The sequence below is a fragment of the Xyrauchen texanus genome, chromosome 48 (assembly GCF_025860055.1).
Source record: "Xyrauchen texanus isolate HMW12.3.18 chromosome 48, RBS_HiC_50CHRs, whole genome shotgun sequence".
Lineage (NCBI taxonomy): Eukaryota > Metazoa > Chordata > Actinopteri > Cypriniformes > Catostomidae > Xyrauchen > Xyrauchen texanus.
In genome coordinates, this window is record NC_068323.1 from 27,211,288 (window position 1) to 27,355,466 (window position 144,179).

General features: G+C 42.2%; 3 protein-coding genes across 4 annotated transcripts; 2 read left to right on the top strand and 1 right to left on the bottom strand.

The window, feature by feature from the left end:
* The first annotated feature begins 29,196 nt into the window (after positions 1-29,196).
* Positions 29,197-78,400, top strand: senp5 (SUMO specific peptidase 5). 2 transcript variants are annotated; one of them, XM_052121702.1, is made up of 11 exons: positions 29,197-29,337; positions 32,017-32,337; positions 47,155-47,874; positions 49,598-49,703; positions 56,612-56,759; positions 56,870-56,917; positions 72,627-72,704; positions 73,220-73,357; positions 73,428-73,511; positions 73,641-73,691; positions 75,538-78,400. In XM_052121702.1, the coding sequence occupies exons 3-11, from the start codon at positions 47,160-47,162 to the stop codon at positions 75,670-75,672; spliced, it is 1,503 nt and encodes a 500-aa protein (XP_051977662.1). In that variant the 5' UTR covers positions 29,197-29,337; positions 32,017-32,337; positions 47,155-47,159; the 3' UTR covers positions 75,673-78,400. The 2 variants fall into 2 exon arrangements, with proteins under 2 accessions (XP_051977662.1, XP_051977661.1); XM_052121701.1 differs by having other exon boundaries at positions 32,017-32,207.
* Positions 78,401-78,576: 176 nt separating this feature from the next.
* On the bottom strand, positions 78,577-83,252 carry ncbp2 (nuclear cap binding protein subunit 2). Its single transcript, XM_052121716.1, has 4 exons — positions 83,069-83,252; positions 79,799-79,980; positions 79,227-79,365; positions 78,577-78,930 (listed from the first exon to the last, which is right to left on the bottom strand). The coding sequence occupies exons 1-4, from the start codon at positions 83,141-83,143 to the stop codon at positions 78,859-78,861; spliced, it is 468 nt and encodes a 155-aa protein (XP_051977676.1). The 5' UTR covers positions 83,144-83,252; the 3' UTR covers positions 78,577-78,858.
* A 483-nt stretch (positions 83,253-83,735) lies between these two features.
* Positions 83,736-113,427, top strand: sirt7 (sirtuin 7). Its single transcript, XM_052121707.1, has 10 exons — positions 83,736-83,840; positions 85,430-85,567; positions 86,083-86,187; positions 97,322-97,392; positions 97,573-97,645; positions 97,727-97,825; positions 99,867-100,103; positions 101,765-101,845; positions 101,964-102,070; positions 111,813-113,427. Exons 1-10 carry the CDS (start codon positions 83,736-83,738, stop codon positions 112,009-112,011), a joined length of 1,215 nt encoding a protein of 404 aa, XP_051977667.1. The 3' UTR covers positions 112,012-113,427.
* Positions 113,428-144,179: the final 30,752 nt, after the last annotated feature.

A 144,179-nucleotide genomic window follows, 5' to 3' on the forward strand; every position in this document is an offset into this window, starting at 1 on the left:
TGGTTACTGTTGTAACCTCCGTTCCCCGAGGGAAGGAACGAGACGTTGTGTCGAAGGAAGTGACACAAGGGGTCTTCTTGGATGCCGAATCGTACCTCTGAACCTGAGAAAAGGCCAATGTCAAGTTGGCAGACAGATGCATGCCCGTGCCAGTCAGGATTTTGCACTGAGGAGCCGAAAGGATGAAGCACGGCCATTACCAGTGCTAGGTCTAGTGCTGTGGCAGGAAGGACACAACGTCTCGTTCCTTCCCTCGGGGAGGTTACATCAGTAACCAAGACGTTCCCCTTCTGTCACTCTCTCGACATTGTATCGAAGGAAGTGACACAAGGGGTCCATATAAAAACGGCATGCACTGACCGTGTTACGAGACTGTCGGAACAGGTGCAAAGCAGGCTATTGCGTGTTAGCGGCACCTGTACTGAGTGCACGTAGCCCTCCCCAACGCCCCCTCAAAGAGTTTTGCATACCACCTTAGGTTTTCCCGCACCCCTGAGGGGGAAAAAGGTGTTACATGCTAGCATGGGAGCAAGCCTGGCAGCCGCGACCTGCTCTCTCACTATGTCTCTCACATAGGACGTAAAGCAGCTGGGGCCCAACATAAGTCGGGGATGGCAGTCTCTCCCCTGAGGGAGCAGGAGAGCCTGTCAGGGGCGAGAGAAGACTCAAAGCAATTGTTCTGCTCTGCGCACCCGGCAGGGGGTGGCTTAAACACTGAGGAAGAGGCCTAAGTAGGTGTCTTCAGAACTCGCCAGCGGCGGCGTGCCAAGCGCTGAGGCGAGACCAGAGGTAAGGTCACTGTCTGGTCCGCGAATGTCCTATACTTTCAGGAGGGGAAGATCCTGTGGAGGCCATACCCTGACCATTCCAGGGGGAGGAGATGTGTGGCAAATACACCATGAGGGTTGTGAAGCCGGACGTGGGATATGGCGCGGTGGTAGGTCCAGCCTGATGAAGGGGCTGAGGCAGCAGGGCTGCCTGAGGCCCCCCAGCCGGATGAACTCTACAAGCACGGGGCCGAGGCAGCGGGGCTGCCTGAGGCCTGAGGCCCTGAGGCTCGTAGTGGGGCTAGCTGCGTGTTGCTCCGCTGAATGAAACATCCAGGCAGCGACACTCAGTGGCTGACCTGGGACACTCGGCGCACTGGATCACTTTGGTGAAGGGCGCAAGGTGCAAGCGGAACACCCGGTCGGTTGTGCCACGTTACCGAGTTCTACCGGCTCGGACCTGACAAAACACGGGACGAGTCCGACTCAACCCTCAGATTATAAAATCTGGCAAAGGTATTGGGTGTTGCCCAGCCTGCTGCTCTGCAGATGTCTGCTAGGGAGGTGCCGTGGCTCAGTGCCCACGAGGACGCCACACTTCTAGTAGAGTGTGCTCGGACCTGCAGGGGGGGCACGCCCTGGGCGTGATAGGCTAAGGAAATAGCATCAATGACCCAGTGGGCTAGCCTCTGTTTGGAGACGGCGTTCCCTTTCCGCCGTCCGCCAAAGAGCTGCTCAGAATGTCCAGAGCTCTGCGTGCGGTCCACATAGGTACGCAAAGCACGCACTGGACACAGCAACGAAAGGGCTGGGTTTGCCTCTTCCCGAGGCAGCGCTTGCAGGTTCACAACCTGGTCCCTGAAAGGGGTCGTGGGAACCTTGGACACATAGCCCGGTTGGGGCCTTGTCGAATAGGTCCCAAATGAGCTGGACTGAGCGTGTCCGCTGTCCTGTTGCGGTTGCCAGGGATGTGAGATCACTGAAAATAAAAAGAATATAGTCACATATCTAAACACTTCTAATATATAAATACATGAAAAAAATTATCTTTACGTAAACTTACACAGTTGATCAATGCGATTGTAACAGATACTTAGACTCCCACCGGACCATGGGAATAATGGAGGTTGGTAACCCAGAACACATTGAAAAGGGGTAAGTTTGGTGGAGGACTGATGAAGGGAATTCTGAGCGTATTCTGCCCAAGGTAGGAAACGGGCCCAGCGACCTTGGCGGTGGTGACAGAAGGTCCTGAGGAAACGACCGATCTCTTGGATCTTCCTTTCGGCCTGCCCATTACTCTGAGGATGATAACCTGAGGTGAGACTGATGGTTACCCCGAGGAGAGAGAAGAAGGCCTTCCAGACTCGGGAGATAAACTGGGGTCCGCGGTCGGAAACGATGTCTTCAGGAATTCCGTAGTTGCGGAAAACCTGATTGAAGAGGGCCTCCGCAGTTTCTAGGGCGGTGGGGAGTCCTTTGAGAGGGAAAAGTTTGCAGGCCTTGGAGAAACGGTCCACTGCGACCAGGACACAGGTATAACCCTCGGAAGAGGGTAGATCCGTAATGAAATCCACTCCCAGATGGGACCAGGGGCGACGAGGAACGGGCAGAGGAAGGAGTTTGCCAGCAGGAAGTTGGCGTGGGGTACGGGAGATGGCACATTCAACGCATCCTTGTAGGAATCTTCGGACGTCTTGTTCCATGCGTGGCCACCAGAATAGTTCCTGGAGAAGGGAGAGAGTTCGATTACTCCCCGGATGACCAGTGCCCAAGGAGGAGTGTACGGAATCGATGATGGTTAAACGTAGGGAAGAGGGGACATAGGTCTAATCTGCGGGACAATTTGGAGGCGCTGGGTCAGTGGTAGTCGCTTCCGCGATGTCCTCGTCCAGAGACCATTGAATGGGACTGATTACGATGTCGGGAGAGAGAATGGTGTCTGGAACCTATTGGGCCTCCTCTGGAGCATAGAGACGGGTGAGAGCGTCAGCTCTAACATTCTTGTCACCGGGGCGATAGGTGATGGAGAAGACAAAGCGGGAAAAGAAGAGTGCCCATCGTGCTTGGCGAGGGTTTAAGCGGCAAGCCTCACGGAGATACTCCAGGTTCTTATGGTCGGTTAGCACTAGGAAAGAGTGTTTTGCTCCTTCGAGCCAATGCCGCCACTCCTCTAAGGCCAACTTAATAACTTAAAAATCAATGTAGACGATGACGAACTGGTTGAGGTACTCCCGGAAAACCTTGTTCATGAAGCCTTGGAATACTGATGGGGTGTTGACCAGGCCATACGGCATCACTCGGTACTCGTAGTGGCCAGTTGGGGTAATGAATGCTGTTTTCCATTCGTCCCCCCTTCGGATGCGAATGAGATTATAGGCACTGCGTAGATCTAGTTTAGTGAAGATTGTCGCACCCCTCAACAGTTCCAGGGCAGCAGGTACTAGGGGAAGCGGATACCGGTACTTTACTGTGATCATGTTGAGGGAGCGATAATCAATGCAGGGGCGGAGGCCTCCATCCTTCTTAGCCACGAAGAAAAAGCTTGAGGCAGCAGGGGAAGTGGAAGGACAGATGTACCCTTGGGATAGAGCCTCCTTGATGTATTCCTTCATGGCGTTTTTTTCTGGGATTGAGAAGGGGTAGATCTTACCTCTGGGCAGCAGTTCGCCTGGAAAGAGGTTGATGGCGCAGTCCCAGGATCGGTGAGGTGGTAACCGTGAGGCCTGAAGGGGACAGAAAACATCCTTGTAGTGCGAGTAGTAGGAGGGGACCTCTACGGACCATGAGCTGGTCGGGCTCTCGATCGTGGTGGTGTTCAATTTGACCAGGGGTTCTCTGGCAGTACGAAGGCGCTGAGGAATAGGAAGTTCAGGAAAGCAGGTGGGGAAGCATTGGGCTCCCCACTTCAGAACATCACCTGATGACCAGCAGATGACAGGGGAATGACGGATGAGCCAGGGTCGGCCTAGGATGATATCAGTAGTGGAATTGTCGAGTACCAGGAAGGTGATCTCCTCCGTGTGCAGGCATCCAGTATGAAGCTTGATGGGTCCGACCCAGTGACGGATATACCCCCTACCTAGGGGTTTTCCATTTATGGTTTGGATCTGTAGGTGGGGTTCGCAGGGCCTCTTTTGGAGGTGGAGCTGGTGGCAGAGGGCGTCAGAAATGAAGTTGCCGGCTGACCCAGAGTCGAGGAGTGCAGATACTGAGAAAGAGAGATCAGAGGCAGTAAGCAAAACACTAGTTAAGAGTGGCGAGGAGCAGACTCTCAGAGTGTGTAAGTAACTCACCATAGGACGAGGAGGACGAATGGGACACACAGAGATCATGTGTCCCTCTTTACCACAGTACAGGCACAACCACTGGGTCAACCAGCGTTGGCGCTCTGTTGGGGACAGGCGGTAGGTGTCCAGCTGCATGACATCACTGTCAGGCTCATTGGAATGAGAAGGCGGTGGTTTAGCGGTAGCTAGAGGATGAGGCAGGACAGGTAGCTCCGCAAGACAAGACCTCATCCGATTAGCCACCCGGATAGAGAGTTGGATGAAGCGTTCAAGACCCATAGTGTCATCAAAGGAGGAGAGGTGTAAGCGCAGTCGAGGTTCCAACCCCAGGCGATAGATAGTGAGGAGTGCAGACTCATTCCATCCGCTGGGGGCTGCTAGTGTGTGGAATTTCAGGGCGTACTTGTTGATAGAACCTTTTCTTTGACGGAGATTAAATAGTTGCTCACCAAGCGAAGTATCCCCTGCAGGAAACCCAAAAACTTCCCGGAAGTGTCGCGTGAAACTGTCAAAGGATTGGGTCACAGGGCTATTCGTATCCCAGAGCGGTTGAGCCCATTGTAGCGCTTGTCCTGTTAACAAGGAAATCACAAAGGCCACCTTAGAACGGTCAGTGGAAAAACGATGTGCTTGCATCTCAATCGTCAACGAACACTGGGTTAAAAAACCACTGCAGTACTCCGCCACTCCGGAGTAGGGCGCTGGGTTGGCAACGAGTGTCATGGTATAACTAGGCGAAGGAATAGCGGAAGCACTGGCAGCTAATAGAGGTGCAGAGGGATCGGGTCCTGCCGGGTTCATGATTGTCTTGTTGGTCTGGTCTTCTGTAACAGATACTCAGACTCGATGGTAGTGTTAAACCCGGAGGTGTAGTTTATTGAGGGATATAAGGGAATGGGTAAACCTGGATGATGACTGCTGTGCGCTGGATTGCGGGTAAACCTGGGTGATGACTGCAGTTCGCTGGATAGCGAGAAAACCTGGGTGACGACTGCAGTTTGCTGGATAGCGAGTTAACCTGGGTGATGAATGCAGTTCGCTGGATAGCGAGTAAACCTGGGTGATGACTGCAGTTCGCTGGATAGCGAGTAAACCTGGGTGATGACTGCAGTTCGCTGGATAGCGAGTAAACCGGAACTGGACGAAGGAGAAGTAGAGCTTGGAACTGGACTTCGTTGGAGAGGCGATTTAGGGATGTAACGTAGAGTCTCCAGGAGGAAGCAAGTAAGTGAGTCTGTGATAGTAGTTGAGACCAGACAAAGAGTGACGGGGGAGTGGAGCTTAAATACTGTGAGGTTGATGAATGTGGGAATGAGCTTCAGGAGCAGGTGATTAGAATTCGGGAGAGGGAGATCGTGGGGTGTGTGCACTGGGAGTGTCAGGGGGAACTGTGACAGCGATCATGCGAAGTTTTCATAATCGACGATTTGTCCTGAATTACGTACATACAACATTTTTAAAATCCTGTTAAACATCAAGTTACAAAATGTATGTTTTTTTACCTGTAAAGTAAAAATATTTTAAAAATCGTCGTACAAGCAACACATACTTTTGAATATAAATGCCATTTTAAAAAGTAATGCTATGTGTTAAACACCCTCTGCCGTCTCGTGCAGGATCCTGAATGGCGCCGCTGTGACAGATGATCACAAAACACTCAACATTCTGTTTTAAATAGGGAGGAGTTTTGGAGAGGCGTACTCAAATCTGAAAAGCACATGTAATGTGATTAGTTTTTTTTACTATGGCTTAAAATAAAAACATTTAACATTGATTACTGCTTAAACACATGTATAAACATCGTAAAATATTTTGTAGGAAATAGGTCTTACCTAATAAGCTGTTTAACCATTACAGAAATAAAAGAACTCATGGTTTGAAAGTGAAAACAATACACCTGTCATGTTCGCTATTGTCTTTTGTTTTTTGCTTTTATGTTGAATTTTAGTTTAGTTCCTGTTTCCTGTTTGGTTTTTGTAGTCCTTTGTAGTTTATTTTTATGATTGGTTTTCCCCTGATTGTTTCTCCTTCCCTGATTATTTCCCCGGGTGTTCCTCATTCCCTTGTTTGTTCCTTTTGTGTATTTAAGCCCTTTAGTTTCCTTGTTTCCCTTGTTAGTTCTTGCATGTGTCACTATGCCCTGTGCTAGGTTTCCTTTGTTTTTCCTTTGTTTTCCTTTGTTTTTCCTTTGTCTTTCCTTTGTTTTTCCTTTGTCTTTCCTTTGTCCTGAGTTTTCCCTGTTTTTATTAATAAAAAGCTGCATTTAGATCCACATTCTCTGCCTGCCTGCGTCACAACACCGTTCAGCATACATTTTAGAACAAAAAGGAGAAGAAATAATTATTTTGTTTGTAGCTGTTTTTTATTACACTATTATTGATTGTTTTTATTTATTTTTAGTAGACCCATTAAATTTACAATATTAATAGTATAACACGTTCATTGTGTAAACTATTTCTTGGATGTATGTTTAGCAAAAAAAAAACTTTTAGAACTGAATAAAGCAACATTGGTATTTTTGATAGTTTAATCTATGCCTGAATCATTTAAAAGGACTGTAAATATACCACCCCAGTTTTTTGTTGTGAAATATTCAGAGATCAAAGATTTAAAATGACACTTCGAAATCTTGTTAACAAACGCTTATCGTGACAAAACCCAATGAACCCCACAGGATCATCGACTTAATGTCTGGATCAAAAATACCTTATCGTGACACAACCCAGAGGTGTGGACTCGAGTCGCGTGACTTGGACTTGACTCGGACTCGAGTCATTAATTTGATGACTCGCGACTCGCCTCGATAGAATCAAAAAAGACTTGCGACTGGACTTAGACTTTGACAGCATTGACTTGCAACTTTACTTGGACTTCAGCCGTCTGACTTGGAAATACTTATACTTTTTAAAACCAAAGATAAGAGTTGTATAATTAAAATTGTGCAGTAAATCAACAATTAATTTCCCAAATAAACGATTCATTTGATTTACAAATCTGCATGTCAACGCTCCTTATTCAACCAATCAGACAACCAACCAATCAGCTTCCATGAAAGCTGGACCAAGTTTGAAGACCGCGACGTGCATTTAAGGACATGGACGCAGCAAAAATGATACCAAAGGTGATATAATTGGATATATTGAATACAGCGTTAAAGGCAACAAAAGGATTGCAACATGTAGAACCTGTGGTTCCAAAATTTCGACAACGAGGTGTCTCGTTTTGTAAGGCATCTGAAAATCCACAGACAGGTAAGTTATTAACTCATTTACATCAGCTATGGTTCAGTAACATACATGTCAATGGCAGCACATGGCAGATTTACAGGCTAACAAAGTCTGCATATTGAACTGCAAACAAATTTTTACTGCGGTCAGTAGCGTTTAACGTATTATAGCAATTGGTGTAATGGACAAAATCTACCTAGTGTTTTATTACGCTGTTGTATGACCTCGATAAAGGAACGCCAGTTATTGTGACCACACACGTTGGTGCTTTTTGAGCATAACTGGTTAGAACGTGCATGTAAACACACTCATTCTTTTGCGGACGTGCTGGTCCTCTGTTATGCGTTTAGAAATATTTATTTAATTATATTGGTTACTGTTCTAAAAATCACAAAACCGATCATTTACTCTGTTCGCAGCCCTTTACAGTATATAACTCATATATACAACTTAAATGTCTGCAATTAGCCACTGCCTGGTAATATTTCAGATTTCATTCACCAGTTCAGTACGTTCAGCGTCCTTTCACTGCGTGTTTAGAGTAAAAGTTTGGTTTGCCTTAATATGTGTCCAAAGATAAGATCCATGTATCATCTTTATTACCCTCTTTGGTCTTTACAGGTAGATATCGATTAAAAAAAAAAAGAAGATAAAATTAGATTATAAATTAGAAACTTCTACATAAAATGTACTATAGTAATTAATACTCTGACACTAATTTGTGCAAAGCGCACTAATGACTTGTTTAAGACTTGAAGCTAAAAGTTGAGGACTTGTAAATTGACTTGGACTTGCCTGCCTTGACTTGGGACTTGACTCGAGACTTTAATGCAATGACTTGAGAATTACTTGTGACTTGGAAAACAATGACTTGGTCCCACCTCTGACACAACCCCACCAGATCATCGCCTTAAAGGGTAACTAAACCCCTGCTCAGAGTCTGACTCCACCCACTAGCAATATTTGAAAAATGCTGGAAAAGTGGGCAGACCCCAGCGGGGATAGAGGGGACGAACCGAGGGCAGGGCTGAGCGGGGGGGCGTGCACCTGAGACCCGTAGTGACGGATTTATTGACAGCTGCTGTCAGACTCTAAAATGGAGAGTGACTGGAGTGACGCAAGTAGCTTTGCCACGGAGCGGTCTTTTGAAGTCGAGGACTTCTCTCCCCCACCTTCACCTGAAGTGAAGGAGGGTGAATTGTATTACTATTATGTTATTATTATTCCTCACACGGTCGCAAGACGACATCTACATGAATGTAGGCATATTCATATTTTGCCGATATGTGAAAAAATCCAGCAAAATGCGCCGGTGCGTTTGTCGACCCCAGAGGATTAACTTTAGCCTAACCATAAATTGTGATTCAAATATATATGATCACTCACCTCAAGACGTCGCTGCGGTGGTGGAGTCCATGCAGGAGGAGCAGCGTTTGGCACTGTGTCGCTTTTCAGCGCTAGCTGCTTGGAGAAGCCCATTTCCACTTCCATTGCGTTGGAGAAGCAATCCCGCGTAAAATGCAGTTTGCACACTCCTCCAGCTCTAGGCGGGAACTCGCGGTCTTCCAGGCCAAGTACATGCAACCACTGGTGCCTAATTTCCAAGTCTGCTGGAAAGCTATACAGTCCAGCAGTGCTGTTGCAACCAGCAACACTACACCTACGTACCATCCTGACCACTGTACTAAATACAGATAATCTACGCTAACTTGAAGCTATCCTAACTGACGCAATACTATGCTACTAACTAACTATGCTTCTAACAATACTACACTGACAAATATGCTAATTAACTACCTAGGCTACACAAAATAATCTAAATAACTATATAAATGCTATGCTAAATAGATGCTAAAATACTCTATCCTGATCGTTTTCAATACTCGCAATTCCAACTCCTGACTCACTACAGTGGTTTTGACGAAACGAGATGGTTTTTATACTGCCATGGGCGTGGTAGCTCGTACCAAGGGCATGGTGAGCTGGAACCTGCTTATGTCAGCTCTCACCGATTACGTCACAAACTACCGCAAACAGCCAATAGGAAAATTCAACTGCAGTAGCCACCGTTCAACCTGAAGAGGGCAGCACTCAGAAGTTTTTACACCATAGATTGTAGAATTAAAACACTTTATACACAAATGTCAAGAAAATCACTTGAATCAATGACCAGTACTAATAAAGCCCCATTCTTACAGATCATTAATTAAATAAAAGTTGGTTTAGGGTTTAGTTACCCTTTAAAGTCTGGATCAATAACACCTTATCGCGACAAACCCAATGAAGCCACCCTCTCATAGCCTTTAATTAAATTTATTCCTGAATTTATTATTGTATGACTTTATTCCTTTATTATTTTCTATATTTATTTTTTAAATTTATTTTTATTCTTTTTAGCTTTTAATTATTTATTCATTTATTTTGCATATTTTTTTATTTATGTGTTAATTTATTTTTTATATTTATTTATTCCCACATGTTTATTTCCATATTTATATATTCCCATTTATATTTATTTATTTATACATGTATTTATTTTAACTTTTCTGTGTGCAACATGGAAATGAGGGAGGCGGTCCTTGTGTAGATCCAATGTATCATTGGTTAAGAGCTCAATAGTACTTATCGGAAGCAGATGGACGTCCCACCTCAGCACCCTCTGACTCGCACAGATTTTGAATATTCAGGGAACGTTTTGCAGAGAGTTTAAAAATCCAGGATGTGCTACGACATTCATACCAGCATACAGCTCTCCTAAAACATCAATAAGCACCTCTACACTAAATGAAACATAGTTATTTGATGTGTGGTTATCGACTTCATTCGCATGTCGTGCAACTCTCTAGATACATGTGAAGAGTCAGCTATAGATTTTTTAATTTAGTTATTGCAGATGTATACATACATATACGATCAGGGAAATGAAGCATGGTTGTATCTTTTACAATGAACAATCATAGCAACAGAAAACAATATTATGGATTTGCAGACATCAAAATATGAAGTTATATACACAGAAAAAAAAAGAAAAGGACAAGGTTAAATCATATAATTTATGAAACTTGCTCATTTTGTTTTTTTTTTTGAAGAAACAGCTCCCCATTTATTTTGTGATTGTAGTATAAGCAATTCATCTTGGATTGACTTAAGCTCTTATGTTTTTAGCCCCATAAATAGCTATAGTTTACACGCGATATGGCTATGACCTAACGTCACATCAAAACAAGTCAAGAGTAATCGAGCACACGCTTCAATCTACAATAAGCCAATGGTAAACAGGACCCGCCCACATAATTATCATACAAGAGACAGAAATGTAAGAATAAGTACAAAAATAAATAAATGTGGGAATATTTAAATATAGAAATAAATACATGTGGGAATAAATAAATATAAAAATAAATGAATGCATATATAAATAATAAAAAAAAAAGTAAAAAAAAAATGAAAGAATAAAAAATGTTTTAAAGAATAAAAATAAAAAGAGAAAATAATTAATAAAAAGAGAAAATAATAAATAAAGGAAAAAAAGTCATACAAAAATAAATTCAGGAATAACTTTCTTTAAAAACGAATTATATTTGTTTTATCAAGACATTTATTCCTTTATTTTTTTTCTTATAATTACATTTATTTATTTATATATTTATTTATTAATTTTGCATGTTTTGTCCTCCATATATACATCAATGAAATATTTAATCAATCACAATTTTTTTAGTCTGAGTTGAGAGAAAACAAGTTTTATACCATACATTATTTTGTCATCTCAGTTCCCCGTTGGTCACTCACTAGACGTTGTGTCGATGAGTTGACACTAGGGGTCGCTCCTGCGGAGCCCAGACATCTCTGATTTTGAGAAAAGGCCAATGAGAATTGGCGTGTGGAATTTGCATGCCACTCCCCCGGACATACGGGTATGAAAGTAGTGATGCTGCAAATACACATCAGATATCTTCTTCGGAGCCGAGAGAGCAGTCGCAGAGCTGAATTCCTCTGCCGTTCATTCATCTCTACAAGCTGTTGGTTTTACGGCGCTTTCCAGCGGTTCTCCCCCTCGCACACTATGTTGTGCTGAGCACACACCCCTGGGCGCTTCAGCAGCAGAAAAAGAGCTCACGGAGTGAATAACTTTGTTTATATATATATTTATATTCCCATATACACACATATATATACTGTACCTGCCAAAGAGAACCGGTGGCCGGCAGTCATGATAACGACGGCCGGGGAACCACATTTCTGCGGTACCCACATTTTAAAAAAAAGAGCAGTTTCCTCAGCCCCCAGGCTCTGTTTCCAGTCTCCTTCGACGACTAGCCTCGAAATTCTTCCTCCCCGTCCCAGGCTGTTCCGGGAGTGGTCACAAGGAGCCAAGTATGTGCTTCGATGTCCCTAGACTCAGCACCCCGGGCTCCGGCCCGTCGCGAGGCCCTGCCTGCCGGTACGTCCGACGCTATAGTCCCCTTGGTCCCTCTCGCTCTGAGCTTGGGGGCGTGGCTCGCGCTCCCCAACCCGTCACGTTGGCTGATCAGGACCATCCGACTCGGCTATGCGATTCAGTTAGCCAGGCGCCCGCCCAGGTTCAACGCCATCCGCTCCACCATGGTGAGAGGCGAGAATGCCGCTGCCTTGCATGCAGAAATTGCCTCCCTTCTACGGAAGGGCGCGATAGAGCCTGTCCTTCCAGCCGAGATGAAGAAGGGGTTTTACAGCCCCTACTTCATCGTACCCAAAAAAGGCCAATCCTCGACCTGCGAGTTCTGAACTGGTCTCTGCACAGACTCCCGTTCAAGATGCTCACACAGAGGCGCATTCTAGCGAGCGTCCAGCATCTAGATTGGTTCGCGGCGGTAGACCTGAAGGATGCATACTTTCATGTCTCGATCCTTCCTTGACACAGACCCTTTCTCCGGTTTGCTTTCGAGGGTCAGGCATATCAGTACAAAGTTCTCCCCTTCGGCCAGTTCCTGTTCCCTCGCGCCTTCACGAAGGTCGCAGAGGCAGCCCTTGCCCCACTGAGGGAAGTGGGCATCCGCATACTCAACTATCTCAATGACTGGCTAATCTTAGCTCACTCATGAGACATGTTGTGTGCTCACAGGGACCTGGTGCTCAGGCACCTCAGCCGCTTGGGGCTTCGGGTCAACTGGGAAAAGAGCAAGCTCATCCCGGTTCAGAGCATCTCTTTTCTCGGTATGGAGTTGGACTCTGTTTCAATGACGGCACATCTCACCAGCGAGCACGCACTGTCAGTGCTGAACTGTCTGCATACGCTCAGACGGAACATGTTGGTCCCACTGAAATCCTTTCAGAGGATCCTGGGGCATATGGCATCCTCAGCGATGGTTACACCGCTTGGGTTGATGCATATAAGACCACTCCAGCACTGGCTACAGATCCGAGTCGAGAGACGAGCATGGCGCCACGGCACACACCACGTCCTCACCACGCAGGCTTGTTGCCGCTCTCTCAGCCCCTGGTCAGACCAAGCGTTCTTACGGGCAGGAGTTCCCCTAGGCCAGGTCTCCAGGCACATTGTGGTCACGACAGATGCCTCCAACAATCCCCTTCTGTCACTCACTCAACGTTGTGTCAATGTAGTGACACTAGGGGTCCCTATTTAAAAAAATGGCACTGAACATGTTACATTGACTGCTGATGCAGGTGCAAGCAAGCTGTTGTGTGTGAAAATATCAGGTGTATCAGGCTGCACGTAAACTTCCCTAATGCCCCAAGATATGTCATAAAGTTCCCCACATCCCTGAGGGAGGGAAGCAATGTAACTAGCCTGGGAGCAGGCCGCGCCAGCCACAACCTTTTTTCTCTTTATGTTTTCTCTCTATAGAGTGTTACTCAACTCAACTCAGTTTTATTTATAGAGCACTTTCAAAAAACCCACTGGGTACCAAAAGCTAGGGAAAATAATAAGTTTTTAAGGCCCCCTGGAAAGACAAAAAACGAGATGTGACAGCAACAGGGCCATCATTAGCTTGATCACTGCATGAAAAATTAGGGTTAAAAATAACTGAGAACACAGTGTCATTGTAACGTGAAACATGAAAAAACAAAAACATGAAAACATCAAAAGGGTAAATGAACAGGGTAAACTAGGCAAGACATCCACTTCCAAACATCCACAAATAACTATCAACAAGGAATGGAGGAACAGCAGGGTTTAAATACACAGACACGATAACGACAAAATGACATGCAGGTGAGAACAATAACAAAGTGCTGGCAGTGATGAGTGCCGGGAATCATGGTGTGACAACTTCCTTGAAAGAGGACAGGGAAACAGGTCTCCGGCACAAGGTAAGCCTTTTTATTGACACTTTATACTGTGCACACACACACATATCAACACAGAAACACTGGGTTGCTGTAGGTCGGGCCCCCTCTGCTCTGTGGCCGCTGGCTTTTTATCCGCTCTCCTCGCTCTACTGCAATTAGAGACAGGTGTTAGACATAATTTAGCTCAGGTGTGAGCCCTTACCGCTTTTCTCCCGGACGGGCGCTTGACCATGCCCCCGCTGCCACATACCCCCACCGCCCGACTCAGGCCGGGCGCCATCCGGCCTGCCTACCACTCCCCATTTCTGGAGAGAAAGTCAGCGGCAGCCATCTGCACCCCGGTCTGTGGACCACCTTGAACTTAAAAGGCTGGAGGGCCAGATACCAACGGGTGATCCGGCGCTAGTATCTTTCATGCGGTGGAGCCACTGTAGTGGGGCATGATCCGAGCAGAGGGTGAAGGCCCGCCCCAGCAGGTAGTATCGGAGGGTGAGGACCGCCCACTTGATGGCCAGACACTCCTTCTCTATGGTGCTGTACTTAGTCTCCCTTAAGGAGAGCTCCGGCTAATGTACAGCACCGGGCTCCTCTCCCTCCACCACCTGCAGAGTACGGCCCCCAGCCCTCTGTCTGAAGCGTCCGCCTGCAATACAAAGGGGAGAGAGAAGTCAGGTGCATGCAAAAGCGGCCCCCACAAAGTGCAGCTTTAACCTGCGTAAATGCCTGTTGGCACTGCTCTGACCATTGGACCGGATCTGGAGCCCCTTTTTAGTGAGGTCAGTCAGCGGGCTGGTGACGTCCGAATAATTGGGTACAAATCTTCTGTAATAGCCAGCCAGCCCCAGGAACTGCCTCACCCCTTTTTGGTCTTAGGTCTAGGGCAAGTCGCAATCGCCGTGTCTTATCAATTTGGGGACGCACCTGGCCATGACCCAAGTGGAACCCCAGATACCGCATCTCCACACGCTCAACCGCAAGACTTCTTGGGTTTATGGTGAGCCTCGCCGCCGCAGCGATCTCAGGACGGCCCTCAGATGTTGCATGTGCCGCTGCCAATCATTGCTGTAAATGATAATATCATCTAAATAGGCAGCGGCGCACGCTGTGTGCGGTCTGAGGATCCGATCCATGAGTCGCTGAAACGTGGCTGGTGCCCCAAACAAACCGAAAGGAAGCGCCACAAATTGGTGTAATCCAAACGGCGTAGTGAAGGCTGTTTTCTCACGGGACATTGGTGTCAAGGGATCTGCCAATAACCCTTCGTTAAATCCAAGGTCGAATAAAATCGAGCAGTACCTAACCGATCGAGCAGTTCATCAACACGGGCATTGGGTACACGCCAAATTTAGACACCGCGTTGACTTTTCTGTAATCCACACAGAATCGAACAGACCCATCACTCTTGGGAACAAGAACAACCGGCTGGACCAATCACTGTGGGATTCCTCTATTACGCTCATATCAAGCATCGCGATCTAATTCCTCCCGTACTATTTTCTTTTTATGTTCGGTAAGCTTATAGGCGGTAACGCACCACCGCTACCGCTCGGTCTCGATGTGGTGCTGTATGATGTTTGTGCGGCCCGGTAGAGGGAAAACACATCCGCAAATTCTTTTTGTAATTCAGAAACCTCTGTGAGCTGTCACGGTGAGAGTTGGTCTCCACAAGGAACCGGAGTGTTGAGATTGTAGTTTTTGTTTATCTCCGGTCCGAGCTCCGCCTCTCCGAACTACCGTGGCCAGCGCCACAGAGGCAGCCTCCTCCTCCATAATTTCAGGAGGTTGAGGTGATAAATTTGGCGCGCGCCTCTATCGGTACGCCTAACCTCATAATCGAGATCCCCACTGGCCGTGGTGACCTCAAAGGGTCCTTGCCACTTGGCGTAGTAATTTAGAGCTCGATGTTGGGAGTAATACGAGTACCTTGTCTCCCGGTGCAAATTCCCGTAGCCGAAAGCACCCCTGTCATACAGCCGGCGCTATGCTCTTGAGCTTGGAGCAAATTCTCCTGTGTTAGTTGCCCCAGTGTGTGGAGTTTTGCTCTAAGATCGAGAACTAACTGAATTTCATTTTTACTGTTAGAAGGTCCTCCTCCCACGCCACGGATGACGCCAAGGATACCGCGGGGCGTCGCCTGCACAGCAGCTCAAACGGGAGAACCCGTGGAGGCTTGCGGACCTCTCGTACTGCAAACAACAGGGGTCTAGCCACTTATCCCAATTCCTAGCGTCATCGCGGTACGCAATTTACTTAATCATGTTCTTGAGCTGCTTTATTAAATCGCTCCACTAGGCCATCTGTCTGAGGATGGTAAACGCTAGTGCTGAATCGATTTGATGCCCAAGAGCTCGTAAAGTTCGCGAAGTGTTCGTGACATAAAAGTCGTGGCCTTGATCGGGTGAGGATTTCTTTCGAATCCCCACCCGGAGATTATCTTGAAGAGTGCCCCTGCAACACTACGCGCGGAGATGTTGCTCAGAGGCACTGCTTCCGGATATCGCGTCGCGTAATCCACTAGGACTAACACGGCTGATGTCCGCGTGCTGACCGTTCTAATGGCCCGACGAGGTCCATTCCAATTCTTTCGAAGGGGACCTCGATTAACGGTAGAGGGCGTAATGGCGCTTTTGGGGTGGCCGGTGGGTTTACCAACTGACATTCACGGCACGCCGCGACACCACCTGCGGACGCCACCGCCAATGCCCGCCAATAGAAACGGGCTATTAGACGGAGAAGTGTTTTCCGCTCCCCTAGGTGACCGCCATGGGATTATAGTGAGCCGCCTGGAAAACCATTTCCGGCGGCTCCGCGGAATCAATAATTGGGTTACTTCCTCCTTTGTTTGGGCGCCCTGCGCCACCCTGTATAACCGATCTTTAATAAGTGAAAAATACGGGTATGAAACGGCGACACCCGGCCGGAGATGTTGACCATCGATTACTCTCACTTGGTCAAAGGCGTGCTTAAGGGTTTCATCCCGCGACTGCTCCAAGGGGAAGTCCCCCTCCGAGAATTCCCGGAGAGGAGGAGAGTCCACCTCGCCCCTTCCCACGTCACTCGGAGCAGCAGAGGACGGCCCTGGCTCCGCCTCCCCCGCCAAAGCATCGCACATCACACACCCCTTCTCCGCTCTCCTCGCTCTACTGCAATTAGAGACAGGTGTTAGACATAATTTAGCTCAGGTGTGAGCGCCCTTACCGCTTTTCTCTCCCGGACGGGCGCTTGACCATGCCCCCGCTGCCACACATGGGAATTGTACATGAACATGACGGTGACACGGGGCAGACAACAGGAGATCGTGACATAACCCCCCGCTCTAAGGAGCGTATTCCAGACGCTCCTAAAAAAGAAAGAAAAAATACCCAAAAAACTAAAACACAATCGTCCAAGGAGTGAAGGGGGGGCAGGCAGGCAGACCAAGGAGGGCACAAGGGGCAAACAGACAGTCCAAGGGGGCACAAGGGGCAAACAGGCAGTCCAAGGGGGCACAGAGGGCAAGCAGGCAGTCCACGGGGGCACAAAGGGTAGACAGGCAGTCCAAGGGGGCACAGAGGGAAAGCAGGCAGTCCATGGGGCACAAGGGGCAGACAGGCAGTCCACGGGGGCACAAGAGGCAGACAGGCAGTCCAAGAAGGCCACAAGATGGGGACAAGTTCAGGAGGCCTGGGAGCTGGTCACAGGGCAAGGACAGGTTCAGGAGACCTGGTAGGGTCTGGGTCTGGAGGCCTGGGAGTCGGCCACAGGACAGGTTCGGGAGGTCTGGGAGCCGTGGTAGGCGGAGCCATGGAAAGCTCTGGGATTGAAGCCGTGGAAGGCTCGAGGGGTGGAGCCGAGGAAGGCTCTAGAGAAGGAGCCCTGGGAGGCTCGTGAGGCGGAGCACTGGGAGGCTCGAGAGGCGGAGCCCTGGGACGCTCGAGAGGCGGAGCCATGGCAGGCTCAAGAGGCAGAGCCCTGGGAGGCTTGGGAGGTGCTGGCTCTGGGACGGTCGAGGCTACAGGCGCTGGCTCTGGGACGGTCGAGGCTACAGTTGCTGGCTCTGGGGCGGTCGACGCTACAGGCACTGGCTCACTGACGTCCAAGGCTACAGGCACTGGCTCACTGACAGTCGGGGCTGCAGGCACTGGCTCACTGACGTCCAAGGCTACAGGCACTGGCTCACTGACGGTCGGGGCTGCAGGCACTGGCTCACTGACGGTCGGGGCTGCAGGCACTGGCTCACTGACGGTTGGGGCTGCAGGCACTGGCTCACTGACGGTCGGGGCTACTGGCACTGATTTGTTGACTGTGCTATGCGTGAGCTCTGGTTCGCTGAACATAGAAAGCAGAGCCATGGGAGGTTCTGGGGATGGAGCCATGGAAGGCGGAGGCTGGAGAGCAGAAGCCTTTCCTCTTCTCCTCCTCCTCCGGGCGGACGTGGCTGACCATGGCTGGCGTGGGCTCAGGCTCGCTGACTGTGGCTGGCGTGGGCTCAGTCTCGCTGACCGTGGCTAGCGTGGGCTCAGGCTCGCTGACTGTGGTTGGCGTAGGCTCAGGCTCGCTGACCGTGGCTGGCGTAGGCTCTGGCTCGCTGACCGTGGCTGGCGTAGGCTCTGGCTCGCTGACCGTGGCTGGCGAAGGCTCTGGCTCGCTGACCGTGGCTGGCGTAGGCTCTGGCTCGCTGATCGTGGCTGGCGTAGGCTCTGGGTCGCTGAACGTGGCTGGCGTAGGCTCTGGCTCGCTGACTGTGGCTGGCGTGAACTGGGGAGCGGAAGCCTTTCCTTTCCTCCTCCTCCTCCGGGCGGACGAAGCTGGCAGTGCTGGCTCGTTGACCAAGGCAGGCGTGGGGGTTGGCTCGCTGGCAGGCGGGGCAGGCGTGAAGGGATGAGCCATGGATGACTGGGGGGTCACCACTGTTGGAGGTGAGGCAGGGTCCTCCTCAATGACCCCACAGTGAACGGCGAGCCGCAGGCCAGCAGAGTCTCCTCCATGAATTCGAGGAGCGTCCAGCCGCGCGTCGCCGGTGGCAACCACTCCTTGAGCGAACTGTTCAGGTTAGCCCTGAAGAAAACCACCAGGGAGGAGTCCGGGAAGTCCGCGACATTCGCCAGCTCGAGGAAATTGCAAATGTGGTCCTCCACAGGACGGTCCCCTTGCATGAGGCTGAGCAGTTGACAGTTCGCTTGTAACACCGCTAGATCCATATTCGGTCGATCATTCTGTAACGTAAGTAGGAGAGGAAGACAAGGAGTGGGGATCTAAATGCGGGTTCTTTATTGATCAATGTGAAAAATTGTGAAGATGGAGTTCATAATGAGCTCAGGTATCAAAGTCCCCAATGCAGTAATGGTGAGCAGTTTGCTTGAATCACCAGAAGATGAGGGGGTCATAGACTACCTTAAGGAGTATGGCTCCATGAGACTTGTCCCAGTTACTGACATTAACTCTGAGTTTTATAAAAACCTGATTATTGAGTATCAAGATGGTGCTGCTATTGAAGCCTTAGCCCCTCTTCTGCCTTACACACATGAACTTAAAGGCAATACAGATGTAAAATACTATGTTCAAGCTCTAGCAAGTGTGTACACCACTAAAGTTGGCTGCAGTGTTACCAAAGCCTACCTTGATGAAATAAAGAATTTAGCGAAACTGAGTGGAAGAGGCTTTGAAGAGGTGCTGAAAGACATGATGTCAGAGATCAATGAGACAATTGAGACTGATAGCAGTGGTGATAATTAGATTGGAGCCAAACAGCTCAACACGTCTCTTGACACATTTGAACCCCCACACCCCCAGCTGCTCCCAGGTTCTTCTCAGGTACGGATCATTCATGGTGGTGCTGAGCCATGCCCACCAGCTGATGTGAAGCGAAGTCTGTCCAGTGTGGAGGTCGACCTGAATCCACCCGAAATTCAAAAGGTCATTGTTGAGCACATTGTGAGGTGAGATGAATTAAACACACATTCACACTTTCCGATCAAGCTTCGTTCATTCTCAGGTAAGATCCCCAGACCCAATAGTGAGACAGACTACGACACATGGCGTTCACATGTTGAGCTTCTCAGGAAAGACCCCACCGTCTAATCTTCATAAATCATGGAAAATCTTTGAAAGTTTGCTTTCCCCTGCAGCAGATATTGTCAAAAGACTAAGCCCTGAAGCTACTCCTGAAACCTACCTTCAACTGCTGGATGCAGCCTTTGGAACCGTTGAGGACGGCGAAGAGCTTTTCACTCAGTTTATGAATACTCTTCAGGATCCTGGTAAAAAGGCCTCTACTTATCTCTGCTGCCTTCAAGCTGCCCTGAACCTTGTTGTTAAGAGAGGAGGAGCTGCTGCTAGAGAAGCAGATAGACACATTCTCAAACAGTTTTGTCGTGGGTGTTGGGACAACACCTTGCTCTCTGATCTAAACCTCGAAGAAATGAAAAGTCACCCCCAGCATTTTCAGGGCTCCTGTTATTAATCCGCACTGAGGAGGATAGGCAGGCAGCTAAAGTCACACGTATGAAGAAGCACCTTGGCATCTGCAGTCAACAAGCAACGTTCCAACCTGAGTCCGACCCATTGACAGAGCTTAAACAGCAGGTGGCGTGTCTGCAGAGCCAACTCACCACACTGATGTCTAATGTTGCGTATGAAGGATAATCATTAACCCATCAGATTCTGAATAACAAAGAACCCACTGTTAAAACTCCTAATCACGGAAATAGCGCCAACTAGTCTCCACGAGCACAATGCGCTATTGACAAAGAGACACTCCAGCTATTGACAGAGGGACCGCGTGCTTTACCATGTGAGAAAAGGCACGTGGAAAGTTGGCAACAGAATGTGTGTCTTTCATTTTAAAACCTAGAAGGGTTTATTTTTAAGTAAATGTTTAATCCCTGTATGTTGTGTATTTATGATGTTAGATTAAACTAGTAAAAGTTTGTTTAGTTGTGTTAGTTAAACTCTGGAGCTTTAAATAAGGGTCTTAAAATGTATATCCACTTTTAAGTGTACTAAATACACGTTTCTTGGTATCAAATTAAACCTTACGACTTGTCCTAGCTGAATATATATATATATGGTCACATTAAAACATTCTGCTATGTTTTACCATCTTTTGAGTTATTCAAGCCAAAGCCGGACCCGGTCATGCAAATGAGCCTTGACGGGACAAAGGGACCATCTCATGCCCAAAATAAGGGAGAATTTTACGACCTCCAAAGGAATGTGCAGAGATTGCTGATTCTCACTTAATTCTTACTGAGAAGGAGAAATTAATCCTATATATTCTATATATATATCCATGTGTTAAATGTATTGACATGTATCTAATGTTCCATCTCATGATTTCCCTTTATGTTGTTTGGTCTATGTTTTCTTGCAAACTCTAATGGGTTAATGTTTCAGACTTTGCATACTATGGTTAACCGAAATCATATGTGTGGCACATTTAGTCTCTATAACTTGATATTTTGAAGATCGAAATGACTGTGTACATGATATGTCGATAACAACAACATATTAGTATTACAAGAATATGTCCTAGTTTCTTCATTGGCTACCACCCCTCCAGGGTGCACACCAAGGAGCACCCTTAGAACAAAGAGCAATAAACCAAATTCCCGCCTGGAACTTCCACCCTTCTTATTGGTCGAGCCAATGAGAGGTGGGACACGTTTTCTAAGGTTATAAATTGCATCCACACTGGCCCTTCGCTCTCTTATCTCTTCCTTCTTCTTGGCTGCTCCCAACTCCCAACTTACTTCATCTCTCCTCCCTTCCCCTTGGACTCCCCCGCACCCCTCTCTCTTCTCTTCTGCTGAACATTGCAACTTCTCAGAACAACCCTTCAACTCTCTCTTCAAGTGAGTTTCAAATCCACGCTCTGGAAACACCGACAGAAAAGCCCATCTCAAGGACGCCACGGAGATGCGACATCCACGCAGCCTTGCTCAGCCACACATAGGTCCATTTTTGCAAGTATTATTCCATTGAAATTCAAATGCATCACAGTGTGTAATTTCCTTGCTGGCTCCAAAGGGTTAATGGTTGAAATAAGTTTGCCATACCTCTAATAATTCTTTACTTTCCCTTACTGTGTTTATTTTGTTTATTTTATGTTTATTATATGTTAAATGTTTGTTAAGTTTGTGATATATCCTAGTTCATTGTATTAAACCCAATTATACGCTTGGTTGTCTGTGTGTGTTGGTCATAAAACAAAGCCTCTTTAACGTGCGATTTTAAGCTACGAGCTGATATTATCAAAGTAAGTTAACGTGCTTTGATGAGTAAGCTTATAACTAAGAACAAACCTTCTGGAGAATTGATCAAGCGTATTTAGCAAAGTGGTTCGCAGGACGAACTGACTGGTTGCGGTAGCCTACGGGTCAATTCCATTGAGGGTTTATTAAAATTAATATAGCCTGTCTGCATATAATGTATATTCCTAATTAATTATCTATTCGTTGTGTTTAATTACACTACACCACCACCATGGAGTGGTGGTGGTGTAGTGGCTAAAGCACAGGGCTGTTAATCAGAAGGTCACAGGTTCTAAACCCACGGCCACCACCATTGTGTCCTTGAGCAAGGCACTTAACTCCAGGTTGCTCTGGGGGGATTGTCCCTGTAATAATTGCACTGTAAGTCGCTTTGGATAAAAGCGTCTGCCAAATGCATAAATGTAAATATATATTTGAAGCAGACTCTTGGACTATATAAGCCCTTTTTGGGGCGTTTTTGTATGTATTGGTATCTAGGTCAACCCGTATGATTAATCATTGATTACGAACATTAATTAATTGTACATTCCCCAAACCTGACCTGGATACCCTACACTAAGAAAGTCAGGAAGACCCCAAAGACCAAGGGGAAAACTGAGCATTCATCAGATGGGCCAGCATCTAAACTTGACCCTGGAGCACCAAGCTGGAAACCTACCAACTCAAAGACAAGCACCCAGCCGAGACCATGGTATTGTTCAATAAAAAAAGAAGTCAGTTGAGAGAAAAGCAGTGCCTCTGAGATGCTAAAGAACACTCACAAGACAATAGGGATTTTTAGATGGAGTCTCAGTTGCAGGGCAAACTGAGGCTGGAGCAGTTCACCAAAGCCCTGCTAAAGATAAAAGTGATGCCAAGCCCAAGTTCAGTGCTGCCTTGAACCAATCTTATATCCGAAAACAAACCTTCAGGGTCACGGAAAAACTGATAGGCACGAACAGTACAGGCCAAGTTACCATCCAGGGCAAACAGTTCAGCTGTCTCCTTGACACAGGTTCGCAAGTAACCACAGTCACCAAGTCTTTCTATGACGTATACCTACCTAAGAAACAGATCGAACCACTCTATAACCTTCTGGAAGTTGAAGGGGCCAATGGTCAACCTGTGCCCTACCTTGGATATGTTGAAGTCACAATCACTTTACCAGTACAGTTCCTTGGAGCTGAATATGAAGTCCCAATAGGCCTTGGTTGTTCCAGACAGCGGTACTTCAGGGTACCAGATACTGATTGGTACAAACACACTCGATGTAGTGTATGGTATGTGCAGAGAGAAAAGACCAGTAAGCTACCATCCTGTCCAGAATGGCTACAGGACGGTGCTGAAAGTACTTCAACTGTGACAGGAACAAAGCCATGACAGTAACATCGGACTGGTGAGGATGCAAGGCAGAGACAGAAAAGTCATTCCAGCTGGAGAAACAGTTGTTCTGGAGGGAGTGGCTTCAGTTAAAGGGTTCCATACTGAGAGGTCTGTCATCATGGAATACCCTTCATCATCTTCTCTGCCTGGAGGGCTGCTAATAAAGCCTTGTTTCATTGATCTACCAAGCAGACAGCCAGGCAGACTACCAGTTGTGGTCTCAAATGAGTCGGAACACGACATTATTATCCCAGCTAAGAGTGTGATTGCTGAGCTCAGTGCAATCCAGACCATTCTGTCTCACAAACAGAGTGTGACCAAGCCATCTGAACCAGAACACTCCAAGGCAGCTGACCTAGCCTTTGACTTTGGTGAGTCCCCGGTCCCTCCAGAATGGAAAGACAGAATTACTCGAAAATGTAACTGCATGCCTGAGGTCTTTGCCCAGAATGACACTGAATTTAGAAGGACAGACAAAGTCAAGCATCACATCAAACTGTCCGATGAAACATCATTCAAACTCAGAGCTCGGCCAATACACCCACACGACGTAGAAGCTGTTCGTCGACATCTTCAAGAGCCTCTCGATGCTGGGGTGATTCGTGAAAGTGAGTCTCCATTCTCCTCCCCAATCGTTGTAGTCAGGAAGAAGAATGGCCTGGTATGCCTCTGTATTGACTACAGGAAACTGAACATGCTGACGGTGAAAGACGCTTATGCACTTCCATGGATGGATGACACCTTCACAGCACTCTCCGGTTCCAAGTGGTTCTTGATCTAAAGTCTGGCTACTATCAGATCGAAGTTGATGAGATTGACAAGCCAAAGACCGCCTTCGTATGCCCACATATCATTGAGGCTGTGGATCAGGGGGTCATTCGTGCCATCTGTGAGAGACAACATGTTTATTGTGCCAATGATGGAATGGGCAGTGATGGAGGTATCTCCCTCGTCGAGAGCCTTGCCATCTCTGGAGATGCTGTACCTGACAGCTTTGAGCAGGAGGATGAGCTTGGAGGGCTTCCCATCGTCCCGCATCTATCAGAGGCAGATCTCAGAGACAAACAGAGAGCTGACCAGTGCATTAAACATGTCATCTCTCAGATTGAGCGTGGCGAGAAACCCCTGCCCGCTGTGAGAACTGAGCTTCCAGACCTACCTCTGTTGTTGAGAGAGTTGAACAGGCTTGAACTGCGGAAAGGCATCCTCTATAGAACATGCCAAGGATAAGGCCACACACAGTACCAGCTAGTCTTACCTGAAGAACTTCGTGAGACGGTCTTAACGAGCCTGCATGATAACATGGGTCATATGGGAATAGACCGCGCGCTGGACTTGGTTAAAGCCAGATTCTACTGGCCGAGGATGGCCTCTGACATTGAGAAGAAAGTCAAGATGTGTAACAGGTGTGTGCTCAGGAAAACCATACCTGAGAGGGCAGCACCTTTAGTGAACATAATGACAACACGACCGCTTGAACTGGTCTGCATGGACTTCTTGTCCATTGAACCGGACAGAAGTAACACAAAGGACATTCTCGTGATCACAGATCACTTCACAAAATACACAGTGGCTATCCCAACACCAAACCAAAAGGCTCAAACGGTTGCAAAGTGCTTATGGGACAATATCATCATCCATTATGGTATTCCAGAGAAACTGCACAGCGACAAAGGTCCTGATTTTGAGTCGCGGCTAATCAAAGAACTGTGTGAAGTTGCAGGCATAAAGAAAATTCGAATAACTCCATACCACCCAAGGGGCAACCCGGTGGAACGTTTTAACCACACTCTGTTAGACATGCTTGGCACTCTGGAAAACCAGGATAAGTCATGCTGGAAGGACTTCGTGAAGCCTTTGGTCCATGCGTGCAATTGTACCAGAAGTGAAGTGACTGGATTCACACCGTATGAGCTAATGTTCGGACGCCATCCCCGCCTGCCGGTCGACCTTGCATTCGGCTTACCTGTCAAAGAACAGCAACAGAAGTCACACTCCCAATATGTAAAGCGCCTCAAATCCCACCTCGAGGAGAGCTACAAAATAGCTACAAGGAGTGCTGCCAAAGTAGCTGAAAAGAACAAAACAAGGTTCGACAAGCGTGTGACTCCTTCTGCTCTGGACATTGGAGACAGAGTACTTGTCATGAATGTACGTATTCATGGAAAGCACAAGCTCACTGATAAATGGGAGTCCACTGTCCATGTGGTAGTGAGGAAAGCTGGAGATCTCCATGTCTATACAGTAAAACCAGAGACCGGAGAAGGCCCCTGGCGCACGCTGCATCGAGACCTCTTGCTTCCATGTGGGTTCCTCCATGTAATAGAAGAGTGTGCACAACCTAAACCACTCGAGCGCCGCAAGACACGCCAGAACACTCGTAGTGTCCCAAGAGAATTTGATCAGTCCTCAGATGAGGATAATGATATAATTCCTGTTCCCTGCTCCCAAAAAGAACCAGTTCCAGAGGAAACCAGATGTATTGTCTCGCGAGATGTTCCAAGACACCATGGTCCAAGCCGTTCTAAAGAGAATCTGATGACAAACCTCAACAAGGTGACTGATGATGTTCCAGCTAGTGCAGATAGCCTACCTCATGTTACTCCAGTCACCAAGTAACACTAAACCTACCTGAGAATGAACTTGTGGAAAAGAAAGACCTACCTGAGAATGAACCTGTGGAAAAGAAAGACTTACCTGTGAATGAACCTGTGGAAAAGAAAGACCTACCTGGAAATGAACCTGTAGAAAGAGAGACAAACTTACCTGACAATGACGACCTTGTGAAAGACTTCTCAGATGAGAATTATCTTGAACAACTTCCAGTCCTCTCTGACATGCCAGAATGTGATGAGACAAATGTTCTTGAAAATGAAGGAGAAGAGGAGATTAAGGAGATGGAGGAATAAGCAGATAGTGTTGACTCGATCAGGAGATCCGAGAGGAATCGTCAGCCATCTAGGCGGCTTGACTACACTGAACTGGGAACCCACTTAGTCACAGTGGTGAAGTCATTCTTCCAAGGACTGACTACTGTCTGGAATGACATCATACATGAGAGTAACGCGTCAGCTCATTCCCCTGATCTGTCCCCTCCAGTGATAACCGTTTGAACATTGCCATGCACAGGGACGTGCATAAGTTTGGAGGGGAGAATGTAACCCACACAAGGTTACTGGAGTGCAATTCTCTACTCTGCCAAAGGGTGGCGCGAATTTTCTAGCAACACTCACTTTTCCTTTCTTCCAGTGGAGACGTTGCGAGAAAGCATCAAGGACTGGTTGAAAGCTGTGAGAGAGTGAATTGAGCCGCGTGACTCTGTGAGCTCCTCAAGATACCTCCGATTGTTTTTTTAGAGAGAGAGAGAGAGATAACCTGACCCTGGCGGTCAGTGGCGAGCCAAACGCAGAAGTCGACAGTGAATGGACCAAGAGCCTGGTGTGGCCAGCCGTGGCATCTTTGGAGCCATCATTATCCTGTTCCTGTAGTGAGAATTACATACATACTTCAAGAAACACACACACACACACCAAGAACTTTCATGGACTCAAAAGGAAGCAACTTTAATTTATTTAAATTTGTTTGGAAAAATCTCACAAAGAGACACTTATTCTTTGGAAAAATCTCACAGAGAGACACTTTTTGTTTTGAGTTATTTATTTTGGGTCCCTTTATTGTGCGCCTGTGCACTCAGGATGCCGGCTTAGGTAGGCAGGGAATGTAAATAACTGTTTTATAATTTTGTATAATATATTTCTTAAACTTACCTGTTTTGTGTTGTGTTCTCTGCTGACCGTTTACTACTTCAGGCTCCGTAGTCGCACCTAGAGTTTGTGATATTGGTTTTACTTCATAGCTAATCAAATTAGTTATCAGTTACACTTACACTAACACGGTGTAGAGCGGGGGGCTAGAATGTAGAGAGAGAGAATTACGGGCATGTCCGTCATGTGTGTATTTATGTTTGTGTGTTTTGGTTTTGAGTTTAATTAAATATTATTTATGTTGACAAGCCGGCTCTCGCCTCCTCCTTGCCCATCTTAACCCACTTACAATGGTGTCGAAACCCAGGAAGGAGGAGGGATGCCCGTCGCAGAGTCCTCGACACTGCTGTCCATCCAGGGGCGCGCCGCTGCCATCTGCCGGGTGACGGAGTAGCCCGACCGCCCGAATGCGGGGAACGGCTGCCGTCGAGTGGGGACTGGATCCCCGACCTCACGATGGAGCTGCTGCCAGGGGCGGAGGAGTGCCCTGTCGTCCCCCAGAAACGCGGAGGGTTCGAGGGAAGACCGCCGTCCGCGAGGGGAGGAGGGAAGTAACTCCCTGATCACCTGGAGTGGTAGGGCCGCTGCCAGGGGCAGAGGAATGTCCCCAGGTGCCGCCAGAAAAGCGGAGGTGCGTTCTGTCTGCTGGGGGTCGGAGGTTTGTCTCCGGTTCGCCCGGAGAGAAGCGGCTGTCGTCCGCCGAGGGGTGTGAAGTGTTCTAGGACCACGCGACGGTACATCAGAGAACCGGTGAGTGAGTTTTTTTTCTCTCTCTTCTCTCTTGTGAATTATTCTCATTTAAAAAGAGTGTAATACTGAACTATCTATGACACATAATAAGATAAACTATGCCTCATGCAGTATCGGTTACATGAGTCCACATCAGACTAATTTACCCACAAAGCATGTCAAAGTGCTATAGCTTTACATGCCATCATAAATGATGCAGAAAATGTGTATTCATGAAAGGTATTGGTGTGACTGAATAAGTGCAAAATGCATGAGGATATTGTTGCTTTATGAATTAGGCTTTTTGTAGATGTATCTTTGTACAGTAAAACATGTTTTGTAAATATGGCATTTCATGTATTATCTTTACGTGTTACTATCTAAACTTGTTACAGTATCTTTGTGGATCATGATTGTAAATGTCTGATGGAATTTGAGAAGCATGTCATTTAAGGTGAACAATACAGTACTTCATTAAAGAAGGGGCATGTTTTATTTTTAAACAATGTGTATATGTTAAATTATGACCAGTCCCTGCACTTTCTTGCTTTGCGGTACAAGGCACACTTAATTTTTGACTTATATGACAAGTTATCAGTTACAAGTTACTGGTTAACAGAGGAAGAACTTTACATATAAGGATATAACAAACTTAAGGCCAGGAGGGTAAGGAGAACACAGGAAACTGGTTTCTTCATTTCACAGGTACAATTAATGATCTCCAGTACTTTACAGCTTCACAATAACATAATAGTTTTCCAGCTCAACAACAGATCTCTGACACTCTCTCTCATATCATGCCAACACTAGACTGGCGCGTATTTCTCTGCTCCCTAACTGGAGGTTCTGTGGCCAACTTTATGCCGCTCTCCCCATGCTCACTGAAATTACAGACAGGTGTTAGACATAATTTAGCTCAGGTGCAAGCGCCCTTACCGCTTTCTCTCCCGGACGGGCGCTTGACCACGCCCCCGCTGCCACAAAGGATAACCAAAAATCACATTTCTAAAAGTAAAAGCAAAATTGGGGTCCTGAAAGTGTGTGATAAAAAACAAAAAACAGAAAGAGATTATATTAATTGCTAAGGTAGGGGATTAATCAAAAGCAAAGAAAGTGCTATAATTACTTATAAAAATAAAGATAAAATAAATAAACAAACAAAGAATATGCAAGGAGGAAATATCTTAAATAACTTCATCGAAATATATACATTATTCAGCACACAAAAACAGACAACATTTACACATACATTTGTAAGTTTTGGGGTTTTATGTTGTTGTTTATTTTAGAAGAGGTCGACAATGTTTAAAATAACAGTCCAAAATTTCTTTGTAAATTAGAGAAAATAGGTTTTGTTTTCAGCTAATTAAAAACACACCCCAAGGGCCGCATCCATACTGTAGTTGTGTAGTAGCCTGTCTTTATGCCACAATTTTTGCTACAAGAGAACCTTCCTTCACGCCAGATGGCGCCAAAGCATCCACTCGTTACGTTAGTTTGTGACGTCATTTTCACGCGCCACAATTTCGCTACGACCATAACAACGCCTGAAAACCGTAACATTTATCGATATCATTGTTAGTGGAAAATCAGAATTTATTTACACTGTTTTAAATCTCCTGAAAACGTCATCTGCGTGACAAACCCACACGGTAAGACTGTGAATCACATGTGCCTGCGCTCTTTGTGTTTGATTTTCTGAAGCTCGATATTGTGTTTAATATAATAAACGTTCGAGTCTGAATCACCGAGGATCATTTGATTATCTTTACATAATGTATGCTTTTAGTCGCAGCGAGTTAAATGAGGATATTCATTATTTCATTCACTTTGAGTTTCTGTCTTATCAAAATCTTCTGAAATTGAAATTGTTGTTGTGTTTGCTGGAGATCAGATAAAAATCAAATATTCTTCACGTCACTCATGATCTCAGCTCTCATGAATCCTGATTTTACTGACCAAACACAAGATTCACCTTGGGAGTACCATGGTTATTTATTTATATATTACACACACGACTCTAGAAAAAAAATTAAGAGGCCATGCAAAATGATTAGTTTCTCTGGACTTACTATATATAAGTATGTTTTTGAATAAAATTGACATTTGTTCTATTCTATAAAGTACTGACAACTTTTCTCCCAAATTCCAAATAAAATATTGTCATTTAGAGTATTTATTTGCTGAAAATGTCAACTGGTCAAAATAACAAAGTTGCAGTGTTTTCAGACCTCAAATATAAAGAAAACAGGTTCATATTCATTTATAAACAACACAATACAAACGTTTTTTGTAAACTTAGGAAGAGTTCAGAAATAAATATTTTGCAGAATAACCCTGATTTCCAATCACTTCTTTCATGTGTCTTGGCATGCTCTTGACCAATCTTTTGCATTGCTGTTGGGTGACTTTATGCTACCCCTGGTGAAAAAATTCAAGCAGCTCAGCTATTTTTGATGGCTTGTGACCATCCATGCTCTTGATCACATTGCAGAGATTTTCAATTGGGTTCAGGTCTGGCGATTGGGCTGACCATGACGGCCTTGATCTGGTGCTCCTCCATCCACATCTTGATTGACCTGGCTGTGTGGCATGAAACATGTTGTTCTCCAACTCTTGAGGATTGTTTTTGGGAAATATCCCAACATAAAACATCAATATAAAAAAAACCTGAAATATCTTGCTTGCATAAGTATTCAACCCCTGTGCTGTGGAAGCTGCCAGGTTACACAGATGAAAGAAATTGCCCTAATGAGGACACCGTTACTTACCATTTGCATTCACCTGGGAATCGTTACATTTGCGGTCATATTTTCTGGATTAAAAAAAACATTGTTGAAGGATCATTGGTCAGGCTGTGAATCTGAAGGAAAATTAAGACCAAAGAGCATTCCACAGAAGTTGGAGATAAAGGAATAAAAATGCGTAGATTAGCGAAAGGGTACAACATATTATACAAATGTTTGGATATCCCAGTGATCACAGTTGGATCAATAATCAGGAATTGGAAGCTGCACCACACCACCCAGGCACTGCCAAGAAAAGGCCGTCCCTCAAAACTCAGTGTTCTAACAAAATGGAGACTTGTGAGAGAGCCACAGAGAGGCCAACAATCACTTTGAAGGAGCTACAGAGTTCACTGGTTGGGAGTGAACTCTGGGATAATGGTGCACCAGTCAACCATATCAAGAGCACTGAATAACATTGGCCTGTATTCCCATACAGTGGCAAGAAAGAAGCCGTTACTCAAAAAGTACCATCTGAAAGCATGAGTTTGCCAGAAAGCATGTGAGTGACCCAGCTGCAATGTGGGAGAAGGTTTTGTTGTCAGATGAGACCAAGATAGAGCTTTTTTCAAAAACTCAAAGTGCTGTGTGGCGCAAACCTAACACTTCCTATGCCTCAAGGCACACCATTCCTACAGTGAAGTATGGTGGTGGCAGCATCGTGCTGTGGGGATGCTTCTCATCAGCAGGGACTGGGAATCTTTTTAGAATGGAAGGAAGAATGGATGGAGCAAAATATAGGGAAATACTGCAAGAGATGTCCACAAGCATCACCTGAACAACCTGGAGCAATTCTGCTGAGAAGAATGGATCAAAATCACTTCGTCACTGTGTGCAAAGCTGGTACATGTGTCCCCCAAAAGACTTAAAGCAGTTATTGCAGCAAAAGGTGGCTGGACCAAATATTAATGTGTGGGGGTTTCCATTTTTAATTTTCATGATAATATTTCCCAGCCAAAAAACAATGTCACATTACATTAGTTGATTTTGTGTTTTAGTGTTTTAAAATAAAATATCAATCAGAATGAAATTTCAGTTTATCATTTGTAATTCGGTAATACGAGAGAATTGGACAGGGGTCTGAATACTTTTACAAGGCAGTGTGTGTGTGTGTGTGTGTGTGTGTGTGTGTGTATGTATATGTATATATATATATATATATATATATATATATATATGTGTGTGTGTAAATAGGAACCGTGGTAATGTACCATGGTATTCTTTGATTTTCAAACTAACATGGTATTACCCTGTTACCATCACTGAACCGTGGTTCCATCACAGAACATAGACAGTATTTGGACTTGTACCATGTTTTTTATTTATATATTTATTTATTTGAAATTAATTTTGTAAATACCATTGCATATGAATCTGGTAATCATTCAGTATTTAATGATAGAACCATCTGATTCCATCACTTTATCATGGTACTGCCACAGTACCTTTTTATATAGTGCTGCTGTAGAAACATTGTATATATGCATTGTTCGTTCATTTCCTCTTATAGCACCAAGACTGTTTTTTTCTTCACTCTTTTCACAGACGTTTTAAACGTGAAAATTAACAAGTCCCATCCAAACATCAAGAATTCTAATTTCAAGATCTACATTTTGATCTCAATCATGGAATCCTAATACAATCAAAGGGGCGAGAGGATCTGTGGAGGAATGGGGTAGAGTTTGAGATGAGGGTTCCGGGTCCAAAAACCTCAGATCAGGCAGAATCCGGCTCAGGTGAGTAGACACAGACCTGAAATTGGTTTGACCGATTCACACTTTAGCTCTTCTTTAATATAGGGCCTACCGATAAATGGAATCTGGTATGTTGCTAAAGAAATCCATCAAGAAACAACAGTCTTCACAGGTAAATTCACTTAATATCTCAATGTGTTATTTATAAAAAATGTACTGTTTAAACAACAGCCATCCATGCTTAGCTGCTTTGTGTAATTTTTAGATCATGTTAAAATTCTTTCTCTTATTTAAATTTAAAATGCAGTCAACTATAAGTTAGCCATTGGTAGGTCTGTTTTCCTGAAGAATGTAAACTCTGTGTAGTGTCTTTAATATAGCTTATAAAGTGGTTTTACTGATTAATCCGTGCCAATAGTTGCTTTTGAAACTATCGGTTATCAGCAAAAATCAAATAATTTATTCCTCTGCATTCTTCTGTGATTTTTCTACAATAAAAAGCTTCATTTGATGAATATTTACAAGTAGTGCATTGTAACGGAGACAAGTCACCATCACAATTACTATTTATGGACTAATTCATGATTATTAATACACAATGTTGTAAAAAAGAAACTCTTTTTTTATACAAATTTGTCTAAAAATCTGGTTTTATCTTCATCTAAAGGCAGGTGCACACTGTAGAGACAAATTTCAGGAATCCTAAAGGATTTCTGTCTTTGCAGGGCAAAATCGGCAATCTTACAACGTTCAGTGTGACATGTTCACAGATGGCCAATTAATAGCCTTTGCAATGATCTTCAGCCTCCAACGAAGTCAAGTCAAGTGGTTTTTATTGTCGTTTCAACCATGTACTGTTAGTACAGTACACAGAGAAACGAGACAACGTTCCTCCAGGACCATGATGCTACATAAAAACAACATAGGACAAACACAGGACCACATGAGACTACACAATTAAATAAAATACCTATATACACTCACCTAAAGGATTATTAGGAACACCATACTAATACTGTGTTTGACCCCCTTTCGCCTTCAGAACTGCCTTAATTCTACGTGGCATTGATTCAACAAGGTGCTGAAAGCATTCTTTAGAAATGTTGGCCCGTATTGATAGGATAGCATCTTGCAGTTGATGGAGTTTTGTGGGATGCACATCCAGGGCACGAAGCTCCCGTTCCACCACATCCCAAAGATGCTCTATTGGGTTGAGATCTGGTGACTGTGGGGGCCATTTTAGTACAGTGAACTCATTGTCATGTTTAAGAAACCAATTTGAAATGATTCGAGCTTTGTGACATGGTGCATTATCCTGCTGGAAGTAGCCATCAGAGGATGGGTACATGGTGGCCATAAAGGGATGGACATGGTCAGAAACAATGCTCAGGTAGGCCGTGGCATTTAAACGATGCCCAATTGGCACTAAGGGGCCTAAAGTGTGCCAAGAAAACATCCCCCACACCATTACACCACCACCACCAGCCTGCACAGTGGTAACAAGGCATGATGGATCCATGTTCTCATTCTGTTTACGCCAAATTCTGACTCTACCATCTGAATGTCTCAACAGAAATCGAGACTCATCAGACCAGGCAACATTTTTCCAGTCTTCAACTGTCCAATTTTGGTGAGTTCTTGCAAATTGTGGCCTCTTTTTCCTATTTGTAGTGGAGATGAGTGGTACCCGGTGGGGTCTTCTGCTGTTGTAGCCCATCCGCCTCAAGGTTGTGCGTGTTGTGGCTTCACAAATGCTTTGCTGCATACCTCGGTTGTAACAAGTGGTTATTTCAGGCAAAGTTGCTCCTCTATCAGCTTGAATCAGTCGGCCCATTCTCCTCTGACCTCTAGCATCAACAAGGCATTTTCGCCCACAGGACTGCCGCATACTGGATGTTTTTCCCTTTTCACACCATTCTTTGTAAACCCTAGAAATGGTTGTGCGTGAAAATCCCAGTAACTGAGCAGATTGTGAAATACTCAGACCGGCCTGTCTGGCACCAACAACCATGCCACTCTCAAAATTGCTTATATCACCTTTCTTTCCCATTCTGACATTCAGTTTGGAGTTCAGGAGATTGTCTTGACCAGGGCCACACCCCTAAATGCATTGAAGCAACTGCCATGTGATTGGTTGATTAGATAATTGCATTAATGAGAAATTGAACAGGTGTTCCTAATAATCCTTTAGGTGAGTGTGTGTGTGTGTGTGTGTGTGTATGTGTATATATATATATATAAATATAAATTGCACGTGCAAACATGTGCAAAAAGTACGGGACAGTACAAGAAATTTCTGACAATGAACAGGACAATAGGCACAGTGAGAGACAGTGCAGCGCCGACCAGTACACAGTAGTGCAAAAAGAAGACAGATTCTCAAAACGTAAACATAACATACTATGAAATAGTGTTCTATGCACATAGCAGATATTGAGGTAGCAGCCAGTTATAAAGTGACAGTAATTAAAGTGCAACTCAGGACACGTGTGTGTGTGTGTGTGTCAAACCAGTCTTTGAGTATTGAGGAGTCTGATGGCTTGGGGGAAGAAGCTGTTACACAGTCTGGCCGCGAGGGAGGTCATCCACAATGCTGGTTGCTTTGCGGATACAGTGTTTTTTGTAAATGTCTTTGATGGAGGGAAGAGAGACCCCAATGATCTTCTCAGCTGTGCTCACTATCCTCTGCAGGGCTTTGTGGTCCGAAACGGTGCAAGTCCCAAACCAGGCAGTGATTCAGCTGCTCAGGATGCTCTCAATAGTCCCTCTATTGAATGTAGTGAGTATGGGGGGATATCGAAGAAAGTAGAGACGCTGCTGGGCTTTCTTGGTGATAGAGCTGGTGTTGAGGGACCAGGTGAGGTTCTCCGCCAGGTGAACACCAAGGAATTTGGTGCTCTTGACGATCTCCACAGAGGAGCCGTCGATGTTCAGCGGAGAGTGTTCACTTTGTGCTTTCCTAAAGTCAACAACCATCTCTTTTGTTTTGTCGACATTCAGGGACATGTTGTTGGCTCTACACCAGTCCGTTAGCCGCTGCACCTCCTCTCTGTATGCTGACTCGTCATTCTTGCTGATGAGACCCACCACGGTCCAATCAGGTGCTGAGGAATTATCGTGTTGAATGCTGAGCTGAAGTCTATGAACAGCATTCGAACGTATGAGTCCTTTTTGTCTAGGTGGGTGAGGGCCAGATGGAGGGTTGTGGCGATGGCGTCGTCTGTTGAACGGTTTGGACGATACGCAAACTGCAGTGGATCTAGTGAGGGGGGCAGCTGGGTCTTAATTTGCCTCACGACGAGCCTCTCGAAGCACTTCATGATTGGTGTGAGTGCGAAGGGACGGTAGTGATTGAGGCAGGACACTGAAGACTTCTTTGGCATAGGGATGATGGTGGTGGCCTTGAAGCACGTTGGAACGACGGCGCTGCTCAGGGAGATGTTGAAGATATCGGTAAGAACATCTGCTAGCTGGTCTGCACATTCTCTGAGCACTCTGCCAGGAATGTTGTCTGGTCCAGCAGCCTTCCGTGGGTTGACTCTACGTAGAGTTTTCCTCACATCCGCCTTGGTAAGACAGAGCACCTGGTCGTTGGGAGGAGGGGTGGTCTTCTTCGCCACCATGTCGTTCTGCACTTCAAACCGGAGTCGTTCAGCGCATCTGGAAGGGAGGCATCTTTGTCACAGGCAACTGATGTTGTCCTGTAGTTGGTGATGGCCTGGATGCCCTGCCACATGCGCCGCATGTCACCGCTGTCCTGGAAGTGACTGTGGAGTGTCTGAAATTTTGCATCACAGCCGTATAGTGTGACTGCTATTACAATGGCCAGATGAGATATTCCGCTCATCTCTTGCACCCCAATTCACTAGAAAAGAAACCTGCTCTTTTTTTTTGTTTACATTTATCAAGTATTTTTTTTACAATGTTTAATTAGTATTTTACTTTAATAAATTTACTTTAAACGTCTGTAAACCTCTTTAGTTTAGATTCACACCACTCCAATTTTATTTAAAAAATGTAAAATAAATAGAAAGATTGAACCAATTTATACTGGTAATTATTTATGGGACGTTTAATTCAAATCATCAAGATTAAGATTCAACTGTATTGTCAATGTGCAGAGTACAGGTACAGAGCCAATGAAATGCAGTTGTTTTTGCATATCCCAACTAAGCTGGGGTCAGAGTGCAGGGTCAGCCATGAAACGGCGCCCCTGGAGCAGATAGGGTCAAGGGCCCAACAGTTGTATCTTGACTGTGCTGGGGCTTGAACCCCCGACCTTTCGGTCAGTAACCCAGAGCCTTAACTGCTGAGCTACCACTGGCCCAACACAGTTGGATAATTGCAAGCGTGTTATAGTATCAGCCTTTATAATTTTTTTATGAATCTACGAAATAATAAAAAAAATAATCACTGGTCGGGACGATTGGGACCACAGTCCGCTCCGATGTATATCGTTATGACATAATGTGTGCCATGTGTGATAACAGTGTGCCATGGTGATATCAGGGGTGGACTGGCTATCGGGAGAACCGGGACTTTTTCAGTTACATATACATTTCTGCATTTGGCGGACGCTTTTATCCAAAGCGACTTACAGTGCACTTATTACAGGGACAATCCCCCTTGGAGCAATCTGGAGTTAAGTGACTTGCTCAAGGACACAATGGTGGTGGCTGTGGGGATCGAACCAGCGACCTTCTGATTAACAGTTATGTGCTTTAGCCCACTACGCCACCACCACTTTTTCAGTTGGGCCGGCTGTGAAATGGGATCCAGTGGGCTGCGATAAGTCAAGTACATTTTATTTGTATAGCGCCTTTCACAACACACATCGTTTCAAAGCAGCTTTACAGAAGATCAGGCATTAACAGACGATAAAACTGTAATGTCTATAATGACGATGAATCATCATTGTGTAATTAGATAAAATATGATTGTTTATCGTGTTTAAAAATAATTAAATAATAATTGTATTAATAACCCCAGTGTACAAGCTGAAAGCGACTGTGGCAAGGAACACAAAACTCCATAAGATTTTGATTAATGGAGGGAAAATAACCTTGGGAAAAAACAGACTCTGGCTAACATCTTGAATATAATGTAAATATTACTTATGTATAGTTAAAGTCATGGTTTAAAATTATTAAACTAAGTATTGTGTTAACTTTTTCCCCGCCAGCGTTTTAAAAAAAAAGTTGCCAGCCACCGCCAGGGTTTTGGACGATTTTCGCTAAACTTTAATGGCCCGCAGAATATTTTCTTCCATGAATATATGAAGATGCTATATATCAAAATAAAGATGAGCCTCTGCTTTTAGGCAAAAAAACCCGATTTTATTTTATCTTCATTTGTTCTTTTTTTATTGCCACTTGAACAGAGGTAGGTTTTGTCAAAAACAACATTTCGGACAAAAAGCTGAGAAAAAGGCATTTTTATCAAACAAGTGCATTTTCAAGCTGAATACATTCAGATGTTGTTTCCTTCATATATAAAACCTTCCAAAATAAATTAAAATTATAAATAAATGTAAAATATATCAAATTTAGGCACTGTAATTTGCTTTTGAGTGGTACACGGAGTAACATTTCCCAGGATGTAAGGGGACACCACAACTTTTGCAGTAGAACGAGGTCTCCTTCCGCAAGGATATTCAGCATATTTTGAGCTACATTCTCACTACTCCACTTCTTCACGTTTGAGACGATCGCAGTCTGTTTCTTTGATCAAAGAGTTGCGTACTCTTTCAAAACATGCGCACGGGTCTTCCTTACCGTATACCACCTAAAACACGGATACCCGGAAAATTCCGTGTTTGGCGGGGAAGCTTTTTTTCATAAAACCCGGAAAATTCCGTGTTTGGCGGGGAAACAGTTAAGGGTCAGTGTTTAAACATCGATTTTGTTTGAACTTCAAGATTAATGACCAATGTCTTTGAAGTTCATCCTGGATTAACTGCATAAATTCACATAGATGCAGTTTTCCTTGTTGATTGTTGATGAAGGCTTTTGTTGGCAATTGTTAGTCTATGCATTCCATTTCAAGATCGTAGTCCATCAATAGACCTAGGTGATGCAGGCAGAGATCAGGGATGTGAAACGCAGTTCAACCTGGCCGGTAATTTCGGTGAGGTTCGGTGTGGTCCATCCAAGGTTCAGAAAATTGCATATGAAGTATCCCATGTCTTATGGTTAGAGTTGGCATCAGTTCATCCTCTGAAGTCTATCATAATAGACTGAAGTGATGTTTGGCGGGCACCGGCTGCTTTTAGTCATCATCATTCAGCTACACGTAGCAGTGGAGTCTAACACGAAGCATGAATGGTGCTGGATCAAGCCTGTTCTGGTGACCTCAGGATAGGAGTCCCTGGGTTGAGACAGGGAAACAAATAAAATAATATAAACATAGATGCCATTCAATTTAGCAATGGCATCTAGCAGCCTAATTGTGGGTTGGAGGATAAATTAGGTGTATGACTAGCTTAAATAAATGACTCTTTAGTCTAAACTTTTACTGAGGGAGTGTGCCTGCATCTCGAACAGTGTTAGGGAGACAATTCCATAGTTTAGGAGCCAAATATGAAAAGGATCTACCTCCTTTTGTGAATTTTGATATTCTAGGAACTATTAACAGGCCAGAATTTTGCGATCGTAATGAATGTGATGGAATATAGCGTGGTAGAAGGTCACTTAAGTACTGAAAAGCTAGACCGTTCAAAGCTTTGTACATAGTTAAAAGAATTTTATTATTTAATTATTACGTAATTTAACAGGTAGCCAATGTAACAATGATAAAATGGGGCTAATATTATCATATTTCTTAATTCTCATTAGCACTCTGGCTGCTGCATTTTGAACCAATTGAAGTTTATTTATTGATCTTGCTGGACATCCTCCCAGTAATGCATTACAATAATCTAGTCTTGAGGTCATGAACACATGAATTAGTTTTTCGGCATCTGCAACTGAGAGCATGTGCCTTATTTTAGCAATATTTCTTAGGTGGAAGAATGCTGTTCTACAAACATTGCTAATTTGATTTTCAAAGGACAGATTGGTATCAAATATATCACCTAAGTTCTTCGCTGTTGAAGATGATGTAACAGTACATCCATCTAGAGTTAAATTATATTTTAGCGGCTTATTGTTTTAGAGTTTTTTGGTCCGATAATTAGTACCTCTGTTTTGTGAGAATTGAGTAGAAGGACATTTCTGGCCATCTAATCTTTTATTTCATTGATACACTCTGCTAATTGTGAAATCTCATCAGGTTTTGAAGAAATATAATGTTGTGTATCGTCGGCATAGCAGTGGAAAGTTATTCCACGATTCCTGATAATATCTCCCAGGGGAAGTATATACATGGAGAAAAGCAGAGGCCCTAAATCTGATCCCTGTGGCACTCCATATTTTACTTTTGTTTGGTCTGACAATTCCTCATTTACATAGACAAAGTGGTAGCGGTCTGCTAAATATGACCTAAACCATGCTAATGCAACTCCACAAATTCCAACATAATTCTCTAGCCTATTCAAGAGAATGTTGTGATCTATCGTGTCGAATGCAGCACTAAGATATAAAAGCATTAGAAGAGAAATGCAGCCGCGATCAGTTGATAAGAGCAAGTCATTTGTAACTCTGATAAGTGCAGTGTCTGTACTGTGATTAGGCCTAAATCCTGACTGAAATTCTTCGTATATACTATTTCTCTGTAGAAATGAACATATTTGAGAGGATACTACATTTTCTAGTATTTTTGACATAAACGGGAGATTTGAAATTGGTCTATAATTAGCCAGTTCTCCAGGATCAAGTTGTGGCTTCTTAATAAGTGGTTTGATAACTGCCATTTTAAAGTTTCTTGGGACATGTCCTAAGCATAGTGAGGAGTTAATGATATTAAGAAGAGGTTCTGAAATTACAGGAGATACCTCTTTTAAGAGCTTAGTTGGTATAGGATCTAACAAACATGTGGCTTTTGATGTTTCAATAAGTTTTGTTAGCTCTTCGTGACCTATAACAGAGAAGGATTGAAGTTGCTCGTGAGAAATTATTAGACACTGTTTTCTGAGGTGCTATGACAGATGATTGCATAATTCCAGTTTTATCTGTAAAGAAATTCATGAAGTCATTACTCTTGTACTGCGACGTAATATCTGGTTCTGTTGAGTCTTTATTCCTAACCAATTTAGCCACAGTACTGAATAAACATCTAGGATTGTTGTGGTTATTTTCTATGAGTTTACTAAAATATGCTGACCTGGCAGCTTTTAGTGCCTGTCTGTATCTACAGACACTATCCTTCCATGCACCACGAAATACTTCTAATTTTGTATTTTTCCGTGCTGCTCTCTTGAGAGCATTAGTGTGATAATTGTACAATGGTGCAGGGCTTATTTCTTTAATTTTCTTTAATCGAAGTGGGGCAACAATTTATATTTTTGGTTATTTCAGCAAGTTTTTCTGGGCTTTGTGGTTTATTGAATGTATGAGATAGATCTTGAAGATTATTAGTGAAGCTATCTTTAGTGGTCGAAAGAATAGTTTTACCTGAACGATAGCGTGGTGTAGATTGAGTAACATTAGCTGATTGCAGCATGCAAGAGACAAGGTAATGATCTGAGATGTCATCGCTCTGCTGCAGAATTTCTATATTATCAACATCAACTCCATATGAAAGAATTAAATCTAGCGTATGATTATGGCGATGTGTTGGTCCTGTTACATTTTGTCTGACTCCAAGAGAGTTGAGAATATCAATAAATGATAATCCCAATGTATAATTTTAATTATCTATGTGACTGTTGAAGTCACCAACAATTAAAGCTCTATATACAGTAACTACAGATCTGATAAAAAATTAGCAAATTCACTAAGGAAATCAGAATAAGGCCCAGGTGATCTACCCATTGTAGCAAGGACAAAAGACAACAGAGATTTTTTATTTATATCTGATGGTGTCACATTAAGCATTATTAGTTCAAAAGACTTACATTTATATCCTGTCCTCTGAGTAACACCAAAAACTTCTCTGTAAATTGATGTCAGACGCTCTGGCCCCGAAATGCAATTAACAATAGTGGCTGGAGTCTCTATTTCCACGTTCCTTACAATAGTATCGCTAATAACAAGGGCTCTTTCAACATGATTCTCAGTGGGTGTATCACTGAGTGGGTAGAATCGATTGGAAACCCTAACAGGAACGGGAGAGTGGTGTCTCTTTGCTGAGTGAGTATGCCGCAGAGACGTCACCCAAATGCCCTGCTGCAGGGGCTCTACAGCCAGAAGCAAAGTGTGTATGTTGATCTCTGTACTACTCGCATCCAAAACAGTATTTACCTGCTTCTCTTTCTCACTGACCTCCAGTAGCATTCGGATGCGAGTCTCTAACTCATTAACCTTCTCTGTCAGCCTGACTAATTCCTTACATTTATCACATGTGTATCCCTCACTGCTGACGGAGGAGGCTATTGTAAACATGTGACATTTAATGCAGGAAGAAATAACATGAGCGGATGCCATTACCACAAGTTGTTGGTTGTTCCTGAGCGGTGAGGGTTTGAGATTGATGTGAATCCCTCACAAAATTGTTTGTTGTTGTTGGTTGTTCTTGATAAGCGGTGCTTTGAGATCGATGCAATAATCTGTGTACCGCAGAGGAGAAAAAATGGGTGTTCACTGAAAAATGCACGCAGTTTAATCGCGATAAAAATAGAACGCGGATGCAGGTGGAATATGCGTGCAGTTGAATCGCGATAAGAGAATAATACGAGGGAAAACCCAATGCGTGCTTAAAAATGGCAGATGTTAAGGATTAAAGGCTGAAAACGGATATATAAGCGATGCTAAAACAGGCTACAAACACAGACTCTAGCTAGGTGCCAGCAGCAACAGGTAAAGTACATGCAGATGAAACAGTAGAAAAGCGGAAAAACCTGAAACGCGGTAAAATGACAAAGGATATAAGGATGACTATAACGATGAACTTTTGAGAATAAGAATAAGCAATGCTAAGCAGCCTAAGGAGGCTACAAACAAACTCTCGTGCAGCGTGCCGTCAGCAACAGGAAGTCCAGTGACGTCAGTGGGTGGGGTTACTTCTGCGTACCTAAGCTGAATTGGGCCACCACGTTATGCAGAACGTGCTGTAAAACAGCACGGCGATAGGCCGAAGGTGGCAGCGATATGCAGAAAAGAACAGCGACCTGCTCGACAACTTTTTGGCCAGATTCTATGTAAAATCCTGGGCCGATTTCTCTTCCCAGCCACCCCTGGTTCATATTGTACCGTCTGTTACAACCCCCAGGCTCCTCTAGAGGTATTAGGGGAGTAGCATTAAAATGACATTAACACATATCTGATGTGCTGGATAACAAATGATACTTAGTTATATGGTTTTTCATACAGGTGTTAGTGCAAGGTGAGCAAGTGGTAAGTGGGAAAAATAGATATATACAATATTTACAATACCTGATAATACCAGGACAGGGTGGGGGTGGAAGGGGGGTGAGGTGCCAAACAAACGAAAATAAACAAAAGTCCACTGACTATTTGAAAACCTCTAAACTGCCTAGAAATAAAAAGACAAGATCTTCAGCGTCCAAGACGCCCTAATTAAACTATTCTACCAAGCCAAACGTACAGGGGGTGGCACTCACTCCTAACTAGTGTGTATATACAATCGTAAAATCCTACGTGTGCTCAATGTACGTCATGTGACCTTCTTACCTGTCTGTTTTCCCTAGTATCATGAAATCAAACAGAACGATTAAATCAGGGAAGCACGACTAGCAAAGGCCAATTGGGAAAAACAATACAGACGTACCAAAGTCACAAGAACACAAATTACGCAAGTTAGTACAAACAATTAAACAATGTTTATCACTCAATTCACAAAATTAACATTCGACAGCAAGCTTCCTCCTCAAAACCAAAAACTTCCTCTCGAACGTGTTTGGGGTGGGCTTTATATAAGCGGCGATCTGATGACTCAATCAGGGATTCCAGCGGGAACCACCAATGGAAGGTCTCTGTATGGTGACAGAATAACACAATGGCAAATAACCACACACACACACACACAGGGACGTAACACTGTCTGACTAGCGACAATCGTAAAGGAGTATTATAAATCATACAGTGTGCACCCACCTTAAGTTACAATAATGAACAAACAATTTATTTTAACTAGTAAAATGCAAATGGTTCTTGAATACAATCATTAAAATATTCACAGTGTAGATTAGAAAAAGTATGTGAACCCCGGGGCTAATGACGTCAATAAAAGTTAGAGTCAGGAGTTGGCAAACCTGGCATCCAGTTAATGACATGAGATTGGAGGTGTGGGTTAGAGCTACTTTGACTTATAAAAAGAACTTGAAGATTTTGAGTTTGCGTTTCATTTGAAGCATCTGCTGACATGGACCATGCCTCGCAAAAAAAAAAATATATATCCCAGAAGTCCTACAATCAAGAATGGTTGCTTTGCATAAATCTGGAAAGGTTTACAAAGTTATCTAGAAGAGCTTGGAGGCTAGTCAACTGGCAGGCCAAATCCGGCCTGCCAATCATCTTTGTTTGGCCCTCCGACTGATTTTTTTTTTAATCAAATTGTCTTGGCAACTGAAATACTAGAGTGCGCTATATGCAACACTCAACGTTCAAAGGCGCAAGCCTCAGCAATCAGCGGTGAGTTTAACAACGCTTATTGGCACGTGCAGCATTCAGCCATCATCACTTGTACGGACCGGAGCATGTGTTTAAGCTTTTCTGGTGATGCTTTAGTTGCACTGCTTTGCTAGCTAAACATGGATCACACCGTTTAAGCGAGCATTTGATTGCGTCTTTTTCAATCAAATGTCTTCATATAAAAGTCTACATGTGTAAAAAATTATCTCTGCAGTTGTGACAGAAATGTTGTCAGCACATATGCACATCAGGCAACAAAAACAATCGATTATGACAGTTGAACAGACAAAGAAAATGTGCTGAAAAGTATGCTTTTATTCACTATTCTTGAAGTGTCAAATGATCGTGTCTAATCTGTTCAGTGTCTGTAGGGCTTGGGAAAAAATTATAATGTGAAACTGAATGGGCAAATATCCTGATTATATTTGGTTAAATACAGCTGTGAGTCAGCCATCTCAATCACGAGCTGCATCAACTCAGCTTGTTCTTTTCCCTATGATGATCTATACAAACATCTGGCTCCTGCACTGGCTATTGTGTGGAAAATCACAATATTTGCAGGACTAATTTTTTACTCACTGAATAAGATGATAATTTATAGAGAAAATGGAAGCTAAGATAAATACAGAAAAATTTGGCCCCTGCCTTGTTTTCTTCTGGATAATCTGGCCCCCGCAAGAAAGTAGTTGAAGAGCCCTGCTTAGATATTCATCTATTCATCCACAGTTACACAAATTGTATATAAATGGAGACGATTTAGTACTGTGGCTACTCTTCCTTGAAGTGGCCTTCCAGCCATGATGACTCAAAGGGCACACTGCAAAATGCTCAATGATGTAAAAAAGAACCCTAGAGTGACAGCTAAATACTTGAAGTAATCATTGGAACTGGTTACATTTACATTTACATTTATGCATTTGGCAGACGCTTTTATCCAAAGCGACTTACAGAGCACTTATTACAGGGACAATCCCCCCGGAGCAACCTGGAGTTAAGTGCCTTGCTCAAGGACACAATGGTGGTGGCTGTGGGGTTTGAACCAGCGACTTTCTGATTACCAGTTAACATGGTTAACATCTCTGTTCCTGAGACTGCTGTTGTAAACTTTTTCTTCGTCATCGAAGCAGAGACCAGGAGACGTTGGGATATCATTTAAGCAGAATTTACTCTTTATTGAGAAGTCGCTGTTGCATTGCTGTACTCATCCAAGTCTGACTCTATAACTCAGTACGATAGGGTTTTATATCTTTCAAGGGTGAGGGGACTTGATTATACATAGAGGTGGAGACACTCTGAAACAAAGCATGTAAATGAGGTACAGGAGTCAACTCGTTACAGGAAATTCCCCAGCCCTGATCTCATCAGCATAACAGTGTGATTTGAATGCACAGAAACTAATCTAATCAGTCGGACTATTCAACGACTGGGTCAGGGACTCCAAGAGTCATTTAAAGATAAAAGGTGATAGTCTCAGCAATCCGACTAATTTAACTTACAATAGAGAGATCAGGACAGGCAGGAATCTCCTGCTGGAAACCCTGACTATACCTCAAATACTAAATTCAATCTACTAAACTTTCTCAGTTTATATACTATTGTATTGGAACCTAAATTTAACATTTAATAAATTTGTAATACAACACTGCTATATGAAAAACATTAAACAGGCGGGGTGTCCATGTCAGGACACCATGAAGGAAGCTGTTGCTTTCCAACAAAAACATTTCTGCATGCCTGAATTTTTCCAAAGACCACCTTGACACTCCACAATGCTAATGGGAAAATGTTTTGTGGACTGATAAAACTAAGGTTGAATTGTTTGGGAAGAACATGCAGCCATATGTATGGCTTAAAAAGGGCACAGTATACCAACATGAAAACATCATCCCAATGGTGAAGTACGGTGGAGGGAGCGTCATGATTTTGGGGCTGCTTTACTGCTTCGGGGCCTGGACTGCTTGCTATCATTGAGGGAAAAATAGTTTATCAAGATATCCTACAGGATATGTCAGGGTGTTGCAGCAGGACAATGACCCTAAACATTGAAGTAAATCCACTAAAGAATGGCTTCAAAATAAGAAAATCCACCATTTGGAGTGGCCCAGTCACAGCCCAAACCTTAACCCAATAGAAATTCTGTGAAATGAACCTCAAGAGAACCATTCACACCAAACATATGAACATGACTGAGCTTAAGTAGTTCTGTAAGGAAGAATGGTCCAAAATTCCTTGTGAACGTTGTGCAGGTCTAAACCATAGATACTGGAAAGACTTGGTTGAGATCCTATATAATTAATGTAGAAAATCTGAAAAACAGTCATTATATTTTAAATTCTTTTTAGTGTTGCTAATGGATAAAAACCAACCAAAAAGAAGGCGCAACCAAAAATCAAAGTGCCATACCTTGAGGAGGAGGAGATACAACAATGTCTCTAAGAAAAAAAAAGAGCTTCAGCTTTTTTAGAGTAAACACTTCATGACGTTTATGATACAGTACCTTGTGGGACTTGATCAGGCAGCCTGATGAAACATTACGAAGTTTTTCAATCTAATAAAGTTAAAGCTCTATTTTTGCTTATGTTGCACCTCCTTCTTTAAGTATAGTGTTGCTGAAGTTGCAAGCATTATGGAAATGCTTGATTACTATTATTATTATTATTACACGGCTCTTTGGAATACTCTTACTGTTTTCTAAATAATAACTGCAAATCCGGGGTAAAGTCATGTCAGACCGGTCATCCGGGTACTGCAAGTCATCTTTCCTACATCTCGTATAAAAGTAATATGTAAAAACAAATTATGTCCTTTTATTCTGCAAGTTGTCTTGTAATAAGCAGGATAATGAGCAGTCAGACACTCATTTCTGTAAAATAAACACCAACAGATCTCTGACGCAAACCATGGGTGTAATTTAAGAGACTCAGAGTTTATTTTTATATAACATAATTCAATGCAAATCTGTGTTTTATGTAAATGTTTTTATTTATTTGATAAGTAGCCATGTAACAAGTGGGAAAATATACAGTCAGTTGGTATATTCCCCTTCAGGATGATACAAGATCCTGATCTTGGGGTTTCATTTTATTTTGTTTCATTTTGCCACAATGATCAGCTGACTGTACATTATCCCTTAGTTATGATATTCACACTGCATATAATGTTTGTACTGTAGTTTAATGATTATGTTATTATTGTGTTAAACAGCAGAAATAAAACAATATCATATCAGTTATCAGAAACTTTAACAATAAAAACTGGGATTTGCATCTGTCATTAACAATCAATATAATTCATCTATACAGGTGAGATGCAGGAAAATGGCCGCTCCAGGAGGAAACGTGTGCCGAAGACGTGTGACTGCTGTGGGCCTAACGGCAAACCCCACACGCCCGGACACGAGCATGTTACGAAAAAACGTGGCCGCAAGAAGAAAGACATGGTGAACCAAGAGGAGGTGGCTAGAGAGGAGGAGGTGAGCTCCTCTGCAATGGATTCCGTAATAACAGTTGATGGGGACACAATGACTGCTTGTGAGATGGAAGAAGTGCCATTTCCCAGGAGAAAACTAGACGTAACCCAGACAGAAGTCAACATCATGCATGCAGTGAATGCGACTGCTTTCATGGTGAACGGCATAGACAACAGTATTCATACACATAACTGTCAAGATCCCACCAAAGATCTCATCTCCAGTGAGCAGGGCCATCCAGTTAAGACAAGTGTCACGGTGGACAGCAGCGATGTCCGGACCAGTTCGGCCACACATAGTGACTTGATGGCGAAACTCTCAAATTCTTCCTTGCACGTCAACAGCTCAGAGTGGGATGTTTCCAGTCACAGTGATGCCATGGAAACTGAGGCGCCCACATTAAGTACTGAGATAGACAAGGCTTGCTGGGACCACCATTACTGCAAACCTCTTACTGGGGACCTCGGAAACAACTCAATGGAGGTGATGGGTGAACCGTTGGCACTGCCTCCTGCTGCAATCACCACAGAGGGAATCATTGAGTTTATTCATGGTACAATTGTGCTGAATTCTACATTTGCTGCTAAAATAGGCCACGTACACTGCAAAGGTTTAGGAATGACAACTGTATTTAATGCAGCAGTGAATCCCCTAAAATTATTCAGTATTCGTATGAAAAACAGGATTCAATCCAGAGCTTGTTATTGTTGACATTGTGATAATAATCATAGCGACACTTGGTTGGCATCCATGTTTCGTATTTACAGCCTTGACAAAGCAATGTAATATATTTAGTGTTGTCTATATTTGACGAACGAAAGATTAGCAACCAGAGACCTCGAGGTTGACTAATATTGGATTTAGACGATACTGCTAAATAAAGTTGTAGAAAAAGCAGGTAACTGATTAATCATTTAATTGATTTATAGTTTTTGAAATTGATTTATTTAATGTTATATTTTCTTTTCGTTTAAATATTTTTATTTTTTTATTTGCTTAGTCTTTCCTTGCTGTGACGGTCATAGACATAGAGGCAGCAAGTGTCCAAACTGAATGAAATCCCAAATGTAGTTTATTGTGCTACTAAAATCCAATAATAACAAGTACAAAAATAAATAAGATTTGTTGCATAAAACAACAATTTTGAACACAAACAAGAATACACCAGGAGTTAGTTTTATTATTATTTGCTCCCAGCTGTTCATTCCAAATATAAGGGAAGCAAAAGATGCACACTGACAATCATCTACAACAATTTACAATATTAAAACTATAAAGCAAACATTGGTGTATATAACAAATATGAGCAGTAATTAATCAACGGTAGATAATCGATGATCAGTTGTCATACATTTCCGGTAGTACGGTACAATTAAAACAGACTGTTTTTCTTTAGAGACACATCTATCAAAATCAGCATGAACTTAACAATCAATAATGCTTACAAAAATAAACATTTAGTAATGTGTATGCTTCATTGGGGTCATTTATATAAATTAATCATGTATTAATCATTATGCATAAGTCCATAAACGGTGACGTTAGCAGAGTTACAATGCTGTACATGTAAGCAATCACCAAATTAAGTTTTTGTATTATAGCCTAGATTTAATCCAGATTAAAAAAAAATGTTTAATACATTGACATTCACTGGATGAATTTTGGATTATTACTCTTTAAATGTAGCCATCAGCACCGATTAAATGGCAAAACTGACATATCATTCGACCTTGCCTAGTGATAATCGAAGCGATGCTTGGATGTTTTGTGGCTATAAAAAAAGAAACATGGCTGCCAACAATGTAACCTATTGTGTTAGTGTTGTTTTATGAATAAATATTAGCAACCAGAGATGTAGTTTAACCTGGAAGTTGTTTGTAAAATAAAACCACTATCGACAGAAGCTTGATAGGGAATGAGAGCAACTACAGTGGAAGAGAGAGAATAAACATTTGTAAATTATTCCAGACACAGCTCTGTTTGTGCGATTTTTAAAGCATCGCACCAGTGTTCAGTATAGATTGCCATCACTGCATAACTAGTTGTTCTGTTCAGTTCCCTACACACTACACAGACCGTATGTTTATATGGTTGTCATTACCTGAATTTTTCAGGATGAATGTAAAATGCAGATGTCATTCCTGTAAATAACTGAACTGTGTGCATAAAGAATGACATAAGAAACACTGCTAAAGACATGGCAATTTAGCTACAGTGTAAATTGCCATGGTGTCATTTCCTGGTTGTGAACATGCTGTGATCTTTTCATGTTCCAGAATTCCTCGAGCAGTTCTATGAGAAATACGGAAGCTTCACTCCATTGAGTGACACCGACGTTCTTCATCACCTCAATAAGACGTTTCAATCTGACTTGACCGACAGGTAAATTTAATCGTATTATTAAAAAAAAAAAAAGATATTCTCTCATCTACATGCTAGAGGCTACATTTCTGGCACTTTCCATGAATAGGGCAAAAAAGTCAGGGCTCAAAACTCATCAGAAAATGACACATTGTTCTATTTTAAACAAAATGTCAGTGAAATTAAGTTATTAACCTTGGGAATTTTTTTTTTGCTTAATTTTACTTTTTTACATTTTTTATAAAGGTTTGCAGTTTGGGGTTCAGGGTTCCAAGAGGAGAAAATTAAGCCTAAGTGCAGAGCTAGTTTGGGATAAAATGTTGGTTTGTAGTTTTTTATAAACATCTATTTCCTTGATAATTTTTCATACAATAACTTTGATAACAGGGTTGAGTTTTTGAGCATGACAAAAACAATCGATAAACACATATGGAGTAGCTACTTTTTCCTCTGTGTTAATTTTGTTTAAAAAATTGTTAACTGTATCTAGCATATCTAATATTTTTCACACCAAAGAACATGCGGTTAAGGTTTTAGCCAATAGTATACAGCTGTAGCAGTTGTAACATGATGATATTAGTGTTTTATTAACATATTGATGTTAAAAAGTAGTCTCCTGATTGGTAATGCCCATAACAATAGCCAAAATTTGTAGTGATGTGAGGCAAGTTGTGGCTGATATGAGTTTAATAATTTTTTCAGCCTCATCTGACAATGCACGTAAACATAGGAAAGATTAAAATAGCAGGCTAAATGAGGATTCAATAATGATGGGGATGCAATATACTTGATTAAACATGAAATAATATGCAGTGATAATAACAGTTACAATAATCCAAGTCAATTCTTCTTAAAAATCTATTTTGTTTGGCAGTAAAGACATAACAGAGAAATGGCTGACAGCTCAATCTGCATTTAAAGGAATAGTTCATCGAAAAAATGTACTTACTCTCATGACATCCCAGATGTGCATGACTGACTTACTTCAGTAGAACAGAAATATTTGTAGGTCAATACAGTGTAAGTAAATGGTGATCAGACATTTATAGCTCCAAAGACTTCAGTTGTTAAATCCATTTCTTCAGAAGCTATTATAATAGGTATGAATATATAAAGATATAAAATCATTCTTTTTACTTTAAATCTCCACTTTTACATCTAAAAGTCACATGTGGTGCCTGTTTAGTTTCACTTTAAAATGTTCATTTGTGTTCTGCTGAAGAAAAAAGTCATACACATCTGGGATGGCAAAAGTCTGTACTTACAAACAGCCTTAGATGAGCATACGTTCATGAATAATTATTTTAATATGTCCAGTATCATTTAAGCACACTATCTGAACAAGAACGTGTACATTGCTGTGACTGAGGTAATGAATGGTCATTCTGAATAATTATATCTATAGTATTTTAAAAGAAAGAAATACTCTGAACTCTTTTTTTTTTTTTTGTTATTAACAATAATATTGATTCCATAAAATATATTAAATATATTATTAAAAATAATAACCCCCTCACCCAACACAGACAGATACCCCAGTGGTCAAATCTAATTGACAAAGTCACACAAGCAGACAATAAAACAGAAGAAAATATTTAGAAATACATAATGAAAAGTATATGTTCAAAAACAAAAAGGCTACAACACACACACATTTAAAAAAACACGTCTCCCTCCATTGCCCCTGCCCGAGACCCCTCCAAAAAGCCCAAATATTCACCCCACCTGCTGATGAACATATCCATGTTGCCTAGCCTTCTATATGACAACTCTTCCAAAGCTGCTACCCTGCCCATCTCCTCGTACCACTCACGAAATGAGGGGGCTCCATCTGACTTCTATCCTCTAAGGATAACTATCATAACACTGGCCAGGATTCAATTGTTCATGTACATATCCCCTACATCAATGACCGCAACATCACCTAAAATACAGAGTCTGGGTAAAAATGTGATTTGAGTACCTAATATGTCGCCCATAAAATTCTGGACCCGCAACCAGAATTCTTGTATCTTAACACACCACCAAAAAACATGAGCGGAGTCTCCCTCTTCTGATTTGCAATGCCATCAGGTGGGTGTGTCTTTAAGACCCAGCCTATACAATCTAGAGGGGGTCCAATAGAATCCATGTAAAATCTTAAATTGCATAAGGTGATCCATCTCTAGATGTGGACTTGATTTTTTTTAGTATTCTAGCCCACACTCCCTCCTCCAGTACCAAGTTTAGATCTTTCTCCCATAATATCTTGAGCAAAGTTAAAGCCTCATCTCCCCAGACTCTGAATTAGAAGGGAGTAATACACTGATGCCTCATGGCCTTTTCCAAATGCAGTAATCACCGCTTCCAGAGTATCTGCCACTTTAAGGGGTGTATACCACCCCCAAAAATAGTACAGAGCAGGTGGCACAGCTGTAAATACCTTGAGAACTGAGATCTGTGAGTCCTAAAATGTTGAACCATATTTTCAAAAGATCTCAACACTCCTCTCTCATATAGGTCACAGAGTGTAGTAACCTCCCTCACAATTTAAACATCTAGCTGGATCAGGGAAATTGGATGGTAATTCTTAAACTCACTTGGATCTTTGTCCTTCTTAAGAATCTGACTGATACGGGCTTGTGTCATGGTTGGCAGTAGTTTTCCATTCTTTAATGTTTTCGTATTAACTTCTAAAAAAAAGTGGAGCCAGTTCTATAGCATACGATCTAAAAAAAAATTTGGTTGAAAAACCATCTGGCCTCAGAAACTTGCCTGTAGGCAAGGCCTTAATTACCTCATCAAGCTCCTCCAAGGTTATCTCAGAATCAAGAGAATTATTTTGCTCATTCGTCAGTTTAGACAAAGTTTCCTAATATCTTCATCAATGGACAAAGATGTGGAACTATAAAGATCAAGATAGAATTCTTTAAAAGCATTATTAATATCAATGGCCGAGGTAAATATTTCACCATACGCAGATTTCTGAGGGAATTGTTGAAAGGATTCTGTGTTTTATATATATAGCCAAAAGGCTCCCATGCTTTGTCCCCCGACTCAAAACTGTCTGTCTTACCTCAAAATACCACAATATTTTTTGATGAATGAGGCATACTGTTGTAGAAAAGTTTGGTAGTATAAATGTACACGGTACGGATTAAAGTGCTGCAATTCTCCACCATTATACGTAGGAATAATGTGTGAGCTAGGAATTAATTTAAACTCCTTATTCTACATCATTATGTAAGGAAATTTATAGTGGTATTAGTCACATTCGACAACCATTATAAGCAAGATAAATGACAAATAACTTGATTATTTGAATAATATAAAATCCTCCACCATTAAAATCATAATACAAAGTTGCTTTCACAGTTGTCTACTGTAAGGAATTAGCTTTAATAAGGGAATTATGATTCATTCACTTATTGGAGTAAAATTATTCTCTTGGCTTATTGAAAACAATATCACTCATATTTAGGCTTAGATTTGAAGCTAAATCTTTTAAAAACAGGGATGAGATTATTTATCAAAATATACCACAGTCAAATTATTTTAGATTTGTTTTATGTTTAGAATAGCAATAAAGTTTGTCTGTATTCAAACACATTCAACATGAATGAGTCTAAATCTATTTGCAGTCGGATTACACAAATTATTTAACTAATACACAAATTATTTAACTAATACACCAACACTTTGAGCATAAGTATGGAGATGTAATTGCGTGTCGTTGTGTTTCCTTGCATTGTGTTTCTTGTGTTGCTTGGTTCTTTGGCTTTTTGTCGAAAGGTCGTTCCATCGTTGTCTTGGACTCTTGTTATGATCGCAGATAGTTATTGTCTGGAAGGCTGATAAATTGGGCTTTGAAGCAAGGCCTTCTGCATGGAAGACTCGCGAGATCCGTTTGGGGTCCCGAGTGTCCAGAGTCTTCCTTGGACTCTACATGACATGAAGGATCTGGAAGAAGCAAGAGAGACAAAGAGAGTAGACCAAGCGATGGTTCCAAGAGAGGATTCAAGAGAGAAGATGAGTCTAAGAGCTTTCTTGGTAGGAAAGTTTTTAACTGAAATTGGCCAATAAGAAGTGGCTTTTCAGAGTCACATGGTCGACTGGTCTGTCCTTTCCAAAGTTGAATTACAATCCTTTGTGTGGAGGATTTTTTCAACTCAAAATAGTGCACGTTTAATCATGAAATGTTATATCTTGAAAACGGTTCAAGAGACATGACATCCGTTGTCATCAACATTCTCTATGTAAACAAGCAAGCATTTACATACTAAATGTGACATGCTTTCATGAATATTACACGTGTAAGTAACAAAACATGAAAATCCCTGCTTACAAATCATATTGGTTAATTCATCGGTTGTACAACATGGATAACCTTAAATTAGTTACCGTACTTAGTAGAATGAGATGAATCATACAAGATTAAAGATTATAATCATAATTTTGTCAGTTATAAGACATTACAAATCACTACACATATTTTAAAAGGTACATCAGGCTATAATCATTAATTTGTTAATTATAAAAGTAATCACAGGTTATATAAAACATACATGATACATAAGCTTTTCTGTTGGAAATCAGGATTTTGCAGAAGGGATACATTAAAGCGCCAACTATATGATTTATTTTTCTCTATTTGTGGCAACACCTCTAAACTCACCAGGGCGTGGTCTGTGACTATAAAAAGTTTCCAATTGAGTAATCCACAACAGATGAGATGAGGGACTTGGATATCAAGAAAACAAATCTATTCAAAAGATGGGTTCAAAAGTCTCCAAATATATGTAAGACCAAGATTTTTACACATCCTTTGAAGCATCAATGTTGCTCTAGGGTGCTTACACACTTTTGCTTCACTACAATCAAGGACTGAGTCCATCAATAGATTAAAGTCTCCTCCCAATATTAAATCATGAGGGGTGTCAGCGGCTTGCAACTTCCCTTCAAGATCTATAGAAATGCCCTGATCATCAACGTTAGGTGCTAAATATAAGCCATATTCAACCTTTGCTCCGGAATTTCTGCTAAAACAATAATGAATTCCTAATTTATCTTTAATATTTTTGAGACATTTGAATTGTAGATGTTTACATATCAATGTAATGACTCCCCTGCTCTTACTTGAGCCAGCACTATAAAAAAACAGAAAAAAGAAAAATGTGCGCATTAACCCCATGCAGGACAGCGCCAACCTTCTATCCCTCTAAACTCAAACAGTCTATGTATCCTATGAGAGTCCCTGCGACAAATTTGCCATTGGATTGCTCAAGACCGGTGCTTCTGTACAGATTCTGCGAGACCAAATTACCTAACAGAAAATAATATAAAAAACAAACTCCAGTCAATAGTCAGAATAAACACAAAGAACATGTAAATTAAAAAAGGTGTGTTCCTCCACAAAACAAATTCCAGCCGCTAGCGGAACCAGCACAAAAAATAAAAACAAATTAAAACTAAAAGCTGTTCAGTTCCTTGGACAGTCAAATAAATGTTCAGTGATCCGGCTGCTCGTGATTGCAGCAAATGACGTAGTCATTCCAATGTCCTGCAAAAAATACTCCACGAAACACACTCCATCCAATAGGAGGCATAATCCCAAAGAATGAGCAGATTCATCCACAACTGTCCCAAGGAGTGTTATTCCAGAAAACAAACTCCATCTTCTAGGTGGAACCAGCACAAAAAGAAACACAAAAAGTGCCCAATTTCCTTGGTCAGCCAAAGGCACGTTCAGTGAGTCAGTCCATTTGAGGCACACCATGACTTCCTCCATCCATTGACTCCATAAAAGACAATGCTTGTTGTGGGCATGCAAATATTTTGCGGCCGTCCTTAGTATATGTTCTCAGCTTGGCCGGGAACCTCGGAGCAAAAACGATCTTCCATTGGTGTAAAAGTTTCTTGCATTCCTTGAAACAATCACATTTCTCTCTTGTCGAATTTGCAAAATCTGGGAACAAGAAAATGTTGTGATTCTTCCTAGAAAGCCTTCCTTTGCTCCTCGCCTCACACAACACGAGATCTTTATCGGATGATCTCAGGAATTTGGCCAGAATTGAGTATCCCTCAGCTGATCTGCGAGCCAGGACACTGTGAGCTTGTGGCCTGTTATGTCAAGCAGACTCGGGAAAAGCTCATCTAGGAATTTCAACAAATCTCCTTGAAGGCAGAGATATGGTGAAATTCCTAGACGAGCTATTTCATCGGCTCCTATTCTCCAGATCTTCCGATCGGCTCCTGTTCTCAGTTTTTCCAAAATTCTTTCCACATCTATCTTGGTCACGAGCGGATTAGCAGACAATTCTCTCTCCGATGACTCCAGATAGTCGATCCATCTCTTGACCTCCAATCTTGTTACCAACTCAAAAAATTTTGTTTCCATCACCGTAATCAATCAGCGTATTACTGTGAGATCTGCCAAGTCAGAAACAACCTTCGTCAGCATCACAAACATGCTCACCAGTTCACACTAGATTTCTCCTGCCACATCGTTTACACTCTCAAATAAATGATTATCATGCTGTCATTCATAATCATCAGTCTATTTTGTGTATTACCAAGATTCATTTTTTAACGTGCAATTTGAATGCCGACCCATAAATCCAGAGTTTGTGCAAACTAAACTAAAACCTACCTGGCTTGCCAACTAAACCGGAACATACCCGTCTGGTGTTAATCAAACAAACGGATTGTCCCAGACTAAACTATTGCCATTTGTTGAGTCAGTGTTGCGGTCAGTCCCGCTCAGTCTCTAACAGCAATAGTTTCATAGTTTCACAGAGACCAAATGTTTAAAGTTTCCAACAAATGGTTATTTATAGTTGTCTCTGCATATTAAACTGGGTTTGGAGAAATTATTTTATCAGCAAAAAAAAATGACACACTTCAGCTTAAAGTGCCCTAAGCCCAACCATATATTGCGTGTATCCCTGCAGGATGAAGCTGATAATAGCAGAAGTGGCCAAGTACAAAGCTGGTCTTGCCTGTGCTCCTATGCATTACTTCCAAGTGACCTACAACAAGCACACTTTGACCTTAGATGACCTTTTAACACTTGACGACCAAAACTGGGTCAATGATCAGGTGGGTACCCTGTATAATCATATACATTAGAAGCACATTCACATACAGTATGTTAACATTTTTCACCACTATAAATCAAAGGCAAAGATGTGTTTTATGGATTTTTGCAGGTGATTAACATGTATGGAGAACTGATCATGGAAGCTACAAACCACAAGGTAACAGCATGTTTAGACTAAAAGTGTTACAGTTTCTCTGAATTGATTTGATACATTTCTCCAAATTATGGTCAATGCTCTTAAAACAATTCTCAGAGGCAGCGAAACATACTCCCAATTTTGCACAATGAAGCACTGTATTCTTTCTGATAACGCATTTCTTTAAATGAAATACTGATATCAAAACTATAGCTGTGTTCTCTATTGAATTCATAACATACTCTGCTAGAGACACACAACTATACTATTGAAATAACACATTAAACATAAATATCCACAATAAAGACCTAGGGCCTCATTTATAAAATGGATGTATCAGATTTGCTACTAAATTCCATGAATTTGATGTTACATCAAAAATTAGGAACAAATCAGTTTTTATAAAGGCAGAAACTGACATTAAAATATTCTTATGCGTATGTCGATTGACAACCATGCGTACAATTTCTTTTTGCACAGACTGATACTTTCTTTTTTGGTGATGCAAAAACTAAAAATGAGACACTGACTGATTGAATTGAATAATACATCAGTGATCATGTGTACGTAAACAAGAATATTCTGATATGGGCCAGAACATAGTGATATTTACATTATGGATGCGTAATGTAAAAGCTTTATTTTGGATATCTGCTGTAACAGAATATTTGTTTATAGCCCTATCTGCATGTTTGCATAATAAATTAATTTTGAGACCTATGAGTGAACAGGTAGGTAATATACAGTATGTAATTTGTCAAGCACATGTTGTGCAGTGAGGAAGAGGGGAGATTATAGTTTACAACACTTGAAAACATAGCTAAATTAATATACAGATGGCTGTGCACCGCAACAGTGTCATATTTAAAACTCACCTTCATGTTTTCATCAATTCATCTTTCATCTTATTTCTTGTCTGCTGTTGTTGAGGACATAAATTAAAATGCATGATTTGAATGTGCTGCAAAAGACAAAAGTGGGCAGAAGAGAATTGGAGGAAAATAACATGCATGTAGTTTATACAGAACACGATTGCCATGTAAACATATTGGCCATGCATATCTCATTATATGTAAAAGAGCATGTAATTAAGGTTTAGCAAGTATATGGACATTGGTTGAAGAATGGTGTGGATTTACAGTAATTAATGGATTTATTATTGATAATGAAAATGAATATCTGATAATTACTTATTGAATAGGCTACATTGTATAGGCAGAAACCGGTGGCTGCAATCATTTTATTTGTAAACCTTGCCTAACGCAAGAGAACATTCTTTATGAATGATGTACAAATGAATAACTTGTGCTTTAATTATTTTCTGTCTCACCTTGATTTCTTTAAGATTAAACATTTTATTGATTCAAGACAAAGAAAAACAAAACATATACAATGAATCAACATTTAACTCCCACTACTACGCCTAAAAAACAAAAAAATTATAATAAAATGAGAAAATTTATATAATATCATACACATCTAAAACTATGCCTCTCTCCACAGCCCTCAGAAATGTCAAATAACTGCCCCACTTCCATTAAATGAATCCCAGATCCCCAGCCTTTTACGCGACACCTCCTCGAAAGCTGCCACCCTCCCCATCTCCTTGCACCACTCCCAAATTGAGGGGGCTCCAACTGACTTCCATCCTGTAAGGATAACCTGTCTGCCATCATAACACTGGCCAGGATCCAATTATTCATGTACTTATCACCTACATCAATGACTGCCCCATCACCTAAAATACAGAGTCTGGGGAAAAATGTGATTTGAGTACATAATATGTCGCCCATAAAACTCTGGACCCTTAACCAGAATTCTTGTATCTTAACACACCACCAAAAAACATGAGCGTTGTCTCCCTTTTCTGATTTGCAATGCCAGCAGGTGGGTGTGTCTTTAAGACCCAGCTTATACAATCTTGAGGGGGTCCAATAGAATCCATTTAAAATCTTAAATTGCATAAGGTGATCCATCTCTAGATGTAGACTTGATGTTTTTTAGTATTCTAGCCCACACTCCCTCCTCCAGTACCAAGTTTAGATTTTTCTCCCATAATCTCTTGAGCGAAGTTAAAGGCCCATCCCCCAGACTCTGAATTAGAAGGGAGTAATACACTGATGCCTCATGGCCTTTTCCAAATGCAGAAATCACCGCTTCCAGAGTATCTGCCACTTTAGGGGGGAGGGGAAGGGGGGGTGGTAGGTTGTAATTTTTTATTGATTTACAAAAGTGATACATTAAAGTGCCAACTATATGATTTATTTTTCTCCATATGTGGTAACAACTCTAAACACACCAGCTCATGATCTGAGAATAAGATGTTTCCTATTGAGCAATCCACAACAGATGAAATGAGGGACGTATTTATTTTATATATATATATATATATATATATATATATATATATATATATATATATGTAACGAGGGTTAAGATTGGCAAGGAGGAGGCGAGAACCAGCTTGTCAATATAAATAATAATTTTTTTTTATTTTTATAAACTGTTTTTATTGTACAGACAAAACAAAAGTGTACATTGAATCATTAAAGAGACAGGCATAAAAGAGAAAACATTGTCTGCACATTTATCTTTTATACATTCCCTAAAAACATATAACTAAAAAAAGAAAGGACAAAGAAAAGGAACCACCACTCCAAACCCCCCCACACCCCTCCCCACCCCACCCAAGAGGGATTAGAAATATCGGCAGTCTCTACATGCGATTACACTATACAATAAAAAAAATAATAAAAAAAAATCTTGTATACCCATGATATATTTAGTCAGAATCTAGTGAGGATACAGAGTCATAAAGATTTAAAATAGGGTTCCATAATTTATAAAACTTATCAGTTGAGCCCCGGGTCGAGTATTTCAACTTTTCAAGTGAAAGGAATGACATCAGATCCTTTAACCAAGATGTAGTTGGGGGGTTGGACACTTCCAGTGTAACAAAATACACCTTCTAGCAATAAGAGAAGCAAAAGCAATAACCTCTGCTTTCTGTCTCGTGATGGATTCTTCGTGAGACACGCCAAAAATGGCGACTAGAGGGCATGGAGATAGAGAAACGTGGAGAGCTCTAGACATGAAGTCAAAAAAAGAAGCCCAATACGAGTCCAGTTTTGGGCAGCTAAAAAATGTGTGGGTGTGATCGGCAGGAGAAAAGGAGCATCTGTTACAGTAGTCTCCTGTTTCTGGAAACAATTTATGAAGTTTAGCCTTGGTAAGATGAATTCGATGAAAGACTTTTAGCTGAATAAGACTCAGCCGAGCACATATAGAAGTAAGAATTAACTCTAGCAAGGGCCTCAGACCATAGCTCCTCCAATAACTTGATTCGCAGCTCATTTTCCCAAGTCATCTTTAGGCAGGAGAGAGAGGACGTATTAGAAGAAAGTAACATGGAGTAGACAGAGGATATACGACTACCACCTGTAGAAGCTGACAATAAGTTCTCAACCAGAGATTTTTCTGGTAATTGAGGGAAACTAGGGAAGTTCGTCTTAACAAAACCGCGGAGTTGAAAATACCTGAATAAGACTCTAGTATGCAGGTTAAATTTGGACAAAAGATTGATGAATGAAGCAAAAGAATTATCAATAAAAAGATCTGAAAAACAGGCCATCCCCTTATCTTTCCATCTTTTAAAGGGTAACTAAACCCTAAACCAACTTTTTTTAGTTAATGATCTGGAAAAAGTTAACACTTACTTAGTTTAATAATTTTAAACCATGACTTTAACTATACATAAGTAATATTTACATTATATTCATGATGTTAGCCAGAGTCTGTTTTTTCCCAAGGTTATTTTCCCTCCATTAATCAAAATCTTATGGAGTTTTGTGTTCCTTGCCACAGTCGCTTTCAGCTGGTACACTGGGGTTATTAATACAATTATTATTTAATTATTTTTAAACACGATAAACAATCATATTTTATCTAATTACACAATGATGATTCATCGTCATTATAGACATTACAGTTTTATCGTCTGTTAATGCCTGATCTTCTGTAAAGCTGCTTTGAAACAATGTGTGTTGTGAAAGGCGCTATACAAATAAAATGTACTTGACTTATCGCAGCCCATTGGATCCCATTTCACAGCCGGCTCAACTGAAAAAGTGGTGGTGGCGTAGTGGGCTAAAGCACATAACTGTTAATCAGAAGGTTGCTGGTTCGATCCCCACAGCCACCACCATTGTGTCCTTGAGCAAGGCACTTAACTCCAGATTGCTCCAAGGGGGATTGTCCCTGTAATAAGTGCACTGTAAGTCGCTTTGGATAAAAGCGTCCGCCAAATGCAGAAATGTAAATGTAACTGAAAAAGTCCCGGTTCTCCCGATAGTCAGTCCACCCCTGATATGAACGCATTTGTATCACCATGGCACACTGTTGTCACACATGGCACACATTATGTCATAATGATATACATCGGAGCGGACTGTGGTCCCAATCGTCCCGACCAGTGATTATTTTTTTTATTATTTCGTAGATTCATAAAAAATTAATAAAGGCTGATACTATAATACGCTTGCAATTATCCAACTGTGTTGGGCCAGTGGTAGCTCAGCAGTTAAGGCTCTGGGTTACTGACCGAAAGGTCGGGGGTTCAAGCCCCAGCACAGTCAAGATACCACTGTTGGGCCCTTGACCCTATCTGCTCCAGGGGCGCCGTTTCATGGCTGACCCTGCGCTCTGACCCCAGCTTAGTTGGGATATGCGAAAACAACTGCATTTCATTGGCTCTGTACCTGTACTCTGCACATTGACAATAAAGTTGAATCTTAATCTTGATGATTTGAATTGAAGCAAAAGAATTATCAATAAAAAGATCTGAAAAACAGGCCATCCCCTTATCTTTCCATCTTTTAAAGGGTAACTAAACCCTAAACCAACTTTTTTTAGTTAATGATCTGTAAGAATGGGGCTTTATTAGTACTGGTCATTGATTCAAGTAATTGTTTATATATTTGTGTATAAAGTGTTTTAATTCTACAATATATGGTGTAAAAACGTCTGAGTGCTGCCCTCTTCAGGTTGAACGGTGGCTACTGCAGTTGAATTTTCCTATTGGCTGTTTGCGGTAGTTCGTGACGTAAGCGACTGAGAGCTGACATAAGCAGGTTCCAGCTCACCACGCCCTTGGTACGAGCTAGACACTGGCCCCATTCTCCCTGGCGCGGCTGCTTCGCTAGCATCGTTGGATCCCGATCGCGATGCGGGAGTTAAAACCGCAGTTTGAGCCAGCGGCTCGAATTGATATGGCTCCGGCCCTGTGTCCACAGACAATTCACCCTCCTCCACTTCAGGTGAAGGTGGGGGAGAAAAGTCCTCGACTTCAAAAGACTGCTCCGTGGCAAAGCTACTTGCATCACTCCAGTCACTCTCCATTTTAGAGTCTGACAGCAGCTGTCAATGAATCCGTCACTACGGGTCTCAGGTGCACGCCCCGCGGTTCGTCCCCTCTATCCCCGCTGGGGTCTGCCCACTTTTCCAGCATTTTTCAAATATTGCTAGTGGGTGGAGTCAGACTCTGAGCAGGGGTTTAGTTACCCTTTAAAAGTGTGATCAATAGCTGGTGGTAAAAACAGGTGATTATTGCAAATAGGACTTAAAACAGATAGTGACTCCAACCGAAAATGTTGTCGAAATTTTTTCCAGATTGTTGATAACACAATAGGATTTCTAGTATAATTAGAGGGACGCAGAGACAGAGGAGCAAAGACAAGTGCAGGAAGAGAAGAAGAAAGACAAGTAGCAGCTTCTAGAGTACACCAGTTGACCTCCGGCGCATTACACCACAAGACAAACTTAGAGATGTTGGTGGACCAGTAATAAAAAAGAAAATTTGGTAAAGCTAGACCTCCATCGCGTTTATGTCGTTGCAGGATAGTTTTATTCACTTTAGGAATTTTACCAGCCCAAATAAATGAGGAGATGGTTTTATCTAGACATTTAAAGAAAGATTTAGGTAGAAAAAGAGGGAGAGACTGGAAGAGAAATAAAAGTCGCGGCAAAACATTCATTTTAATGGTCTCCACTCTCCCTACAAGAGAAAGGGGTAGGCTGTCCCATCGTTTTAAGTCTAGTTAATTTGATCAACCAAATTTGTAAAGTTATTCTTAAAGATAGAACTGAAAGAATGTGAAATGTTTACACCTAAATATCGAAACCCTGAAGGAGAAAAATTAAAAGGTAGTCTACCTTTAGAAATCTTTTTAGCCACGTCATTTATGGGGAAACATTCACTTTTGGTTCCAACCTGAAAAGGAGCCAAAGGTGTCGAGCAAGTGCATAATCTCGTTGGCGCAGCCAACTGGATCTTGTACATATAACAACAAGTCGTCGGCATAAAGAGAAACACGGTGTTCTGTGTCCCCCCTATGGATCCCGCATATAGACGAGGATGCTTTTAAGGCGATAGAAAGTGGCTCAATAGCTAAAGCAAAGAGCAAAGGAGACAGAGGGCAACCCTGCCGCGTCCCACGAGAGAGGGAAAAGAATAATGAACTGTCAGCATTAGTTTTAACACTAGCAGAGGGAGTCAAATATAGAAGGCGAATCCATGAGATAATATTGTGACCAAAGCCAAACTTTTTTAATACAGTAAATAAATAATTCCATTCCACACGGTCAAATGCTTTTTCGGCATCAAGAGAAATTATCATTTCAGAGGTCTTAGACAGAGAAGGACTAAAGAGTATATTTAGCAATCGCCGGATATTAGATGACTTCTGACGTCCCCCAATAAACCCGGTCTGATCCTCGGAAATTGCGCTTTGCCAGCACCTTTGCTAGAATTTTATTGTCAGCGTTCAATAAACTAATAGGTCTATAACTACTACATAAAGTTGGGTCTTTATTTTTTTTTAATAAAAGAGAGATAGATGCTTGATTTAATGAGGCTGGGAGAAAACCCTGCTCAAATGACTCCTTATACATATCAAACAATAAGGGGGCTAACTGTGCTGAAAATTTCTTATAAAAGTCTAAGGGGAAGCCGTCAGGCCCTGGAGCCTTGTTACATTGCATGAGACCGATGCAGGTGGTAATTTCATCTAGCCTGAGAGGTACATCTAATGTCTCCTCTGTTAATGTGTTAATAGTGGGTATACTTAAATTGTGCAGAAAAGATTCCATTAAGGAAGCATCAGAAGGAGGTTGAGAAGTATAAAGACTGGAGTAAAAGGAGGAAAAGACAGAGTTAATTTTTTGAGGTTCAGTAACGAGCTCGTTAGAATGGTTATCATAAATCTGCGTGATGTAGCGTGATGCTGACTGATGTTTAAGCTGGGAGGTAAGAAGACGGCCTGCTCTATCTCCATGTTCATAATAGGTGGCTCTAGTTCTTTTAATCAAGTATTCAGCTTTATTTGTTGAAAGCAAATCAAATTCAGTTTGTAACCTCGAACGTTTCAGCTTAAGATCAGGATTGGGATCGCTTGAATACTGTCCATCAATCTCTAAAATTGAACGGATAAGCTCTTGTTGCCGAGATTTTCTTGTCTTGGCTAAGTGAGCGCTAAAGGAAATGATTCGACCACGAATAAACGCTTTAAATGTCTCCCACAGAAGAGAAGCAGACACAGTCTCCGTTTTGTTAGTCTCAATGAAAAAGTCTATATTTTTGGATAGAAATTCGCAGAAGTCAGTTCTGGTAAGAAGCCCTACATCGAATTTCCACTGAGGTCGGCTCTTAAAAGCCGGCCTAAAGGAAATATCTAACACATGCGGGGCATGATCAGAAATAACAATGGCAGAGTAATCTGAAGAAATAACCGAAGAGAGAAGGGCTTTATCGAGGAAAAAATAATCAATCCGGGAGTAAACATGGTGCACACCAGAGAAGAAAGGAAAATACCTTGTCAGAGGGATGAAAAAAGCGCCAGGGATCTATGCAGCCTATTTGAGTTGTTAGCGAAATTAGAGACCTGGACATAGCAGAGAGAGAAGGAGATTTAGTCGAAGAATTATCAAGATTATTATCGATAACACAGTTAAAGTCCCCTCCAAAAATAAGGTGATGAGTGTCAAGATTTGGGATTTTTGAGAAAAGCATAGACATAAAAGTAGGGTTATCCCAATTTGGGGCATATACGTTTACTAAGACTACTGGAGATTGAAAAAGAATACCACTGACGATTACAAAGCGGCCTTCAGGATCTGAAAGTACTTGCTCTGCTAGAAACATGACTCTTTTATGTATCAGAATTGCAGTACCCCTGGATTTGCTATTAAAACTTGAATGAAATACTTGACCAACCCATTGTTTACGCAGTCTGGTGTGATCACCTGTGCGCAAATGTGTCTCCTGAAGAAACATAATATCAGAGGACAGTGATTTTCCATCCATCCATCTTCAACCGCTTGGATGGATGGAAAATCACTGTCCTCTGATATTATGTTTCTTCAAATGTGTCTCCTGAAGAAACATAATATCAGAGGACAGTGATTTTAAATGAGAAAAAACTCTGGAGCGTTTAATTTGGCCACCCATCCCACGTACGTTCCATGTAACGATTCTAACATTGTGTCCAACCCCTCCCCCCTTAGAATTCACAGGTGGTTTACTCATAAAACTGCAAAGTAGAGCATAATAATCTAAATGGGGTACAAAAGAAAAAAACAATGCTTTTTTAAGCTCAATCATGATAGCATGTGTAAGAGACATCATTAACTCTTTCCCCGCCAAACACGGAATTTTCCGGGTTTTATGAAAAAAACGCTTCCCCGCCAAACACGGAATTTTCCGGGTATCCGTGTTTTAGGTGGTATACGGTAAGGAAGACCCGCGCGCATGTTTTGAAAGAGTACGCAACTCTTTGATCAAAGAAACAGACTGCGATCGTCTCAAATGTGAAGTGGAACACCATACTAATACTAAAGCACTTGTTTGATAAAAATGCCTTTTTCTCAGCTTTTTGTCCGAAATGTTGTTTTTGACAAAACCTACCTCTGTTCAAGTGGCAATAAAAAAAGAACAAATGAAGATAAAATAAAATCGTTTTTTGCTCAGATCTTTATTTTGATATATACAGTGAGGAAAATAAGTATTTGAACACCCTGCTATTTTGCAAGTTCTCCCACTTAGAAATCATGGAGGGGTCTGAAATTGTCATCGTAGGTGCATGTCCACTGTGAGAGACATAATCTAAAAAAAAAAATCCAGAAATCACAATGTATGATTTTTTAACTATTTATTTGTATGATACAGCTGCAAATAAGTATTTGAACACCTGAGAAAATCAATGTTAATATTTGGTACAGTAGCCTTTGTTTGCAATTAAACGTTTCCTGTAGTTTTTCACCAGGTTTGCACACACTGTAGGAGGGATTTTGGCCCACTCCTCCACACAGATCTTCTCTAGATCAGTCAGGTTTCTGGGCTGTTGCTGAGAAACACGGAGTTTGAGCTCCCTCCAAAGATTCTCTATTGGGTTTAGGTCTGGAGACTGGCTAGGCCACGCCAGAACCTTGATATGCTTCTTACAGAGCCACTCCTTGGTTATCCTGGCTGTGTGCTTCGGGTCATTGTCATGTTGGATGACCCAGCCTTGACCCATCTTCAATGCTCTAACTGAGGGAAGGAGGTTGTTCCCCAAAATCTCGCAATACATGGCCCCAGTCATCCTCTCCTTAATACAGTGCAGTCAGCCCTGTCCCATGTGCAGAAAAACACCCCCAAAGCATGATGCTACCACCCCCATGCTTCACAGTAGGGATGGTGTTCTTGGGATGGTACTCATCATTCTTCTTCCTCCAAACACGGTTAGTGGAATTATGACCAAAAAGTTCTATTTTGGTCTCATCTGACCACATGACTTTCTCCCATGACTCCTCTGGATCATCCAAATGGTCATTGGCTGAACTTAAGACGGGCCTTGACATGTGCTGGTTTACGCAGGGGAACCTTCCGTGCCATGCATGATTTCAAACCATGACGTCTTGGTGTAATACCAACAGTAACCTTGGAAACGGTGGTCCCAGCTCTTTTCAGGTCATTGACCAGCTCCTCCCGTGTAGTTCTGGGCTGATTTCTCACCTTTCTTAGGATCATTGAGACCCCACGAGGTGAGATCTTGCATGGAGCCCCAGTCCGAGGGAGATTGACAGTCATGTTTAGCTTCTTCCATTTTCTAATGATTGCTCCAACAGTGGACCTTTTTTCACCAAGCTGCTTGGCAGTTTCCCCATAGCCCTTTCCAGCCTTGTGGAGGTGTACAATTTTGTCTCTAGTGTCTTTGGACAGCTCTTTGGTCTTGGCCATGTTAGTAGTTGGATTCTTACTGATTGTATGGGGTGGACAGGTGTCTTTATGCAGCTATCGACCTCAAACAGGTGCATCTAATTTAGGATAATAAATGGAGTGGAGGTGGACATTTTAAAGGCAGACTAACAGGTCTTTGAGGGTCAGAATTCTAGCTGATAGACAGGTGTTCAAATACTTATTTGCAGCTGTATCATACAAATAAATAGTTAAAAAAAATCATACATTGTGATTTCTGGATTTTTTTTTTTAGATTATGTCTCTCACAGTGGACATGCACCTACGATGACAATTTCAGACCCCTCCATGATTTCCAAGTGGGAGAACTTGCAAAATAGCAGGGTGTTCAAATACTTATTTTCCTCACTGTAGCATCTTCATATATTCATGGAAGAAAATATTCTGCGGGCCATTAAAGTTTAGCGAAAATCATCAAAAACCCTGGCGGTGGCTGGCAACTTTTTTTAAAAACGCTGGCGGGGAAAGAGTTAAAAGACAAAATAATCCTCCATCGAACATAACTCCCGAACATACCCAGAACCTAGAGAACAAAAATGCAAATATGCTCAAAAATTGCAGAAATATCCCTTCTGATACGCGACCACTTAGACATGATGAGTTGCCAGAAAAACGTTATCACAACCAATTGTGTAGTGAATTTGACTCCAACAAACAAAGAATTTAACACTAGTAAGAAAATTTACTCCAGAAGAAAAAAAAAAAAAAAAAAGGGGTTGACAGGGTCTCCTTATCGCCAACACCACTAGTAACGATTCTAAGCAAAGTTTTGGTGGTAGAATTTTTCTGCAGCCTCAGGAGAGTCGAAATAATGCTCCGTATTGTTGTATGACACGCGAAGTCTGGCCGGGTAAAGCATGCCAAAACGAACACCACGTTTATACAACAGGCCCTTGATGATGTTGAACGAAGCTCTCCTGTTAGCCACCGAAGTGCAGAAGTCCTCATAGAATTTGATTCTTGGTTTGCGAGTTGATTTTACCACCAGCTCGCGTACCCTTACTCATCTGGATCATATAACTTTAACAAAGATCAACTGTAGTACAAAAATAGCTAAAAAGCCCCAAAAGTAGTGTTATGAGGAAAAAAATATATAAAATTTATGTCGGAGCGCTAACACCACGCGTCTCTCCACTACATGGCAAAACCGGAAGTCTATAAATAATAATTTAATGAACTTAAACCATAAACACACACATGACGGACATGCCCTTAAATCTCTCTTTCTCGAACCATCGTCACCGGCCGCCTTTATCCCTCATGCGCCCCATCAGGCCGATTGGGGACCGGGCGTGCGCCACCGGCATGACATACACCCCTCCTTTCCCTGTTCTTTGCGTCCCGTCAGGTCATCCCCACCTTCCTCGACATGGGAGGAGACAGGAGGAGAAAACAACAACAAAAAAAACAAAATAGGCGAGGGAAAAGGCCAACAAGGTGCGAAAGAGAGCGAGCGAGGAGAGACAGAAAAAGCTCACTCACCGGTTCTCTGATGTAACGTTGCGTGTTCCTCGAGCACTCCTCCACACTCTTCGGTGGACGACAGCCGCTCCTCCCCGAGCGGACCGGAGTCAAACCTCTGACCCCCAGTGGACAGAACGCCCCTCCGCTATTCTTGCGGAACATGGGGACATTCCTCCGCCCCTGGCAGCGGCTCCATCGCTCCAGGCGGTTGGGGAATCCAGTCCCCACTCACCCCGCGGGCGACGGCTGTTCCCCACGTCCAGGCGGTCGGGCTACTCTGTCACCCGGCAGATGGCAGCGTCGTAGATCCACTATATATATGTGTGTGTGTGTGTGTGTGTGTGTGTGTGTGTGTGTGTGTGTGTGTGTCAAAAATAAAATGATATAGACCACATTCCAACATTAGTGCAACAATCAAACCCTGAATTTCCCCCAAAACCAAACAAACAGAAAAAACAAAACAAAAAACATGCGCATTAACTCCACTTCATCCCTCCAAACTCAAAGAGTCCATGTATGCCTACAAGAGTCCCTGCGACAACTTTGCCGTCGGGAGTGCTCAAGTCCGGTGCTTCTATAAACATTTTGTGAGATATACATTACTTTCTGTTGTGTAATTCTAAAACAAACTCCAGCCAATAGACAGAATAAGCACAAAGAATGTGTAGACTCATCCACATGAGGTGTCTCGAAGGTGTGTTCCTCCACAAAACAAACTCCAGCCGCTAGCAGAACCAGCACAAAAAAACAAACAAAAAAAAAGAGCATAAAGTTGTCTCGGACTGTCAAATGAATGTTCAGTGAGCTGGCCCATTCTGCTGTACACGATTGTAACAAATGCCCTAATCCCTCTAATGATTTGCAAGAAATATTCTACAAAACACTCAATAGGAGGCATAAGCACGAAGAATGTGTAGATTCATCCACAAACTGTCTGGAAGGAGTGTAATTCCACAAAAATAACAACTAAATAGGTGCCCAGATTCCTTGGACAGTCAAGTGAATTTTCATTGAGTCAGTCCCACTCGGCTGCATCGATAGCATCACACAATGACTTCATTGACTTTATAAAGGACACCGCTTGCTGTGAGCATGTAAATATTTTGCGGCAATCGTAGTATCTATTCTTAGTTTAGCCGGGAACATCAGTGCAAAAGCGACCTTCGTTGATGTAAGAGTTTCTTGCATTTCTTGAGTCGATCACGTTTCTCTCTTCTCGAATTCACAAAGTCGCAAAGTCTGGGAACAAGAAAATGCTGTGGATCTTCCAAGAAAGCCTTCTTTACTCCTCTACATCCACTAATTGGCTCTATAATTCTGCTCTCCTTTCCACCAATAGCTGGTGTGTGGTGAGCGTACTGGGGCACTATGGCTGCTGCCACTTCATACAGGTGGATGCTGCACCACTGGTGGTGGTTGAGGAGAGTCCCCTGTTCACTGTGTAAAGCTCTTTGAGTGTAGTGTCAGAAAAGAGCTAAAATTCATTCATCCTCCCCTCATGTAACATGAGATCTTTATCGAATGATCTCAGATATTTGGCCAGAATTGATGGGGCCTGTCTCCCTCAGCGGATCTCCGAGCCGAAACTCTGTGAGCTTGCTCTATTTTCAGCTTATGGCCTGTTATGTTGAGCAGACTTTGTGTGTGCAGAGCTTGGCATTCACACGTCCGAATGTGACTCTCTTCACCTTGTTTTCTGTCTTACTCAATGCGCATATAAAATATATATACAGTGCATCTGGAAAGTATTCACACTTTTTCCATATTTTGTTATGTTTCAACTTTAAATTCATTATTTTCTTCAAAATTCTACAAACAATACCCCATAATGACAACGTGAATGTTTGTTTGAAATCTTTGCAAATTTATTAAAAATTAAAAAAAAAAGAAAAATCACATGTACATAAGTATTCACAGCCTTTGCTCAATACTTTTGGCACCAATTACAGCCTGTAATCTTTTTGTGTATGATGCTACAAGCTTGGCACACCTATTTTGGGCAGTTTCTCCCATTCTTCTTTTCAGGACCTCTCAAGCTCCATGAGGTTGTATGGGGAGCGTCGGTGCACAGCCATTTTCAGATCTCTCCAGAGATGTTCAATCGGGTTCAAGTCTGGGCTCTGGCTGGGCCACTCAAGGACATTCACAGTGTTGTCTCGTATCCACTCCTTTGTTATCTTGGCTGTGTGCTTAGGGTCATTGTCCTGCTGGAAGATGAACCTTCGCCCCAGTCTGAGGTCCAGAGGATTCTGGATCAGGTTTTCATCAAGGATGTAGGGATATGGTATTGGACAGGTGATGAGCGGTGCCTGATTTCCTCCAGACATAACATTTGCCATTCAGGCCAAATAGTAAAATTTTTGTGTCATCAGACGCTTCTCATGGTCTGAGAGTCCTTCAGGTGCCTTTTAGCAAACTCCAGGCGGGCTGTCATGTGCCTTTTACTGAGGAGTGGCTTCCGTCTGGCCACTCTACAATACAGGCCTGATTGGTGGAGTGCTGCAGAGATGGTTATTCTTCTGGAAGTTTCTCCTCTCTCCACAGAGAAATGCTGGAGCTCTGTCATGGTGACCATCGGGTTCTTGGTCACCTCCCTGACTAAGGCCCTTCTCCCCCGATCACTCAGTTTGGCCAGGCGGTCAGCTCTAGGAAGAGTCCTGGTGGTTCCAAACTTCTTCCATTTACAGATGATGGAGGCCACTGTGCTCATTGGGACCTTCAATGCTGCAGAAATCTTTCTGTACCTTTTCCCAGATCTGTGCCTCAATATAATCCTGTCTCGGAGGTCTACAGACAATTCCTTGGACTTCATGGCTTGGTTTGTGCTCTGACATGCACTGTTAACTGTGGGAACTTATATAGACAGGTGTGTGCCTTTCCAAATCATGTCCAATCAACTGAATTTTCCACAGGTGGACTCCAAGTTGTATAAACATCTCAAGGATGATCAGTGGAAACAGGATGCACCTGAGCCCAATTTTGAGTGTCATGGCAAAGGCTGTGAATACTTTGTTAATTTTTTAATAAATTTGCAAAGATTTCAAACAAACTTATTTCATGTTATCATTATGGGGTTTTGTTTGTAGAATTTTGAGGAAAATAATGCATTTAATCTATTTTGGAATAAGGCTGTAACATAACAAAATGTGGAAAAAGTGAAGCGCTGTGAATACTTTCCGGATGCACTGTGTATGTATATATATATTGACCAGTGACATTGATTGTGATATGCAGAGCAATGCCATTCCTCCCTCTTCTCCTCCCAGGCTGAACTCTCTGTCTGTGATAGAGACATTAATTCATAACATGATCAGTTAGATGCTCTAATAGTTTGAGCCTCTTCTGTGTCTTCTTTACTCTCATTTTCCACCTTGCTGCCCTCGTCCTCTCATCTCTATTTGGTCTTTCCTCAACTCTTGCAAAGTTTACCCCTGAAAGAGTTGTAGAAAAACTTTCTCGTTCCTCGTCACATCTTTCTCCTATTTCCTCTTACTCTTTCCATACATTATTTTTGCTCTGGGTTTTATAGCAGATAGTGAGTAAATGTATTTTCTTTGCTGCGTGCATATACAAATGCAGCAGATACTGTGTGAATATGAAGGCATTTGTTAACCTGGCATGTGCATAATTTTAGAATATGGCTTTGAATTAGTTGCCTGTGTCAACAGCGTTTTGAAAGTATGAATCTTGGATCAGAGAAATGTATGTGTAGTGTTTTGAGAAAATTATGAAAATCAAGGAAATGTTTTTTTTTTTTAAAAACCTATTTCATGACATCTGTGGTCTTCTGTATGTTTAGAAAGTCATAATCTTTGCAATTCTCTTTGTGCCATAAGAGCTTGAAATTGTAATGATTTTGGATGCAAAAATTATTCAGTACTGCACATTCCGCACAAGATTTCTCAATTATTGGTTACTGTAAGATGACTTCCGTTCCTATGGTTGATTTAACCCATATTGTTTTGTATTTTATAGGTTCATTTCTTCAATAGTTTCTTTTATCGACAGTTTGCAGCTAAAGGGTATGAAGGAGTGAGGCGATGGACTAAAAAGGTTAATGTTACAGTATGCAAAATATCACACATAGATGCAGAAATATTACACCTAATTTGTTATTGATAATAAATCTCCTATAAGATTTTGTTTGGTTTAGATTGATGTATGTTTGTTTGTTAATATGTTTTTTAGTTTTATGTCATTTTGTTTGTGTGATGTTCCCCTTTCCCCCTAATATCCTCTGTGTTGATGTATTTTTGTTGTTTTTAGTGTTGTTGTTGTTGTTGTTTTTTTTTTTTTAAATTTGGATGACGTTTTTTGTATTTGTTTGTTTGGTCGTTTGACTTATATTTTTGTTTAATGTCCTCTGTGTTGATGTATTTTTTCTGTTTATTTATTTTTTGTCTTGTTTGTATGATTAGAATTTTTTGGTCATTTTGTTTGATTTATTTGTCTAATCTCCTGTGTTGTCCATGAGTTCAGTTTGATCTGTATGATGTTTGTTTCATGTCATCTGTCTTTTTGTTTGTTTTGTTGTTTAATTCTAATTTTCTCTTTGTTGATATGTCTAGGTTGATCTATTCTCTAAGAGATTGATTCTGATTCCTCTTCACCTGGAGATTCACTGGTCGCTCATAACTGTGGACGTCTTCAAGCAAAACATAAATTTCTATGACTCCCAGGGCATCTTGTTCAAGTTTGCTGTGGATGTAAGTGTGCTTTAAGTTTGCTTTATGCTCAAATCCTCACATATAACTGATGTGTTGCTGTTATCCACAGAACATCCTAAAATACATTGTTGCAGAGGCAAAAGAGAAGAAACAACTGGTATTTCAAAAAGGCTGGAAGATTGCTGTCAACAAGGTCTGTTTAACATGTTCAGATTATGACTCCACTGTAAATCAAGCAAACATCAAAAAAATTATGCCTGATGTTTTGAAAGTCTTTGTTTCTGCTTTTGAGATTTATTTTTGATTTTGCACTCCTCTGCAGCCCATTCCACAGCAGAAGAACGACAATGACTGTGGAGTTTTTGTCTTGGAGGTAATCTAAATGTTTGCGTACATTTTCATTAACGATACCTGTTAAATAATAAAGCAATTGAAATGACATTTGGAGAGGTTTAGTTCGTTAAAAAAAAAAATATTCACCTTTCACCAATCCGGTCTTTCTTTAATGGAACACAGGGAGAAATGGAAAATATATATTTTTAATTGAATGCACAAAACTATAATTATAGTAATCGACATGATTTATGCACTTTATGCTATTTTAATTTTTTGGACATAAAAGAAATAAAGTCCGAAAAAATTTGAACAGAAACTATTGTTTATGTAGCACCTTAAAGTCCACATCCCCAGAAGTGGAGTGATCACTCTCTTTGTCATTAGCGCATTCATTGAGAGCGTTTTCTAGTGCTTCAATAATGTGTGTTATTGTATGTCAGATCCATCAATGTTAATCTTCAATATGACATTGAAGAATCATAAAAGCACCATTACAGAAGTACATATGGCTTGTGCATTATATTGAAAGTCTCTTGAAGCCATAAGGCATTTAATAAGTAAATACAGTTTGTAGTCTGCATGCTCAGCGTGCTACAGTGAATGAGTGCTGCTCTGTTATTGACCTGCTCTCACTCACTCATAGCAGCACGCGCATACATGCTTCATGAAGCGCTACTTTTTTTTTTAGCTCACCTCAGAATTCTTCCTGGAATGTTTATTTGTTTAATGTTAAATGTTTAATTGGAAAGTCTAATTTAAAATAATCAGTTTCAGTGTTCGGGCCAGTGTGTCCAGGATTTTTGCTTTCGGCCAAATATTTTCGTTTCGGTGCATCACTTACTCTAGGTGTTCTGAAATCATCTGAGAGCTTTTGTGTTAGGAACAATCCAAAATGTAAGTTGTTATTCAATGATAATCTTTCCCTTCGCTGTAGCTGTCATATCTCACTCGTACCAGAGTTCAGATTAATAAATGCCAGCATGTCATGCCAGGTTTGATGTAGTTCTTGTGAACACGATACACCAACTACATATTTGGGATTTAGAATGAGACTTGAGAGCAACAGCGGGGGGAAGATTTTAGTGAATTACAGCTTTGGTCTTTTCTAACACAAAGCTTAATTTATGGCTTCAGAAGACTGTAATTGTAGCACACATACCATATGGACTCCTGTGACTTTTATGGTGTGTTTATTTTGTTGTCCTTTTTTGAGCTTTAAAGACATTGTTAATGTGAACTGTTGCAGTAGTGTAGTCTAGGGCATGTGCAGGCATACGGTGTATGCCCACCTATCTTTTTTAGGATTTTGCGTATACCCACCTAAAATAAGTGATGATACTGTACATATGGCCGCCAGAACAACGAGTAGGCTTTTGACTTGGAACTTTTAATCTACTAACGTGATGCCGCAGCACCGTTGAGTGAATTGTTTTTTATTTTAAAAAGTGTAGAGAGCTTCTCTCTAAACGCACACGAAGGTGGGAACGCAACTGATGGCACTTGCAAGACCGACAGTCCGACTAAGCCGATCCACCAATCAGAACGTTCATTTCAGACGTGATTTGGATATTTGTTAACCAATCATATTTTACGTTTCATTATGTAATGAAATGACATTTCCAGCGTCTAATGCACCATCATTTTTATTTCCCTGCTAAATGTAACATATGCAGTTAAACTTTGTGTAAATACTTCATAAATGTATCCTTCATAAATTCACATTGTACCCACCTCTTCAGACATTACTACTCCACTGAACGGTTGTAGGGAATAGAGCTGCAAGAAGATTCTCAAACAATTCTCCTTTGTTCCACGGAAGAAAGTCAGTTGACATGTTCATTTTTGGTTGAACTATCCTTTTAAAAAGTGTTTTCTTTTTGCAGTACTGTAAGTGCCTGGCGTTCAATAAGCCATTGCTGTTCACTCAAGAGGACATGCCTCAAGTCCGCAAGAGGATCTACAGAGAACTTTGTAACTGTAGGTTATCTGACAGTTTAAACTCAGACAAACCAACATAGATGTACTCCTAGTGTCTGGAAGGGATTGAACTTCATGGACAGACCAAGACAAACCAACATAGATATACTCCTAGTGTCTGGAAGGGATTGAACTTCATGGACAGACCAAGAAATCCTAAATATGGATCAGGCATGGCTGGAGCTTCCTAAATCTGTCCAAACATTCCTGTTCGTCCAGCCACTGAATACGTTTCATCAGGTTGCGTTTACCTCTTCGCTAGACATTGGTGGTTCAATTATGCCTTTTTTTGACAATTTCAACCTTGTTTTTACAAGGACGCTGTAACAACTTCTCAGAGATGGTGCAGAAACAAACAAGAAAATTGACCAGTTTACTGGCAATCAGAAAGATTCAAAACCATACAGTTGTGTGCATTTTTGTTTTTTATCTGACAACTCATTTTAATTTAAAAAACATATTGCCGTTCATCTTTGCAGCCTATAACGCCATCACAAAGCCCATGCATTTCTATGAGGTTGCATTTGGTTAAGAATGCAGTTTTTGCTTTGCATTATGAAAATGACTTTCATTGTTTTTAAATATCACATCATTGTTGTTGAGGTACATGATGTGTTTATAAAAGGCTTTTATATGAATGTTCGGTTAAACATGGAGAATCTTAACAGTCCAGTCATCTTTAACTTACAAGTTAAAAGCAAGGTTTAGTGGCGATAGGCACGTTTATTTATATAGCATATTTCATACAAAGTGGTAATTCAAAGTGCTTTACATGGAAATGATAAAGAAAATAAGACTAAAATGTAAGACATAAGAATTTAAAACTAAGTTCGAGATGCCCCTTCAGTGGAAAAGCAGAACAGGTACCCCAGGCAGGGTTCCAAAGTTCGATCTCCCAGTGATATTGAAGCGACCACCCCCATAAACTTTAATAACCACCTTTCCGAGGTCCTAAGCATGTCCTGTACCAGGATGCTGTTAACAGTTTCCCTTTAAATTGAACTATTTTATGAAAGAGCCACGGGGTTGATGTCAAGCTGTTTGTTCTCAACTGTTTTTGCTTGGACGTTCTTTATAGAATTACTCTTGACACTTTCTTAAGTGTTTCAGAAACGCAAGTCTGTAGTTTTGTCATTTACTGATGTTTGATCAGTTAATGGGCACAATGAGCTTGTTGCAGTTTATGCCTTTTATTTAGATTTTAATTGATGAAGGCTGCTCTGAAGAAATCATGTAAAGTGACTGTTATCATCAGTTCAAGGGGTAGGTCAACCAAAAAATAAAGTTCTCTCATCATTTACTCTACTTACGTTGTTCCAAACCTGTATGACTTACTGTGAATGGTGACTGGGGCTAGTATTCGGCTTATAATCGACTTTTTAAGTAATTTGGTTTTGGAACAACAATAAGGGGAAGTAAATAACGACAGGATTTTAATTGTTGAGTGAAATACTACTTTAAGACATACTGAGACTAGGCAAAATGTATGAAGCAAGTGTTTGTGATGTATGACAGTAATCATGATTGGGGCCTACTGTTCTGTTAAGTTTTTGACATTGTGAAATTGCAGCTTGGTACAAACATATTTAGGACAGTACAATTATCCTTGTCAGAGACCAATCATTTCAGGAGTCACAGAGAGTTGTACTGATACTCTCATTTTTGTTACTTGAAATCTACCAACGGATCATAACCTCAGATAGTGATATGACTGAGTTCCTGACTACTAGTTCATCATTATTTAAAAACACATAAAACCATGTTGAATAACCAGTACCATGTCTGCTGTGTGCTTGCAAACACATTGTGCACTTTCCACGAACAGGCTATAAAACAGGGCTCAAATTTGTTGTTCTTTAACCTAAGTATACCTGATCAGTGTAAAGGGGTTTAACCTTCAGAAAATGTTGCTCATCCACCTTTTGAGGTCAAACTAAACATGTGCTGTTGTATTTTAAATTCATGGGAAATAAGTTTGACAATTACTCCACTGATACTTTGTCCCCTTGTAAGTGATAGCTTAATATAGTCTAAATGTGCAGCCCTGTTATTTGCAATCCTAATAACCATTCTGGCAAAGTGGCTTTTGTATTCAACTTTGAACATAAGATTTCATTGTGTATTTTCATTTTTGGGTGAACTCTCTTAACATTTACTCACCCTCATGCCATCCCAGATGTTTGTGACTTTCTTCAGTAGAACACAAAGACTTTTAGAAAAATATCTCAGCTCTGTCAGCCCATACAATGCAATTGAGTGGTGATCAGACCTTTGTAGCTCCAAAATTACATAAAGGCAAACTAGAAGAAATGCACATGGCTCCAGTGTTTAAATCCATACCTTCAGAAGTGATATTATAGGTGTGGGTGAGAAACAGAATGCAATTTTTTTACTCAAAATCTTCACTTTCCTTTTCAGATGTGAAAGCAAAACTAAACAGCCACCACATATTACTTTCAGTTGTATAAGTGAAAGTGGAGATTTAAAGTAAAAATTTAAATTTGGATCTGCTTCTGAAGAATTTAAACACTGGAGTCTGGTGGATACTTTTTCACAACAGCACCATATTAAATTTTTGATGGGAATGAAAACAAGGCTGAGAGGGTCTATACTAACTTAATGACATGCGCTGTATAAAGCTCCTACATCATATGTCATTTTTAACAACTCCTTAATTTCCCATGTTTTCTGTAGATTAATGTCTACTGAAATTTCTTGGAAAGATGTTTTTTTTTTTCATCAGTGGAATGACTCCAAACCCTTTAAACAACCCCATAGAAGAGACTGTAAGTCTATTCCTCACAGCCTTGTCATTCCTGTCAAAAATTAAAGATGGTGTTACTGTGAAGAAGGTCTACTGGTGGCCATGAAGCGCTTATGCAATCAGTATACACAGATTTCTTCTCAAGGACAAACGCTACAAATAAAACAAAAGGCACACATTGATAAAAAAAAAAAACCCTCATATTTATTTAAAAAAAAGAAGAGAGAAACCAGACTACACCTGTCAGACAGAATGACTTTCAGGCATTAAAGGGCTAAACTTACAAAAAATAAAATACTGAATTAGTTACAGATTTGTCCCTGTGTATCCCGAACATTAAAATGTCTGATGGCCCTCGGGTGCACTTTGAAGCAGAATTAATTTCCCATAGCCACTCTGGCAGGATCATAAACCTGCCTGTATTGATCTCTGATCTGGAATAGTCCAAACCAACACGGGACATTCACACTTTCTGCACAAGCTTCCCATAACCCCCTCTGGCAGGGTCATAATCCTGTCTGTACTCATCTCTGACCTGAAACACACACAGATTGGACCTGTAAAAACTGCCGACCCATACATTATATAAAATATATTTGACAGGTTTTGTGAGGTTCACACTTTTTCTTCAGTTGCATTGACCAAGCTATAGAAAAATAACATATTGCAACACTTCTTAAAAACATCAGGGCTCGTTTCCAGATACATAAATGTAGTAATATAATAAAAATGGGAAATACACAAAAAAAAGAAACTGCATACATTATTTGAATACATTTGAGTATTGAGTAGTCATTTTTCTAAATGTACAGGTTTGCTCTTTGCACTTACTTGCCCGCCTGATTTTCCACGGCCGTACTGTCTGCCCTCTTTAAAGCCAGCATCCCAGTCTGTTCTTATGATCCGATCATCCAGTCTGGTGCCATTAATAAACCTCATTGCATGCTCCGCATCAGCCCGAGTGTAATATCTTCGGATCAACAGTTAAAGAACACAATCTACATATCGGTTTCTTTCTTTGACAGCAGGATCCGTTCACTGAATTTTAAAACTATCAATTTCATCTTAATCTTTATAAACAAGAGTATGGATGTTCTATAACAGTTATTTTCAGAACTCAAAACTTCCTCACCAGTCCAAAAAGAGCATTTATTGAAACTAAACTGCAAAAATAACTATATTATATAAATGTAATGTGCGTAATGTCCTTAAAAGTAATTATCTTAGTTCAAAGTCAGTAACTATAATCCAATGACAAGAATTTTAAATGTAATGCTCTACAATATTTTGACTAAAAAGTAGTTAGATTACAGTGAATTATTTTGTAATCAATTACACACAACACTGGTTAGGATAATGTAATATAAAATAATTTCACCTCTGGTTCTGAATTCAAAGGATACTCAACAAAACAGAATCCGCAGGCAGTCTTCTTGACTTTATCGAGGCCGATGATGATTCTCTTGACGTCTCCACTCTTAGAGAAGAGCTCATGTACCTGCTCCTCTGTCGTGTAGAAGGACAGATTCCCCACATACAGTGTCGAACTCTGACGCAACAGCTTCTCCTGCTCATAGCGGTTACCCTGAAGGAGATCCCAGCATATTAAACGCATACATTACACAGTCATTACACATACACGGGGTGGACTAGGACTAAAAAGTGGCCCTGGACTTTCTGGCCCAGAGCAGCCCACCAAACCAGACACGCCACACCGGCTCGTTTTACGGCTCAATTCAAATAAATACATTAATTCTATTGACTGCTAGTCATAACAATGGGCCCCAACAGTGCAAAAATTGTCATAACTTTACAATATATAAAACTGGATTTAAAAAAAATAAATATTTTTTTTAGAGAAAGCACTAAAAATAAGCACTTTATAGCTCTTTTTTTCCCAACATACAGATGTTGGTTACTGTGTACATGAAAGTTCAAGGGAAAATGTGTATTTTATGTGATAAGTCAGCATTTCTTCAAAGATTTTAAAGATCATAACCTTTCAACTTTTCTTTCTAGAAGTGCAAATAAACTGTCTGAGTTAGTATGAGGTTGTGGAAACAAGTATAATATACTATATTATTAATGTATATATATTTATAAAAGATCATAAAATGATGTTTAAAATAGTAAGATGAAGAAAGTGTCACATCAAGACAATAATGACAATGCTTTAAATTTCATGTCAATTACTCGCATAACTGTGTAAATGTTCATAGAATTTAAATAATGAAAACAAGGTTAGCCAGAATATGTATATGTACATATATAAATATTGTTTTAATTCAATCCCCAGATTATTCTTGAGAAAAAGTGAAAAGCCCAATGCTTTGACAAGTGCTGTTTCTGCCATCCTTTAAACAAAGCATGCTTCAAATACTCAAATAGCCACAAAATAATATTTTTCATGACTTATTTTCTGCATTTTATCAAGTGTGAGCATTATTCAGCAAGCAGCACATCAGCTCCCTGCGTTATGAATAAATTATGCAAATAACTATGTACTGCTCATAGCTTTACTGTTTGCAGATTCTATACATGTTGCTGTTATTGTATCTTTCATTTATTTGTCATTTTTGATAATTCAGAGCTCATCTTATTCTTAATATGTAGTCTTTAGTTGTCACCATTATTGTGATTTGCATGTCAAAAAATGAGGTCCACAGCAGGTACAGAGTTAATGCACAGAAACAAAAATTCACTACAATGAAAGTATAATTTTTAAAAATAACCATTTATGGGCTTCATCTTACAGAGTTTGATCCTGATTCACTCTGTCGAGGTCTGCACGGGCATGTTGTAACCAAGCTAGCTGTCTATTTTGCCTGTAGGATGGGCCGGTGTAGTGAGAAATCAAACCTATCTAAATATAAATCCTAATCTAAAAAAATAATATTGTATTTTAAAATGGTAGATAGTGGTCATTTATTTGCACATGAAGAAATTAATATATTAGGAAGAAGGAAATAACAGTACACACAATAGTCCATTATCCATGGATGGCATGTCCACGTTAGCAATCACATTTTCTCAAAAAATTCAGAATCAAACCAGTTGTACATACAGTACACAGTGAATAAGACATTTACTTATAGCACACATGAAGCGCTTTAACCTTGAAGTTGCACCAGAGACGGGCCACATCTATAAAAAAAGAATGTGAGAAATTGGAAAGCTCAACCAAAAAGCTCTCACGGACAACAGTCAACGGATGTAGATCGGAAGTCCTGCCTTACAGGTAATAGAGCCAATCACCTTTTAGATACAGACATCTGTCAATCAACTCGAGAATGCGCATGCGCTATAAAAGCTGGGAACATTTTGTTTTTTAGCTTAATGTAAGGTACAGAAGCGCCATTTATGATAACAGTGTTGTCAGATTTTACTTTGAAATAGGTTTATCATAATCTTGACTAACCGTTTTGGAGATTCGGTCTTTCCCCATTTAAGTAGATAGGAGCTGCACTGTCATGCCCTTTTTTTTTTTTTTTTTTTTACTGGTAATAGCCTCCCGAGAGCATTCCAAACATGGCAGATAGTAGACTGACTTGCTTGAAACACTTTGGTTGCACTCACGCACACGTGCGGATCCAGCGAGTAGCAGCAATCTCCTGACAGTTTAAATGGCCTGAATTGTATGCTTAGATTGTGACCATCATGATTTGTGAATCAGAGGAACTTTTGATCCTGAAGTTTTGATTTTGGCTGATAGAATATGTGCTTCAGAGGAAGTTATAAAAGCAGCAGCGCCTGACACAAAAAACACTAGATTTTCATGAGGATCGTGAACCACATCTGTTTAAATGAGATATCTACATAATTGCAAACGGTATATAATAGAAGCTTTATTGATATTGCCATTTATCATTAGAAAAGACAGTTAAAATGTACAGGAAACTGTTGGGGAGAGAGAGGGAGAATGAAACAGATGAGCACTAACTTTTATGAGCTTAAACGTGTCTGCCGAAACCATCGGGAAAACTCCCAGTGCTCCCGATGGCCAGTCCACCCCAGCTCATACATCTCAGCTTCTATCACTATACAGGTCAATTTAACTCATGATTTCATGTTTTTTTTTTTTTTTATGCCTGGTTCCACATTTAAAATCTGGGATTCAAGACCTAATTTAACCTGTAAACAAACTGAAACTTAAAGGATTCGGGAAAAATAAGCATTCTGTGATGTTTCTAAGCTATTTCTAGGACAAATGTGAGACATTAAGCATGTTAACTCCTTTGTATTGATGGTCAGATTTTCTTGCTTCCAGTGAAGCACACAAGAAGAAATGTTCTCAAATCATGCTTGATAACATTCGTGTTATTCATGCCAGCTCAAGTGCATACAAAATAAGTCTACATAGAAATTTCAATATATTAATTTTCAACGTTTTGCTTGAATTGTTATGATAATAATAATATTAATAATGGTTAATGATAATAATAAAGCCAATTTTTTTATTAAATCAGAAAAATGCTAAATGGAAACAAGTCGACTATGCGCGCGCGCGCACAGATCTGTTGAGTCTAGCTACATTTATATATTCGTTTAGATGTGTGTGTAAAGCTTGATGTTTCCTCACCAAAAGTCAATTCAACCAACAGGAGGGAAAGCTGTAAATAAAAACAATCACCAAACATGGTGCTTTTATGCTTTCAAATGCGTTAAAGACGTACCTTGAAATGCTGGTCTCTATATTGGCTTATATCAACATACGAGTCGCTGTAAAGAGCGTTTAATTTAACAGACATAATTAAATGAAAAAAATTAAAACACAAATTCAGAAGAACCACAGAAACGGAATGTTTCTCAAATCACCAGCATGAACGCAACGGAAGCACAAACGCGTTTCTTCTTCTTTATTTTTTGGCTGTTCGCAAACTTAAATAGCGCATTACCGCCACCTACAGTATGTTTGAACTCAATTTCAATTTCAAAGAACAGGTTCTTTTACATATACTATTGCCAAAGCGGCAACACACAAAACTGGGAATTAATAGGAATTCATAATAATAATTTCGCAGTAGTAGTGGTAGTAATCGTGAATAACAAAATAATAATAGTAATAATAATTATTATTATATATAATATTTTTATAATAAAAATAGAATTTACATTAAATTACCTTTAACAAGACGTTAATGAGCAATTATAATACTTTTTTGTACTCTGTTGTACAAACAACTTTTGAATAGTTTATCAAAGGAACTACATAAGATATATATTGATATATTTTCTTCTATCTTCAAATATGTTATATATTCTTCTCATATATTTTGTAAATTTTGGGAAGCAGCGTTTCTAATTTGATGACGTTCAGTGACGTCACTAGTTATGTCCAGCATGGAAGCGCACACAGACAGCGGCTGCTCTGCGCGAGCGGAGAGAAAAGCGCAAGAAAAAGCGAAAATAATTCAGCGCGAGGCCCAGAGACAAACAGTAAAGACGGTATGAACATTAAACATTACATGTATAACTCATTAATACCGACTGTAGGCGAATAAATACAATTAAAACAGTGCAGCCGGTAAGAACAGCTAATATTGCTTAGCTAAAATAGTGACGCTGAATCTTATTAAAAGCATGCCCAGGTCATATTTAATCTAAAAATAAAAATAACAGAAACAATGTGTTATATATATAATATTGTTGACACTAAATACGTCATATTTGAAATAATATATTAAGCTTTCAGAATCTTTTTTGTCATTTTGTTGCGTTATTTGTTATTTTTTTTTATCTACGTGTGGTGGCAAATGGGTGATTCTCACGAAACAATGGCCTGGTCCTATTTGTTCCAAAATCTAATTAAATAATTGGTGACTCTTTGCAATAGTAGTTCTTTCGTTAACATTAGTTAATGCATTTGGTATCTCGTTAACAAACAATTAACAATATATTTTTTATAATTTTTATATTACAATACAAATACAACTGTTCATTGTTAGTTCATGTTAGTTCATTGTGCTTTAATTAATTTGAACAAATACAACTTTTGACTATAAATTTTTTTATTATAATGTTGAAATTAACTTAAAAAATGCTTATTCCTAACAATGCTTGTTCATTGTAATTTTGTATTGTTTTATTTTGTATTAACTAATGTTAACAAATGTAACCTTATTGTAAAGTGTTACAAAATAATGTAGACATTTTATTTTGCTTATAAAAACGAGACCTATTTTAGAGCCATTAAGATTTTCTTTTCCATTGTGACATTATTTGGATGACAGATATGCATATTTTACTCCCCAGTTCTCATTACCGTAATTTGATTAAATGTCATTATGACATTCTCTTAGCTGCAATGTGATTTTTTTTTTTTAATTGTTAAGTATTTATACATCATAGTTGTACTCTCTTGTTACTGCCTTTAATTTTCAATGATTTACATTTAAAAATCATTAAACATAAGCATGTAGTATTACTAGTACAGTATTAAAAAAAGGCAAAAAAAAAAGATGGCAATATAGTAATGAGATTCATAATTGAAAACAGTGGGAATAAAAAAAGTTAAACATCCAGGTGTCACGGTAATGAGAATTTTGAGTGGTAAAATGTGCTTAAGTATCCTGAAAATAATGTCACAATGCTAAAGATCTTACTGGTTCATTTCCTTTAAGAAAAACATAATTTCTCATTTCTTTGTATTGATTTGGGGTTAAATATGACCAGGACATTTTCTTGACAGGTCTCATGAGATTCACTCATATACTGTTACCACAGGTTACAAAAACAATAATCAGGTGCACAGGTCAAAACCTGCTGGGCATTATTGCCTGCTGCATCACCTCCAGTGCCTTCAGTCCAGTTGAGTCATTTGCTACATTATGCTGCGAATCATTGTAAAGCTACTTTAAATGTAATAATGTTTTAATCATTATAATCAAAAGCATTATTCATGTCCTGCTCTCCTTGCATGATCATATATGTCATATATGATGAGATGTTTGGGATCATCAAGTGAAATTAACACAGTTAAGTGTGTGTGTGCGTGTATGTGCGTGTGCTTATGTGCGTGGCGCGTGGGATGACAGATCTCCAAGGTCCTACAGAAGTGTGAGGATGAGCGGACGCAGGAGGAGCGTGCACTGCTGCAGCTGCATCAGGACACCGTACAGGAGCTGAACAGACGACAGATGCGCACATACCTGCTCAAGAGAAAACAAGAGGAGGTACATTTCATACAGACTCTTCAGAGATCAATGTGTCGGATGAAATATTTGGCCATTCTGAAATTATCATGCCAGTCCATAACTATACCTGCTTGACAGATTAACAGAAGTCTGTTCTTAGTCTGAGTATACATTCTTGTTTTCAGCTATTTTTGAGTGAATTTTAAGCACATATTGTGTAAAATTATAAAGTAAATTTAATTGAAAATATGTTTTTTACATTTTACATGTATTATTTTATATGTGCAATTTATCTTTTATATACATTGTCTCTTTTCTATAATACATAATTCTATGTTTTATGATAAATACTGTTGATATACAGTATTTTCCATTTTATAAGACTTCCATACCTGCACTCCAGATATCGGACCACTATTACAGAATATAGACATACAGTATGATTGCTACAGTAGACTCTTTTATATATGATGCTAAATGTACTCTGTCTGTTTATTTTATCCTTCAGTCTTTCAATGTCACTGATCTTGTGAATGTGGTTCTGATGGTCACAGGTGTTTGATGATGTTCAGAATCTGAAGACTAAAGTGAAGCAGCTGGCAGGGGCAATACAGCAGGCCAAGCATGTTGTCATCTACACTGGAGCAGGAATCAGCACTGTATGTGTCAGATCATTCATTTCTGTAGGGCTGCTGATATATAGGGTTGTGCCGATGGACGATATCATCGTACATCGTGATGGCTGACCAACATCACGATGTAGAGCCACCATCGTGATGCCACGCCCCCTTTTGCGAGTCTTGCTAGTGTGACTCACTAATCCTAGTCTCTTCTATAGTTAACCTAAAAACTTTGCAGGGATTGCTCTGTAAATTAAATTGAGAATATAACTAATGCATATATGCTATTTTAAATACTGTAGTATATGACGTGTTAGTCTGTGAAAATACCGTGTCAGGCAGGCTACACAAATATTGATTGTTAGCTTCATCTTTTTTTTACATGTCTTACACTGTACATTTAGATTAAAATATTTTATGTTGTAGGCTACAAGAAAATAGCCTTTATTAATTAATTATTAGTAGTTGTAGTGTCTCAGAAAATCTTGCTCATTGTCACATACTCTTGTATACACTGAAGCGGCAGTTTAAGATAAACCCAGACCAGCGAACGTCAAATAACTTTTGTCTGGTTAATACTTTTAAAGAAACATTTCCTTGGCCATAAATCCATAATGTCAAATCAAATGAAAGAAACAAGTTGAATATGAATAACACACATTTATTAAAACATAGAACAACAACAAATAAAACAAGAAAACGGGAACAACACTCAGACCGAAACTCGGCATTAACATTTCACTTATAATTAGCAGCACAATTAACTTCAGCACAGGCTACAAAATAAATTATGTTATTGAAATATTGTAAAGTGGTCATATGAACTACACAAATGAACGTTTAAAAAATAATATGCAAAATCGAATAGCTCCGCAACGGATGGCGAAAAATGCGTAAAGAAGTCTAATATCTTTCACCATAGACCATGTTTAAATTTCGATGTTTCTGGCCAGAAATACCAACATATTCACTTTATCTGGTTTTAATAAGCTGCGGATTGGAGTAACTACACTACCCGCTGGGCTGAAGACACGCTCTGATGGAGAACTGGTAGCACATATGCACAGATAGTTCCGTGCTAATCTTGCCATGAACGGAAACCTTTTGTCGTTCATTTTCCACCAAGTCAGCGTGTCCTCTTCCCCATCAATGGCCATTTCCTGCAGGTACATGGTCATATCTGCCTCGACCTTTTGCTCATCAGTGTGCATGGCTGTGGCTGCTCTCTTCGCAAGAAGGCTGCCCAAAGACGACTTTTTTTTCTTAGGCGCAATATATTAAAAAGCCCAGATGAGTAGGCTACTAATTAGTTGGGCTAGTAAAATAACGAAATTATAGTTTTTCAGTAGAAAAAAAATATCTATGTAAAGAGATATATTAAAATAAAAAGTGCTTAAAAGTGCACAACTCTTCTTAAGTGGAAGAAATATTTTTCCCCTTACGTGCAACCTATTGGAAAGCGCGGATTAGTCAGTTGGGATAGTAAAATAACGAAATTATAGTTTTTAAGTGGAAAATAGTATTTATGTAAAGAGATATATTAAAATAAAAAGTGCACAACTCTTCTTAAGTGAAAGCTAAAAAAAAAAGCTTCACGTGTCGTGCAACCTACTGATAAAGCGCCGACGAGTCATTAGTGGGGTTAGTAAAATAACGAAATTATAATGTGTCATATTTTGAAAATTATATGAAATTATATAACCCGCCCCGCCCCATCGACGATATCATCGTCCATCTCGATGTTTTACTGTCAACATCGTCAACTGCCAATTTAGGGGACATCGCCCAACCCTACTGATATATGTAAAAAAAAAAAAAAATCATGAACTTTCCAACTTAACATATTTTTGTTACTTAAGTATAAATCAGAGATTCTACACAGTCATTACATAAGGAGTGGACTGGAAACTGGTTACGCTCCTTTGGGATCTTAATGGCCAAATGAAAAGTGCATAAAAGTCACACATGTATGTGTGATACTGGTTAATTTTATATTGCCAACAAAATAATACTTTAATAATAATTTACGAGTGTATCGTAAATATTACCCATTATAAAATACACTACCAGTCACATGTTTTGGCTCACCCACTCATTCTTTGTTAGGGGTCAAAATACCCCTATTGTTTTGTTTGTCAAATTTGGCGTCTCTACCTCAAACCCTCTAGTGCCTCGAACTGCCCAAATTTGGACTTGCATTTATGTTAATAACTTTTGAACCCTATGACATAATTTCGTTTGTCCAATTTGCACGAAAATTGGCCTGCATCATCTAGAGGCACTTACGACAAAAAGTTATTCACAGAATTTTGATAAACCATACCGTTTTTGAATGGCGCTTCAACGAATTCGACAAAGATCATACAAAATTGAAATTGAGGCTATATCTCTGCAACACTTTGAGGGACTGGGACGAAACTTGGTATGTGTCATCACCATTAGGCCGTGAGGTTACCTGCTGCGTTTTGGTGCACTGCCCCTTCTGGTCAGGAGATAGCAAAAGCAGATTTTATTTTGGCTTATAACAAGGGCTGCACAATTAATCAAAATAAAATCGAAACCACGATATGGCCTTGTGCGATTATTAAATTGCAAAGGCTGTGATTTAATAAAGTAAATAAATAGTCTGCCATTTTGTATTTACTAATTTACTGTACGTAAACCGCTATAGAGATAGAAAAATTGCTATTTTGGTGTATTACTCTTGAACGCTTTCCTGCATGATAACCATCATGCCCAGATACTAGCTGAACAGTTTCAGAACAGTGCCACATACTGGACAAAAATTCTAAGAACTAGCTATTTTTAGTTATTTTTTAAAATAAACAGGGTTTTTATGATTAAAAAGTTACTTTTTCTAACTCCTCATACACTGTTCATCGGACTCTAACTAAAAACTTGTCACAAAGCTTCTTTTGCTGGTCATGGTGCCAAAAATTGGCTTTACCCCAGTATCGATGCTTGCTATATTTATTATTATTATTGTTTCCACATTTTAGAATCATTTTAGAAAATATGTTGACACCTCAGTGCAGAAGGAAGGGATATGAGGGTTCTCAGGATGCTTGGAACACGTAAATGTCATCTGGCACCAGGTACAAACAGCCAAGAAGGAAAAGAAAGACTTGCATGTGGTTTTCTTGGATCTTGCCAATGCATTCGGCTCAGTGCCTCATGAGGTGCTGTGGGCAGGCTTCAAGTCAAGTCAAGTGAAGTCAATTTTATTTGTATAGCGCCTTTCACAACACACATCGTTTCAAAGCAGCTTTACAGAATATTAGCATTAACAGACGATAAGAACTGTAATGTCTATAAAGTTGATTAATCATCATTGTGTAATTTAGATAAAATACGAATTTTAATAGTGTTTATAAATAATTAAATGATAATTGTATTAATAACCCCAGTGAGCAAGCTGTAGGCTGACTGTGGCAAGGAACACAAAACTCCATAAGATGTAGATTAATGGAGAAAAATAACCTTGGGAGAAACCAGACTCACTGTGGGGGCCAGTTCCCTCTGGCTAACATTATGAATGTAATGTAAATATTAATTATGTATAGGTAAAATCATGGTTTAAAATTATTAAACTAAGTGATAAGGGTCATTGATTAAACATAGATTGTGTTTGAACTGTAAGATTAATGACCAAAGTCTTTGAAGTCCATCTTGATTAATTGCAGAAGTTCACAGATGCAATTGTCCTTGTTAATTGGCTGATGAAGGCTTTTGTTGGCAATTGTTAGTCTAAGTATTTCATTTCAGGATCGTAGTCCATAAATAGACCGAGGTGATGCAGGTTGGAGTTGGCATAATTTCATCGTCTGAAGTCCGTCATAATAGATTGAAGTGATGTTTGGCTGGCACCGGCTGCATTTAGTCATCATTATTCTGCGACATGTAGCAGTGGAGTCCAACATGAAGCAGGAATGGTGCTGGATCCAGCCGGTTCTGGTGACCTCAGGGTAGGAGTCCCGAGGTTGAGACAGGGAAACAAATAAAAAGATGTAAGCGTAGATGCCATTGAATTTATTGCAGAGTTAGAGATCATGCTCAATGTTTCTGGTTTCTGGTTCCGGCAGACTCAACTAAAGCAGCCTAATTGTGGGATAAATTAGGTGTATGCCTGGCTAAATAGATGAGTCTTTAGTCTAGACTTAAACTGAGAGAGTGTGTCTGCATCTCGAACAGTGTTTGGGAGACTATTCCATAGTTTAGGAGCCAAATATGAAAAGGATCTTCCTCCTTTAGTGGATTTTGATATTCTAGAATTTTGCGATCTTAATGAACGTGTTGGAATATAGCGTGTTAGAAGATCACTAAAGTACTGCGGAGCTAGACCATTCAAAGCTTTGTACGTAATTAACAGAATTTTAAAATCAATACGGAATTTAACAGGTAGCCAATGTAACGATGATAAAATGGGGCTGATATGATCATATTTCTTGGTTCTCGTCAGCACTCTGGCTGCTGCATTTTGAACCAATTGGAGTTTATTTATTGATCTTGCTGGCCATCCTCCCAGTAATGCATTACAATAATCTAGTCTTGAGGTCATGAACGCATGAATTAGTTTTTCGGCATCAGCAACCGAGAGCATATGCCTTAATTTAGCAATAGGTGGAAGAATGCTGTTCTACAAACATTTGTAATTTGATTTTCAAAGGACAGATTGGTATCAAATATAACACCTAAGTTCTTTGCTGTTGAAGATGATGTAACAGTACATCCATCTAGAGTCAAATTATATTTTAGTGGCTTATTTTTAGAGTTTTTTGGTCCAATAATTAGAACCTCTGTTTTGTCAGAATTGAGTAGAAGGAAATTTCTGGCCATCCAATCTTTTATTTCATTGATACACTCTGCTAATTTTGAGAATTGTGAAATCTCATCAGGTTTTGAAGAAATATAAAGTTGTGTATCGTCAGCATAGCAGTGGAAACTTATTCCACGATTCCTGATAATATCTCCCAGGGGAAGCATATACATGGAGAAAAGCAGAGGCCCTAAAACTGATCCCTGTGGCACTCCATACTTTACTTTTGTTTGGTTTGACAATTCCTCATTTAAATAGACAAAGTGGTAGCGGTCTGCTAAATATGACCTAAACCATGCTAATGCCACTCCACAAATTCCAACATAATTCTCCAGCCTATTCAAGAGAATGTTATGATCTATCGTGTCGAATGCAGCACTAAGATCTAAAAGCACTAGAAGAGAAATGCAGCCGCGATCAGATGATAAGAGCAAGTCATTTGTAACTCTGATAAGTGCAGTCTCTGTACTGTGATGAGGCCTAAATCCTGATTGAAATTCTTCATATATACTATTTCTCTGTAGAAATGAACATATTTGGGAGGATACTACCTTTTCTAGTATTTTTGACATAAACGGGAGATTTGAAATCGGTCTATAATTAGCAAGTTTTCCAGGATTAAGTTGTGGCTTCTTAATTAGCGGTTTGATAATTGCCATTTTAAAGTTTCTTGGGACATGTCCTAAGCATAGCGAGGAGTTAATGATATTAAGAAGAGGTTCTGATATTACAGGAGATACCTCTTTTAAGAGCTTAGTTGGTATAGGATCTAACAAACAAGTTGTGGCTTTTGATGTTTCGATAAGTTTTGTTAGCTCTTCGTGACCTATGATAGCGAAGGATTGAAGTTGCACATGAGGGAACTTATTCAACACTGTTTTCTGAGGTGCTATGACAGATGATTGCATAATTCCAATTTTATTTCTGATTATTTCAATTATATCTGTAAAGAAATTCATGAAGTCATTACTCTTGAGCTGTGACGTAATATCTGGTTCGGTTGAGGCTTTATTCCTAACCAATTTAGCCACAGTACTGAATAAACATCTAGGATTGTTGTGGTTATTTTCTATGAGTTTACTAAAATATGCTGACCTGGCAGCTTTGAGTGCGTGTTTGTAGCTACAGACACTATCCTTCCATGCACCCTGAAATACTTCTAATTTTGTATTTTTCCACATGCGCTCCATTTTCCGAGCTGCTCTCTTGAGAGCATGAGTGTGATCATTGTACCATGGTGCAGGGCTTATTTCTTTAATTTTATTAATCGAAGTGGGGCGACAACATCAAGGGTGCTAGAGAAGACTGCATTTAAATTTTTTGTTATTTCATCAAGTTCTTCTGGGCTTTGGGGTTTATTGAGTATATGAGATAGATCTGGAAGAGTATTAGTGAAGTGATCTTTAGTGGTCAAAAGAATAGTTCTACCTGAACGATAGCGTGGTGTAGATTGAGTAACATTAGCTGATTGCAGCATGCAAGATACGAGGTAATGATCCGAGATGTCATCGCTCTGCTCCAGAATTTCTATATTATCAACATCAACTCCATATGAAAGAATTAAATCTAGCGTATGATTATGGCGATGAGTTGGTCCTGTTACATTTTGTCTGACTCCAAGAGAGTTGAGAATATCGGTAAATGCTAATCCCAATGTATCATTTTCATTATCTATGTGAATGTTGAAGTCACCAACAATTAAGGCTCTATCTACAGTAACTACAAGATCTGATAAAAAATTTGCAAATTCACTAAGGAAATCTGAATAAGGCCCGGGTGATCTATACACTGTAGCAAGGGTAAAGGATCGACAGAGATTTTTTATTTATATTTGTATTTGACGGTGTCACATTAAGCATTATTAGTTCAAAAGACTTACATTTATATCCTGTCCTCTGAGTAACACCAAAAACTTCACTGTAAATTGTAGCAACACCTCTTCCTCGACCCTTCAGACGAGGTTCATGTTTATAACAATAACCTGGGGGAGTAGATTCATTTAAACTAATATATTCATCCGGTTTAAGCCAGGTTTCAGTCAAACAGAGCGCATCCAATCTATGATCTGTAATCATTTCATTGACAATTAGTGCTTTGGTAGCAAGAGATCTAATGTTTAGTAGCCCTATTTTTATATGATGTTTATTTTTAATTTGTTTGTTTTGTTCAAGTTTGACCTTAATCAAATTTTTTCTAAATGATTTAGTGAGGGTATTGTGTTTGGTAGTTCGGGGAACAGACACAGTCTCTATGAGATATCTAGGTGATACAGTCTGTATGTGTTGTAGTTTATGTGACCTGTGTAACATCTCATGGGAGCTAGCAGACGTTCGGATTAACCAGTTTGTCTGCTTCCTGACCTGGGCCCCATTTAGTCAATTAATATCATTATTAAGTCTATGAGCCAAATTACTAGAGAGGAGAGCGGCACCTTCCCTGGAGGGATGGAGTCCGTCTCTCTTTAGCAGGTCAGGTCTACCCCGAAAACCTTTCCAATTGTCTATAAATCCTATTTTATTCTGCAGACACCACTCAGACATCCAGCCATTCAGTGACACTAATCTACTATAAACCTCGTCGCCACGACGAGCTGTGAGGGGACCAGAGCATATTACGGTGTCTGACATCGTTTTTGCAAATTTGCACACCTCTTTAACATTATCTTTAGTGATCTCTGACTGGCGAAGCCGGACATCGTTAGTGCCGACATGGATAACAATTTTAGAAAATCTACGTTTAGCATTAGCCAGCACTTGTAAATTTGATTTGATGTCAGACGCTCTGGCCCCCAAAATGCAATTAACAATAGTGGCTGGAGTCTCTATTTCCACATTCCTTACAATAGAATCACCGATAACAAGGGCTCTTTCAATATGATTCTCAGTGGGTGTATCACTGAGTGGGGAGAATTTATTGGAAACCCTAACAGGAACAGGAGAGTGGTGTCTCTTTGCTGAACGAGTATGCCGCTGAGACGTCACCCAAATGCCCTGCTGCAGGGGCTCTATAGCGGAACCAAAGTGTGTGTGTTGCTCTCTGTACTGCCCGCATCCGAAACAGTATCTACCGGCTTCTCTTTCTCACTGACCTCTACTAGCGTTCGGATGCGAGTCTCTAACTCATTAACCTTCTCCGTCAGCCTGACTAATTCCTTACATTTATCACAAGTGAATCCCTCACTGCTGACGGAGGAGGCTATTTTAAACATGTGACATGCAATGCATGAACAAATAACATGAGCCGATGCCATGACTTACCGCAAATTGTTCGTTGTTCCTGAGCGGTGAGGTTTTTGAGGTTGATTTGAATCCCTCACAAAATTGTTTGTTGTTGGTGGTGGTTGTTCTTGGTAAGCGGTGCTTTGAGATCGATGCAATAATCTGTGTACCGCAGAGGAGAAAAAACGGGTGCGCGCTGAAAAAATACACGCAGTTTAATCGCGATAAAAATAGAACGCGGATACAGGTGGAATATGCGCGCAGTTGAATCCCGATAAGAGAATAATACGGGAAGACCTGATGCATGCTTAAAAATGGCAGATGTTTAAGGATTAAAGGCTACAAACACAGACTCTAGCTAGGTGTCAGCAGCAACCGGTAAAATACACGCAGATGAAACGGGAGAAAAAGCGGAAGAATCTGAAACGCGGTAAAATGACAAAGGATATAACTATGAACGACGCGGTACAATGACAAAGGATAACTATGAACGATGACTATAACGTTGAACGTATGAGAATAAGCAGTGCTAAGCAGGCCACAAACAAACTCTCGTGCAGCGTGCTGTGCCGTCAGCAACAGGAAGTCCAGTTCAACTTCTTCCAAGTCCCAGAGGGCATCAAAAGGCTGGTCAAAGCCTATTTCCAGGACCTCCAGTTCTGCGTTACAACTCAGGCTAGTACAACCGCCTGGCAGCACTTGGAGATAGGCATAATGGCGGGCTGCACCATCTCCCCACTGGCCTTCACCATGGCAATGGAGTTAATAATTCGGGCATCTCGATGGGTGGTTGGAGGGGAACGTCTGAAGAGCGGGCTGCTGTACAAACTCCAGGGAAACATCAGATGGGCACGAATGGAGATTAAACCCAGCAAATCCCGCAGTATCTCCATTGTCAAGGGCCAGATCGTAAATGAGAGGTTCCACATCAATGACGAGCCGATACCAACTATCCTGGAGAAGCCCATAAAAAGCCTTGGTTGGTGGTACAACACAGAGCTCAAAGACGCTGAACAGGTGGAACAACTAAAGCAGGATACCATCTGTGGCCTGAAGCAGATAAACAGCACTGCTCTCCCAGGGAAACTGAAGCTCTGGTGCCTCCAGTTTGGACTGCTCCCCCGCCTCATGTGGCCGATTTCCATCTATGAGGTCACCCTATCCCACGCCAATCAGTTGGAGCGATTGGTGAATGTGCAGGTGAGAAAGTGGCTTGGGCTACCCAGATGCCTCAGCAGCATAGGACTGTACGGCAATGGACCCCTCTCTCTGCCAATCTCTAGCCTGGTGGAGGAGTACAAATGCTCTAAAGCAAGGCTCGAAATGACCCTCACAGAATCCCGGGATCCCTTCGTCAGAGGGACTGCTCCCGCCTTAGCCACAGGGAGGAAGTGGAGGCCAGGTGTAGCAGTGGCACAGGCAAAGTCCGCTCTGAGACACCGGGACATAGTGGGCCAAGTCCAACAAGGCAGAGGGGGGCTAGGGTTGGGAGCATCAACACCCACATGGCAGAAGGCTACTCCAGCTGAACGTCGGCATCTGGTGGTTGAGGAGGTGTGCCACCAAGAGGAAGCGGACAGGTGTGCTAGAGCGGTGTCCCAAGCCAAACAAGGCCGCTGGATGAGGTGGGAAGGTGTGGAGAGGAGGAAGATCACTTGGAGTGAGCTGTGGAACATGGAGTCCAATATGCTGAGCTTTACCATCAGAGCCACATATGATGTCCTGCCCTCTCCAACCAACCTACATCTCTGGTTTGGAGAGAATCCAGTGTTCAGCAACCCTGAAACACATCCTGGTGGGCTGCAAGACCAGCCTTACGCAAGGCAGATATACCTGGCGCCACAACCAAGTGCTGAAGTGCCTGGCTGCTACACTGGAGAGTAAGAGGGTAACTGTCAACGCCATGCCCCAGGAAGCCCAGACTACCATCCGGCAACCAACATCCTTCATCCGGGAAGGGGAGAAACGGTCGATCAATCGATTGCCTCCAGACTCATGCCCACTAAACACAGCTGGGGACTGGGAAATGCGGGTAGACTTAAATCAGAGGCTCACCTTCCCGCCCGAAATTGCAGCGACCAACCTGCTCCCAGACCTGGTCCTTTGGTCCAAATCCTGTCAAAGTGTCTACATAGTGGAGCTGACAGTCCCGTGGGAGGAAGCCATCGATGAGGCATTTGAAAGAAAAATGTTGCGATATGCAGAGTTGGCTGCCGAAGCAGAGGACCGGGGATGGAAGGTAAACTTGCATCCAGTGGAAGTGGGCAGCAGGGGCTTTGTAGCTAGTTCCACCACAAGGCTACTAAAGGAGGTTGGAATCAGAGGACAAGCTCAGCAGAAGACCATCAAAGACCTTGCAACTGCTGCCGAAAGAAGCAGTCACTGGCTGTGGCTGAAGCGGAAGGAGACTGTATGGGCTGCCAAGTGACCTCATGGAGCCTCCGGTGCGACAAACACCCAGATCTGATCAGCCTGTGGGGGGCCAGCCTCGGGTGAGGGTGTATTGTGATAAAAGGCTGAAACACCCAATGAGGCCGGGGTGCACAACTGAGGATGTGTTGTATTGGAGGCACCAGGTGGTCATCCCCCAATCCAACCCCACCCAAGAGGACATCTCCAACAACAGCGATTGCTGATTATCAAGGGATTTTTAACATCTAGTCCTAGTAAGCATACTAAGAATCATATTATAATAAATCATCAAATCTATGAAATAACAAAAATCTAAGTATGGGAATTATATTGTAGCCAGAACACGTTAATAAACACATCAAAACTATTTTGTATTTGACAAACTCTGCACAATCTGATCATTCTCTGTGGAATGGTTTTAAATAGCATTGAAGGAGTTCCCATGTATCTTGGACACTTGTTCACTGTGTTTCCTTCACTATCCACTCCAACTCATCTTAAAATAAATATGAATAATAAAATAATAATCATACTTCAGAACCATTTATATATGACTGCACATCTGTTTTTAAGCATTTAAGTATTGTTTTTCAAGAATAAAAGGTTTTAGGAAATATAAATTCAGCTGGTCAAACTTTTGACTGGTATTGTATATCTCTGCAACTGTGTTGGTGCTGTTTTTAATATGTAGGTTCATCAAGTTTGTGTTTTCTGATGTCGTCTTCAGGCTGCTTCCATCCCAGATTATCGGGGTCCCAATGGGGTTTGGACTCAGCTGCAGAAGGGCCGATCTGTGAGGTGAGGGATCTAGTTTGTATAAACTTGACATTGACCTTCTCTGTCTAGAAATATGAATGTTTAATACTTTATATAAGTGCTGGGTTTTGTTTATGTATTTATTTTTCAGCAATATTTGGTTTGTTCTGTTGCCATATGCTGATATCTGTCTGTCTGTCTGTGTGTGTGTATGTTTGTCAGTATATCAGACTTGAGTCGAGCTGAGCCCACTCTTACACATATGTGCATCTGGATGCTCCACAAAATGAAAATAGTGAGTGATGTCGCACACAGCTGAAACACGTGATGTAAATGATCAATTCTAGAATCAGAATAACAGTTTGCATTGTTGCAGGTCCAGCATGTGGTTTCACAGAACTGTGACGGTCTTCACCTGCGCAGCGGACTGCCCAGACAAGCTCTCTCTGAACTTCATGGAAACATGTTCATCGAGGTTTGATAATATATGTATTAATTTATCCATCAGTCTTGACTTTAAAAGATGTTCGAAATGGCATCCACTCCAGCAACAACTAAACTCATCAAAAAAAGAAACGTCCTGTCACTTTCAACTGCATTTATTTTCAGAAAACTTGACGTGTAAAGATTAAAAAACTAAGACATAAATTGAACAGGTTTCACAAACATGTGACTAACAGAAATGAAATAATGTGTCCCTGAACAATGGGGGGGTCAAAATTAAAAGTTACTGTCAGTATCTGTCAGTACTGCGTTGCATCTCTTCCTCCTGGACTGCACTAGATTTGCCAGTTCATGCTGTGAGTTACCCCACTCTTCCACCAAGGCACTTGCAAGTTCCCGGACATTTTTGGAGGGGAATGGCCCTAGACAGACGTGCTCAATTGGATTGAGATCCGGGCTCTTCGCTGGCCATGGCAGAACACTGACATTCCTGTCTTGCAGGAAATCATGCACAGAACGAGCAGTATGGCTGGTGACATTGTCATGCTGGAAGGTCATGTCAGGATGAGCCTGCAGCTAACCCTACCATAACCCTAACATGAGGGAGTAGGATGTCTTCCCTTTAACGCACAGCGTTGAGATTGCCTGCAATGACAACAAGCTCAGTCCGATGGTGCTGTTACACACCGCCTCAGACCAAGACAGACCCTCCACCTCCAAATCGATCCCACTCCAGAGTACAGGCCTCTGTGTAATGCTCATTCCTTTGACGATAAACGCAAGTCCGACCATCACCCCTGGCGAGACAAAACGGTGACTCGTTAGTAAAGAGCACTTTTTGCCAGTCCTGTCTGGTCCAGGGAAGGTGGGTTTGTGCCCATAGGCGACATTGTTTCTGGTGATGTCTGATAAGGACCTGCCTTACAACAGGCCTACAAGTCCTCAGTTCAGCCTCTCAGCCTATTGCGGACTGTCTGAGTACTGATGGAGGGATTGTGTGTACCTGGTGTAACTCGGGCAGTTGTTGTTGCCATCCTGTACCTGTCTCGCAGGTGTGATATTCGGATGTACCTATCCTGTGCAAGTGTTGTTACACGTGGTCTGCCACTGTGAGGAAGATCAGCTGGCCTTCCTGTCTCCATGTAGCACTGTCTTGGGTGTCTCACAGTATGGACATTGCAATTTATTGACCTGGACACATCTGCAGTCCTCATGCCACCATGCAGCATGCCTAAGGCACATTCACGCAGATGAGCAGGGACCCTTGACATTTTTCTTTTGGTGTTTTTCAGAGTCAGTATAAATGTCTCTTTTGTGTCCTAAGTTTATATAACTGTGACATTAATTGCCTACCATCTGTAAGCTGTTAGTGTCTTAACGACCATTCCACAGGTGCATGTTCATTAACTGTTTGTGGTTCATTGGAAAACATTGTTTAACTTTACAATAAAGATCTGTTAAGGTATTTGGATTTTTACAAAATTATCTTTAAAATACAGTGTCCTGAAAAGGGACATACGTTTTTTTGCTGAGTTTATTCGGAATATTGCATGCTCCCTCATGACTGCCAGATGAGTCTTAGGAATGAATGGAAATTCTTCACCAACGGATGTCCATCGTGCAAAATTAACGATTGTGCAGACTCCCATTGAGATTATATTCTGACAACCCTTAGAATACCATGCTCAACCACCTACAAGGAATATCATCCAGAAATCCTTGCATTACCCTAACCAAAGTGAATACTGATTTATGTGAGTGGTGGTGGTGTAGTGGTCTAAAGCACATAACTGTTAATCAGAAGGTCGCTGGTTCGATTTCCACAGCAACCATCATTGTGTCCTTGAGCAAGGCACTTAACTCCAGGTTGCTCCGGGGGGATTGTCCCTGTAATAAGTGCACTGTAAGTCGCTTTGGATAAAAGCGTCTGCCAAATGCATAAAAGTAATGTTAATGTTATGCTGTCCATCAGAGAGCACTTATAGCTGTTTGTAAATGTTTTAATAGTTTGACATCTACGTGTAACAGTGTAAATACTTCTGACCCCCTGTACTCTCCATCTGTCACACAAGGTGTGTGTTTCCTGCACTCCAGCATGCGAGTTCATCAGATTGTTTGACGTGACGGAGCATACAGCTCTGCATAGACACGGTACCGGTCGTCTGTGTCCACACTGCAAAATGGAGCTCAGAGACACCATTGTGCATTTTGGTGAACGTGGCACCCTGGAACAACCACTCAACTGGACGGGAGCAGCTGAAGCCGCACAGCAGGCTGATGTGATCCTCTCTTTGGGATCCAGTTTAAAGGTGAGGAGGGGAAACATGCTGATTCCAAAAGATTGTGGCAGGTTTCAGCTTGTTTAGATTCCCATCATTAACAGTGCATTAGTAGAAACTAATTTTATTCTAATGTGTCCCAGTTGTACCACGGCTACTGATTTATATGTCACTTGGCATTGCTTAAACCCTGAAGTTGCAAAGGATAGATTTAAACTGCCAACCACTGATTTATAATATAGAACTGGATTGCTGATGACGTCAAAAGAGTGAAGCCACTGCACCAACATTTTGCTATGCCTAAACATTCCATGGTGCCAATTGACTTAATAAAATTCTTCTGTTTTCAACGAGTAAACATTAGTCATTCAATCACTGGTTTTATATCTGAAATCTGCCTGTATATTCCTACCACATGTAATTTATTTATTTAAAGGCTTATTTATGTAATTTATTTATTTTTCCTGTTTCTTGAAAGCCTGAGCGAGTTATGTATATCTATATCAAACAGTATCCACCTCTAAGAAACTTTAGTGACAAACAGATCAGCTGAATGTAAACAAGTTCACTGAAACTGATGTAAGATACAAACAGACATTTGCAAACATCCAAGTGTTTATTCAGATTTCATTAATGTTAATGTTTTTAATTCTGTCATCAAAAAGTGACTTTTTCTCACGGTCACTTGAATTAGAGCACACACACTATCTCTGTCACACACAGGGAGGCATGTAGAGCAAACTGGTTCAAATTAAACTGATACGCTAGGTTTAAATGGCAAACAAAAACGTCATTTATGACATGAATCCATGTCTGACTACAGCGAGCATTTCAATATGAAAACGGGCATATCACAAGCATTTTAGGAGAATAAAAAAACATTTGGACCTTTTTTAAGGACCCTCTGGGAGAAAGGACGTATTGTCACCAAAAATCAAGCAAATATTACAGCTTTTCCTACTTGCATTACAACTTGTGGACAGATTTGCCACTTCCGACTCTCATATCCAGAGGTCGTAGATGGTAAAACGGGGGAATTTTCACCAGTCAGTCATTGATGCTCTATGACAAATTGGGCACACAAAGAGGCTGCTCAAACCCTTCCGGTGACTTCACCTCCTGCTGGCTGTTTACCATTGCGTCAGCAATCCAGTTCTACATTATAAATCTGTGCTTCCAATACATAATAGCGGTGAGAGATTTAATGCTAAACGCACAACCATTGACCATCTAATGGGACCACCATCTCCTCTGCTGTAGGTAAAGGCTCTTTTTGAATGAATTGTTAATTTAAACCAACCAATACTGATAAAATTTTTCTTTTCATTTCGTCATATACAATTAGTCATTTATTTTTAATGCAGTTGATAACTAGTCAAATTAAAAGCATAATTCTGATCAATGCTAAATACTATTCATTATGTGAAATGTGTATTTAAGCAGTGTTTTTTTTACTTTTATAAAAATTATTGTAATAATTCTTATTTTAATTAGAAATGTTACGTTATACAGCACATTCAACAATTACACGTCTGATAAGATTTTGTCCACTTTTCAATAAAGAACCTACAATTTTTTTTAAATATAAACCAACCAGGTATCACTTCATGATAATGTTCAATAACAAGAATGTACATTATAATATTTAAAAATGTGTGCAGCTAATATCATGTGTTGTCTTTCTCCATAAGGTGTTGAAGAAATATTCCTGCTTATGGTGTATGAACAGACCAGCAAATAAAAGACCAAAATTGTACATTGTGAATCTGCAGGTGACATCTCTTTTCATAACGCCTATTTATTCTTCTGTTTTCCATCATGTCAAAAAACACTTTTTATGAACATTATTTAGCAGTCCTAAATACTGATGTCTTTTTTTTTTTATCATAGTGGACTCCGAAAGATAACTTGGCTACTCTGAAGATTCATGGGAAGTGTGATGCTGTAATGGGTCTACTCATGGAGGAGCTGGGCTTTGAGATTCCAGTCTACAACAGGCAAGACCACGTCTTAAGAAATATAACACACAATATATTTACCTACGATACTGTTAATTAAGTGTTAAGGAATGAGAGGTTGTGTTGTTAGGCACGAAACACAGCATAGTGTCTAATTTTTTATAAATGTTAAAAATATTTTCATTTCATTAAACTTTAAAATGTTTCAAATTACATTCATTTAAATGTTATTTAAAAGAATAGTTAACCCAAAAATGAAAATCCTCAAATTTTCCACTTACCCATGATGCTATCCCAGATGTGTATGACTGTCTTTCTTCAGCAGAACACAAATGTTGAAGCTTTGTAGGTCATTATAATGTAAGTAAATGGTGCCTTCAGGCTGCTTGCTATTTGATGTTCCAAAAGGCATATTTAGGCAGCATAAAAGTAATCCACAATAAATGCCTTCTGAAGCAAATCGAAAAAATGCCTTTTGGACCGTCAAATAGCCAGCAGCCTGATGACACCTGTTTACTTACAATGTAAGTACCTTCAGAGCTTCAACATTTTTCTAAAACTCTTAATTTGTGTTCTGTTGAAGAAAAACGTCTCTGGTTACATGTGTAACCCTTGTTCCCTGAAAAAAGCGGAACGAGATGCTGCGCTGCTAAGCGCTATGGGGAACAATCCTAGTTGTGACCAAGCTGTGAATAATGTGTGTAACACGTCAATGAACATTGACCGGAATTTATAGCCTCGGCTGATGTAATCATTAGATGCACCTGAGGCCAGGCTATAAATGGATGCGTCACCAGGTGTCGTCAGATACTTCTTTTTGAAGAGCAGTCCTGGGACGTCCCAGTGCGGCAAAGAAGTGCAGCATCTCGTTCCGCTTTTTTCAGGGAACAAGAGTTACACATGTAACCCGAAACGTTCCCTTTACAAAAAGCTTCACTATGATGCTGCGCTGCTAAGCGCTATGGGGAACGCAATACCCACGGCGCCGCACTGGGGGCTGTCCGGACCCCTACGGTTGTGCAGTGTACTCACAAAAATGCGAGAGGTCTCATGAGCTTGAGATATCGACTCAAGGGCATAAGAGCCCGGAGTGGCAGAACATCCAAACTATAAAAATCTAATGAATGTGTGCGGAGAGGACAACCTGCCGCATCACAAACTTGCTGCAGAGGGAGACCTCTAGCCAAGGTTTTAGAGGTGGAGAGCCCTCTGGTAGAGTGCGCCCTAAAACCTACTGGCGAAGCTTGACCGCGCGTCTCGTAGGCTCGGGCAATAATGAGGATGCCTCTTAGAGGGCACCCCGCCCACCAAGCTGTGGCAAAGTGTAGTGGCCAAATAGAACCTGGCAGTGGCGAGGCAAGTGCCCGCTGACAGTTCTTTCTACAGAAAATCCAGAACTGAAGCAAACTGGCAGTTACCTGGTTCTGTAATATGAACTTTAGTAGAAGGAAACGCATGCAGGCGCATTTGTGCTATGTATACATCATCACGATCAGCCCCCCCGATGGTAGAGGAGACATTGTGCTATCAACAGAGGCGAAGAGGGCTTCTTCTGCCCTGAAAAATCTAACCAGATCAGTTCCAAGTGGAGGGAGCCCTAGCACTTGAAATAGTCTCGATAACCTCAACGATTAGGTAACCTCAACCTAAAACCCTGTGAACCTCATTTGGTACCCTTAGGGGCCAGACATGAAAGGTTTCACAATTCGGGCCAAGGATGAGGAGGTCCTCCCTGTTCGGAATCGGCCAAGGCGAGCCGTCGAGGAGAGGAATTAACTCCTTGCTGGTGAACATTGCCAAGACTCCCGGGAGCAGAGAAACCGGGGAAAGATGTATGTGTTACCCATTCTGGGTCATGTATGTGTCTTAACGTCCAGACCCAAGGGGGCTGGGTGATTTCAGGGAGAAGTAGAGGAGACATTGCGCTATTCATAGAGGCGAAGAGGTCCTCTTCTGCCCTAAGATCTGGAAGTGGAAAAAGCCTGGCATTTAACCTCTTCCCAATCCTGTAAAATTAGCCTAAAACGCCTAATCAAGGCATACCCAAAGTAAATTTAAAGCTGTTCTTGAACCATTTGGAGTACATGCATGGTTCATACTCTGAAGTTTTTTCCCCAGCAGTCAGAATTACTGTAAGTGCTACTGATTCTGAGTAATAGAAGTTTGAACACAATGAAATAGAAGTTTTTTTTTTCCGCCTGAAAATTTTTTTGCATACAGATGCCTGCAGATGACTATAACTTGTAGCTATTAGCTTGAGAACACAATGGGATCACAGCATGAAGCCTTACCTAGTCCAAGTTCAAATTTTAGAACAATACCATAAAAAATGAATATTTTACACATGTTTTTCTAAGGGTACACCCAGGCGTTTTACAAAAGTGCCTTTTGGATACTCCAAAAGGACCCTTTGGTAACCTAGGACAAAAAGGCTCCTACTTTTGAACGCTTCAACGTACAGTCATAATTTTGGGCTCTAATGAAAGATGACACTTAGAGCTATCATATTCCATATCCAGATCCACTATTAGTTTTGCTGACACAGAGTAACTGATGCATAAACACATTAGAGTGCCTTTTCCCTTCTTGAAACTAAATGTTGTGCATATAAAAGAGTCAAAACTAGTGCTATGGTGGACAATTTGTTTATATAAAAAATACACAACAAACTATTTACATGAATTTTTACACAAAGTATTTACAAACCATTATAAAATTGTACATGTTTCTAGCAACATGCCAGTCATTGTAGCAGTCACATTTGGGTACAAAGCACAAAGGCAGAACACAGGAAGAGTACTTCACTGGTGTCTTTGCATGACACTGCCTGCACTTCAGACGACCAGCGGTGCAAGATTTGGTGATGTGCAACGGCCTGTGATCTGCTCTTCGTGGAGCAGGAGATACGGGTCTGGCTGTGGAGTGAGACCCCAACTCTGCCAGCTCCTCAGCAAGGGTCTCTCTGAAAGCCCTCCTCTCTTGATGAGGTGCTGTCCTGCTGCTCCACTTTATGTGGCCGCTTGCTGAGTGGGGAGAATAAATAAATGTAATTTACAAAGCTAGACACAACTTTTCCATCTTTTCTGTATTATATATATATATATATATATATATATATATATATATATATATATATATATATATATAGTTTTTCTTTTCGAGTGTGTAAATATGCATTATTGTATGTATATTTACTGTAAATACTGTATACTTTGCCAATGTACTATGGAACAAAGAGATGGGCCTACACCTCCCCCATCAATTCAGCATTGTAACAGATAGATGGGCCTACACCTCCCCCACCTCCCCGCATTGTAACAAAGAGACTCTCAAACACAACATATATTCTTATTTTCAACTTATATTTATATATATATATATATATATATATATATATATATATATATATTTATTTCAGTCCATTTATATATATATATATATATATATTTACAGTAAATATACAAAACATCTATATAGCATGTCAATAGATCTGAAACAAACAATGAACTAAAACCTCACACACGCACATACAAATACAAAAAACATGCACAAACGGTTCAAACACTCACTGAGGAAACACACGACAAAGGGTAATTACAAAATGTGTTCATTATTCAAACTAAAGCTTATTTATGCGGAATATACAGTAATATATGTTATAAAACACAAGAAAACACTTACTTGTCCAGAGCCATGTCTCATCTCTCCATATTTCCTCTGCCTCCAAATCATCCGTATTGTTTTCAGAAATTTCATCTCCAAACTCAGAATTTTGGCAATGAATGCCTTCTTATATCACATCCTGGGGTGAAAATCCTGTTTTTCGCGTCCGTTTCACCATATTTAAATCGACAAATGTGTAAACAGTTCCAAAACAGCTCTCCAATATTTTTACGCGCAGACGCACAAAACACTGGGTAATGGCAAGGCAATTTTGCGCACACACATTTCAGAACCATCCTGTAATCTTCCGACTAAAGCTGCATATCACTGTTTTCAGAATTTCATTGGCTATCACGATGCGTCAGTCATTTCCACTCTTCGATGTAATTGGTTTGATCAGTAAACAAAGGAAAGTGGGTATGCCCTTACATTCGACACAGACTGTGGTTGGGTATTGAAGGCTTTGGACAGGACATGGAAGCTCCTATTGGGTCAAATGAGGTGTCAATCGAAAGGTCAGAGTGCGTGCTTCCATTTTGATACCGGATATAGGAAATGTTTACATCTGAACTGAAGTTAGTACCGATTATATGTGAAAGATTAGGCACAGATGCCAGGTGCTTTGAAATGATGCAACAAGAGTCTGTGGATATTTATTGATGTAATAATGTGATTTGGACTAAACATTTTACTTGATTTGATCGTTTGGACATTTGACAATGAAACAACACCGTTTTTGTCGGGAAGTTATGGCTCAGTGGGCTACTTTGAGGCTTCAAAGGTGAGTTGCCTAAATTTTGTTATTGTTTGTTTATATGTTGGTGGTCTGACAAAGATATAGATTGTACCTGCTGTTGTGATTGTATCTTAAAAAGGTTTACATCGTTCGAATCACGAGTATCTCAGCTTTCCAAATATATGTATTATGTTTACTTTTTTTTTTTTGGAGTTTTATCTTTCAAAAACATAAACCTCTGAAACACACCGTGGGTCGAGTTCGCCACGTCGGCCCAATAAGGTGTTAAAAAGGTCTCGATAACCTCAGGAGAAAGCCCTGTGTCCCTCAATTGGTACCCTTAGGGGCCAAACATGAAAGATTCCACAATTCGGGGCAGGGATGAAATATTGCCCTGTGCCTGAGATAGAAGATCCTTCCTGTTCGTAATCGCCCAAGGCGAGCTGTTGAGGGAAGAGATTAGCTCCGAGAACCAAGCCCTGTTCGGCCAGCGCAGTGCTATCAGTAAGAGGCAAAAACCCTTGCTGGCGAACTCTGGCCAACTACTACCTTAGGGTGGAGTTCTTAACTCCCCTGTTGGTATTTTCTGTCTGGACAGTAAATCTGCTCCCACATATGGGCATCCAGGAATATAACTGATCTGAGTGACAGGAGCTTGCCCTGGGCCCTAAGTAGAATCCGACGCGTCAGAAATAGAGCTGACAAGAACGTGGGTCTCCTTGATGATTTATGTAAGAGGCTACCGCTGTATTGTCCACCCGCACCAAGACATGGCAGCCTCAGGAGGAGGTATTTCAGGGCCAGAAATACAGCCATCAACCTGAGACAGTGACTGTGACAACCGAACTGACGACCCTCCTATTCCCTTAAGATGGACCACCACTTAAGGCCGCTACCCCGCCCGTCAGGGAGGCGTCTGTCGTTAGCAGCCTGCGACAACAAGACGCACCTAGAATGGGACCCAAGGCAGAAAACCGGGGTCTGAACCACATAGAAAGAGAACGAAGCCTGAGGCGCGTAACCCTTATTAGCCTAGGGGTTTTGGCCCTTGGAAGAAATCCCCTGGCTTTGGGCCACAACAAAATGAGCAGAAGGTCCAGAAGGATCACCGAGGACGCGGTCGCCCTGAGACCTGGAAATCGTTGATACTGATAACAGTGCAACCTTGACCTAGCCTGACTTTGCTCAGGGTGATCTGAATGGACTCAATCCTAGCGGTAGACGGTTGTGCCCGCATTGTGATTGAACTCCATACGATGCCCCGACAGTGTTCTGAGTGGGAGAGAGGACGCTTTTCTTGGCGTTGAGCCTCAACCCCAGAGAATCAGATGAGCTAAGATGATGTCCCTGTGCTGAAATGCCAGTGCCTGGAACTGCGCTAGGATCAGCCAGTCATCTACATAATTCAGAATGCAGATGCCCCGGAGTCGCAAGGAGCCAGCGCTTCATCATGCATTGTGAATGTGCGGGTAAAAAGGGCTAGCCCGAGTGAAAGAACCTGACACTGGAAGACTTCGCCCCCTCAGGAACGTTCCATGTTGTGGCAGAACTTCTAAATGAAGTATAGAAGTGCATCATAAGATCGATGGTGACCAGCCAAACGAGTTGTAGGACTTGAGACACGACCGTCTTGATAGGCATCATCTAGGACTTGAACACCCACGGGCAGTTCAAGCTTTAAGATCTAAGCCAGACGCCACCCCTCAGCCTCCATGGGTAACGGGAAGTATTTAGTGTAATAACCTAACTCTCTCTCTCTCTCTGGAAGGGGAACACATACCATGGCCCCTTTAACCAGGAGATTTGAGTTAAATTTTTTTACATAAAGAAATCCGGTTTACGGTAGTGAAGAACACTGTTGAAACACGGAAAAGCGGCGAGTGAATTAAATCCTGATGCCCTTATAAGACCTACAGAAAAGAATATATCTGGCAGAAGTTTCCACGCTGCCAGGATCTCTGAGATGGGTATTAGATTTTAACACTTCCTGTTGAGGGGTTGTCGAGTGTTTCGCATCCTGAATAAAATGCAGGAACAGCGAAAACACCCAATTTTGATGGAAGCCTTTGCAACCTGAAACACCAAGAGGTGGCGGGAATGGAGGGGCTTCGAGGGGGTACCGGGAGGGGTGAAGTGAAGCACGCGCCCCGTCCCGAAGGGAGCTACCCCCTAATCTAGACGCAAGACCATCAGGGGTTTCTCTTACTAGAAATTATAGTCCTGAGGTCTTGCTTTGGGTGCTGGCGAGGGCGGCGAGACTGTCCCCAATCCCTGGGAGGAGCACGACTCGCCACGCTTTGCTTTTGAGCCTCCCTTCAGACAGGACCGAGGCGGGTCTGAGGCTTGCTCGTCAAGCGCAGAACCCACACTCAGGTCGTCCAGGAGGTCAGCCTGGTACGCCTGTAAAACAGCATAGTGTGCAGAGCAGCACCAGCCTGACCTGCTGCTTGATAAGCCCTTCCCACTAAAGTGGAGGTTGTCCTACAAGGCTTTGAGGGAGAGAGGGCTCTTAAGTGAAGATGCCGAGCCCGGCAGAGAGAGCCCATAGCGTCTCTCCGACCGGCGGCATCACTGAATACCCCCGTGCCTCAGCACCCACGATAGTCGAATATAATGACGTCGAGGGTATGTGAACACGGGAAGAAATTATTATTTTTTTTTTTTTCAATTTGTTTTTTAGGGGTTCCTCCATGAGCGAGAAAGCTCTTCATGGAGGTTATCAAAGAAGGGAAGGGACTCATGAGGTGTTCCCTTTCTTAGACTGGAAGATAAAATCTATCCCCTAATTTGGAGGGTTTGGGGGTCTCTTTTTCGCGTGGCCAGTCCAACTGGTGTCTGGCAACTGCACAAGTAACAACATCGAGCAATTCCTCTGTAGATTTTTTTTATTGCGGACGGAAAGCTCGGAGGCAGGAAGAGAATCGCGATCCTCCTCATGATCCGAAGAAGCGTCGGAACGCGCTTCGAGATCATGTGAAGGACCAGCTGGGTTTGGGGAGAGAGCGAGAGAAAGGGATAAACCCATCTCTTGCTCCTCAGCCAAATCCATGCAAGAGCCCCACGAACGATCTCTTTTTTTAATTTATTTTTTTCGTGAGTGCTGACTCCCGGAAGCAAGCGAGGCAAGCGCGAAGCACTTTGCCTGAAAGAAATTGCAGTGCTTGCACCTGCCCTGCTGCAACACGAGAGCAGCTTGCTCTTCCCCCAAACAAACAGAGCAAAAACTGCTGCGTGTTATCTTCCGCTATAGAGCGAGAACAGGGGAACATGCATCTTTTGCGGCTTTCAGTCATTCTCTTTTTTTTTTTACATATATATATATATATATACACACTCACCTAAAGGATTATTAGGAACACCATACTAATACTGTGTTTGACCCCCTTTCGCCTTCAGAACTGCCTTAATTCTACGTGGCATTGATTCAACAAGGTGCTGAAAGCATTCTTTAGAAATGTTGGCCCATATTGATAGGATAGCATCTTGCAGTTGATGAAGATTTGTGGGATGCACATCCAGGGCACGAAGCTCCGTTCCACCACATCCCAAAGATGCTCTATTGGGTTGAGATCTGGTGACTGTGGGGGCCATTTTAGTACAGTGAACTCATTGTCATGTTCAAGAAACCAATTTGAAATGATTCGAGCTTTGTGACATGGTGCATTATCCTGCTGGAAGTAGCCATCAGAGGATGGGTACATGGTGGCCATAAAGGGATGGACATGGTCAGAAACAATGCTCAGGTAGGCTGTGGCATTTAAGCGATGCCCAATTGGCACTAAGGGGCCTAAAGTGTGCCAAGAAAACATCCCCCACACCATTACACCACCACCACCAGCCTGCACAGTGGTAACAAGGCATGATGGATCCATGTTCTCATTCTGTTTACGCCAAATTCTGACTCTACCATCTGAATGTCTCAACAGAAATCGAGACTCATCAGACCAGGCAACATTTTTCCAGTCTTCAACTGTCCAATTTTGGTGAGCTCTTGCAAATTGTAGCCTCTTTTTCCTATTTGTAGTGGAGATGAGTGGTACCCGGTGGGGTCTTCTGCTGTTGTAGCCCATCCGCCTCAAGGTTGTGCGTGTTGTGGCTTCACAATTGCTTTGCTGCATACCTCGGTTGTAACGAGTGGTTATTTCAGGTAAAGTTGCTCTTCTATCAGCTTGAATCAGTCGGCCCATTCTCCTCTGACCTCTAGCATCAACAAGGCATTTTCGCCCACAGGACTGCGCATACTGGATGTTTTTCCCTTTTCACACCATTCTTTGTAAACCCTAGAAATGGTTGTGCGTGAAAATCCCAGTAACTGAGCAGATTGTGAAATACTCAGACCGGCCCGTCTGGCACCAACAACCATGCCACGCTCAAAATTGCTTAAATCACCTTTCTTTCCCATTCTGACATTCAGTTTGGAGTTCAGGAGATTGTCTTGACCAGGACCACACCCCTAAATGCATTGAAGCAACTGCCATGTGATTGGTTGATTAGATAATTGCATTGATGAGAAATTGAACAGGTGTTCCTAATAATCCTTTAGGTGAGTGTGTGTATATATATATTTTCTAAACAGAAGAGAAAAGGTTCACTGCACACTGCCTAACAAATTCTAACTCCTATCAGAGGAAAGAAAGTTTTGACAGGGTTTGTGAAACACACAGCCACAGAATCGCTCTGAAAAAAGAGTTTCTGATGACACCTGGTGACGCATCCATTTATAGCCTGGCCTCAGGTGCATCTAATTATTACATCAGCCGAGGCTATAAATTCTGGTCAATGTTCATTGACAATTTACACACATTATTCACAGCTCGGTCACAACTAGGATTGTTCCCCATAGCGCTTGGCAGCGCAGCATCATAGTGAAGCTTTTTGTAAAGGGAACAGTCATACACATCTGGGATGTGAATAATGAGAGAATTTATAGTAAAAATGACTTAAATATTGAACTGTTCCTCACCCACACCTATCATATCGCTTCAGAAGACATTGATTTAACCACTGGAGTCTTAAGGATTACTTTATGTTGCCCTTATGTGGATTTTGGAACTTCAAAATGTTGGCACCCATTCACTTGCATTGTACGAACCTACAGAGCTGAGAAATTTCTTCTAAAAATCTTTGTTTGTGTTCTGCAAATGAAAGAAACTCATACACATCTGGGATAGCATGAGGGTGAGTAAATGATGAGAGAATTACAATTTTTGGGTGAACTATTCCTTTAATAGATGGTCTCTATGGGTGTCGTGCAGTAATATACACAGTAGTTGTTGTATGTTTTAACATGACTGAAGCACTGTATTGACCAATCAGCAGGATCTGAACCGTTCTGTTTTATAATTATTAACGTTGTGTCCCTGTATTTTTCAAAAATAACAGACCAAAAGACCCCATCTTCAGCCTGGCCACACCACTAAGTGCAGAAGAGAAGGATAGCCATAGTCGTAAAGAGATAGCGCCTCCTGTTCTGGAGGATGATTCAAAAGCCCCACAGGTCCAAGAAGGCAGTACAGTGGTTCAAGGTGGCTGGTTTGGAAGAGGATACTCTAAAGCAATAAAGAAAAAGAAAGCAATGTAATAAATCTGAAAAGCAGGGCATGTTCCTAAAGCACAGTATGCCACACAGTCGCTCTTACAGACATTGTATGTTCACTTAGGACAAAGCATTCTTAACAGTTCTGGTTAAATGTTTTTGTATCTAAATATGATGTTACAACCACATAGGTCAAGTTTAGCTGCTATTCTAAAAAGATATAGCTCGTAGCAGAGCAAGACCTCTTTAGTGGACTGAGGAAGAGGTTTATCTGGGTGCACTTTGTCAGATTTACAATAATGGTTTAATTTTGCTAGGTGCAATTTAACTCAACTCTCAGGTTTTTAAATTAAGCAATATGTGATTCTCATGTTAGCGGTTAAACACCACATTGATGAGATCAACAGACTAAAGTTTTTGTTTGTTTTTTTAGCAGAATGTCCAGAATGCTTTTTCCATAATGACGATTGGGGATGTCGAGCTCCAGAAATATTATTGTTGCACCATAAAAGTAGTCCATAAGAATCAAGCACTAAATTCAAAGTCTTTTGGAGGCATATTATAGCTCCCTGTGAGGAACAAACCCAAATTTGACCCATTGTTTACTGATAATCTTCCCCTCCACCACAGCTTTAATTTCAGGTGTGTTGGTTTGACATCATTAATGGCAAAAAAAACATTGGTTTGCACATATCTTGTAAAATGATGAATATACACATCACGCAAAGCTTCAGAAGATATTTTTGTGGACTACTTTTGTGGCACTTGAATGGTGTTCCTTTGTTTTTTTTTTTAGCTTGACAGACCCTGGTCACTGGATGGAAAGCAGCAGCATAAACATTTTGCTTAATAACTTTTGTGTTCCACAGAGGAAATGTTTGGAGTGACATGAGGGTGAATAAATAATGACAGAATTGTCATATTTGAGTGAACTGTTCCTTTTAAGTACAAATGTATGCTTTTTTCAGTCATTTAAATGTTATCCACTATTAGAATTATTGCTCCTCGCCAAATGAGAAGTATATATATTTCAATAAAATCAAATGTTTATATTGACCTTTAACAAATGACTTTTATCTCTGCATACAAGACACAAAACCTCACAAGTGGAAATCATTGCTATAACTAAATTATAGTTACAGTTATAAATAATTATAAAAAAAAGTAACTTGAACCAATTCAAATGTAAGTTTGCACAGATGTGCTAGCAGTTTAAAGTAAATGTGGTATATGTTGTGTATGTTTGGACAGCTGTGAGTGCCATTTTGCACTGAATTTCTGAACATTTAGTTGTGTCCCAGTTTACAAGGGCATTGTATTTAAGACTTTTGGATTTCTACATACTACTGTATAGACAACTTGTGTTTTGAGGGTTTACATGATGTATTTTTGGGTATTTAAAATAAAAGATGGAAAAATGGACCATCCTGAAAGTCTTGCTGCATTTACATCTGTCACATTCTGAAACATGACGGTCTTTCATAACCGTCTTGCTCTTCCCAAGGCAAGAAGGGGTCGTCTGTGGATCCAAACTGAAGGATGTGCCTCACGTTTGCTCCGATCTTTTTCCACTCCCATGGCCAACTGAAATATCTTGAGTGAGATGAGAGAAGTGTGTGTCAGCAGCACACTAGCACTTTAAAATCACAGATAAACTGGTATTTAAACTCCCCACTATCATGCTCATTCACTCAGTGTGTTTCTGCATACCTGAACAGCAGCACAGAACACCAACATCACTTCAGTTTAGGTTGGGAGTGTCATCGGAGGAATCATTCATAATGTAAACAATTTGTAGATATGTTAAAATGTAATTGCCTCATTTCTGATGTGTCTGCTTTCAAAGCTGTCCAGCATCGGAGGAATAAACAGTTGATGTCTCATGGAAACCAGTTACTAGTTTGAATCATTTGCCACCCAATATTTCTCTCAATTCTTTTTAGCGCAAAAGTAATATCTCTAACTATGGGTCTGTCAATATCAAGTTTTGTTGGACAATCGAAAGGGAAGAAAGATTTACGATTTTTTTTAAATACAGGCTATTGATGGACAGAAACAAGTTCACAAAACATGAAGGACTAAAAATCAGCTAACTAACATGAAGCAAACACACAAGTTATTTATTATTTTAAAACATGAAATCAGAATAATTTAACAAGAATCATATGAGCTGAAAGGTATGGTGATACTAGACTAGAAGGGGCTCTTTGCAATCTCTGAACGTATCCAAAACAAAACACTATTGCAGTTTGTGTCCTTCCAGTTGAAAAGAACTAAACAGTCTTCCTTTATTTTGGTACCATGTCCACCATTATTAGGTTCCAAGAATGTCCAAAATCTATGGAATGAAACAAAATAGCAAAAAAAAGGTTTTGGAATAATCAAAAAAGCTTAGCAGATAGAGGAATGTTCCTTGCTATCTGTCAATATGACATTAAATTGGCCCTTTTTACTTACCTACAGTATTTACCTGTTCTTGTTTTTATTTTTGATTCATTTGTGTGTTATTATTGATAAAAAAAATCTTTGTGATCTTTTTTTTTTTTAATGTAATGGTAAAATCTTCTCTTCAAACAAATATCTTCTAAACACTGTAGGCATAATATGCCCCTAAAATCCTCATATGCTAGTAAAAACCCATTGGTACATGTTGGAATAATACATGCATACAATTTTCGATTCAATTTGTTAAAGGAACTTAATGTACTATTTTGAGAGAAAATCAATGTATGGTTCATTAGAAATGCTTTTAAACACACCAGTATAACATAAAACCATACCAAAATCTAAGTGTTGTACAATCCACCCATTTCCAGATGCCCTCCTGGACACTGTCGACAGACCTATTCAGTACTCGCCATTTCCCAATCCTGAAATAAACTTTTGGCAGCCATTAATTACACACCACTATTTCAATGTATTCTTTTTAAATTAGAACAACATATTGCATACTTCCTCACCTGGTCCTCTCTGGTTTTGGTGGTGACTATGTCAGCATCTCTCATTCAACCGTCTGCCCTGCCATGTTCCCATGACATCTTGAGGGTTGATATGTAGTAACACTTGGATTTGAACCTTAATAATTCATTTTGACAGACTTCCTCAGAGAAACAGAAAAGTTGAAAATCACATTCAATGCTGCCTAATGATGGGACTACAGTAATTCATTAAGAATAAACTGAACTTTCAAAAGTCACGTACCCACTAAAAGCTTTCTCACAAGTTGGTGTCTCTCATCAGTCACGGCATTCCACCTACAGGTTGTAATTGTTGTTCTGGAACTGATCTCTTGCCATAGAGTGGTTGTAATAGTTGCTCTTTACCTCATCTCCTTCCATAGAAAGGTTGAAATAACTTCTCTGTAACTGGTCTCTCTCTGCATTGTGATTGATGCTTAAGAATATGAGAACTACCAGCAGCCCAGCACACACTGACACCAGACACAGTGTAATTGAGCAGACAGAACTCAATGGCACATTGCCGGATCCAGCTGCTGCACTTGTGAGCCATAATTGGAAAGTGGTTATAATACACAACCACTCAAAATAAACAGTATTTTTAGAATGTCTAATTAATCATTAGAATGTCTAAACTTTCATATCCTCTTAAGCCCTGCATTTTGTCCTTGTTAGGTTATTCTGCTAGATGGTAGCAGGTACTAGGAAAAAGAAAATTTCATCTATCACCTTTTTTGACAATATATAGAGCTGAAAGACAGCCGAGCACTCATCATGTGTTCATCCATTGGCATTCAGTCTATTTAGTGATCCCACACACATGCCACAATTTTTCTTTGAATATTTTGGCCTCTCAGTGGACTAGAAGCTTAATTTAGGGGTCGTTGGAAAGCCAAAATACTCATCTTTGTGATAACATTGCAGAGATAAAAATCTCAAACAAGTCTAGGAAATGAAAGTGTCAAATGATCATGCTACAGATGATAGTAATGACGTATACTCCCAGGGGATGATGACACATGGACTTATTGCCATCTATACCAATATCCATACCTTTTTTGCCTTACTCCTGCAGCATCATCAGGAAGGCTCAAGTACCCCTTCATCGAAGTTTTGAACCAAAGACTAAATATAATTTAATGTTATTATTAATATTGATTTCAATTGATATCCATGTAATATTAGTATTATCTTTCTTTTTATACATATGCAGCACACATACAGTAATCATCCTTGGTCCTAAATACATCTGTGACACTAGTGTTCAAGTCCGGTGCATGTCTGTGCTGTCTATATTAAGAATGTTCAGTAAAAACTTTGAATCACTTCCTGCATATTTTGGAAAATAATTATGAATTGTTCTAAAATATTCGAATCATGACCAAATTTCAGATTTAAAGAGTCCATATTATGCTCATTTACAGGTTCTTACTTTTATTTTGGGGTCTACTAGAAAAGGTTTAAATGCTTTAATGTTCAAAAAACACATTATTTTTCTCATACTGTACATTGCTGCAGCACCTCTTTTCACCCTCTGTCTGAAACGCTCTGTTGTAGCTCCTTTCTCGTTAAAGCTCCCCTTTCTGAAAAGCCCAGTCTGTTCTGATTGGTCAACCGCTTAGCATGTGTCGGATATGTTACCGCAAATGATTTTCAGCTCCCGAGGCTTCCAGAGCAGTGCATTCCTGAGGCGGGCATTATGCAAATGTGTTACATAGTGATGTAATGGCTGGACTGCAAACGGGTATTTCAGGCAGTTCAAGGAGCAGTGTATTCTGTGGGAGAGAGTAACTCCCTTTGACATGGACTTTGTGCTTTGTAACTTTGCAGAAATTTTACTTGCACAAACAGCTATATTACACACTATAGAAAATGTAAAATCCCCAAAAGCATAATATGGCCTCTTTAATGATTAATTGAATCGTTGTCAGCGCAAATATTTTCACCCCAATTACTCGGTTAGTCAAGGTTTACATTATGTAAATATCTCAAAGGTTGTGTTTATCTAAATGTTTCTGCTATTTTCCACATCATTTTTTGATGTCCATCATTTTGACAGATAAAATACAAGAAAGAAAACCATTTAAACCATAGGATGTCAGTTTTCATTTTAACCATCTTTACTGTACGCGGTATACAGTATGGGCATCTTCACTCTCCCAGCACACACTTAAGTGTGTGTGAGTGACTGATATCACCATTGACAGATTTATTTTAAAACAATGCAGTCTCTTTAGTTCCCCTTCTGTCGCTCTCTTACGTTGTGTCAGAGAACGACACTAGGGGTCTCTCTTGAGCGCCGATATTCACCTCTGTACTATGAAAAAAGGCCAATGAGAGTTGGCAGCCAGTATTTGCATGTCCCGCCCCCGGACATACGGGTATTTAAGCGGCACAAATACGGGAGTTCATTCAGAAAATTTCTTCGGAGCCGATGGTCGTGTTTGCAGTTTGCTGCGTGACTACACACCGAGTTCCTGCTATCCTCTGCTGCATGCTGTTGGATTCTACGGCGCACAACAGCGGCTTTCTCCTGGTTGCACGGCTGTGCACTTCCTGCCCCTGAGCGCATCGACAGTTGCAGATAGAAAGATCTCTCACGAGTCTTTCATTCATAAAAGAGTGATTTTATTTAAAAGAGTAATTTCCTCTAAAAGAGCAAAACACAGCGGCGTGAACGTCCTTTTAAGGACGCCGTCTTTTAAAGATGCCCTTCCGCCCCTGTGTTGTTCCTGGATGCGTAGAGTACTCTCCGCTTCCGACGGCCACAGGCGTTGTCTCGTGTGTCTGGGCAGTGATCACACCGAGGCTGCATTTGTGGATGTTTCATGCTCTCACTGCGAGAACATGACCATGACAACGTTAGCGGTCGCGGCTTGCTTACAATCGTAAGCAAGCCACTCCAGCCGCCCGTGTCGCTCCTTCTTCCCACGGGATTGAGGACGATGCGGCTGGCGATGGAGGCGATTTGGGGATGGCAGCGGGTGCAGCTCGCCGGGTACGCCCCTCGGACCACCCGCGCCCGGCACGCTCGTTGACTCCGTCTTCGCTCGAGGTGGCGGCGACTCGCCTCACAGCCAGTCTGCCTACCCTCAGGCGATGGAAGCAGATGAGTTCGCCGCGACATCGGAGGGCGTGGGCTCTGACGCTGAGGGCTCCTCTGGGCTGCCGCTCGGGCTTGCACGCCCAGCAGGAGGCCGACGCGCAGATGTCCGATATGCTTTCCGGGCAGCCTATAGCGTGGGCCTGGATTGGAACCCTCCATCCTCCCCGCAGCCATCACGGCTAGATGATTGGTTTTGGGCGTGGGCGCGCTCACAGCCTCGCCCCCGTACCTTTCTTCCCGGAGGTGCATGATGAGCTGACGTCTTCGTGGAGAGCACCCCTCTCCACTCGTCGTGCCACCTGCTCATCCGCCCTCGCCACCCTCGACGGCGGAGCGCCACGGGTACACGGAGATCCCCAGGTGGATAGAGCTGTTGCGATCCATCTATGCCCCGGAAGCACTACCACCTGGCGGGGCCGCCCTGTACTCCCTTCCCGGTCCTGTAGAGCAACATCCTCACTCACCGCGAAGGCCTACAGCGCTACCGGACGCGCCGCTTCCGCCCTGCATGCCATGGCTCTCCTGCAGGTCCACCAAGCCAAGGCACTCTGCAACAGGCACGGGGGTGGCCCTGATCCCGACACGCTGCAGGAACTGCGCTCAGTGACCGACCTCGCCCTGAGAGCGACGAAGGTCACAGCGCGGGCACTCGGGCAGGCGATGGCCACTCTGGTGGTCCAGGAACGTCAGCAGTGGCTGGACTTGGTCGAGATGCGTGAAGCCGACAAGACTCGCTTCCTCAACGCCCCTGTCTCCCAGTTCGGCCTCTTCGGCGACACCGTGGAGGACTTTGCCCAGCAGTTCTCCCTGGTGAAGAAGCAGACGGAGGCCATTTCTCACATCATGCCGCGCCGCAAGCCTGCCGCCACGGCCCAGGCCCCATCTGCTCGCCGAGGGCGTCCTCCTGCGGCCAGAAGATCTTCTGCTCCGCCCCAACCTGGGCCCAGCGCTCAGCCCCAGCGTCGAGCAAACCGCAGGAAGCGTACGCCCCCTGCCTCACGGACCCCGTCGAGGACCCGGAAGGCTCCCAAACGTCCCTGAGACAGCGGACCCAGAGGACGAGAAGTTAGCTCCGGAGATGGTGAGACCGCTCCGTCCCCCGGTGGAGGGCCGGGAGGAGAATCCTGTGTTTTTCATTTGCCGCACTCCCTGACGGGGCTGCGGTACCCAAATTCTCAATAAAAGAGCTATTTCCTTTACCTCTGGGTCACATGGCTCGCAAATGCCGTTCTCACGGCACTTTTGTTTCAGGCCTCAACAGTCCCGGCGCCCAGGATGCGGTGCTCCGCCCTCAGCTCCATGACTGTTCCCCGGCCGGCCGGTTCAGACGAGCCCAGAGGACGCCGACATCAGACCTCCTCCTCTGTCACGTAACCTGCCCCTGCCGGTGCGCTGAACAAGGTAAGTGCTTTGAGCTTATTCTCAGCACCAGAGCCTCGGGACGCCACAGAGCCTCCCGACGCTGCGTTACCTGTTCCGCACCGCTGCGAAGCCCCGCCGGGTACGTCCAAAATACTTGTCCCCTTGGTGCCCCTAGCACAGAGGGCAGAGGCATGGCTTTCTCTGCCCAGCTCGTCACGCTGGCTGCACCGGACCATTCCACTCGGTTACGCAATTCAGTTTGCCAGGTCTCTGCCCCCCTTCCTGGGCGTTCGTTCCTCCGCAGTGCACGGCGAACATGCCCTCTCCCTGCGCGAGGAAATCGCCTCCCTTCTAATCAAGGACGCGATAGAGCCTGTCCCTCCAACTGAAACGAAGAAGGGTTTCTACAGCCCTTACTTCGTTGTACCCAAGAAAGGCGGTGGCATACGACCGATCTTGGACCTGCGAGTTTTCAATCGGACCCTGTCCAAACTCCCGTTCAAAATGCTCACCCAGAAACAAATTCTATCTGGCATTCGGCATCTAGATTGGTTCGCAGCGGTAGACCTGAAGGACGCCGTACTTTCACGCCTCAATTCGCCCTCGACACCGACCCTTTCTACGGTTCGCGATTCGACGGCCAGGCGTATCAGTACAAGGTCCTCCCCTTCGGCCTGTCTCTGTCCCTCGCGTCTTCACGAAGGTCGCAGAGGCGGCTCTTGCCCCGCTACGAGGAGCGGGCATACGCATACTCAATTACCTCGACGATTGGCTTATTCTGGCCCCTCGCGAGGAATTACTATGCGCACACAGAGACCAGGTGCTCGAGCACCTCCGCCGCTTGGGGCTTCAGGTCAACTGGGAGAAGAGCAAGCTCATCCCAGTCCAGAGCATCTCTTTTCTCGGTTTGGAGTTAGACTCAGTCTCAATGACAGCACGTCTCTCCAACGAACGTGCTCAGTCAGTGCTGGAATGCCTCGCTTCCTTCAAGCCAGGCACCGTGGTCCCGTTGAAGCGTTTCCAACAGCTCCTGGGGCATATGGCATCCTCCGCGGCGGTCGCGCCACTAGGGTTGATGCATATGAGACCACTTCAGCATTGGCTCCAGACTCGAGTCCCGAGACGAGCATGGCGCCATGGCACGCACGGCGTGGAAATTACCACTGCCTGCCTCCAAACCTTCAAACCCTGGACAGACCTCTGCTTTCTTCGGGCAGGGGTACCCTTGCAGCAGGTGTCCCGTCGCGTTCTGGTTACAACCGACGCCTCAAATTGGGTTGGGGTGCCGTGTGCAACGGGCGCAGCAGCCGCAGGCCGGTGGAACCAAGGCCGCTGCGCTGGCACATCAACTGCCTAGAGCTGCTGGCCGTTCGTCTTGCCCTGAAGAAATTTCTTCCGATGATTCGTGGCAAACATGTCCTGGTCAGGACAGACAGCACCACGGTGGTGGCTTACATAAACCGCCAAGGCGGAGTACGCTCCCCACATGTCACAGCTCGCCCGTCGTCTCCTCCTTTGGAGTCAGCAGCGACTGGAGTCGCTGCGCGCCACTCACATCCCCGGCAACCTCAATGTGATAGCGGACGCGCTGTCAAGACAAACCTTGCCTGGCGGAGAGTGGAGGCTCCACCCCCAATCGGTCCAGCTGATTTGGGACAGGTTCGGCAAGGCCCAGGTAGACCTGTTTGCCTCCCAGGAAACCTCCCACTGTCCGCTCTGGTATGCCCTCACAGAGGCTCCCCTGGGGACAGATGCTCTGGCACACAGCTGGCCCGTGGGGCTGCGCAAGCACGCTTTTCCCCAGTGAGCCTTCTTGCACAGGTGCTATGCAAGTTCAGGGAGGACAAGGAGCAAGTCACTCTGGTGGCCCCCTACTGGCCCAACCGGACGTGGTTTTCGGATCTCACGCTCCTTATGACAGCCCCTCCCTGGCGAATTCCCCTGAGGAAGGACCTTCTTTCTCAGGGACGGGGCACGCTCTGGCACCCGCGCCCAGACCTCTGGAAACTCCACGCCTGGTCCCTGGACCGGACGCGGAGGGTCTAGCCGGCCTACCTTTAGCCGTCATAGACACTATTAACCAAGCCAGAGCCCCTTCGACCAGGCATCTTTACGCCCTGAAGTGGCGTCTGTTCATGAACTGGTGTTCTTCCCGAGCCGAAGACCCGCAGAAGTGCGCAGTTAGGTCAGTGCTCGTGTTTCTTCAGGAGAGGCTGGAGAGGAGGCTGTCCCCTCCACCCTCAAGGTGTATGTTGCTGCTATCGCGGCCCACCATGACACGGTAGACGGCAAGTCTCTTGGCAAGCACGACTTAATCGTCAGGTTCCTAAAAGGTGCCCGGAGGATGATTCCTCCCGGCCTAACCTATTTCCCTCCTGGGATCTCTCGGTCGTCCTGATGGGACTCGGAGACCCCCTTCGAGCCGCTTGACTCAGTTGGACTCAGGGCCCTCTCTCTCAAGACAGCCCTGCTGATCGCGCTCGCCTCCATCAAGAGGGTCGGGACCTGCATGCGTTCTCTGTTAGCGACGCCTGCCTGGAGTTCGGTCTGGCAGACACTTTCGTGATCCTAAGACCGCGACCGGGCTACGTGCCCAAGGTTCCTACCACACCCTTCAGGGATCAAGTGGTGAACCTGCAAGCGCTGCCCCGGGAGGAGGCAGACCCAGCCCTCTCACTGCTGTGTCCGGTACGTGCCTTACGTATTTACCTGGACCGCACACAGAGCACCAGATGCTCTGTGCAGCTCTTCGTCTGCTTTGGGGGACAGCAGAAAGGGAACGCTGTCTCCAAGCAGAGACTCGCCCACTGGGTTGTCGATGCCATTTCCCTGGCTTATCACACCCAGGCCATGCCCCCCCCTTTGCGGGTCCGAGCCCACTCCACCAGGAGTGTGGCGTCCTCATGGGCACTGGCTAGGGGCACTGCCCTAGCAGACATTTGTAGAGCTGCGGGCTGGGCAACACCTAACACTTTTGCGAGATTCTACAATCTCCGAGTTGAGTCAGTTTCGTCCCGTGTTCTCTCAGGTACCGAGCCCGTGAGAACTCGGTGACACGCCGACGATCTGACCGGGTGGATCGCTTGCACCCAGCTCCTTCCCCTAACCAGGGGAAACAGTGCGCCTTCTTCCCAGGAGATCCCAGGCTTGGGACACTGGTTGGCTCCTCCCCTAGCCCTTGTGGGTCGCAGTTCTCGTGGAGGGACTCGCCGACCCAAACCACTGCGTGGTACCGCTAGCTACCCTGTACTGGTATAGGGGCCCCACAGGTAAGGCCTCCTGCTCGGACTCCCCTGTGTGTAAAACCACGGTTCTGTCCCCTCACGTGAGTTGACGCCGTGTTTTCCTTAGGCAGTCACAGCTACCTCAGGTGCCGTGCTGTATGCTCCCCTCTTTGAGGCTGGTGCTACCACCAGCACTACTGTTCAAGATAAGGCCTAGGTATAGGCCATGCGATGTATGTGCCACTCAAATTTGCCTCCCCTCCGGGTAGGTGTGGCCTCCGCAGGGTCTTCCTCGCCCTACCAAGGGCTAAGACCCCCTTCCCTCAATGCGTGTAAGGGCCCCGGCCGTAGTTGCTCTATGCGAGAAACATAGAGAGAAAAGAGGCCCAGCCAGGCTGGCCCGCTCCCATGTTGGCGGCCGTCACCTTGTTCCCCTCCGGGTAACGATAAGGAATCCTGATGGCTTAAATGGGACATTGGGGAAGGGTACGTGCGGCCTGATACAGTTGGTCGTTCTGCACGTAGGAATACCTGCTCGCTCCTGTATCAGCGGATCACGTACACGGCTCAGCGCATGGCGCTTTTAAGTGGACCCCTAGTGTCGTTCTCTGACACAACGTAAGAGAGCGACAGAAGGGGAACGTCTAGGTTACGTATGTAACCTCAGTTCCCCGATGGAGGGAACGAGACGTTGTGTCCCCCTTGCCACGTCGCTGAGCCGAGCCCCTGTTGTGGCCGGACCATTTCCGGCTCCTCAGAAAAATCCTGAATGAACTCCCGTATTTGCGCCGCTTAAATACCCGTATGTCCGGGGGCGGGACATGCAAATACTGGCTGCCAACTCTCATTGGCCTTTTTTCATAGTACAGAGGTGAATATCGGCGCTCAAGAGAGACCCCTAGTGTCGTTCTCTGACACAACGTCTCGTTCCCTCCATCGGGGAACTGAGGTTACATACGTAACCTAGACGTTTCTTGATTGGTTTCACGGTGCGTTGCAGGCATCTTTGCGTGTATGTGAAAAAGAACGCTATAAATGCCTGCAGTGCATTTCAACATGGTTCCCTCATACAGTACATACTTTGTAAACTCACATAGCTCAGTATTATCTTTATTTAAACTTTAGGAGAATTTGTATGGACATAGACATAAAGAAATGTATAGACAGGAACTGCTTCTGCTATCACCATATGGAACAATTTTGTGCAACTGAAATTATATGATTGACAGTATTGCTCAATGTAACACTTTAAAATTACTTTTTTTTATGAATTTCTTTTCATTTTGGAGCTAAGCATTTTACCTAGTGCTGCTGTGTTGAGAGTGTCACCTGCACAATGTTTACTGGGAGTTTTCTGTGTTCATGTAGATGCTCTGAAAATCCATTGCTTCCATCACTGATGCTGAAGGGTGATAGATGTGTATTCTATGGTCATTCATGTAAAACTTGCATACTTCTTTATTTGGAGAAGCATTGTGTTCAAGAATTCAAATCTTACCTCCTTTTTAGTGTTGAAATTTCACAGCTTTGTTTATCTGTTGTAGCATCTGGACCAATCAGACACACAATTATTCATTATTTAATGAATAAGCCAACAGATGTCTCAAGACTGTAACAAGCAAAGGTCCAAGTAGGCCCAAGCAGACTCCATTTTGTCTGCTCCCCCACTGATCATTATCATGCCTTTACACTGTCTTTGCTGACATAGGTCCAGCAACCAGTGGACGTCAGTGACATTAGAAGTGGGGGAAGGTTAGCCTCATGCCAGAGCGATCTTTCCCCCATATGAAATAGACTCAAAGCCCAGAACAACAGACTTTTCTTCACTAAATTATAGACAAACTGTCTATAAATTCACATGTATATCCCTATGATATTGTGTATAGGATCATTACTATATTGTAAAGTGTTTTTTTGTACTATATACTGTATGCATGACTTATGACAGGACTACCAGCTAATGTCAAATTATTTAGCATCATGTTTCCTATCAAATTAATCCTTTTGTGACACTGCAAAGTGGTATATACTGTATAATCCTGATAGCATGCATTGTATGCTTGCTATATTAATCAGAGCATAAAGGGGCACCTGTTAAAAACTAACCCCAATCATGCAAATTAGTCAGCTTCCAAACAAAGGAACATTTCCCGCTTGGAAATTGCACCTTTCTCATTAGTCAAGCCAGACTCGAGAGGAGTGACCTCCAGCAGAAGTTAAAAGTCTCACCTCTTACTCACCCTTTTTTCTCCTGGCTCTTTCCCCTGACTCTCTGCTGCTGTTCATGTGGCAATGAACAAAGCCATGTCCAACTTCAAAAACATCAACTCGAGGAACCATCAAGATGATCTCCTGCGACTTCAGGAGGTATCTCCTGTAATTTTAGAACCTCTTCTTAATATTATGAACTCCTCGCTATGCTTAGGACATGTCCCAAGAAACTTTAAAATGGCAGTTATCAAACCGTTATTAAGAAGCCACAACTTGATCCTGGAGAACTGGCTAATTATAGATCGACTTTCAAGTCTCCCGTTTATGTCAAAAATACTAGAAAAGGTAGTATCCTCCCAAATATGTTAATTTCTACAGAGAAATAGTATATACGAAGAATTTCAGTCAGGATTTAGCCTAATCACAGTACAGAGACTTATCAGAGTTACAAATGACTTGCTCTTAACATCTGAACGTGGCTGCATTTCTCTTCAAGTGCTTTTAGATCTTAGTGCTGCATTCGACACGATAGATCATGACATTCTCTTAAATAGGCTAGAGAATTATGTTGGCATTTGTGGAGTTGCATTAGCATGGTTTAGGTCATATTTAGCAGACCACTACCACTTTGTCTATGTAAACGAGGAATTGTCAAACCAAACAAAAGTAAAATATGGAGTGCCACAGGGATCAGTTTTAGGGCCTCTTCTTTTCTCCATGTATAAGCTTCCCCTGGGAGATTTTATCAGGAATCGTGGAATAAGTTTCCACTGCTATGCCGACGATACACAACTTTATATTTCTTCAAAACCTGATGTGATTTCACAATTCTCGAAATTAGCAGAGTGTATCAATTAAATAAAAGATTAGATGGCCAGAAATGTCCTTCTACTCAATTCTGACCAATTATTGGACCAAAAAACTAAAAAAAATAAGCCACTACAATATAATTTGACTCTTGATGGATGTACTGTTACATCATCTTCGACAGCAAAGAACTTAGGTGTTATTTTTGATACCAATCTGTCCTTTGAAAATCAAATTAGCAATGTTTGTAGAACAGCATTCTTCCACCTAAGAAATATTGCTAAATTAAGGCACATGCTCTCTGTTGCTGATGCCGAAAAACGAATTCATGTGTTCATGACCTCAAGACTAAATTATTGCAATGCATTACTGGGAGGATGTCCAGCAAGATCAATAAATAAACTTAAATTGGTTCAAAATGCAGCAGCCAGAGTGCTAACGAGAACCAAGAAATATGATCATATTTTTTTTTCATCATTATATTGGCTACCTGTTAAATTCTGTATTAATTTTAAAATGTTGTATTTGGCAAATCAGACCACTCTTCTGTTCTGCAGAAACTGAAACAGGAAGCACCCACCCTCAGAACAATCCAGTGCTGGTCGGACCAATCAGACTATGCTACAAGACTGTTTTGATCACACGGACTGGGAGATGTTCCAGTCCGCCTCTGATGATGACATCGAGGTTTACACTGATAGCGTAACGTGTTTCATCAGGAAGTGCGTAGAGAACGTTGTTCCGACCAAAACAATATGGATCTACCCCAACCAGAAACCATGGGTTAACGTTGAGGAGCATAAACAAATCAGTTATGCCCTCCGTAACTCTTTCAGAGCAGCCAAACGCAAATACAGGCACAAAATTGAAGGACAGTTCAACACCAATGACTCAAAAAGTATGTGGCAGGGTATTTAACATCATCACGAACTACAAAGGGAATAAAAACTCCGCCGTGAACACCGCTGCCTCTCTCCCGGATGAGCTTAATACATTTTATGCTCGTTTCGAGGACAATAACTCCGCCCTCGTGGAGAGAGCACTCGCGGCCGACACTACAGAGGTTGTTCACTCTCTGTCTCTGTTGCGGATGTAACCCGATCCTTCTGATGGATGAACATCCGTAAAGCCGCGTCAACCATTGTGCCTGTACCGAAGCAAGCCAAAAATCACTTGCTTAAATGACTGGCGCCCTGTTGCTCTGACCCACATCATCAGCAAATGCTTTGAGAGGCTAATCGGAGATCACATCTGCTCTGTGCTGCCCATGTCTTTGGATCCAGCTGGATCCTGGACTTCCTGTCAGGCAGACATCAGGTGGTTAGAATGGGCAGCAACATCTCTTCATCACCGACCCTTAACATTGGAGCCCTGCAGGGCTGTGTTCTCAGCCCACTCCTGTATTCACTGTACACACATGACTGTGTGGCAACACATAGCTCCAATGCCATCATTAAGTATGCTGACGACACGACGGTGGTAGGTCTGATCACTGACAATGATGAAACAGCCTAAAGAGAGGAGGTGCACACTCTGACACGCTGGTGTCAGGAGCACAACCTCTCCCTCAACGGCAGTAAAACCAAGGAGACTTCAGGAAGAAAGACAGAGAACACAGCCCCATCACCATTAATGGAGCACCGGTGGAGAGAGTCAGCAGCTTCAAGTTCCTCAGTGTCAACATTTCTGAGGAACTCACATGGTCCGTCCACACTGAGGCTGTTGTGAAGAAGGCTCACCAGCGCCTCTTCTTCCTGAGATGGCTGAGGAAGTTTGGGATGAACCACCACATCATCACACGGTTCTACACCAGCACTGTAATGAGCATCCTGACTAGCAGCATCACAGCCTGATACAGTAATAGCACCGCCCACAACCTCAAAGCCCTGCAAAGGGTGGTGCGAACTGCCAGACACATCATCGGAGGTGAGCTTCCCTCCCTCCAGGACATATATAACAGGCGGTGTGTGAAAAAAGCCGACTACATGACAGCTTCTTCCCCCAAGCAATCAGACTTTTGAACACTTGATCTCTCACGATCAATAATAAGCACTGCACTTTTTAATCTTATATCTCACACTGGACTGTCAAATATATTCTCCACAATACAACTACTGTATATATATTTTTTATATACTCTTTATTTTATTTTTTTATTGTATGTGTATTCTATATTGTGTGTAATGTTTACTGTACATTGTATATTATTATTGTGTTGTGTAAGTATGTGTATATTTGATATGTAAATTGTGTTGTGTAAATATGTTGTTTATTGTAATTGATATATGTCTCGTCACTGTCATGACTACTATGCTGCTCGGAACTGCACACAAGACTTTCACCTATTGTTGCACTTGTGTACATGGTAGTGTGACAATAAAGTGATTTGATTTTATTTGATTTGGACTACAGAGGATGAACTGATGCCAACTCCAACCAAAGACATGGGATACTTCATATGCCATTGTCTGAATCTTGGATTTAGGATGGACCACACTGAACCTCACCGAAATTACCGGCCAGGTTGAACTGCGTTTCACATCCCTGATCTCTTCCTGCATCACCTAGGTCTATTGATGGACTACAATCTTGAAATGGAATGCATAGACTATCAATTGCCAACAAAAGCCTTCATCAGCCAATTAACAAGGACAATTGCATCTACAGTCAGGTCCATAAATATTGGGACATCGACACAATTCTAATCTTTTTGCCTCTATACACCACCACAATGGATTTGAAATGAAACAAACAAGATGTGCTTTATCTGCAGACTTTCAGCTTTAATTTGAGGGTATTTACATCCAAATCAGGTGAACGGTGTAGGAATTACAACAGTTTGTATATGTGCCTCCCACTTTTTAAGGGACCAAAAGTAATGGGACAGATTAACAATCATAAATCAAACAAGCAAGTGAAATGCATGCTCAATCGGATTCAGGTCAGGTGATTGACTTGGCCATTGCATAACATTCCACTTCTTTCCCTTAAAAAACTCTTTGGTTGCTTTCGCAGTATGCTTCGGGTCATTGACCATCTGTACTGTGAAGCGCCGTCCAATGAGTTCTGAAGCATTTGGCTGAATATGAGCAGGTAATATTGCCTGAAACACCAGAATTCATCCTGCTGCTTTTGTGAGTAGTCACATCATCAATAAATACAAGAGAACCAGTTCCATTGGCAGCCATACATGCCCACGCCATGACACTACCACCACCATGCTTCACTGATGAGGTGGTATGCTTTGGATCATGAGCAGTTCCTTTCCTTCTCCATACTCTTCTCTTCCCATCACTCTGGTACAAGTTGATCTCTGTCTCATCTGTTCATAGGATGTTGTTCCAGAACTGTGAAGGCTTTTTTAGATGTTGTTTGGCAAACTCTAATCTGGCCTTCTTGTTTTTGAGGCTCACCAATGTTTTACATCTTGTGGTGAACCCTCTGTATTCACTCTGGTGAAGTCTTCTCTTGATTGTTGACTTTGACACACATACACCTACCTCCTGGAGAGTGTTCTTGATCTGGCCAACTGTTGTGAAGCGTGTTTTCTTCACCAGGGAAAGAATTCTTCGGTCATCCACAACAGTTGTTTTCCGTGGTCTTCCAGGTCTTTTGGTGTTGCTGAGCTCACCGGTGCGTTCTTTCTTTTTAAGAATGTTCCAAACAGTTGATTTGGCCACACCTAATGTTTTTGCTATCTCTCTGATGGGTTTGTTTTGATTTTTCAGCCTAATGATGGCTTGCTTCACTGATAGTGACAGCTCTTTGGATCTCATATTGAGAGTTGACAGCAGCAGATTCCAAATGCAAATAGCACACTTTAAATGAACTCTGGACCTTTTATCTGCTCCTTGTAAATGGGATAATGAGGGAATAACACACACCTGGCCATGGAACAGCTGAGCAGCCAATTGTCCCATTACTTTTGGTCCCTTAAAAAGTGGGAGGCACATATACAAACTATTGTAATTCCTACACCGTTCACCTGATTTGGATGTAAATACCCTCAAATTAAAGCTGAAAGTCTGCAGTTAAAGCACATATTGATCGTTTCATTTCAAATCCATTGTGTTGGCGTATAGAGCCAAAAAGATTAGAATTGTGTCAATGTCCCAATATTTATGGACCTGACTGTATGTGAACTTCTGCAGTTAATCCAGGATGAACTTCAAAGACATCATTAATCTTACAGTTCAAACAAAATCGATGTATAAACACTGACCCTTAACACTTAATTAGTTTAATAATTTTAAACCATGACTTTAACTACACATAAGTAATATTTACATTATATTCATGATGTTAGTCAGAGGGGAACTGGCCCCCACAGTGAATCTGGTTTCTCCCAAGGTTATTTTTCTCCATTAATCAAAATCTTATGGAGTTTTGTGTTCCTTGCCACAGTCACTTTCAGCTTGCTCACTTGGGTTATTAATACAATTATTATTTAATTACTTATTTTTAAACACGATTAACAATCGTCGTTTATCTAATTACACAATGATGATTCATCGACATTATAGACATTACAGTTTTATCGTCTGTTAATGCAGATCTTCTGTAAAGCTGCTTTGAAACGATGTGTGTTGTGAAAGGCGCTATACAAATAAAATTGACTTGATTTGACTTGACCGTGCGCTCTCTCAACAGCCAAGGCAATTGCAAGTATTGTACCTGTAACTAACTTAACATAGTTTAGTATAAGATGAAAACCCCTTTGTAACAAAGGTGCTTTTAAATTAATGTAACCTTGTTAGCTAAGTCAAGTTTAGTCAAGTTTAAGTTCATGTTAATTGTTCATGTTTAGTTTATGTCTATAGTTTTGGATTTCACATATTTAAATAAACTGCACTTGGATTCTTCATCTTCACATCTTCGTCATTGCCAGTGCCACCATATCGTTACAGTAATCACCTAATAAATGACAACCAAATGAATATCCAAATCAATAAGTAAATGTTTCACTTTAGAACAATCAAATTGTCTTAATTTTAAGAGTTTAGCAATTCATTCGTAACAATTTAGTAAAACTAAATAGTCTTAATATAGTTAACTTAAAGTTTACTTCCCATCTAAAAATTGCAACACAAACCAATAAATTGAATAGGTCAAACTTTCACTTTAGAACAGGTCAAGTTGTCCTCTTTAATACAAGACTTTAGATATTTATTTGAAACAGCTTTGAAATCAAGACTAATTTGTCATAATTACAGTTGAAATATATTTAAATAATTGTGAAAACCACCTAATAAATGAAAAACAAATATAAAACCTGAATATGCGAAATGTTCACTTTAGAACAGGTAGTCCAGTAATTTAGTAGTGACAGCTAAAGCCAGTACTTATTATCTTTAATTACTGGCTTAATATTTTTTAATAAACTTGACATATGAGGTATTTCTGAAATAGAGCATCACTACTTACATTACTTTGCACATAAAAAATTTAATAAAAAAGAAAATGATGTTATTTACTCACCACCATGTCTTTTCAAACATACTGTATTATTATCTGCGTGAGCAAATGATGTAAAAAATTAAATAATAATAATAATAATATATTTGTATATATATATATATATATATATATATATATATATATATATATATATATATATATATATATATATATATTATAACTGATTATAAAAAGAGAGAGAACTATCAAAGGAACAATAATATATATTATAACTGATTATAAAAAGAGAGAGAACTATCAAAGGAACAAGAAAACAAGAAAAAAATATGTATAATATTTTATGTATAATATGTATAACAAATTATGTTTTGGACATATGGTATAAAGAGTCATGCAGCCGTCTTAATTCTCCTGGGAAGAACTGATACATAATCCAATGATTTGTCTACTTGCAGTATGGGAGAATCTCATACGCCTGTCCTCCTTATACCTGGATCTACATTTTAATGGGCTCATTACTGCACGGGCAGCTGAGAAGTAAAGTGTAGTCTAAACAGGGCCCCTTTTTTCTTGAAGTACACCAAATAGAGGCCTCTAATTTGGAGTATTGGGGCCCATGACTAGCCAGTTAATACATTTTTCCACCCTAACATGTCTTTTTGTTAGGGGGAAACCATGTGACTATCAAAAAGACCAACCCAGCAATCTAACATGTATGTTTAACAGGGGAATTTAATATTATTGTTAATACCTGGCTGTATATGCTTAAAAATGTAAAAAATGTATACGCAATATGCTTAATATAATTTGAGTAATGCATGACCAAATAAGAAGTGAGTCTGAACACTGCAATTTAAATGCCTTAAAGAGAGCGTACAGTGTATTTTTAATTAATAAACTAAAATATATTCTTATGATTCACTGTGGATATTGCACAAATATTCAGTTTTTCCATGAGAAATGACAAGGATTTTAATTACAACCTCACTGTCATTCCCATCAAAAAATAAAGATGTGACTAAGGCGCATACTATCTGAGAGATAATTGTTATATATGAAGCTTTTGATTTGCTTGGCCCCAGTGCCAAAAAATAAATAATATAAAACTATAAAATAGACACATAAAACAACACACACCACTTGGTAGCATCTAAACAAACATACATGAGGTTTCCAACAATAGCTAGCACCTACTTAACAATGTCTCCCTTTTAGTAAATCAGTTAGCACTACTGGAAGAACTTCATGTTTCATAATGAATATTCATGGGCAAAGATGATAAGGTCTGCAACCCGAACCCCCGGCCTACGGGTTTCGGGCCAGTTTTTCAATTCGGATTTCGGGTTCGGGTTTGTAATTATTGATAAAATAAACAGGCCTACCAAACTGTTTGTTTTGTCATAACCCTCTCACAGACACAGACAACCTAAATGTACATGTCAAAGTATGAGCACAAAAATACACACACAGATATATATATATATATACACTCACCTAAAGGATTATTAGGAACACCATATTAATACTGTGTTTGAACCCCTTTCGCCTTCAGAACTGCCTTAATTCTACTTGGCATTGATTCAACAAGGTGCTGAAAGCATTCTTTAGAAATGTTGGCCCATATTGATAGGATAGCATCTTGCAGTTGATGGAGATTTGTGGGATGCACATCCAGGGCACGAAGCTCCCGTTCCACCACATCCCAAAGATGCTCTATTGGGTTGAGATCTGGTGACTGTGGGGGCCATTTTAGTACAGTGAACTCATTGTCATGTTCAAGAAACCAATTTGAAATGATTCGAGCTTTGTGACATGGTGCATTATCCTGCTGGAAGTAGCCATCATAGGATGGGTACATGGTGGCCAGAAAGGGATGGACATGGTCAGAAACAATGCTCAGGTAGGCCGTGGCATTTAAACGATGCCCGATTGGAGGGATTTAACCTCCGGACGCCTCTTAGGAACCTGATAATCAAGTCGTGCTAACCCAAAGACAAAAGTGGAGGTTCCAGAGGTCTGGATGCGTATGCCAGAGCATGTCCCGTCCCTGAGAAAGAAGGTCTTTCCTCAGGGGAATTTGCCAGGGAGGGGCTGTAACGAGGAGTACGAGAAAATCAATGAAATAAATTCAAACAAGGATTCTCCTCCCGGCCCTCCACCGGGAGACAGAGTGGTCTGCTTACCAGATCCAGAGCGAACGTATTGGTCTCTGGGTCGATCGTCTCAGGAGCGCCAGGGAGCCTTCTGGGTCCTCGAGGGTGAGGACCCAGAAGCCTGCCCGAGTGACTGCACTGTGGCCTTCGTGGACCTGAGGGTGAGGTCGGTCAGTTCCTGCAGCACGTCGGGATCAGGACTACCCTCCTGCAGATCTTTGAGTGCCTTGGCCTGGTGGACTTGCAGGAGGGCCATGCGGGGCAGAAGCGGCCTGTCTGGTGGTGCTTTACTCTGAACTCTGTCTCTTCCTGTTTCCTGCCACATCAGTTCATGCCATATCACTTCCTTTTTGCTCTGTATATAAGCCTTACATAAACACTCATATTGCGAAGTATTGCCAGTTAGCTGCCTTACCAAGCATTTGTTTCTCTGCCATTTTTTATGACTACTGTTATGAAGGATAACAATAAAATTGCTTACATTTTTTGGATTTATGTCTCTGGATTACTGTTTTGGATTTGTTTGCCTGTGGACCGATTTACCTCTGTTTTGACCCAAGCCTGTGTCCTGACTACCTTTAAGGAATACTGCCTGTATTATTTGTTGAAGACTTCCAATAAATATCCGCCAGTGGAATCCACTCTGCCTACCTCAACATTACAAGTATGATGGTTCCATGGTGTTTATACTTGTGTTTGATTGTTTGTACAGATGAACGTGGTACCTTCAGGCATTTGAAAATTGCTCCCAAGGATGAACCAGACTTGTGGAGGTCTAAAATTGTTTTTCTGAGGTATTGGCTGATTTCTTTTGAGTTTCCCATGATGTCAAGCAAAGAAGCACTGAGGTAGTCTATCAATTAGCCTATCAGAAGCTAAATTAGGCTTGACATAATTTTTTTAATTTTACAAGCTGCTTAAAGGTCAAAGAGGCGACACTAGGGGTCTCTCTTGAGAGCCTCGCACATCTCTGAACTTGAGAAAAGGCCAATGAGAAATAGGCAGACAGAATTTGCATGTTCCGCCCCCAGACATACGGGTATAAAGGGAGGGAAATGTGTCTGTCCATTCAGGATTTTTCCCTGAGGAGCCGAGAATGAGGTTCGGCCATAACAGTGGCTCGGTTCAGCATCGTGGCCGGGAGGACACAACGTCTCGTTCCCTCCATCAGGGAACGGAGGTTACAATAATAATCTAGACGTTTTGATGAGTAATTTTTCCAGCAATTGTTTACAGATTGTTTCACTTTTAATTGGCTATATAACAAATCTAATGGGTCAGAAGTTTACATACACTCATTTAACTGTGCCTTTAAGCAGCTTGGAAAATTCCCAAAAAGTATGTCAACCTAAACAATAACCTAGACGGTCCCCGTCTGTCGCTCACTTTGACGTTGTGTCGAAGAAACGACACTAGGGGTCCATATTTAATCACGCCATGTGCTGAACCATGTACATGCGCTGCTGATGCAAGTGTGGGCAGGCAGTTGCCTGACAAAGTGACAGGCCGCATCAGACAGCACGTACCCTTCCCCAACACCCCATAAAATCTTTATAACCTAGCCAAGCATGGGAGCAAGCTGCGCCAACCACGCCTTTTCTCTCTCTATGATTCTCTCATAGAGTTAAAGCGGCTGGGGCCATCTTAACGCTATCACATGCATCGGGGAAGGTGTTCTTTCCCAACTGCTATCTTTCAGGGGGAAAAGACCCTGCGGAGACCACACCTACCATGGAAAATACACACAGATTTGTTTCAGTACTCGTAGTGGGTCTGGTTGGGAAATTCTTCCACTGAATTTGTGGACCAGAGGGCTAGGGAGGAGTCATCTAGGGAGCCGAGTTAGTGGGATCTCCTGGGATAAGAGTGCACGTGATCACCTCAGTGGAGGGGAAAGGTTCCAGATGCAAGCGGTACACCCAGTTAGTTGTTTCCATGTTACCAAGTTGTACTGGCTTGGACCTGAGAGAACATGGGATGATACTGACGCAACCCTGAGATTGTAAAATCTCGTAAAGGTATTGGGTGTTGCCCAACTCGCTGCTCTGCATATGTCTGCTAGGGAGGTGCCGTTGGCCAGTACCCACGAGGATGCCTCACTTTTTGTCAAGTGTGCTCGAACCCGCAAGGGGGCGTGCAGTCCATATAAGTACACAGGGCACGCACTGGACACAGCAAGGAAGGGGCTTTGGCTCCAAAGGAGGAGATGGCCTCCTCAGGTGATGGCGTTCTCGGGACACTGCTCTGTCCACCTGGGGGACCGCCGTGTACCTGTGGACTGCTCCGCCGTTGAGGGTAGTGAGAGCAGATGAGCGAGGGGGTCGGTTAAGGGCAGTAAAAGGTGCCCTCCACGACCTTGTCAGCCCATCATGCCCCTCCGGGAAGAAAGGAACCAAGGGGGGGGGTATGGCTGTGAGTGGCACCCAAACCCGAGGAACCAATCACTGAACCGTGACGGCTGTGGGGAGGACGGAGGGTTCCAGTCCAGCCCCACGCTGATGGCAGCCTGGGCAAGCATGTTGGCCATCTGGGCGTCAGCCTCGTGCTGACCCGAGGGTGGCAGCCCAATTGAGTCTTCCATGGATTCTGGAATGTGACCAAGAGGAAGATGGATGGTTACAAGCCATCAGACAAAGCCGAGCTGCTTTAATTTTTGCACCAGGAATGGCATAATGTCACCCAACAGCAATGTGAAGTGGAGAGCATGCCAAGATGCATGAAAGCTGTGATTGAAAACGTTCTGGTTACTTCCGTAACCTCCGTTCCCTGATGGAGGGAACGAGAAGATGTGTCGATGAAGTGACACTAGGGGTCACTTTTGGGAGCCCAAGACACCTCTGATCTTTAATAAAAGGCCAATGGTAATTGGTGAGTGGTATTTGCATGACACTCCCCCAAGCATACAGGCATAATGAAGCTGGCGTGCGAACCGTTCGTTCATGTTTTGTGCTGAGGAGCCGTGAGAGATGGTTACGGCTATTTCAGTGGGTAGTCCAGCGTTGTGGCAGGAGGGACACAACGTCTCGTTCCCTCCATCAGGGAAAAGAGGTTACGGAAATAACCAGGATGTTCCCTAACTGTCACTCACTAAACGTTGTGTCGATGTAGTGACACTAGGGGTTCTCTACAAAAATGCCTCAACTTGCTGAACTGTGTTACGTAAACTGCCGGTGCGAGACAGGCAGACTACTGTGTGCCTCATAGCCAGTGCACCAGGCCAACACATAACCTCCCCCAACGCTTTTAAGAGCGTTGAATGGCCCTTCAGCGACAAGTCCCAAAAAAGAATAGGGGCAGGCTAGCCCAGTCGTGCCTTTTCCCTCTTTTTTTATCTCCTGAAAAAGAGTGAATAGTTTTCAACTCCCAAGGGGAGGAGTTTCTACAAACATGGTGACTGGAGCAGAGTGGCCTCTGCCCAAGGAAGAAGCAGTTTACCTACAGGGAAACAATTTATCAGAAGATATATGTCTCATGGGGTTACCTACGGGGAACCAGCACATGCAGAGCACCTACCCCAGTACAGGGCTTAGTTGGCACGTGTACTGAACCGGCAGCGAATTTCTCCACAAACTCATCTGCCACAGGGCTAGGAGGAAGTCATCCAGGGAACACATCTTGTAAACACTACTGGGGCTAAACAGCACACGTCTCCAGCTCAGTGGAAGCTGCTATGCGCAAGCGATTAACCCGGCCAACTGTCCCGGACTTACCTGCTTGTTCCTGCTAAGACACGGGATGAAACCCGGAGTTTGTAGAACCTCACAAAATTGTTGGGTGTTGCTTAGCCCGCTGCTCTGCAAATGTCTGTTAGAGAGGCGCCACTGGTCAGGGCTCAGGAGGCCGCCACACTCCTGGTAGAATGGGCTCGTAGCCCTGCGGGAGGTGGCACGTGCTGGGCGTGACATGCCATAGCAATGGCGTCAATGATCCATTGTGGGCGATCCTCTGCTTGCAGACAGCGCTTCTTTTCCGCTGTCCACTAAAGCAGACAAAGAGCTGCTCAGAGATTCTGAAGCACTGCGTGCTATCCAAATAGATGTGTAAAGCACACACCAGACACAGCAACGTCAAGGCTGGGTCTGCCTCTTCCTGGGGCAGCGCTTGAACATTCACCACCTGACCCCTGCATGGGATTGTTTGAACCTTGGGCACATAGCCCAGTTGGGGTCTCAAGATCACATGAGAGTATTCCAGACCGAACTCCAGGCATGTTTTGCTGGCAAAGAACACTTGCAAGTCACCTACCCTCTTGATGTATGGGAGCGCAGTCAGGAGGGCAGTCTTTAAAGAGAGTGCCTTAAGCTCAGCTGACTCCAAAGACTCAAAGGGGGCTCCCCGTAGACCCTGAAGGACTACAGAGAGGTCCCATGAGGGAACGAGGCATGGTCTGTAGGGATTCAACCTCCTGATGCCTCTCAGGAACCTGATGATCTGGTGGTGCTTCCCTAAGGACTTACCGTCCACTGTGTCGTGGTGTGCTGCTTTAGCGGCTACATACACCTTCAAGGTGGAGGGGGACAGCCGTCCCTCCAACTTCTCCTGCAGGAAGGAAAGCACCGATCCGACTGCACATCTCTGGGGGTGTCGCATCAGGAAGAACACCACTTAGCGAAAAGACGCCACTTCAAGGCATACAGGCAAATTCCAGAAAATGACTTCAAGCCTAATTTAGCTTCTGATAGGCTAATTGAGTCAATTGGCAAATGGAGGTGTACCTCTGGATGTATTTTAAGTCCTACCTCAGTGCATCTTTGCTTGACATCATGGGAAAATCAAAATGCGAAGTGAAGTTTACTTGGAATTGGTGTCCGGCGACAGAACACAAGGACAATTGCGTTTCAGACTGTACATGCAACGGGGATTTCTGCAATGGGATTTAAGCGTTTTCATATGTTTCAGTGTGGACGAGCAACTTTTGGAAAATGCTTGAAAACGCTAGTGTGGACAGAGAGCGTTTTGAAATGAGAAAGCCATTTTCAAATGTATCCTTTGTCAGTCTAAACATGTGTTACCTTGTGCTCTGTGCTTTGTTCCCGGTGATTTGTTTCTTTGTATTTGAGTTTCTTTGTTTACCTTTGTTTTATTACAACTGTGTTTAGATCCTTATCCTCGCCTGCCTTGTTGCAGGACAAACATTTTTCCAGAGCTATATATATATATATGGAGTGCAGATTACTCCATATATATAGATTAAGGCCGGCAGTGCCGCTGGACAGGCCACCTCCGCCCTGCATGCAATGGCTCTCCTTTAAGTGCACCAAGCCGAGGCGCTCAAAGAAATGCATAAGGGTAGTTCTGACCCGAGATTTCTGCAGGAGCTGCGCTCGGCGACCGATCTCAGGTCACACCGTGGTCTCTCGGGCAGGCGATGTCCACTCTGATGGTCCAGGAGCACCAACTTTGGCTCAACCTGTTCGAGTCAAGGGAGGCTGAAAAGGTACGATGTCTCGGCGTGGAGCCACCCACAGAAAGCAGATGCCACCCATCTCACGGCTGGTCGCCAAGAACTCAAGAAAGGCTTCAAAGCACCTCAGAGACGGGCAGTCCAGGAAGTTGGAGACCTGCTGGACAGGAGCTGGTAAGAGCACCACTCTTTCCCCTGGTGGACGGCCAGGTGGAGGATCCCTGTTTACCTTTTTTATCATGTCGTCGCTCGCCCCAAGGGCTGCAGTACCCACATTTTATAAAAGAGCGGTTTCCTTACTTCCTGGGCCTCATAGTCTGTGTCCATGGTAGTCGTGGGCACCGTTTCGCTCTGGCAGGTTCGGAGCCCCGGAGGCTAAGTTCCTGCCTCCACGTGCCCAGCTGTGGCACAAATCCACCCCTGATGTAATGGCCTCCACGGCATCCACGTCACTGTGGTGAAAGGTGAGATCCAGACGAGATGAAGAAGGGGTTTTTACAGCCCCTAATTCATCATACCCAAAAAAGGTGGCAGGTTGCAGCAAATCTTGGACCTAAAGTTCTGAACCGAGCTTTGCACACACTCCCGTTCAAGTTGCTAAAAACACATTTTAGCGAGTGGCCAGCATCAAGATTGGTTTGCGGTTTTAGACCTGAAGGATGCATTCTTCCATATCTCAGTTTTACCACGACACAGACCCTTCCTGCGGTTTACTTTCGAGGGCCGGGCATACCTTTACAAGGTCCTCCCCTTCATTCTGTCCCTGTTACCTCGTGCATTCACACTCTCAAATATCTTGATGACTGGCTGGTCCTAGCTCACTCACGGGATTTGTTGTGTGCACACAGGGACCTGGTGCTCAGGCACCTCAGCCAGCTGGGGCTTCGGGTCAACTGGGAAAAGAGAAAGCTCTTCCCGGTTCAGAGCATCTCTTTCATCGGTATGAGTTAGACTCACGAATGAGCTTGTGTAGTCTGTGCTGAACTCTCTGTGTACATTCAGGCAAAAGACGTTGTTCCCACTGAAATCTTTTCAGTGGCTTCTGGGGCATATGGCTTCTTCAGCGGTGTTCATGGTTGATGCATATGAGACTGCTTCAGCACTGGCTTCAGACTCGAGTCGTGAGATGGGCATGGCGCCACAGCACACACCACATGCTTGTCACGCAGATCTGTCGCCATCTGTTCAGTCCTTGGTCTGACATAGTGTTCCTATGGGCAGGAGTTACCTTAGGCCAGGTCTTCAGGCACATTGTGGTAAAGGTGGCCTATGCTCCACTGGAGTCCACTGGAGTCAGCAGCGACTCAAGTCATTGTGAGCCACTCATATATCAGGCAACCTCAACAGCACAGTGAACGCGCTTTCCCAGCAGGTCATGCTCAGGGGAGAGTGGAGATTCCACCCTCAGGTGGTCCAGCTGATTTGGAGTCAATTTGGTCAAGCACAGGTGGAATCCTCCCACTGCCCGCTTTGGTATTCTCTGACGAGGGTCCCCTCGGCTGGCACGCAGCTGGCCCCTGGGGCTCCACAAGCATGTGTTTCCCCCAGTGAGCCTACTTGCACTGACGTTGTGCAAGTTCACGGAGGACCAGGAGCAGATCATCCTAGGGGCACCTTATTGGCCCACCCGGAATGGGTTCTCGGACCTCACACCCACCTTTCTCAGGGACGGGGCACCATCTGGCTCCTGCAACCAGACCTCTGTAATCTCCAAGTCTGGCCCTTAGATGGGACATGGAAGACTTAAGTAGCCTACCACCGGCATTGGTAGACACGGTCACTCCTTTTTCTTCCCGACGCGAAGACCCCCGGAGATGTGCAATGGGATCAGTGCTTTCCTTTCTGCAGGAGAGGCTGGAGGGGCGAGTGTCCCCCTCAACCTTGAAAGTGTATGTTGCTGCTATATTGGCACATCACGATGCAGTAGACGGTAAGTATTTAGGGAAGCACGACTTGATTGTCAGGTTCCTGAGAGGAGCGAGGAGGTTAAACCCCCATAGACAGCACCTCGTTCCCTCGTGGGACCTCTCCGTGGTCCTTCGGGGCCTACGGGGAGCTCCATTTGAGCTCCCAGAGTCAGCTGAGTTAAATGCGTTCTCCTTGAAGACTGACCTCCTGATGGTGAAACTGGAATGAGTGGTTGCATTCCAGCTCCTTATATACCCATATGTCCGGGGGAGTGGCATGCAAATTCCACTCGCCAATTTTTATTGGCCTTTCTCAAAGATCTGAGATGTCTGGGGCTCCCAGCAGCGACCCCTTTTGTCACTACATCGACACAATGTCTCATTCCCTCCATCAGGGAACAGAGGTTACATTAGTAGCCATGACGTTTTTGCCTCGCCACTCTTCCATGGATGAAATTTTTGGCCTGTGTTTTTCTGATGGTGGAGTCATAAACAGTGAACTTTATTGATGAGAAGCATGCAGTTCCTTGGATGTTGTCATTGCCTATATTTGTGCAAGTTAAACTGTAGTTTTAGAACAAATTTCCAATCCTCTTCTTAAAATTACAGATAAATAAAATTGGACAGGAGAATGACATTCAGCATTTGCAATTGGCTTTCTCAACTGCACTATGTCTAGGCCTGCCAGATTATTTAAATTGCCCAATCGATTCGATTATGAGAATGAGGGGTTCATGTCTGCAATTCTAATTAAACCCCATGACTACGACGTCGCCCAAATGCATACTTTTCAGAAAGATTAGACACTGTTGAACAGAGAATGCCACAGTGCCTACGCTTAGTAGCGTTTAGCCATTTTTTGCAGACCATTTTGCCAAAACAGCTGTATAAAAATTTAGAAAAATGGGCACATGGGGCAGAGAACATGCAACAAAAAATGGCTAATAATGACATTGATTGAGACATCCTGAGATATTTTTTTTTTGCAACTGTAAACCTCCATGTGTGGCGACGGGCCCATGTGATGTATTTGCCACATTTTCACCTCCCCAGCCTGGGCAGGATGTGGTCTCCGTGGGGTCTCTGAAATAATAGGACTGGAAAAGTACGCCTTCCCCAATGCGTGTTAAGGCTAAATGACCCCAGCAACATATAACACTCTATGAGGAGAAACATAGAGAGAGAAAAGGCCATGGCTGTGGCATTCTCTGTTCAACAGTGTCTAAGCTGCCCAAAGTTGCCCCATTGACTTACAATTCTGTAGGATGGCCCATGAAATGAAATTGCATAGGGATTTTGTATTGAACATAGCTCTGGATCACAGTGTCATAGAGACAAGGGGGCAGGCTCATTTTATTCAGATGACCAATCAGTCTCTCAGGATCATTGTGAACCTATCAAGCCACGCCCTAGCAACCATTTAGAGCACCTTAGCATCAAGTCCCATAGACTTCTAATGAAAGAGTTCAAAGGGATATCTCCGGATAGAAGTATCATAGAAACACAAGGGTGGTCTCGTTTGACTCTGGGCAGCAAACAGCCAATCAAGAATCACCTCAACACTTCCTAGCCCCTCCCTAGCAACCACTGTCGAGCACCTTAGCAACCAAAATCCATAGGCGGATATCTTCCGTTCTGAATGTCACAGAGACATGGGAGTTGGTTTATATCATTCATACTGACAAGCAGCCTTTGGAGATTCATGATTGGCAGCTACCAAGCCACTCCCTAGCAACTAAACAGAGTACCCTAGCAAGTGCCTACGCTTAGTAGCGTTTAGCCATTTTTTGCAGACCATTTTGCCAAAACAGCTGTATAAAAATTTAGAAAAATGGGCACATGGGGCAGAGAACATGCAACAAAAAATGGCTAATAATGACATTGATTGAGACATCCTGAGATATTTTTTTTTTTGCAACTGTAAACCTCCATGTGTGGCGACAGGCCCATGTGATGTATTTGCCACATTTTCACCTCCCCAGCCTGGGCAGGATGTGGTCTCCGTGGGGTCTCTGAAATAATAGGACTGGAAAAGTACGCCTTCCCCAATGCGTGTTAAGGCTAAATTACCCCAGCTGCATCTAACACTCTATGAGGAGAAACATAGAGAGAGAAAAGGCCGTGGCTGGCTCCCATGCTTGTCACGTAGCTTGTTCCCACCCCTCTAGGGAAAACCTTGGTCGTCTTAGTGGGGTGTTGAGGAAGGTTATTTGCAGTCTGATGCCCATGCTCCTTTGGCATGCTACAGCTTGCTGCACCAGCATCAGCAAATCACGTAACATGGTTCAGTGTAAGTGGTGCTATTGAATAGGGGCCCCTTGAGTCACTACAATCAACACAATGTCGAGTGCATGACAGAAGGGGAACGTCTAGGGACTGATGAAGGGAATGAGACGTTGTGTGCCGCTTGCCACAATATATTCATTTAAAATGACTTTTGAGCTGTTTCCATCACTTTGCTATTGTCGAAGAGAGAGAGATGGATTGCATTGACACTTGTTTGCTCTACCTTGCATTGTCGGATGTCGTCCATGAATTTTTCCACATGAAATCTTCAACCTGTATTCAACAACCTGAATATTGAGACCTGAATTTCAAGACCTGAAATCCACCACTTGAATAATAAAGAAGAGTGAGAACAAGTGGAGTGTACAGCTTTGGTGTCTGTTGATATTGAGTGTTTATTCTACTGAGTGTTGAGAGGACGTTTGTTTATTTTGAGAATGTTATTGGTTAATGTATAAAAGTACAGAAAGAGTGCATATGCACAAATGGGGGGGTTGTCCTCTGGGGCTAAGCCCTTTATCGCTTCCAACCCTAGCAACACCTCTGTCTAACCCTGTCATAATGTCACAGAATTACTGATCAAGCCTACAGCTAGATGAGTGATGATATATTTGAAAACTCCACAACTAGGAAATCTTGCCAAATTTGTTGAAAATTGTTTTTTTGATCAGATAAATGTCTGTGATGTCTTAAAACTACCACGAGGTGGCGGAAGTTTCCTGTGTGGTCAAATTGTGTTGAAAATACAGTCAGTTCAGTTCTGTGAGAGAAAGATACAGAGACGAGATGAGTAAAACCATTTTTCCCCTACAAAAACGTACCAAGGTCATAGATTCCGTAAAAAAAAAGAAAAAAAAGTGAATATGGGATCTCCTTTAAATGTTGCATGAACTATTGTTTCGTTTCATACATGCAATAAAATGTGAGCAGAGTGCATTATTGATCTATAATAATCCATGTGCTGACAGGACTGTGTGGCTAGTTAGTACAGTTCATTCCCGTCCTGGATGATCTGTCATCGGTAAACCGCTCCCATCGGACTGAGAGGAGTGTGTGGCGTTTAAGCATGTGATCAACAATAGAAATGGGGGAAACATAGCTACAGACATAACATTCAAATGAAAGTCAATACTGTAGTGCTATTTCAGATAAATCTTTTGAAATTTTTTCGCTATTTCGCCTTGTTTGTTTCATTATCACATGTATTGATCTCCTGGACTGATCACTGACCAATGATGTGAACTGCTCTGTATATCAACAGATTAAATGCAAACTGTTGTCGGAGCTGATGAAGTTTCAGGGTGAGTACGAATTTATGACGCCTCACTCAGGGGTGTGTGACAAAAGCTGCGGGACAAGTTACGCACCGAACTTTTGT

Excerpts from the sequence above, each read along its gene's own strand:
- senp5 (XM_052121701.1), top strand. The coding sequence starts at position 32,159 with ATGAGGGTTCCGGGTCCAAAAACCTCAGATCAGGCAGAATCCGGCTCA. Across the intron at positions 56,918-72,626 it reads TGGAAGCTACAAACCACAAG|GTTCATTTCTTCAATAGTTT; the intron begins GTAACAGCATGT and ends TGTATTTTATAG. Across the intron at positions 73,512-73,640 it reads GGAAGATTGCTGTCAACAAG|CCCATTCCACAGCAGAAGAA; the intron begins GTCTGTTTAACA and ends ACTCCTCTGCAG.
- ncbp2 (XM_052121716.1), bottom strand. The coding sequence starts at position 83,143 with ATGTCTGTTAAATTAAACGCTCTTTACAGCGACTCGTATGTTGATATA. Across the intron at positions 79,981-83,068 it reads ATAGAGACCAGCATTTCAAG|GGTAACCGCTATGAGCAGGA; the intron begins GTACGTCTTTAA and ends GATCTCCTTCAG. Across the intron at positions 78,931-79,226 it reads GTGGAAAATCAGGCGGGCAA|GTCAGAGATGAGTACAGACA; the intron begins GTAAGTGCAAAG and ends TGTGTGTTTCAG.
- sirt7 (XM_052121707.1), top strand. The coding sequence starts at position 83,736 with ATGGAAGCGCACACAGACAGCGGCTGCTCTGCGCGAGCGGAGAGAAAA. Across the intron at positions 86,188-97,321 it reads CTGGAGCAGGAATCAGCACT|GCTGCTTCCATCCCAGATTA; the intron begins GTATGTGTCAGA and ends TGTCGTCTTCAG. Across the intron at positions 97,826-99,866 it reads ATGGAAACATGTTCATCGAG|GTGTGTGTTTCCTGCACTCC; the intron begins GTTTGATAATAT and ends CTGTCACACAAG.